We start from the raw sequence: 144,179 nt of genomic DNA, 5'->3' as shown, positions 1-144,179 counted from the left end.
GTGCTTGTAGCTCGTAGTCTTTGATATTACGGTGAGACAGAGGCATCATTTGTGTTTGAAAAACGTTTCACTTCTGATTTATTGATCCCGGAAGTTCGACTCTATGAATATCTTTCCAACTTTACGGAACTTCAAAATGATCTCGTTATCACTGGAAAACGGGTGAAAAATTATCTCGTTATCACGAGAAAACGGAGTAAAGTTATCTCGTTATCACGAGAAAACGGAGGAATTATCTCGTTATCACGGGATAACGGAGTAAAATTATCTCGTTATCACGAGAAAACGGAGGGAAATTATCTCGTTATCACGAGAAAACGGAGTAAAATTATCTCGTTATCACGAGAAAACGGAGGAATTATCTCGTTATCACGGGAAAACGGAGGAAATAAAATATATGTATGCATGGCCGTTTAGGGCTTCCGTAGTGTTAAAGACAACCTTGGAACGTCCTCTGAATATTCCATGATGAGAAGCTGTGGAGATGAACTGGACTTCTGTTGATACCAGTAGAGGTTAGTTACAGAGCCTGTATAGTTGCAGGAGAGAGTCACATCGTCTCCCTCCAAAGCCAGCATTACATCTTTCAACGGTTTCACTAAATCCTCAGAGGATCCTGAAAAGAAACAAGATATCATTCATCATCACATTTGTATTTCTTTAAACTGAGTTTAATGGTATTAAAAGGTTCATGACAACACTCAACTTCTCTTGTTAAAGTTGACTTACCAGTATGAAAAGTGAACATCATCATCCAAACTAAAAAGAGCTGCATTATCTTCACTAGTTCTGAAGGAACAATAGAGAGAACACAGCAGCTCTTCAGTTTCTACATGAAGCCTTAGCTCCTCCTCCTGCTGGAGTCTGTTTGCATTCAGGCTGATGGAAGTGTTATACCCCAGTCTAGGGAACTAGGACACAACATGAAAAGGCCCCATCTTCCCCAAGTCCCAAGTGACCAAAAACAATGATTTAGTTAAATACTTAGAAAAATGATTTATTTAAAAAAATTGTTGAAGTGACAAAAATAGATAATGATATATTTATGCTGAGCTATAGGCTTCAGTGTGGGCTAAGGCTAAAATAACAAACCAAAGGTTCCTGTCTAGGAAATAATAAACCTTACCTAACCAAACTTAGGAAAACCCAAATGACACAAGACTTACCTCCCTAACTAAATAAACAGGAGAAAACACTTAACAAAACAGGCAGTCCACCCTTACTGCTCAAAAGAAACTAAACTACTCAAAAGGACTATAGAGCTGAACTGAAGTGTGGCTGGTTGGGAGAGGAGGAGGAGGAGGGGGACGAAGAGGAGGAGGAGGAGGAGGAGGAGGAAGAAGAGGAGGAGGAGGAGGAGGAATGCCTGCTGCCAGCTGACGTCTGCCATCTTGGCTCTTTATATATCAGGTGGTTTGTTTGTGAGTGCAGCCAATCAAGAGCCAGGGCCTGGAACCACTCCACCAATCATGGCACAGGTATGGTACACACCTATTTGCATAGGAGATTAAAGGGAGGGAAAAACACAGGGCACACATGCGCACACACAGCACACAGCAGCTTGACTGAGTCATAACAGAAGCTTCAGAAATGATGGTGATGCTGCAGTCATCATCATCATCATCATCAAAAAAATACAAATGGAGTATTACAAAAATAAAACAGCATAATCGAACCTTGGTGTGATGGTTATTAACCCCCAGTTCTTTTGTTGGAAGTCCAAGGATAAACCGGAGAACTCTTCAGTTTACAGATATATTTATTCAGGTCACAGGTAAAGTATGGCAGCGCTGGGCTCAAAATGGCAGATCTCCCACAGGATCTCAGTCAGACGAGCCCCGTTTCTGGGTGCTGGTCACATTTTATCTTCTTGGGCTGGGTCTGCCCCGTACAGAGGTTGGACTTTCACACAACCGAGTCTCACTGGTCAGTTATCTCTGACGTGAACTTACGGAAATGTAATATGAAACATGTATGGGTGTTGTCCTTCAGCCGTGTATCTATTATAGCAAACCTAACGAACAGGCCAAAGAGGGCTTGAAGATTCACCGGGTTCCTGCTTATCAGGTTAACTGTCACACTGTTCTAATGAGCACAACCAGTGATTTATATGAGTTCAGTGAAAACGGACAAGTCTAAAGTGGACAAAGTAAAAGTCAATTCTAACAATTCCCCCTTTTGCCATCATTTTATTATGTCACTAACAAAAATCCAGGTGGGAATGTTATTCCTGTATTGTGTCCCAACTCTGTGCAGCAGCAGCTCAACAGGTCCCCAAACTGTGAGTGACTAACCGTCCTGAGCTGCAACACAACCAGGTAGGAGGTTTGTATCCCCCTTTTGATACAATTCTATTAAAACAACACAAATAAAGGTCTCATAATCGTATAGTGGGTATGTAAGCATGTCTTCATTGCGTTGAGCATCCTATATGTATGCCAGTATGTGTAAGCTGTTCTTCGTTGCAGTTATTCGCAGCAAGCAGTTCTTCATTGCACATGCATATGGAAGTACTAAACAGAGCAATGTTGATCAAACAAAACAATCATAATATTAAAAGCATAAGCTAAACAATTCATATCAGGAGTAGCCATCATGTACCAGGAACAGAACCTCTTTCCCAGGAGAAAACAACCTTCCATAACTCTACTGATAACATGTCTGCTATGAGCACAATAATCATAAGAGGAAAACTGAGTCTCACGCCTCTACGTGTATGTAATGCTATATGTGGGTATGTGATAACTTTACCAAAACCTGTGTATCTATGACTATTCAGGAGTACAAACAGCGGTCTTCATCATCAGCATCCTTGTATGTGTAAGGAGGGGGAGGTGAGATATGGTAATAATTTAAGGCGAGGTGGTTATTTTAAATGGGACACAGGTTCTGGTGAAAATATCGGGGGGAGCACACTGACAGTGATCAAAAGAAAGGACGGAACAAGTTATGCCGGTGCACTACAATAATTTATTACAGGGAATTATTTTTCATAAAAAAGACCACAGAACATAAAACCCTTAAAAGGCTTTAAAACCAAGTCCTAAATGCAACTACACACATTAAAAATAGTCCTTAGAAACAGAGAGAGAGTGAGTCTATTTGGAGGGAGAACGGTTACGAAAAGCGGCTCAGGCTCTGTCGTCACGCCAGGTGCTGTTCAGGTGCCACTCAGGTGCCTCGGCTACTCCCCGCAGTCGGCGTCCGGGAGTCACCTACACACAGAAGACAGACGGCCAGTACGGGTGTCCACTGTTCACACAACATGCAATGCACGGAGCAGAGATTGACCAGAGCGTTACTGGCTCACAAGGGTACTTACCCGCCAGGCAGAGCGCTATGCTCTGCCGCTGCGAGTATGTCGGGTTGCAACGCTCTGGGTCTTTTCCTTCGCCGACGGTGCTCTCGCTGTCTCGCCTTGTCACCAGCCACTCGGCGTCTTCCGACCTTTCAATATCGTATTGTTTCGTTTCCTCGAGCCGTCCTCTCGTCTCTGTGGCGTCCCTCTTGCGTGTTAGTTTTTCCGCCTTCCTCGCCGTACCTCCGTCGTATTGGGGAGAAAGGGCGGGACCTCCAGGTGCAACTACTCAACACTAAAGCCCTGATTATGCTTCCGCGTAGTGATCACGCAACGGCGACGCAGTTGCTTGGAGACCGTGATGGTTCTGCGTTGGGTTTACGTGTCGAAATGCAATTCAATGCCACACCGGTAAAGGGCGCTATGTTTTTTGTAAAGACTGACCGACCGACCGAGACTCTTGACGTATATCGTCGTAGCCTCGTTATAGCGTATTTGTTTACTTTCCGGCTTTAAACATCCACAATTTCAGTGGTGTTTGGTGTTTTATTTCTTTGTGCAAAAGCGACAAGGTGCAAACAAAACGAGGTGCAAACGATAAAAGTAGCCTTTTAAAAGTTTAAATGGCGGTGTTTATGAGTGGAAACCGGATAGCGGTCTCCAGCGGATGTAGTTAGCGGACCAATCACAGCCGATGCCGCTGCGTTGGTGTTGCGTTGGCGTTGCGTCGCCTCGACGCGCGTCTAGGATTTTTGGGAGGTACACGTCAGGCCCTTGCGTCGGACGCAAGGGGGGTCCGCAAGGACGCAAGGGGTCCGCAAGCCCCCTTGCGTTGTGTCGACGCGGAAGCATAACTTGGGCTTAAGTAGTGGGTTCACAGGCAGGCAGTAGTAAAATCATACACATGCACTAAAACTTAAACACAATAAATAATTAAAAGCACAACACAAGTAAAAGCATGCAATATGAACTCAAGTAAAAAATGCAATTTAAAATAACCCATCTTACTGCCCTGTGACATAAGCTTCAGTCTCATCCTCTCCGGGCTCAGAGAGGGAGATCAGTGGGACAGTTTCACCTGCATGCTGGGATAATTGATAAGGAGGTGGTGTGGGGAATCATTAATGGCCGTGGTAATACACTTTAGACAGAGGTGCCTGATACATGGTGTGCAGCAACATTACTTTCACTAGTGAAAGTAACACAGGCATGATTAATGTTTTCCACTTGCTAAAGGCTCTGTTTAGCCAATCAGATAACAGATTGTCTATCCCTAAGTTACGTAGTTAAAAGCTGAACTTTTTACTGTATTCTGGGGGAAGCTATTGTTAGCTAACCGACCTAGCAAGCTAACGTTTGCCAGCGTGACCTGGGTGCCAGCTAAGGTTTTGTGATTCACTGAAAGGACTTTCAGCGACTGTTATTTGGAGTTACCTATAATCTAGCTAGTGATTACAGGTAAGAAAGCTGACCGTGCCCCATGAAGTATTAGCTGTGGTAGCTAAATAATGTTATGTGGCTAACTTTCCCAGATAGCTAACGTTAGCGCGATCGCTCGTTGCATTAACCGAAGAACCAGGAGACTCCTGGCAGGAGTCTTGCCGCCATGAAGGCCATTTGATTAAAAAATGCTTAAAACTCTTCTCCAAGGCATAACCAATATGAGTTGAAAGCTGTCTTTAAACCATTTTGATTAGAGGCGTGTGTTGGACTCTTTTTGAACTGTGACTCTGCAAACAGATGTCTTCAGATGACTAAATATTTCGGACTTATTAGCTGGAAAACGCAGTCGAATTTCAACACATTTGATTAACATACCACAGAAAATGAATATTTTACACGTTTTTCTAAGAGTATGGCTAGGCATTTTCCAAAAAGGCCTGTTACTCATGTAGGTGGCAGTTGATATATAGCCCACATATATCTAGGTCATCTATAGTCATATTTTGTACACATCAATGATCACATTTATGTCAGATGTATACATTTTAGGCCATTTAATTACTTTGAGCCCTGTGGAACACTCTTATTTATGTGATTTCTCCCTGGGTCTTGAATCTACCATGTAATCTTATCTGCGTGTGGCCAGGGCAGCTGTAAGCCCCTGCCAGCAAATGTGACAACGCCACTCTGGGAATTTCACCCAGAGAATACCAACTTAGCACACAAGTTCTAATACAGAGAAAAAGGAGCAAAGATGGGAGTTCCAGTTCAAACAGCTTTTTACTTTTTATTTAGACAGCAGATCAATTGGTGGCTCTAATGAATAAAGATTTTTAAAAGATGAGATCCTGTTAAAAGTCAATTGTTTTATTACAAAAATATACTTCAAAATCCTAAAAGGTTACCAGTGCAGGGGAGAGGGTGTCAGAGAGACCCACAGGAGGGAGTACGTGAAGGGAAAGGGGGAAGGGAGGGGGTCACCACCACCGGGCACCGGAAAGAACAAGCCGCTCACACTGCAAAGCAGAAGACACACAGGTTAGTCATGCATTTTATATGGAGGCATTTAAAGCTCACTTCTACTATAAAAGAGGACACAGCAAAGTTGCATGCAATAGACCCAGAAGGGGGGGACCCTGCACCCAGTGACCCCCACCTGTGACAACCCACCTGCACTGGCACTAAACACCACTCAAAATGTCAATGGTTCAGATATTTAGTCACCACAAGCCTTCTCTCCAACACAGTTCAACTAAATTAAATAAATAAACCAAAAATAGAACAGTTTAAAGCAAACCAAATAAACATAAGAAAAAGGTGGGCAAGAAAACAGCAGTAGCCAGAGCTCCTCCTTTGCCAGAACCACAATTGGATCACGTGGGGTTCTCCATCATATTCCCATTCCTAGTATGAAAGGCATGTATATTAATCCGTTCAAGGGGGCATATAATATGCAACATCTCCACAGCCACAGTCCATTATCCCAAACTGGACATTTAAATACAATAAAGAAACCGCATACCTGAGGGTTGCAAGTTACGCCAAACAACTTAGGTGCATAGGCTAGCACTAAGTTCACCACATTCCTCTCACTAATGCCGCACTGCGTGGGGGAAGGGAGGAGACGCCACCACTACCTTGCTTTAGCTCTCTTGTTACCGCAAACACCTGCAGACACCAGGGAGGTACCTCATAAAGAAAGAGCTAACAGTATGTATGTGACAGACTACAAAAACTACATACCTTAGTTGAACATTAGCATCCCTAAAGCAATGTGGTGTTGGGAGAGAGCGAAGAAAGCCTGCTGCTGGCTGCTTGCAGATATCTTTGAACAAAGAGCCAAGTGATTGGGTCACCTGCACTAATCACTGATTGCACGGTGTGGCTGAAACAGGAAGGGGGAGGGGGAAGTCTACCTGTCACAATCAGTCTACCTGTCACATGCGCATTTATTGGCTGTACAATGCGTCAGTCATCCTGTCGGCTGCAGTCGGCACATTCGTTACGTTTCCTTTGCATCAATCGCAATCAAAGAATCTAAGCTTTCCAAGGATGTGTCCTGTTAGTATGTTTGTGGTGTACACCAGACTCTATGGTCATTAAACACTTTAACATGGATTTTTAACAGGTTAAAATGTTGGCTCTTGTTTCAGGTCTCCACACCCCAGGTTAACACACAGGCACCTCCAGCTGTGTCCTCAGCCACCTTTGTTACCACTATTGCATCACTGAGATCAGTAAGTGAAGTTGTGATATAGCATTATAACGTTTTGTTACCTTAAGTTAACTGAGAAATATTAGTTCACAAAAGAAAACTCATCCAGTTCATCAGCTAATTCAGAAGGCATATTTTAGAGCTAGAGTTATTGTTCTGCTACAGTCCATCTTGATACATCTCCTTCCATTATATACATCATGTTGGTTGTGTGACTAAACTATAATTGCATATTAGACCTCCCTTGTCATTCCCAGCTTGGCTCTTAAGGTCTCTGTAATGTAATGAATGGTCAGGGTTGGAAGGTTACTTTAAAAATGTATTCCGATAGAATTACTAATGTAGCACAGTAATAAAGTAATTTAACTTCATTGCTTTACTTTTGGATTACCTAAAACCAAATATGCAAATTCTGACTTTTTTAAGAGTTGTTCTGCTTTTAAAGACAAAATAATGGAGAAATCAAAAATGTAACAAGTAATACTTGACAATGTAGCTATAATCTAATTACACATTTTTCAAATGCAATATGGGCTGATTATAGGTACTTTTTTTGTAATCTGATTATGTAATCCCAATAACCCAGCCCTGTGTATAGTGATGCCAAAGGATTTGGCAATGCAGTCAACATAGGACGTAAAATGGAAATGAGAACAGGTTGATTAGTTCAGTGCAATTCAGGATGTCTGTTTTTTCCTGTTTTGTAGGATGGGCATACAGTAATTTCCAAAGAGGACATTGAGGGTTTGCTGCTGCTCGGAACAACGCTTTCTGAAGTGGCTTCAGTCCTGCGGATCTCCAGACCCACATTATACAAGCTGATGCGGGAATACAACATAAGGCGCACAAAATTCAGTACCATTTTTGATGAGGAATTGGATGCAACCATAATAGAGATAAAAGCAGAACATCCTCACATAGGAGAAGTAATGCTTAATGGACATTTGCGTGCCAGAAACATTATGGTGCAGAGACATCGTCTCAGAGACTCTGTAAAAAGGGTTGATGGTGCTGGTGTCGCGTCCAGGAGTACAACAACAATACAAAGACGAGTATACACTGTGCCTTGTCCTAACTATATATGGCACATTGACGGTAATCACAAACTAATTAGATGGAAATTAGTTGTACATAGCGCAATGGATGGTTACAGCAGAATGTTGACATTCCTCCAGTGTGCCAGCAACAACAGGGCTGAGACTGTCATGGCTCTCTTTAGTACAGCCATCAGTGAACTTGGCCGGCCGGTTCATATCAGAACTGATCATGGGGGGGGAAATGTCCAGATTTGGGAGGACATGAGACTGCGCAGAGGTGAAAATTCTGTGTTGACTGGAAGTTCTGTACATAATCAGCGAATTGAACGATTCAATCGGGACTTGAACAGAAACTGGATCTATTTTCTATGAACCGGAGTCAATGGAGGCCTTGGATGTAGACAATGAATCAGATCTATTTTGTCTTCATTTTGTGTACATTCCCAGGATCAATCGTACGTTAGATGAGTTTAAAGCTGCATTTAACAATCATTCACTCTCATCTGAAGGAAACAGAACCCCACTTCAGCTTTTCACACGAGACAGACATCTTCTGTTCCTAAACTCTCCTGAAGCTGCAACTGAGGCAAGAACAGTGGACTCAGCCTCAACATCTCATGCACTTAATGCATTTTGCCCATTTAACCAGCAGGAGCTGCAAGAATTGATTGTTGCAGTAAACCCTCTTGAAAATGATGGTAACAAGGGAAAAACATTATATCGCAGAGTACAAGAATTCGTTTACCACAAAATTGTAAATGTCTAACTCTTGAACCCATAATAATGAAGGTACTGAAGTTAAGAATGTAACATTGACATCAGTAGTGGTGTACATTTAACAATGCTGTACTGTAAATACTATTAGAGTAGACTGGTAGAAAGGCTAAACAGTTTTAACATTAGCCTGAAATGTATTAACAGACAAAAACTGAAATGTATAAAGAGAAAAATAAATGACACTGCATCAGCAAAACCATGCATTGGTTTACTGGCTTTATTGTGGCTGTGCATGTCTAGCTATGCAGTCAGCTACACTACACTGAAAATGGCGCCATTCATGAGAGCCACCAGAATATGGTAATCAAACTCATCATCACCTTCGCCAGATTCTTTCTGTTAACAAATATCTGGAGCTCATTTGAGCATGTGTGAGCAACTGGAATGTGTTTTGTGTCATCATGAACAAAAGTCAGCTTTGGACTGGGAAGAAATCCAATCGCAGGAACTCTGCTGCTTCCTGTTGCAAAGGCTAGGATGTGTCCAGGATTCAATGTCAGGATAAACGCCTGCTCTTCCTCAGTGAGGGTCCTGGCATGAAGACGTTCAGCAACTTCTTTCTCTATAAGGGTGAAAAAGATATAAATAAGAAAATATAGACATAAATATATGTACAAAACCAAATTATCTCTACATATCTTTAAAGTATATGTCACAGATTATAGACAGTGAAATGATTTGGTCTTCAACATGGGTCGGAGAATGTAGGCCCAACAAACACTTGCATTTTCGCATTTTATAGCACAACTGCAGCAGGATAGTGCACAAGTTTTACACTACATACTCTAATTACTTTGTGAGGAGAATATAGCATCTGACCTGTATAGAAGGTGTTACAGGACCGTGATATGGAGTGATTTCTGGATTCATGAAGGTTGTGAATCAGGAAATCATTTATGTGTGTTTTATTCTATGTCAAGACATGGAGTTTGAAGCGTGCTTTTGGAACTGTATGGACTAGGCGGAGTTAAATGAACAAAAAAGCTGGACTGATTGTGTTGTTAAGAAATGGGCAGTGTCCAAACCACAATATGCGGACTTGTCCCTCTAAGAAAATTCCTAAAACATTTTACATGCGGACCCAGCTTATTAATATGTAGTAGTATGAAGTTATTTAGTTTTTTTTTAATTAAGCAGGCTTATCAGGGAAAAGCTTTTTTTTTTTTCAGCCAAACTTATAAACACATATTTACCTTGTACACACTGGAGAAACTCTCTGAACTTAACCACCATTAACTCCTCTCTTGGTCTTTTGTTGCTTCCCAGAACAGAGTAGTTGGGTTTCAGGAGGGCAGCCACAACAGCTGCTGTAATATCACTGAGTTCTTCAGGCTTCTCAAGAAGGACCCTAAAGCAAGGGTTTTCTTTCAGGAGTGGCAGAAGCTGTGAAGACATCAACAAAAACCCTTAAATGCATGGGCTTCTTTCCTACATACCTAGGGTCTCAGATTTACCAACAAATTGAAATAAAATAAATCTTTTGTGTCTTACTCAAGGGCACACTGTCATCAATTCCCATCATGCAAGTTTTTCCCGTGTTCCTCAGGATGCAAACACACATATCTACATATATATACACACACATATATACACACACACACACACACACATATATACGTATACATATGCACACATAGGCACAGCTGGCTTTTCACATTTGCAGAATTAACAAACCTCTTGGCCTCTTTTACATACCCAAAATTTTTTCAGTGCAATCTGTAGATAATTCAGTGCATTTTCAAAGCAACCTCAACATTAGAATGCAATTACGTAAACCTAAGTCTAAACTTACCTCATAGTGTTTCAAACCCTCAACTAACTGATCATAGCAGCTCTGTCGTTGAAGAATGACATGGAAAAGTATTGAATTCTTCACAAATGCAGCTTTGTTGTCCATGCTGACTGGGTTTGGAAGACCTTCAATTTGATATCTCCATGAGTCACAGCATTCCACTGCTTGCTCCAGCTCATCCTTGGTTGCTGCTTGCTCAACCTCAAAGTGCATAATGACAACATAAGGATGAGGATGCTTCCAAAACTGGGGTTGAAGCCATTTGTTTTTTAAAAATCACATCCATATCATACCTTCTTGAGAGCTTCTCTCAGTTCAATGTCAGCTACGTCATTTGGAGTGACGTTCACCTGAAAGGTGCGTCCTGTCAAAAGGTAGTCCACTACAACAGGAGAGAGGAGGGCTGGAGATTCTCCACCCTGGACTATGATGGTAGATATCATCTGTCCAATAGTGCGGTACACTCCATTCTGCACATGAGAAATGTTCATTCTTGGAATGAAGCCATTTGGAGACTCTCGGAGAAAAGGACAAAACAAACAATTGTGCTTATACATTAAAGAGAACTATACCTCTTGTGATGGGATTCACACCAGCTGCAACAACGAACACGTTGACTTTCTGACCATGCAAATGGTTTTGAAACTGGTGCTACATGACCAGAGAAAACAGAAAAAAGGCTCTTTTACTCAAAACGTAGAAAAACTACAACACCCAGAATGAATTGAGCCACACCAGACCAGTAAATTGTCCCGCTGGTTGGTGACATGCGATGAGCTGGGTAACAGTATGGCAACCACTTCCTGTTCGCAATCTTTTTTAAGACAGTGAAAATGGCTACATTTTCACTAAACTATGTTTCTGAAAACAGAAACAGACAATCACATAAACTTGCAACTTCCAGCAATTTGTAATTTGAACAGTTTGATCCGTTTTTAATGCTCTGCATCAAACATTACAGTATAGTACTCTTCCGATTCGCAATCTTTCTCTAATACAGCTAAATATACACTAAAATATGCTTCTAGACACATTTTACATGTTACGAACATTTTAAATAGTCAAGGCAATGACATGAACGTGGTTCATATTCAATTAACACGGCTTAGTTTTGACAATTTGATCTGAGTTTGGTTAGCCGGCTCTCTCTTGAATCGAGAAAGAGAGCGGAGCAGCTCCCTCTCTCAATCCACACAAACCTGTGGAAGTACACTGTAGTTTGAACAACAGCTGGAGGATCAACAACGATCCGTTTAACATCTTTCATTTACATATACGACGCAGTCGTATATGGCAATTTAACTAGCTGCATACACACTAGTAGTTCCCAATGTGCTCCCATATAAAAAGTGTTTTCCATAACCAACACTTATATCTGAAAAAAGGTCCAGTTAGTTACTTTGTATGATACCCAAACATTTAGAGGGCAATTTATCCAGTAGTATTGCAATACCACAGTATTGTAGTAGATAGAACATGTAGTACATCGCATAAAAAATTACCTTCAAATGCTCCACTCTCTCTGAAGATAGCCTTTACGAGTAGTCGGAAGAATTCTCCTCTGGGCCCTCCCAGGTCTTCTGCATCTTCATTGGTGTCTTCATCATTGGCAAAGGTGACATACAGCACATCGGTACTCTCTGCGAATCTGCGTCTATTAAACTGTCGGAGGGCAGTTGTCCACACGTTCCCTCGGCTGATGTAGATCGGTCTGTATACTGTTGTGACGACCCTCTCACTGTGTGCTTTTAAAATTCCTGTAATTTCTTCTTTGCTCAACGTTTTTGGAAGCCTTCAAAAACAAAAAGGATAGTAACAATTACCAACACACATGAAAGCCAAACTGACCTTGTCTTGCTGTGAGTGGTGCAACACTACAATTTAAATATGAGCTATGCCAATTATACCTTGAATCCTGTAAGGACTGCACAGACTCTTCTAAAAGACTGCGTCTTATGGCCTCTTCAATGGCTTCATCTTCTTCAACATCAATGGGACTAGAAATTAGACACAAGAGGATAGAAGAGTACATTCCCTAACAACATCATAAAATGTAATGTAAATGTTATATGTGAAATAATAAATAATAAATATAATTATACATGAAATCTGCAAAGTGAACAGTAGCTCCATTTGGCCTTTGCTGTCCTTGTAATTCCATCCCATCATCAGGTAGCGTATTGGCTTCAGCACCCTCTTGCCTCTCAGAATGTTCCCCCTGGGTTGTGGGCAGTACATCTCTCTGACTCACTATATGAAGACATTTTTTTCAGCAAGTGCAAAAAAAAAATCACCCTTTCCTCTCAAAAAAAAAAAAAAAAATCTGATCAACAATTTACGACGGAGTATTAGGGCCAGACTAAAAGAAAAAAATATATATTTTTTTTAAATAACGAGAATAAAGTCATAATATTACGAGAATAAAGTCATAATATTACGAGAATAAAGTCGTAATATTAGGTCTACGAGAATAAAGTCGTAACATTACGAGAAAAAAGTCGTAATATTACAAGAAAAAAGTCATAATATAAGAGAATAAAGTCGTAATATTACGAGAATAAAAGTCATAATATTACGAGAATAAAAGTCATAATATTACAAGAATAAAGTCGTAATATTACAACAAAAAAGTCATAATATTACGAGAATAAAGTCGTAATATTACAAGAAAAAAAGTCGTAATATTACGAGAAAAAAGTCATAATATTACCAGAATAAAGTCAAAGTCGTTATCAAGATCTGACCCGACCAGCTCAACCAAACAGCAGCCTCAGTTGCAGTTGACCACTACCAGACAGCTCCTCTTCCACAAAAGAAGCAATTTCTTCCAAGTCCGTGTGGTTCTTTCTTCGAAACAGACACAGTCGTTTGCACAATCGCTTCAAAGTCCTGATACTGATGATAATTTGATGCTGATGTGCCAGAAGACTAAGTATTTCCTTATTACGACTTTATTCTCGTAATATTATGACTTTTATTCTCGTAATGTTCCGACTTTATTCTCGTAATATTACGACTTTTTTTCTCGTAATGTTACGACTTTATTCTCGTAATGTTACGACTTTATTCTCGTAATATTACGACTTTTTTCTCGTAATGTTACAACTTTTTTCTCGTAATGTTACGACTTTATTCTCGTAGACCTAATATTATGACTTTTTTCTCGTAATATTATGACTTTTTTCTCGTAATGTTACGACTTTATTCTCGTAATTTAAATTTTTTTTTCTCTTAGTCTGGCCCTAATACTCCGTCGTAACAATTAACCTTGAGAGACTGTTATTTACTAGGGTTGCACACTCTTTGTGATAAACGGTTCGATACGCATCTAGATACACAGGTTACGATTCGATTCAAAAACGATATCCTTTTATTACAGACTGATTCGAATTGATTCCATACAGTGTAAGAACGATACGATTTGATTCTACGGTTAATATTTGTTGTAGATATTTTATAAAATAAAGAAGCCGATTCTATGAAAGTGACAGTACAATAGTTTCTTTTCAAATATGTAAAATACCACATATCCCCAAACATTGTGGCTGTTTGGCACTGGCAAAAAAAACAAACAACCAGAACAACAAAATCACATGTCAATGTATTTATTTTTAGACATGGAGCAAATAAAAGTCTGGTTGAATCGTTGGATGGCGGCCACAGGACAGTGTCGTGGACGCTACCCGTGCTGCGGCCGCCTCTTGTGGCGCAAGTTGAGACACAAACGATTGACATTCAAAGCCATTCGTCTCTCACGTGCGGTCGTGGAGTGCCTGCGGTCACACGGCAGCGTCTCAGCCGCCTACCTGTGCTGCGCCCGCCTCTCCACCTCCACCTCCTCCATGTTCCGTGTTGTCCCTTGTTTTTAACTCATACCAGCTAGCCAGCTACGGCGTTTCGCCGGCAGCTTCAGCTCTCGCGTTGTTTTAGAGACGCTGGTGTAATGCCGCCCATAGATATGATGCCGCCGACCGCTTCAAAGTCTCGCGATACCCGATCCATGACTCTGTAACCGATTCATCTAGGAATCCATTGATAATTCGTATCGATTGAGGAGGCTGCTACCGATGCAGCCGTATCTCTCACTTGTTGAACCGAATACCCGGTCGCATCGGTTTATCGTTCACAACCCTATTATTTACAGTAATTTTCACACACGGTGAGGGGCATTAGTGATTTTTCTCACCTCTCCTTCGTTGTGGCACTGGGCTTTCAAAATCGCTGTCATCAGACAGTTCCACACACTGATTCTGCATAAAAGAAAAGTCTGACCAACTATGTAAAACCGGCAACTTGAACAGTAAGATACAAAGCAAAATCTTAACAGTATGACACAGGTAATTATATCTGACTGAGAAAATACATATTTATACATATACATACATATTACATATAAGTGTAAACAACATCTTGCCCGTAGAAGGGGCAGACAACTGTGGTAGACTAGGATGTGGGAGGCGATTCAGTGATCGAGTTCAGGTGAGCTCATCACTGGATCACCACGGCCCAGTATTTCAAAACATTTAAATGTATAGATCAGAATCATCCATATAGGATTAAATACCAGAGTTGGGTATTTCAAAACCATGTGATCCTGTTCCCACAAAACTGGGATATGGATTTAGTAATCCAGAATCCAGATCAAATGCTTTTGGGCATTTCAAAACTCTAGGGTGAAGATCAAGATAGTTTTGATGTTAAAAATCAGGACCATCCTGATCCAACTGAAAGGATGGATCCAGCATGGATTCAAGGTGGAAGTAGAGACATTTAGGATATATGGCACATATTTAATAATTATTTTATTTAATGCTTATATATTAAAGTAACACAGACCAAAACAATATCTATTCTAAATAAAGAAAATTAACCAGTGTAGCCAGCAGTGCAAATATCCCTCCGGAGTAGGGATGGGGATCGAAACCCGGTTCTATCAAGGACCCGGTTCCACTTTTTTCAAAACCCGAAAATCCATAACGTTTGGGTTATCGATACCACTATCGAGTCTCGTCGTTTTTGTTTTTTTTTCTCCCGTAGGTCCTGTAACGTAATTGTGCGTCCCTCGTACCAGCGGTAAGCGCGCACACAGACTTTGTAGCTTGTCCCGTCAGTTAAAAATAGGAATTTAATTGTGAAATCCGTGTTGTAATCGCAGCATACAAGCTAGTTATCTTGAAAAGTAAATAAAGTTTCAGACGTGCGGCGTGATGATGATGTGTTTCAGGTTGGCTCAGTAAAACGACTATTAGGTTATCATGATGCATTCAAGTGTAACGTAAAGAAAAGGGAAATTGAGTTTTTGGCGAGAAACAGTACTACAGTTGTATAGTGCAATAATCATTTTAGAATATGTAATTAAATTACTGATGCCAATATTTATCAAAAATGACATTTAATTTAAAATACAATTATTTATTTCCTTAATATTTTCCTAATCACTAAAAACACGATGAAATGACAATAGACAATACATTAACCAACAGTTCTGTTAAAAACATCGTCTTTCCACCAAATAACAGAAAAGTATCGATAGTGGAATCGACAAAGACTCGGATTGATAAGGAGTATCGATAAAGGTATCGATATTAATAAATATTAACGATCACCATCCCTACTCCTGAGCCACTACACAGTATGTCACTCCCGATCATCATCATCATCATCTAAATATATCCCTGAATCTCTCATCTCCTCTTAGATCTGTATTTTCACTTTTCTCAGTTAAACTTCATCCTTGTTAACAGAGTGGGAGCAGCATTTAGAAAGAAACATGTTTTTTTTTTTTTTTTGCTTTCTGGATCTTTTTCCAGGCTGGGAACACAGCCGTTCTGGCTGTAGTTATTAGCCATGTAGCTATAGTTACATCATGGCTAGATTTTGTTTGATCATTTCCGTAACTTCAAGCTTATTTCTTGTTTCTCGTTTTCCCCTTAAATATAAAGGATCAATGAATTTGATAGGCATCCCTTAGGGATAGTGACCTATTGAAGTTGGATAATTAAAATTATGAATTAGATATTTGATTCTGGATGCAACAGGAACTAAACATTTCTCAGTGTTGGTAGTAGGAGGACAGTTAGCTCATCATCAATGACTTAGGGACTGTACGTTGTTTATTTTAAGACCCATTGGTGGGATTTTCGGACCTCTGATCACTTTATGCATAACCCCCCTGGCGATACCATTTATTTTGACATGACCCTCCAATCGACATGGCAGAATTAATATGACCCGATATGTCACATCACAGATATTGAGTGATGAATGCCGACTGTATGAATGCTTTATAGTGAGTTAATAGTCGTATAATGATGGTGGTAAGTGCGCTGATAGCTCAGTGCGTTACCGCCCCATGTACCGAGGCCTCCTGCAGTGGTCCCAGGTTCAAATCTGCTGTTTGGCCCTGTTGTCTCTCTCCCTTTCACTCTCATGCTGTCCTCCCGCAATAAAAGACCAAAAAAATAACATTGAATGAATGCAGTATGTTGCTTAGATGTATTTTTATGGCGTGGTGTATAACAATATCAGCCTCATTCTTTCAGCTGCAATCCCAACGGTGTAAAACGGACTTGGGAGCAAATAAAATAAATATAAAAACATAATTCAACGTGGAAAGTAGGCTGTACGCTGACACAGATAAGTCACTCCCTCCAACCTTCCCTTCCAATCTGCTCCGGAGCAGGTTGAAGCACTTTGAAATGTTGCTGTTTTGCCCCCTCAGACTAAAAATTGGGTGACCCACCCCTCAACAAAGAATATTAAGACACAACATCAAGACAGAAGACTACAAAATAAAAGCGGAAACCAAAACTACAAAAACCCACAGTCATGACAGGTCCATACCATTGTAAAGTTCAGAAGTTAACTAGGTCATATCGTTCATTCTTGGGTCAATTTATTAAAAAACGTGTTCATGTTTACACAGTCAATATAATTTATTCATGACTGCAGTTGTTATTATTTGCATATTGTCATGTTGAAATCTCTCATAAATGTGCTGAATGTACCTTTTGGGTTGCCATACAGTTACCTCAGTCCTTATAGCTTCTGATTGGTTCGTTGAGTGACATGTGAGTTTGGAAACAGGAAGAAAAGGTTGTTGTTGTATGAGCCTAAAATACGGTCGAAAAGTAAAGTGTTACCTAAAGAAATTATCCGTCTCCATCCTGCTCTTTCTATTCTAAAGACTGCACAAACCACCACACACCGATCCCTCACGTTACACCATTAACACCGATCGGTCCCTTAAAGGGATAGTTCGGAATTTTTGACATAAGACCTATTTTCCAAGTGAGCCGGTGTGTTGGAGACATCTGGAGACGTTTTCAAGAAATTTCATTCAGTTCGTCTAGTTGCCGAGATCGCGTATGCTATGGCTAACGCAAGTCAACGGTTCTTAGCTAGACGGGCATTAAAAACAGTCTTGCCCACTCCACAGTGCACCCGAGGCAAATCCATCGTAACGGCAGACTATCGATGTACATATGTGTTGATAGAATGTTTGAAATAAAACCAACCTTGCATTTTTAAGGATTTATGTCTTAGCAGCAGCAGCAGCGTGTCATATTTCCTAGTAGGCTACGGCAAAGGCGGAGTGATATCACCCAGCGCTTATAAGTTACCGGTTCTATAATAGTTTGTTTACCTGCTGTCATTGCTACAGACGCAGAGTAGCCTGCAGTGCTAGTTTCTTTAGTCTCACAGAAATGGCTAATTTTGGGGAATATACTGAAACTTTTGAGAACTGTGATGAGGAGTTTTTTTCCACCCAAACGCAACCGTACCTATACGAGCCGGAATATACAGAGGAAGAATTGCACGAGAGGGATGCTCAAAGGGCAGACCGTGAACGAGCGTCTGTGGAGACAGAGATAGCCCCCGCTGGAGCTGAGAACCGGGACCGAACGAACGGGGACTGGTGGTGCCAGTGCAGAAATTGTACAGAAATGCCGACCGAAAACAAATCTTTTTGCTGCAGGGAGTGGGGCCTGGTCATCCCACAGATGCAAGAATTGGAGCTGGACGCAAGTTTCCAGCAACTAGATGTGTCTGGACAAAGCATACCCCGAGACAGAATCTGCATAACGGAGCACCAGGACTTCTCACCCCTTCTCAGTCGCGGACTGCTGGAAACTCTCCGTTGAGAAAATAAATTGAATTGAATTACCATGTTGTTTTAGGCTACTAGGCTACTGTGTCCCGCCGGGCTTCCGTCACGCGCTTCTCCGTTGCCGTGTTGTGGTTACTTCACAACTAACCAGAGCAGAGTAGTAGAATTCCGCTGCTGCTGAGAAACTAGTCCCTCAAAAAATGAATGATTCATGCGATGCGAGGTTTGTTTTGTTACAAATATTATTCTATCAACACATATGTACATCGACAGTCTGCCGTTACAATGGATTTGCCTCGGGTGCACTGTGGAGTGGGCAAGACTGTTTTTAATGCCCGTCTAGCTAAGAACCGTTGACTTGCGTTAGCCATAGCATGCGCGATCTCGGCAACTAGACGAACTGAATGAAATTTCTTGAAAATGTCTCCAGACGTCTCGAACACACCGGCTCACTTGGAAAATAGGTCTTATGTCAAAAATTCCGAACTATCCCTTTAATGCTTAAAAAACAATATGTTCAATACCTATCTTGTCAAATTAAAGTGATGAACAAATGATGTACTTAATTTGTCTTGTAGTCATATTTTTCATCACTGATTTATTGAGTGTAATTGATTTATTTTCCATGTTTTTCAAGTAGGAAAAACATGTCAGCTCCTTTCAATAGCTTCCATGTAATCTAACTTTAATATCAAAATGTATTAGTACAGATGACACACCTGTATATTGGATTTGCTTACAATTTGTAATGAATATGTTTACAGAAAACAAAAATGTAAAGTTTAAATAACTTCTGTGTAAAAACTAAAATGCATTTACATTTAATACCAAAATGTTCACTACACTGCACACACAGGACAAACATCTTCATATGGTACTGAGATGGTTCTCCTATTTGATGAGGTTAATGGAAGATTATTACATGCATTTTTTGTTTACTTTGGTTTTTACTTTTTCATTACATCCCAACTGGATACAGTCACATTAATTTAGACATGTTAATCAAGTAAAAATAAAATAAAAAGAACAATAAACAAACAAACAGAGCCTGTGAGAAAACCTGATGGTAGCCATATAAACAAAAAAACAAACCTATACATAAGTCAATCTTTCCATTTTTTTATTTATATGTATGAGATCAAGCCGTTGAGCCTGCTTGTAGTTATGGCTTTCCTTGTTGCTGTAAGGAGTATCTTTACCAAGTATCGGTCCCCTTGTAGTGTTATGGTGAAATATGACACAAGTACAAGTGCATAACAAAGTAATCTTATATCCAAGCAAAATACAGTTTTTTAGATTGCTAAAACATTTTTTTCAATACTTTTAACAATTTTCCTAAACTCTTAACGCACCACCACACCTACCACACACAATTGGTAAAACGGTTAATTTCATGCTCAAAATCCTACGTTGTAAATTAAACTCCAACACTCATTTTCAAAATATAATACCACCAAACACTGCACTGAACTAACACCAAACACTGTCTATTCAAAAATCTAAATCTTATTTATAGTGTCATATCACAACAGAAGTCATCTCAGGACACTTGACACATTGAGCAGGACTAGAATTGCTCTTGATTTTCAGAGTCAATACAATTTCAAAGTCCCAACATCACCCAAGGGCAAGCGTTACAGCGACAGTGGGGAGGAAAAACTGCCTTCATAGGCTTTTAGGCAAAAATTTTGTTAAATATATACTAACTCTAAATTTCAAAATAGAACACATCTTTCTCTGCACACACTAACTTTACCAAAACACTGGAAATCTGACTCAAAATGAACTTATTCTGTCAAAGAATAACACTTGTTTACACTTCACAAGGTACATGCAGTCAGTCAAAGTACACCAGGTTTCAAAATACTGGCTATTATTGACATTACAAAAACTGCATGGACTTTTATGTTTCGGTTTTACAGGTATTTGCATGCAAAACATGCAATCCATCGTTTTTACACTACATTTCTTGGTTGGGAACTGTATGTCTACATGTAATGTTCACATTCAAAAGCATTCCAGTAAAACGCAAATCAGTTTTTTCCTTTACTGTTTACTACAGGAGGTACAGTAGAAATACTGTTTACAGTATGATAGAACAGAAAAAGTTTTACAGTATTGCTTACAACAAAATATCCATTAAACACACGAGAACATTCTGAACAAAAAAACAACAGCAAAAAGCCCAGATAAAAAGTTTGTCTTTTTCTGTTTCCAAAAACATCACTCCTCAAAGTCCTCCTTTTACTGTATAAGTGTCAGTGTAATAGAGTGTGTGTCAATTATTCAATTGTTTGTTTATCATCAGCTGAGATATATTGTTTTTGAACTGATATCATTGCAGAAGCAGAGGTTTGATACTGTATCTAAGGTTTGGAATATTGTTTTTGCTATTGTGGGATGTTGTGTGTTAACATTCGTAAATAACACAAAAACAATCCATCATTTTGTTGGGAGGTATAGCTTGTCTGTTAAGAAAATGTAAGCATTGTAGAAATGTGTCCACTGACTGCATATTGTGTGAAAACGACATGAAATGTGTGAATGGTATGGACACAAAAGACCGATGCCAGGCCAATTGTGTTTAGAGTTTTGAAAATGTGACAACTGGTTGGGGGCTGCACGGTGGTGTAGTGGGTAGCACTCTCGCCTCACAGCAAGAGGGTCCTGGGTTCGATTCCCGGGTCGGCCCGGGTTCCTTCTGTGTGGAGTTTGCATGTTCTCCCCGTGTAAGCGTGGGTTCTCCGGCTTCCTCCCACAGTCTAAAGACAAGCAGGATGGGGAAAGGTTAATTGATGACTCTAAATTGCCCGTAGGTGTGAATGTGAGCGTGAATGGTTGTCTGTCTCTACATGTCGGCCCTGTGATAGACTGGCGTCCTGTCCAGGGTGTACCCTGCCTTCGCCCAATGATAGCTGGGATCGGCTCCAGCCCCCCCGCGACCCTAAATACAGGATAAGCGGTAGAAAATGGATGGATGGATGGACAACTGGTTGGACAAACGCTTGTTAGCGACTGAAAAAAACTGTAACAGAAGAGATAGTACCAACAGTAGTAGTCCAGGGCAGCAGGCACAGCCACACCGAGATGGATCCATCCCAACCATGTCGCCGTAGACCAAAAAGCAGGAGTAGTTGAGCAGTCACACAGCAGCAGGTGGAGCTACTATATGGTGTTTCCAGCATCAGGCCAGTTAGCAGTCTGCATCGGTCAGGAGGACCTCAGTGGACTCTGCTGGACCAGAAAGCATAGCAAGACTCCCGGGAGTAATCCTGGGAGTAGTCAAGTTAGTAACAGTAGATGCCGATTTTAGTCAATTTCTTTAATCAATAGTCAGCCGCCTTAAAAATACAAGCAGTAAGAGCTTCTTTCCAGAGTAGAAACTGAGGTGCCTGGAGGTCAGAATGATGTCTGTACCAATGAAGCCAAACTTCTTCTGATGTTGTCTCATAGTAACATCTGAGTGAGACAGATTCTCCCTCTCTTTTATTGACATGACATTCATTTCATTTTCATCTTCTACAGGATAGATTTTGTCTCCAGCTATCAGTCCTCGAAAAAGAGAGAAAATTGTTCATGAGGCTGACAGGAGGAGTGGAAATGTCAACTGTACAGTGTTACTCTGTGGACGGAATCAGCCCAACTGTTCAGAGAGTCCTGCTCTGAACTCCACTTGATGTCAATCTTTAGGAAATATCAAACATGTTGTTGTTTCTATCTTACCAAAGAACAGAGCAGCAAGAATAATCCACAGCCAACGTTCCATCTCTACAAGGTTTAAATCAACAGGAGAAAGTAGCTGATGTTCAACATTCACACAATTGTTCTCTTCTTCACAGCAGCACTTCTTATTGACTGAATGGTTGAACACCGTGCAGAAGAAGTGCACCGCCTACTTCATAATGCCGCCCTCTAGTGGAGGTCAAAGGTCCACTACAACAGTGTGGGGAAAAGGCTTCCAGGAGCTCGTCAGTGTGGGCCTCACATGTTCTAACATACGTGTTTGAATGTAAAGAAACAGTAGAGAAACCCACAATGGTGCAGTGACAGCTTGTTAAATAAGGTAGTGTTGATGGTTTATTAGTATCATATGTCAAAGTAGTATCATTTCTAAAGGCCTTCATCACAACGGTGTCTCATGAGTGAAAACTATCTGGACTATATACTATCATCACATACTATTGCAGTGTAACACTGTGTGACTCCCTCTTGTGGATGTTGTGCAGTATTGTTTGTCTTTGCTCTGAAGGTTTTTGTACAGAGTTTTGGTGTTTCCTGTCACTGTGGGCCTCACAGCACAGTAGTACACAGCAGAGTCTGTCACTGCAGCAGACGAGATGCTCATGTTGATTTGGTTTTGATCCACTTTAATCTTCAGTCCAGGGATTGGATTAATTAATACACTTCCTGAAGCAGAGTGTGAGATGATGAACTCTGGTGGTTTTCCTGGATATTGTCGATACCAGAAGAAATAATCATTACTGGTTGCTTGTTTGGAGTATTTGTAGGACAGAGTAACAGTGCTGTCTTCTAAACTGGACTCTTCATTCTTGGCTGGACTGAGTTCTTCACAGCTGACACCTAAAGGAGAGAAAACTCAAAAGACTCAGTAAATGGATCACATTCAAATAATATTGCAATTGAACTATTTTACAGAGAATCTTACCTCTTAGAATGGAAATGAACAGGAGGGAAAGGAAACAGTCTGATGACATCATGTTGAATGAAGGTAATGTTGATGGTTTTTGGTGTTGAACTCTGTTGAATCTAGAAGTTCCTCTCTCTTCTATAGTTCAGTAACATCTTAGCTCCTCCCTGAATCTCTCATCTCCTCTTAGATCTGTATTCTCACTTCTCTCAGTTACTCTTCCTCCATAGAACACCAGCACTTCATATGTGTGTGACTCCCTCTAGTGGATGTTGTGCAGTATCGTGTTGTCTTTGATCCAAAGGTTTTTGTACAGAGTTTTGGTGTTTCCTGTCACTGTGGGCCTCACAGCACAGTAGTACACAGCAGAGTCTGTCACTGCAGCAGACGAGATGCCCAGATGAAACTCTTTAGATGGTTTGTTATGTGTTAAAGACAACCTTGGAACTTCCTCTGAATATTCCCTGATGAGAAACTGTGGAGATGAACTGGACTTCTGTTGATACCAGTAGAGGTATTGGACAGAGCCTGTATAGTTGCAGGAGAGAGTCACATCGTCTCCCTCCAAAGCCAGCATTACATCTTTCAACGGTTTCACTAAATCCTCAGAGGATCCTGAAAAGAACAAAGATATCATTCATCATCACATTTGTATTTCTTTAAACTGAGTTTAATGGTATTAAAAGGTTCATGACAACACTCAACTTCTCTTGTTAAAGTTGACTTACCAGTATGAAAAGTGAACATCATCATCCAAACTAAAAAGAGCTGCATTATCTTCACTAGTTCTGAATGAACAATAGAGAGAACACAGCAGCTCTTCAGTTTCTACATGAAGCCTTAGCTCCTCCTCCTGCTGGAGTCTGTTTGCATTCAGGCTGATGGAAGCTTCAGAAATGATGGAGATGCTGCAGTCTTCATCATCATCATCATCATCAACATCATCATTCTAGAAGGTCAGGCTGACGGAGGAATCTGCATGAAGTTATCCTGAATTAATCTGTAGAGAAAGAACTTTCTGGAACGTCCAAACAGCAAACTGTACAGATATTCTAAGTCTTGTGGGGGTCAAACCTGTATAAGTTCATAGAAGCCTACCCGGGGGCCTTTTCCCAGTTGGAAATGTCTGGCAAACATCTAAGGGGGGGACCAGGAGGATCCTGATCAGATGCCATCACCCTGAGATATTTGTTTCTAATTATTGTTCAAATTTTGTGTCTGCCATAATGTTTATTGAACAGTGCTTTGTGTGGTTTCAGGCAAAGCACTGACTGCCAATTATTTTAGTATTACTTTAGTATCACTTAGTATTTTAGTATCACTTAGTATTTTAGTATTATTTAGTATTTTAGTATTATTTTAGCATTATTTTAGTGGTTTGAGTGTGATTGATTATATCAGTTATTGTGTATAGTTCCTCTTTTAGTGTGTAGTTTGAATTCTGTCGTCTTGTGCTTTCTAGTGCTGCGGCTGGGGGAGTCCTCTGGTCACCGGTGGGTCGGGATGCTGGGAGTTCTCACTAAGAGGCTGATATTGTTTGTGGTGTTGTGTTTATAAGTGTGGTTTTCATTTGAATTGTTATATTTTTCAGCTGAATGCTCCCAGCGTTCCATCAGCAGATGATTGGCCTCCCAGTCGTGGTATGACGGTCTGTCTTCTCCTCCTTCATTGCTGTGCATAGTTCTTATGAATAATATTAAATTAATGGCATGACCCACACTGACTGTTGCAGCCTCTTTATTGAAGCTACCTGTACAATTACTTGGTTACATCTGGCGTTGTCGCAGGATTTGAACAACAGTCAGTGTGTGGCGCGTGTCTTAATACACATCAACAACATTTTCAGAAGATAGAAGAAATACTGAACAGCAGTCGGGTCAGAAGACTGAAGGGGTCCCCAGGGTTGGTTCTCAACACCCAGGCACAGAAGCTGCCGTAACTGGACTTGTTATTCTGAAAGAGTTGGTTCTGAATATGAGTGAACCTGAGGAACAAATGGCAGCCCTCCGGGAGCAGCTAAGATCAAGACTCGCCCTACAGCATTAGCTTGGAGGACTGGATTGAGGAAGTTGAAGCTTGTCTGGAGGGGCGTCATTTCTCTAACAGAGACAAGGCTATTTTTCTCTTTGATCATGGACGCGTTGGATTGAACTGTGTTCGTTTGGTAATGTCTGGAGGGGCGGGGAAATGACATGCATGGTGACATGTGTTCCTGAAAGATTAACAGAGGCACTGTGCTAAAGCTCCAAGAGTATATGTTCCTGAGTTTTTATACCTTGAAAGAACATCTGTAAAGCCCATACACATCTGTAAAGACGCTACAATCATCTAGGGGGCGAACCAAGAAGTGAGATCAAGCACAGACCACCCAGTGAAAAGGAGAACCCGTACAGGACTATTGAAATCTTGAAAACATTGCATGGAGGTAGAAAGTGTTTTGTGGAACTGCAGCAATGTTTTTAAGAACACAAACAGCAGGAGGATGAGTCACTATGGCAGTTAGTGCTTTGCCACAGTCCAAACATTTCAGCCACATGGAGGGCTGGAGTGAAGCCTGATGGCTCACCTGCTGCCAATCAGCCTATTTAATAGTTCCTATGCTGATTGGCCAGGAACTTTTGCATGAACTCACAACCTGACCTTAATTCCAATAGTGTGATTTGTGAAGAGTTGAGTCAAATAAAACAGTGAATATTATGACAAACTATTGCTCATGTCCTGCTACACCTCATTATCAACAGAGTGACTGTTGTATGAATAAAACTGTCCCTCAGTCTGTTTTGAATTTAGTGTTTTGGTTACCCCCAAAGGCTGCATGGTGGTGTAGTGGGTAGCACTGTCGTCCCGAGTTCAATTCCCCGGGTCGGCTCCTTCTGTGTGGAGTTTGCATGTTCTCCCTGTGTACGCGTGGGTTCTCTCCGGGTTCTCCGGCTTCCTCCCCCAGTCCAAAGACATGCAGGATAGGGATAGGTTCATTGATGACTCTAAATTGCCCGTAGGTGTGAATGTGAGTGTGAATGGTTGTTTGTCATGTCGGCCCTGTGATAGACTGGAGTCCAGTCCAGGGTGTACCCTGCCTTCAACCAATGACTGCTGGGATCGGCTCCAGCCCCCCCGTGACCCTGAATACAGGATAAGTGGTAGACAATGGATGGATGGAGGGGTTATTATCAGCTGGACCCAAGGTCGCCTACATCAAAACATGGCACCTTCTGCATTCCTGTTGTGACTACTAAGAGAGTAAACATTGGGAAACTTGAACACACTGCTAACCTAAACAATCTCATTCCTGTTCTCTCAAAATCAAAGTCAACCTCAAAGCCTGTCAATAACACCATCAGGATGGGTCTGCTAAATGTAAGGTCTCTTAATAACAAATCCTTTTTAGTCAATGATTTTATTACCACTTCTAAACTTGATTTTATGTTTTTAACTGAAACATGGCTAGAACAAAATAACAGTGCAAGCATTCTGATCGAGACAGCACCCCCCAACTATAATTTTATTGATGTTTGTAGATCTGGGAAAAGAGGCGGAGGGGTTGCTGCTATATTTAAAAATACATTTCTGGGGAAACAGATGTCACTTGGTGTTTTTCCATCATTCGAATATCTTTGTGCTGTGTTGAAATGCTCTCCCAGAGTTCTCCTGTTAATTATTTACAGGCCACCTAAATATTCGTCAAATTTTTTCGATGATTTTACTGAATTATTGTCTAGCATCTCCACTGATTTTGACTGCCTAGTTATAACTGGTGACTTTAATTTTCATATTGATGATTTGAATGACAAGGGTGCAAAATAACTTTTTAATATTCTAGACACATTTGACCTTTCTCAACATGTGAAAGAGGCTACTCATTGTAAGGGACACACCCTGGACCTGATTATCACAAAAGGTCTCCATGTTTCTGATGTTTTTGTGACTGATCCTTCATTGTCTGATCACTTCTGTGTTTTCTTTAATATTACTTTCATTCCTGACACACAAACAGAATCAAATAAGGTCAAAAAGCGGTACATCAATGAACATGCCAATGTACTCTTTAAAAATGCCATCTCCTCGTTACCACCTCTAAACCCATGTCATGCTGATGATCTTGTAAACATCTTTAATTCCAAAATTCTGAATGTCATAGATGTCATTGCACCTGCTACGGTTAAAACAATTTCTGGTAAGCAAAAGGCACCCTGGAGAAAAGCTGCTGTTGTGACAGCCCAGAGAAGAGAGTGCAGGAAGGCTGAACGAATCTGGCGGAGTACTAAACTTCATATTCACCATGACATCTATAAAGAGAGCCTCCGGGCCTACAATTTAGTCTTAAAAAGTGCGAGAGAAACATACTTCTCCAATATCATAAACAACAACACTAATAAGGCGAAAACCCTATTTGCAACTGTTGACAGACTGACCAACCCCCCAACACAAATACCAGCTAAACTCCACTCCACACAGAAATGCAATGAGTTTGCATTCTTTTATACTAATAAAATTGAAGGCATCAGACGCGCCATCAATATCTCAAACAAAAAAGTTGGATCACCACCCTGTTCAGGCAAAAGTAACACAGCAATGATGGCAAGCTTTAATGCCATAGACTCTAAAACTCTAGTGGAAACGGTGACAGATCTAAAATCATCCACCTGCTGCCTTGATGCTTTACCTACCAACTTTTTTAAGAATGTTTTTGACTGCTTATCAACAGACGTATTGCAAATAGTTAATAACTCCATTCAATCAGGCAATTTCCCAAAGGCCTTCAAAACTGCAGTCATTAAACCTCTTCTAAAAAAGCGGAGCCTAGATGCCTCTATTATCAACAACTACAGACCAATTTCAAATCTACCCTTCATAAGTAAAATAATTGAGAAAGTTGTCCTCCAACAACTAAATCACTTCCTGGCTTCAACTGGCTGCCACAACAACTTCCAGTCAGGATTTCGACCTTTTCATAGCACCGAGACGGCCCTTATTAAAGTTGTAAATGACATCCGTCTTAACAAAGGCTCTGGCAAAACTTCAATATTAATGCTACTAGATCTCAGTGCTGCATTTGACACTGTCGACCACTCAATACTCTTGGACAGGTTGGAAAACTGGGTGGGGCTCTCAGGCACAGTCTTAAGCTGGTTCAAGTCATATCTACAAGATAGGAACTATTTTGTTTCCATTGGCGACTTTGTATCAGAACCTACCAATGTAACGTGTGGAGTCCCCCAAGGTTCAATCTTGGGGCCGACTTTATTCAACATCTACATGCTCCCACTAGGACAAATCATGCAAAATAATAACATTGACCACCATTGCTATGCCGATGACACCCAAATCTATGTAGCACTATCACCAAACGACTATCGCCCCATAGATCTTCTGTGCCAGTGCATTGAGCAAGTCAAAGACTGGATGTGCCAAAACTTCCTACAACTAAATGAGGATAAAACTGAGATAATTGTTTTTGGTGCTAAAAAAGAAAGGTTTAAAGTAATTCAACACCTTCACTCTCTGTCCCTAAAAACCTCAAACAAAGCCAGAAACCTTGGGGTTATTATGGATTCTGATTTACATTTCGACAGTCACGTTAAATCAGTAACAAAATCAGCCTACTATCACCTCAAAAATGTAGCAAGACTTAGAGGGCTCATGTCAGCTCAAGACTTAGAAAAACTTGTACATGCCTTTATTACTAGTAGGCTAGACTACTGTAATGGTCTCCTTGCAGGTCTTCCGAAAAAAACTGTCAGGCAGCTACAGCTTGTTCAGAACGCTGCTGCTAGAGTTCTTACAAAGACCAAAAAATGTGAGCACATTACACCAATTCTTAAATCCTTACATTGGCTCCCTGTATGTCAGAGGATTGATTTCAAAATCCTCCTGCTCACATATAAATCACTACATGGTCTAGGACCGAAGTATATCACTGATATGCTCCCACTACATAAGCCTTCTAGACCACTAAGATCTTCTGAGACCAATCTGTTAGTGATTCCCAGAGTAAACAACAATCACGGGAGAGCATCATTTAGTCACTATGCAACAAATAGCTGGAATAAACTTCCTGAAGATGTAAGACTTGCCCCAACTCTGACCACTTTTAAAACTAGACTGAAAACTGTTATGTTCACCATAGCTTTCTGCTAAATCTTTTAATGTCTGCACTGTTTTTTATTATTGCAAATATGTTTTTATTCTCTTTTCTTTCTGTAATGCATTTTTAAATTTTTTATTATTTTCTTTTAATTCTTCTATTTTTTTTCTTTTTCTTCTCACTTTGTTTTATGATGTGAAGCACTTTGAGTCTGCCTTGTGTATGAAATGTGCTATAAAGTTGCCTTGCCTTGCCTTGCCTTATCCCCAATACAAAGAATCACGACTTTATCATTACAAACTATTGCAGTGTAACAGTGTGTGACTCCCTCTAGTGGATGTTGTGCAGTATCGTGTTGTCTTTGATCCAAAGGTTTTTGTACAGAGTTTTGGTGTTTCCTGTCACTGTGGGCTTCACAGCACAGTAGTACACAGCAGAGTCTGTCACTGCAGCAGACGAGATGCCCAGATGAAACTCTTTAGATGGTTTGTTATGTGTTAAAGACAACCTTGGAACTTCCTTTGAATAATCCGTGATGAGAAGCTGTGGAGATGAACTGGACTTCTGTTGATACCAGTAGAGGTATTGCACAGAGCCTGTATAGTTGCAGGAGAGAGTCACATCGTCTCCCTCCAAAGCCAGCATTACATCTTTCAACGGTTTCACTAAATCCTCAGAGGATCCTGAAAAGAACAAAGATATCATTCACCATCACATTTGTATTTCTTTAAACTGAGTTTAATGGTATTAAAAGGTTCATGACAACACTCAACTTCTCTTGTTAAAGTTGACTTACCAGTATGAAAAGTGAACATCATCATCCAAACTAAAAAGAGCTGCATTATCTTCACTAGTTCTGAATGAACAATAGAGAGAACACAGCAGCTCTTCACTTTCTACATGAAGCCTTAGCTCCTCCTCCTGCTGGAGTCTGTTTGCATTCAGGCTGATGGAAGCTTCAGAAATGATGGAGATGCTGCAGTCTTCATCGTCATCATCATCATCATCATCATCATCATCATCATCATCATCATCATCATCATCATTCTAGAAGGTCAGACTGAAGGAGGAATCTCCAGAAAAGTCCAAACAGCAAACTGTACAGATATTCTAAGTGTTGTGGGGGTCAAACCTGTATAAGTTCATTGAAGCCTACCCGGGGGCCTTTTCCCAGTTGGAAATGGCCCCCGGTCCACGATCTTCACTTGTGCAAAACAGCCAGATACTTGAGCTCCCTCACTTGGGGCGGTGACTCACATAGTGACTCCACAGTTCTCCTGCAGAGAACCATGGTCCTAGACTTGGAGGCACTGACTCATTCACACTGAGCTGCAAACCACCTCAGAGCTTCCTTAAGGTCACGTTCTGAAGGAGCCAACAGAACCACATCACCGACACACCCCTTCCCCCGGCTGGGCCTTGAGATCCTGTCTATGAAGATCCCAAACAGCTTCTATAACAAGTGACAACCCTGGCGGAGGCCAACACACACTGGGAATGTCTTTGACCTTTTGACAAGTATACGGACACAAGTCTCACTTTGGTTATTCAAGGACCGCATGGCTCATAGCAACGACCCGGGTACCCCATATTCCTGTAGTACCCCCCACAGGACTCCCACCAGAACACGGTCCTAAGCCTACTCCAAGTCCACAAAACACATGCACACTGGATGGGAAAACTCCCATGACCGCTCCAACAGACCAGCAAGGGTAAAGAGCTGATCCACTGATCCACGGCCAAGACAGAATATGAATATCTCCTCCTGTATCTGAGGTCTGATCCTAGATCAGAGCCTCCTTTCCAGCACCCTGGAATAACCTTTCTTGGGACAACTGAGCAGACTACACACCTGAACTTGATGCACGACTCTTGCTAACAACATGTTTGTGATGCAAACTGAACCATTTAGTCTGTAAAATAGTCTTGTGTTTGAACCATCATACAGGTGGTTTGGCACTGATGTGGATTCGGTGCTCATGTGAATCCTCCTACAGTGTTTCATGAGCAGCTGTACAGTGACTCTGATGAAACAGGAATGATCAGAGTCTGATATCTGATATGAAGCTGGGGTTTCAATACCACTTCCCTCCTCTTTGAAGAGTAATGTTAGTGCAGAATGTAGCTAGCAGATAATCACGGCCTACGCGAGTCGTACCGATGTAATTCCAGTGATCCACTTGACGCCGTTGTAAAGTTGAACAAGCATATTTATTCTCCACAAAGTCCAAAAGTTTACATCCACGGTAGGAATCAATAAAACACGGCAAAAACATGGTCCGACACGCGTAGGCCGTGATTATCTGCTAGCTACATTCTGCACATTAGTAAGAAAACCTGCTCCTCGTGGTCTATTCCTGTGGTTGGAAATGAACGTCGGAGCCTCTGGATGTGGAATACAATTCAAGGACTTGGAACAAAAGTGAGTGCACTAACAGTTGTCTGCTTTTCTGGCGCACAAGAGGAATGTATGGACCGAAAACGGGACTATTAGCAGCGCATTCATATGCTAATTAGCGTCAGAAGATCCGCTAACGACCGTCGGCTTTCCTGTGTGACTACTTCAAGGGACACTGTGGGATTTTGCTGTGTAGCTAACCTCGGCTAACAAGTGGAAAAGGCTAATCTGTCATTATGGAGTTTGATGAAGATTCTGCTACAGTGGTGAAACGGAAAGTGAAACCTACAGCTGCAGCTATGGAGGACACACTACAAAGGAAAATTGGCCAAGTTGGGCCAAATCACTATGAAAAAGAATGAAATGCAACTTTTGATGGATAATGATGGCAATGTGGAAGAGGTCAAAATTAAGTTGGCTATGGAGTTTAATGAGCTCTTTGGAGAGTTTTGTGAACTGAATACCGCTGTTAAAAGACTGTTTCAGCAAATTGAGTCAGAAGAGGTCACAAACAATGATCAGCAGTCTTGGTTTGAACCGAAGGCTAATCTGTTCAAAGACTTCATTGAACAAGTCAACACTTGGATTACAAATGCCTATAGCCGTATGGAGGAAGCAAGGAAAGTAAACGAAAACATCTCTCCTTCAGACAGCATATCGGTTGCAGCGTCTAGGAAGTCTAAAAGGTCTAAGGCAAGTTCTGGTCTTTCTTCAACCTCTTCAGCATCCTCTGCTTCTAGTGCCCGCTTGAAAGCGGAATTGGAAAAGGCTGCTCTGTTGGCACAGGCAGCAGCATTGAAACAACGACAAGCTTTGGAGAAACAAGAAGCAAAGCTTAAAGCGGAAAGAGAGGAGCTTGATATTCAGACTGCTTTAGCTGCCGCGGACGCCAAGCTAAAGGTTTTGCAGATGTTTGAGCCATCAAACGCTTCACAAAATGACAATGAACACACTGAGTCACATGAAAATCAGCCAGCTGTGAGGAATGAGACCAACAATCCTGGAGAGGCTGTTTCATTTGCAGTCCAAAACGTGGATACGGAGACTCAGGACAACACGAGTAGTACACGTTATTCTTTGCCACTATCCAGTAACACTGCTCAGATAAACCACTCAGCTACACCTGCTGTAGAAACCCATGGTTCGCCAGAGACTTTGTTAAACGTGATGCAACGTCAAAATGACATTACAGAGTTCCTGGTAAGGCAACAGAGTCTTTCTTCTCTACCACCACAAAATGTTCCCGTCTTCAAAGGAGATCCTTTAGAATACAGACTCTTTGTAATGGCGTTTGAGCATGGGGTGGAGAGTAAAACAGAGAACAGCAAGGACCGTCTCTACTTTATGGAGCAGTACACATGTGGACAGCCCAGAGACTTAATAAGGAGTTGTCTACATATGGATCCAGACCAGGGATACAGAGAGTCAAAGAAACTGTTAAAGGAGCATTTCGGAAATCCTTATAAGATCTCTGTAGCATACATAGATAAGGCTTTAAATTGGCCTTCAGTCAGGGCAGATGACGGTGAATCTCTCAATGCGCTTGCCCTCTTCCTCACCAGTTGCAGCAATGCTATGACAGATGCAGAGTACATGGAGGAGTTGGATAGTGTAGCCAACATGAGAGCCATCGTGAATAAACTTCCTTTCAAGTTAAGAGAGAAGTGGAGGAACGTTGCCTTTGATCTTCAAGAGCAACAAGCTCGAAGACCCAAGTTTAAAGATCTTGTCAAGTTCATCAATAAACAGGCTAAGATTGCATTACACCCTCTTTTTGGAGATATCAAGGACAACATTCGGGGACAGACCAAACCACCAGTAAATCTCACACCACTAAGGAAGAGTGGTAAGACAATTTTCACCACAAATGTTACACCAGTGACCAACCAAGCTGGTGTAGGCACAGAGATAAAGATGAACAAGAAGGCTGCTACTGGCTCTGTCAGTGCTTTCACCAAGCCCTGTCTCTTCTGTCAGGGTGAACATAGCATGGAGGAATGTAATAAAATTAAGAAGTCCCTTCACAAGGAAAAGATAGACTTTCTCCGGAGAAAAGGACTATGCTTCAGTTGCCTAAAGCAGGGGCATATGAGCAAGTACTGTGAGGAGAAATTAAACTGTGAAGTCTGCTCATTAACACATCCTACCGTGTTACACATAAAGAGGAAAGACAAGGCTACACCTAAGGAAGAGTCACAGGAGGATGGTGAAAGGCAGACTGTGTTCAGTGGCTTTGTGGAAACAACAAATGAAAAGTCTGCTGGTAACGGGGCCGGCGACACTGACAGCATCCTTGCAATTGTTCCAGTACAAGTAAAGGCGAAGAAGGGCAACAAGGTGATTACTACATATGCTTTCTTGGATCCAGGCAGTACCGCCACTTTCTGCACTGATGAGCTTATGGATGAGCTCAATCTGCGTGGAAAGAAAATTGACATTCTTCTCACCACCATGGGAGAGCAAAAGACTGTTCGCAGTCACGTGGTAACAGGCTTAGAAGTGAGCTGCCTAGAGGGTTGCAACTTTATAGAGCTGCAGGAAGTGTTTTCACAAAAGACAATTCCAGCTAATAAAAGTAACATCCCATTACAAGAGGACGTGGACAAGTGGCCTCATCTGAAGCAAGTGCAAATCCCTCACATCAATGCAAAAGTAGGTCTGCTGATAGGGACAAATGTGCCTAAAGCAATGGAACCAGAAGAGGTCATCAGGAGTGTAAATGATGGGCCTTATGCTGTAAGGACAATCCTCGGTTGGACAGTGAATGGACCCCTCAGGGAGGGTAACAGCGAAGCTACAAGAAGTGGTGTGGCAAATGCCATGTCAAATAGAATATCCGTGGCTAAACTGGATGATCTATGGAATCAACAGTTTAAATATGACTTTCCTGAAGGTGGCCAAGAAGAACAGCTGGAGATGTCGCGAGAAGATCTTCAGTTCATGGACAGTGTGTCACAGTCGACAAGACTTGTAGAGGGACACTATATTATTGGTTTACCACTGAAGAACAAAGACCTTCGAATGCCCAACAACCGGGTTATTGCAGAGCAGCGTGCCTTGAACCTGAAAAAGAAACTTCTCAAGAATGATTCATTCCGTGAAGATTACATCACCTTCATGACTGACATGATTGACAAGGGCTACGCAATGAGGGTTCCTGATGCAGACCTCCTCCGCAGCGATGGTAAGGTTTGGTACATTCCCCACCACGGAGTGTACCATCCTAAAAAACACAAGATCCGTGTGGTATTTGATTGTGGAGCTTCTTATCAGGGAGCCACACTGAATGGGGAACTTCTGCAGGGGCCGGACCTCACCAGCACTCTGATTGGAGTCATCACAAGATTTCGTCAAGAACCTGTGGCTGTTATGGCTGATGTGGAAGCCATGTTCCACCAGGTAAAAGTCCCACCAGAAGATGCTGACCTGTTGCGGTTTCTATGGTGGCCAAAGGGAGACATCAACGCATCTCATGGTGGAGTACAGGATGGTTGTGCACCTATTCGGTGCTACTTCTTCACCGAGTTGTGCTAGCTACGCCCTTAGACGATGTGCTGAAGACAACAGGGATCTGTTCAACGCTGAAGCAGTTGACACAGTGTTGCAGAACTTTTACGTTGATGACTGCCTCAAATCAGTCAGCTGCGAGGAAGATGCTGTGTCGCTGTGTTGCGAGCTAAAAGCCATCTGTCAAAGTGGAGGCTTTAGACTAACGAAGTGGATCAGCAACAGTCGTATGGTACTGACAGCCATACCTGAAAATGAAAGGGCTAAAGAAGTTAAAGACTTGGACCTGGATCAAGATTCACTCCCTTTAGAGAGGGCTCTGGGAGTACAATGGTGTGTCCAGACTGATCACTTCAAGTTCAAAATTGCCATCCAAGAAAAACCTCCCACCAGAAGGAACATCCTCTCAATGGTGAGTTCCATTTATGACCCACTAGGAATTTTGGCACCAGTAGTTCTACCTGCAAAACAGATCTTGCAAGAGCTCTGCAGGCTAAAGCTCGGCTGGGATGATACAGTTCCAAGTAATCTTGCCCAGCGGTGGTCTGATTGGGTGAACAGTCTGCAGCTGCTCACTGAATTTGAAGTGGACAGATGTTTTAAGTCAACGCATTTTGGAGAAACTGCATTTTCTCAGTTGCATCATTTCTGTGATGCGAGCGAAGAGGGTTATGGCACAGTCACCTACTTAGTTCAGCAGAACAGCAACAATCAAGTCCACTGTGCGTTCGTCATAGGAAAGGCCAGGGTCGCCCCACTCAAGCCTACCACCATCCCACGCATGGAATTAACAGCAGCAGCTATGGCAGGACGCATGGACAGGATGTTGAGGAGGGAGCTAAAGGGGCACCTAGTTGACTCTCTGTTTTGGACAGATAGTATGACTGTGCTAAGGTACATTAACAATGAGACAACCAGATTCCGTACGTTTGTAGCCAACAGAGTTTCGGATATTCTGAAAGTGTCCACAGCTTCTCAATGGAGGCATGTCAGCACACACTTAAACCCTGCTGATTATGCATCACGAGGACAGAAGACAGGGACCTTCTTGCAGAATCCAGCCTGGATCTCTGGACCAGACTTCCTCACTAAGTCAGCTGACTGCTGGCCAGAGAAACCTGATCACCTTACGGATCTCATCACTGCAGATCCTGAGATCAAGAAAAATGCCACAGTCAATGCTCTTGCAGTGAAAGAAAAGATGGACGTCATACAACAGCTGATAGAGCACTTTTCCTCATGGAAACGTCTTAGAAAGGCGGTGGCATGGATTCTTAATATAAAGAACACACTGCTTTGCCTTACTAAGAAGAGAAAGGAGCTGAGTGCAGACATTGCACTCTCTGGTGCTGATGAACATCATCAAAGACAGCAACTTCACAAGCATATGGCAAGCTACAAAAAAGGCCTGAGTAAAGGGATCCTCACTGTGGATGATCTGAAGGAAGCTGAACTGGAGATTCTACGTCACTGCCAGAGACAGAAATTCCAAGAGGAAATCATCACTCTACAAAATGGTGAGCCTGTGAAAAGGAGCAGCTGCCTATACAAGCTCAACCCAGTTCTCCAAGATGGAATCCTGAGAGTTGGAGGAAGGCTCAGTCGAGCAGCAATGCCGGAGGAGTCGAAGCACCCAGCCATCTTGGCTAAAGACCTTCGGGTGTCAGAGTTGATTCTTCAAGAGATTCACAAAGAAGTAGGTCACAGTGGGCGCAACCATGTTCTTTCCAAGTTACGTCTAAAATATTGGATCCCTAGTGCAAATGCACTAATCAGAAGAGTCCTGTCCAAGTGTGTTGTGTGTCGGCGGCTACATGGTGCTACTGGACAACAACAGATGGCTGACCTACCACGAAACAGAGTGTTACCAGATGACCCACCCTTCACTAGAACTGGAGTGGATTATTTTGGTCCTTTTGAGGTCAAACGTGGAAGAGCCACTGTGAAGAAATACGGTGTCATCTTCACCTGCTTAGTTATTCGAGCTGTTCACTTAGAAGTAGCAGCATCCCTCGACACAGACTCATTCATTAATGCCCTACATCGATTTATTGCAAGAAGGGGTCAGGTTGAAGAACTGCGTTCAGATAATGGAACCAATTTCGTTGGGGCAGAGCGAGAGCTCAAGAAAGCTATCCAAGAGTGGAACACTTCCAAAATAGAGGATACTCTGCTTCAACGAGGCATTAAGTGGATGTTCAACCCTCCAACTGGCTCTCACCATGGAGGAGTGTGGGAGCGTTTAATCCGGTCCATCAGAAAAATCCTCAATGTCACTCTGAAGACACAGAGTCTGGATGAGGAGAGTCTTCAAACGTTTCTGTGTGAAGCTGAGGCCATCATTAACGGCCGTCCCATCACCACACCTTCCAGCGACCCAAACGACCTGGAAGCGCTCACCCCAAATCACCTGCTACTATTGAGGACTAAGCCATCTCTATCTCCAGGACTTTTTCAGAAGGAGGACCTCTATGCACGCCGAAGATGGAGGCAGGTCCAATATATGGCAGACCTCTTTTGGAAGCGCTGGGTGAGAGAGTACTTGCCTGAACTCCAACTACGGCAGAAGTGGTCTCGTGTGTCAAGAAACTTTGTTCCTGGAGACATCGTTCTGCTGGTGGATGATACTGCACCGAGGAACTCATGGGTCATAGGCAAGGTCATTCATACTATGCCAGATGAACATGGACTTGTTCGCCGAGTTCGTGTAAAATCCAAGACCAGCGAACTAGATAGACCCATCACTAAGGTCTGTCTTCTCCTAGAAGCAGTGTGAGACTGTGCTAAAGACTCTTGCAGTATGCCAGTTACGAATTATCAGTTTAAAGGTGCAATATTCTTATGTTTTCTTGAGATTGTATTACCCATGGCTGTTTGTTTGTGCTAATTGGTAATTGTTTCTAAGTTTAGAGAACAATTAGGGGCCGGTAATGTATGGGACAAGGAATATCTTGTTATTATTTCTATTCTATTATTATTAGAATATGGTTTGTATTTTGAGTAATGAGTAATTAAGTCAAATGGCATATTGACATTGAGTTAATAACTGTTTTGTTGCATTGCTTTGCCTGTAATAATAGATTGATTTATTCTATTTAGATAATCGTGCCGTATATCCTGTAGAGGGCGCTCCTTGTTTATTTTGCGGCTTGTTGTGCTGTAAAAACAAAGTTAGAAGTCAGAGAGCTAGCGGTGGAGACACACGGTTTTCTTACCGTGTCGGACCATGTTTTTGCCGTGTTTTATTGATTCCTACCGTGGATGTAAACTTTTGGACTTTGTGGAGAATAAATATGCTTGTTCAACTTTACAACGGAGTCAAGTGGATCACTGGAATTACATCGACTCGCGTAGGCCGTGATTATCTGCTAGCTACATTCTGCACTAACAAGTAGTCAGATATCTGAGTTCAGCTTTTTGTACAGCCTCTTCCACACTTTGTATCACTGTGTTTCTACAGCACAGTAGTAGAGAGCTGTGTCTGCCAGGGTTAGACTATTTATGGTCAGTTCAGTTGACTCTCTCGATGTTTCAGATGTATATCGATTATCAGGAATATGATCGGATGTTATACTTCTTGCTCCTTTCCAGAGTATAAACTGAGGTGCCTGGAGGTCAGAATGATGTCTGTACCAGTAAAGCCAAACATTTTCTGATGTTGTCTCATAGTAACATCTGAGTGAGACAGATTCTCCCTCTCTTTTATTGACTTCATCTTCTACAGGATAGATTGTGTCTCCAGCTATCAGTCCTGGAAAAGGAGAGAAAATGAAGCCATTAACATTGTTCATGAGGCTGACAGGAGCAGCAAGAATAATCCACAGCCAACGTTCCATCTCTACAACAAGGTTTAAATCAACAGGAGAAAGTAGCTGATGTTCAACATTCACACAATTGTTCTCTTCTTCACAGCAGCACTTCTTATTGACTGAATGGTTGAACACCGTGCAGAAGAAGTGCACCGCCTACTTCATAATGCCGCCCTCTAGTGGAGGTCAAAGGTTCACTACAACAGTGTGGGGAAAAGGCTTCCAGGAGCTCGTCAGTGTGGGCCTCACATGTTCTAACATACGTGTTTGAATGTAAAGAAACAGTAGAGAAACCCACAATGGTGCAGTGACAGCTTGTTAAATAAGGTAGTGTTGATGGTTTATTAGTATCATATGTCAAAGTAGTATCATTTCTAAAGGCCTTCATCACAACGGTGTCTCATGAGTGAAAACTATCTGGACTATATACTATCATCACATACTATTGCAGTGTAACAGTGTGTGACTCCCTCTAGTGGATGTTGTGCAGTATTGTTTGTCTTTGCTCTGAAGGTTTTTGTACAGAGTTTTGGTGTTTCCTGTCACTGTGGGCCTCACAGCACAGTAGTACACAGCAGAGTCTGTCACTGCAGCAGACGAGATGCTCATGTTGATTTGGTTTTGATCCACTTTAATCTTCAGTCCAGTGATTGGATCTTTGACTACAGTTCCTGAACCAGAGTGTGAGATGATGAACTCTGGTGGTTTTCCTGGATATTGTCGATACCAGAAGAAATAATCACTACCGGTTGCTTGTTTGGAGTATTTGTAGGACAGAGTAACAGTGCTGTCTTCTAAACTGGACTCTTCATTCTTGACTGGACTGAGTTCTTCACAGCTGACACCTAAAGGAGAGAAAACTCAAAAGACTCAGTTAATAAATCACATTCAAATAATATTGCAATTGAACTATTTTACATAGAATCTTACCTCTTAGAATGGAAATGAACAGGAGGGAAAGGAAACAGTCTGATGACATCATGTTGAATGAAGGTAATGTTGATGGTTTTTGGTGTTGAACTCTGTTGAATCTAGAAGTTCCTCTCTCTTCTATAGTTCAGTAACATCTTAGCTCCTCCCTGAATCTCTCATCTCCTCTTAGATCTGTATTCTCACTTCTCTCAGTTACTCTTCCTCCTGGTTAACAGACTAGTAGCAGCATGTTGTACCAGCTGGAGGTGGGAGGTGTTTATTTGTCTGGTATTTATAACAGAACTTACAAAATGTTACTTGTGATGATGGATCACCATTTAACGGTCCACAAACACCAGAAAGACCTACTTTATATCTTAGAGTCGAGGCAAACTGATGTTGTGATGATACAAATTAAATCAGCTGATGATGACAGAAAAGCTCAGTGTTAAATATTATCCCCAGAAAACCTAAACCTGCTGCTCCTCAATGTGAAGTATTGTTTTAATAATTAGATGTGAAACAAGATAGTAATTCTGCATTGATTGAATCAATCCCTACAAACGAGTAAATGTAAAGTGACTGGTGCATTACAGTTTTTTTTCAATCGCTAACAAGTGCTTCCCCATACTTCAGATACTTTTTCTAAACTCTGAACACAGACTCACTCCTACAAAACACAATTGGCCAAATGGATCATTTTCTTCTCAAAATGACATTTTGTTAAATATATACTAACTCTTCATTTCAAAATAGAACACATCTTTCTCTGCACACACTAACTTTACCAAAACACTGGAAATCTGACTCAAAATGAAATTATTCTGTCAAAGAATAACACTTGTTTTTTCACTTCACAAGGTACATGCAGTCAATCAAAGTACACCAGGTTTCAAAATACTGGCCTTTGTTGACATTACAAAACCTGCATGGACTTTTATGTTTCAGTTTTACAGGTATTTGCATGTAAAACATGCAATCTACCGTTTTTACACTAAATTTCTTGGTTGGGAACTGTATGTCTACATGTAATGTTCACATTCAAAAGCATTCCATTAAAACGCAAATCAGTTTATTTTCCTTTACTGTTTACTGCAGGAGGTACAGTAGAAATACTGTTTACATAGAACAGAAACAGTTTTACAGTATTGTTTACAGTGAACAAAATATCCATGAAACACACAAGAGCATTCTGAACAACAACAAAAACAAACAGCAAAAAACACAAAATGACTGTATCTAATCTCTGCGCTCTTCAGGGTTAGGCCACATGTTTTCATCAACATCACATCTGATATTATCCAAGGCGATGCACCTGGGATAAAACCGCTTGGTATGTCGGATCCATCCTTGGCAATCATCAACTGTGATGTCCCTGCAGCCAGCATCCATGGCTTCAAGGAGGGACATCTGGTCATGTGGCTGATGTTCATACACCTTCCACCTCCATGCAGAAGAGAACTCCTCTGGGGTTGAGGAAAGGTGAATAGGGTGGAAGGAAGAGACGTACCAGTCTTGGGTGGACTTCAAACCATGTTGTTATTGCTTGTGAATGATGGAAAGCCACATTGTCCAGGTGATTACAAAGGTCCTCATGTTTTCACCCTCCTGATCCTGCTGTGGAACCAGGCGCTGGTGGAGATCATTGAGAAAGGCAAGGAGGCGCTCGGTATTGTAGGGTCCAAGCTGACATCTGTGAAGGAGTAATCCTGCATTTGCAATTGCTGCACACATGGTAATGTTTACCCCTCTCTGTCCTGGCACATCAACTGTGGCCCTTTTTCCAATGACATTTCGTCCACGTCGACGCCTTTTGGCCAGGTTGAATCCAGCCTCATCTATGTATATGAATTCATGAGGGGACTGGTCGGCCTCCAATTCCATAACTCTCTGAAACAAAGTTGATGTAAATCATGTCATTACTGTATACCATACTGCACTGTAACCTATTACTGTGTAGGTTACCTACTTGCAAAGTGCAAAGCTTATAGACATTGAATTGAATATAAACTATACCTGGACATATTGTCGTCGTAGCTCCTTGACTCTCTCACGGTTCCTCTCAAAGGGAACAGTGTAGAGCTGCTTCATCCGCACTCTGTGTTTGGCCAATGTCCACGTAATGGTTGTGAGGCTGATGCTATTGATATTGTCAAATACCTCATGGTCCTCCACAATTGTAGTTTGAATTTCATACAGTTTTATTGCATTATTTGCAACAACCATTTCTACAATGGCAAGCTCTTGATCATTATTGAGGAGTTTTCCTATTTCCCCAGAGGGAGGAAGACGTTGCATTCTGTAGAGGGACAAAAAAAATCAACATATGCATTACTGTATGGCCTTATTGACTATCAAGTGAGAATAAAAAACAATCCATGTAAAATGCAATACTTACCTGTTGGTTTGTCGAAAGATGCGTATAATGGAGGCAACCGTTGAACGCCTCAAATTGGGCTGCACTCTTTCACCAGCCTGTCTTAGTGAAAGACCGTGGTTGATTACATGGTCAATGATAGTGGCACGAATTCCATCACTGACTGCTGTTCTTGCAGGCCTTGGAATACCAGCACCACGCATTCTTACACCTCTACCCTGCTCCTCTCACTGCTCCTCTCACTGCTCCTCTCACTGCTCCTGCTCCTCTCACTGCTCCTCTCACTGCTCTTCTCACTGCTCCTGCTCCTCTCACTGCTCCTCTCACTGCTCCTGCTCCTCACACTGCTCCTGCTCCTCTCACTGCTCCTGCTCTTCTCCCTGGGCCCCTTGCACTTACTCTTCCCCGTCCAGCCATTACAGTGTTTGTCTTTTTCTGTTTCCAAAAACATCACTCCTCAAAGTCCTCCTTTTATATAAGTGCCAATGTAACAGAGTCTAAGTCTGACTTTACCCAACATAAATCAGCTGTGTGCAAAGAAAGGAAAAAAGAGGTAAAGCAACATGTCTTTGGAGTTGTTAAAGCCAAACAGACAGCAGATGAGTAGTGTTCTTCCTCTGCAGTAGAATGAACTAACTAAACAGGCTCTCTGCTGCACAGTCCTTCTCAAGAGATTTGACTTCCTCAAACATTTCTGCTCCATCTCATTGGTTGAGTTCAATGTCAGTGTGTGTCCAGAGAATCAGCCTTTGCTCATTTGGAATCTGAAAAATAACTTGTAACTCGCTTCATTACTCAGGCAACATATCCTCATACAGTGGTTTGTATAATATTTTAAACAGGTTATTTTGTCATTTCCCTGTGTTTTCTTACCATTGTCCAGCAACATGAGCAACCAGTACACCTGTACAAGACCAGCAGTGCAGAACTTGCTGAGTCAACAAAACTACTTGGTGAGTTTGAGGCAAAGATCATGATTTGGGTTCAAATAACTATGGAACTGATGTTACTAAAGTATGGAAGTTATGTAACAAAGAAGTCAACATGGACCTCTGGTTTCACACATGACACACACTGTGGTCTCCTGGGTAAAAGTCCTGTGTGTATTTACTCACGTGTATAGTTACATTAAAATGTTCCATATTTAGTCAGTTATGAATATGTAAGAGCCCAAACATAATGGTTTGTCAAAGTTTGATCTGAGCTCTTCTAGATTTCAGAGTATTTGCTGTAACACTCAATTGTGATGAAGTTTGGTTCACATAGACAGACAGTGTGTGACTCCCTCTAGTGGATGTTGTGCAGTATCGTGTTGTTGTTGCTCCAAAGGTTTTTGTACAGAGTTGTGGTGTTTCCTGTCACTGTGGGCTGCAGAGCACATAAGTACACAGCAGAGTCAGACAGCTGAAGCTTCTGGATCTTCAGAGGAACTGATGTCTTGTTGATCGTTGCATCAAATCTGCCTTTCTCTTCAGAATTAGCTGTCTTTGAAGAGAGCCGTAGCAGTATCATCTTTGGGAAACTATTGACTTCTTGTTTGTACCAGAACAAAGTTGGACTTTTGTCACTGGTCTTAAATGTACAGTCCAGTGTAACTGTCTGTCCTTCAGTTGCGATGACATCTCCTGTCGGCTGGTTCACTTTGTCTTCTCCTTTACACTCTGGGGAAGAAGAGAACATGCAGAGGAAGAGATGAATCAATAAAGATGGTTGATTAAAGGAGAACAATCAGCAGGTTTAAAGAGTTACCTAGCCAGAGAGTCAGAATCAGGATGTTTCTCAGCCAGTGTTTCATGTCTGCAGTGAGAGGGGAGGAGAGAGAGGAAGAACATTGATACTCTGATGGATCTGAGCCTTCACATCATTGGTCCTTCCTCTTTATCATGTGTCGAGGAACTCTCTACATTTACATCACATTTAGCATGATGACATTATTGTTATGAGTCTCAAAGACTGATGGAGAAATACGGTTTTCTGGATGGAACTTGATCTGCCACCAAATGATCAACAATGATAAATGTTTGAGTCAAAAGAGTTCCTTGTCAAGTCCGTCTATCTATATGACACCTTAAGGACGAGATAACTGTTATTTCATGTTGTAAATGTCTTTCTAAATGACTTGTATACAAAAACAACAAACTTGATTGTTTTTTCATGCTGCACATTCTACCACACCTGTTAGAGTATAAAGAAACAGTAGGGAAAACACACAATGATGAAGTGACAGCATGTTAAATAAAGATCATGTTGATGGTTTGTGTATTGAACTCTGTTGAATACTGTATAGACGTTCCTCTCTCTTCTATTATAACATCATAGCTCCTCCCTGAATGTTTCCATAGAATACCAGGACTTCACATGCTACCAGGTTTTTCTCCCATCTCCAAGGTATCTGTGATAATGTATTACCTTTTCTCGGTTCGAAAAGACAAGAAAGAATTTGCACTTTGAGAATAGAGAAAACATGATATCTTCACTGTACAACTTTAGAACACCAAGTTTAACATCAGCAGACGACATAGCAAGATTTCACCTGGTTTACAGAATTTTAAGAGCTTTAAAATAATCTCAGTTCTTGATTTACTCAATGGTAGAAACGTTTGGAACACCAGTTGTTAGAAAGCCCATGCTGTTAATGTTTGTTAACTTGTTTATTGAATTGTGTTCCATTCAGTAATGACTTGTTTATCGGTTAGTTCCATATGTCCCATGCTCTTGAACACACCATAACCATTCTGACGCTATTGAATGCACCATACCTGTGGGTGAACTGCTGTGCTGTGAATGTTAGCTCTCTCTCCATACAGCAGTGGATAGATGCAATTGCCTTTGCCTTCCCCATCATTCACCTGTACCTCTCTGTTTAATTGCTGTGTGTAAATGCCAGAAGGTGAGAGTAATGATGTTATGCTGTCTAAGTTGGATGCTAATATTGTTCATGTGCATTGTTTAGTTCTGAATAAGCTATTTTATTATGCTGGTGTGTTGTTAAAGCTAATAAGCTAAGTCATGCTGTCTGTGTGCCTGGTGTGAGGTGATTGGTTTAGGTTATATGATCCATATGATATACTTGAGTACTAAATACAGTCCTTTGTAACCTTAGTCATCTCATTATGTTTGTGTATCATGTATAGTGTACTAATTGTTACTTTGTATTGTTATTACAGACCACAGTTAAATAAACCAACCTAAACCAGGACATCTGTATCCGTGTTCTTTAACGGGAACACCAACCCTACACCATGCCGCTCTAAACCAGTTAAATTCCGGGAGACATCACTTCTCTCCATTTTACCAGTACTTCACATGGAATAAAGCAGCGACATTAATTCAATGTTTTTATTTAACACCACAATGAAAGTGTGGAATCAAACAGTTCTCTGCCATGAAGTCACATCTGCAGGAGGAGGAGACTCATACAGTATGTCAAAGTAGTATCATTTCTAAAGCCTTCACAGTGTCTCATGGTGACTCCCTCTAGTGGATGTTGTGCAGTATCGTTTGTCTTTGCTCTGAAGGTTTTTGTACAGAGTTTTGGTGTTTCCTGTCACTGTGGGCCTCACAGCACAGTAGTACACAGCAGAGTCTGTCACTGCAGCAGACGAGATGCTCATGTTGATTTGGTTTTGATCCACTTTAATCTTCAGTCCAGGGTTTTGAGTCTTTAATATTCCTCCTGTTGCTAAATGGGAGATGATGAACTCTGGTGGTTTTCCTGGATATTGTCGATACCAGAAGAAATAATCACTACTGGTTGCTTGTTTGGAGTATTTGTAGGACAGAGTAACAGTGCTGTCTTCTAAACTGGACTCTTCATTCTTGGCTGGACTGAGTTCTTCACAGCTGACACCTAAAGGAGAGAAAACTCAAAAGACTCAGTTAATGGATCACATTCAAATAATATTGTAATTGAACTATTTTACATAGAATCTTACCTCTTAGAATGGAAATGAACAGGAGGGAAAGGAAACAGTCTGATGACATCATGTTGAATGAAGGTAATGTTGATGGTTTTTGGTGTTGAACTCTGTTGAATCTAGAAGTTCCTCTCTCTTCTATAGTTCAGTAACATCTTAGCTCCTCCCTGAATCTCTCATCTCCTCTTAGATCTGTATTCTCACTTCTCTCAGTTAAACTTCATCCTTGTTAACAGACTGGGAGCAGCATTTAGAAAGAAACATGTTTTTTTGTTTTTTTTTACTTGCAGGCTTTTTACTTTCCAGGCCGAGAACACAGCCGTTCTGGCTGTAGTTATTAGCCATGTAGCTATAGTTACATCATGGCTAGATTTTGTTTGATCATTTCCGTAACTTCAAGCTTATTTATGGTGGCCCAGAGGTGTCAGGCCAAATACAAAAGCCCCAACACAAATACAAAAGCCACAACACAAATACAAAAGCCACAACACAAATACAAAAGCCAACACGGAAGTGACCTCAAACACATCTCATACTACATTTTTTTTTTTTTTTACTTTATTGACATTTCGTCCTCATCTTCTCTCACTTAACTGAATCGATTTCGGTTCTTGCTCCCATTTAATGGACATTACTTATCAAAATATAAAGCATGATTAGTATTACACTTAATTTAATATTTCAAAAAAAATTTTTTTTCTCCAGCAGTCCTGGGACATCCCCAGAGTCTCCAGCAGTCCTGGGACATCCTCAGAGTCTCCAGCAGTCCTGGGACATCATCAGAGTCTCCAGCAGTCCTGGTACATCCTCAGAGGCTCGTAGCTGTAACACTTTTCTATGTACTGTTCTTCATATAGGATGTTTCTTAAAGAACAGGGGTGGAGGGAAGGTGGAGCTGGATGAGCTAAGAAGAAGTGGGAGACCCTCAAGCAGAAATACAAGGTGAGTTGGAAGCAGTTTAAAGTATTGAACTCTACATGCTTGATGTGAAGCATAAAATAAACAAGATGATGTTGTCTTTCTTACAATAACCAGGCAAAGTCAGTGCTGGGTAATATCAACAATGTGTTAAGGGTCATTCCGTGCCAACTCAGCCACCCATGTACATGACACCTCTCAGATTTTGCTGAAAAGCTGTGAAAATATGCCTTATGTTACCAAACAAAGGAATCTGAAGTTTCAGGTCAATATCTCAAACGGTTTGCCCGTGGCGTCCATTTGAATTTCAAGTGCCACACCCCTTTTTGACACATTGGAATTTCGCATTTCATTTGTTGGCATTTTTGGAGGCCCATAACTTCTGTTCTAATAGTGATAGAAGGCTGAAAATGTTTTTTTGTAATTTTCTGAAAATTGTAATTTGCAATTTTCAGGAAATTAATGGCCAGCAGTCTAAATATTTAATTGTTTGCCATCACTGAGCATAATACTTAGTTATTTCCCATATTTTCATGCTTTATCATCACTAAATTCTCCCTGATCTACATTCCAGACTTCTGGAAAAAAAAGTCCAAAATGGTGCATTTTGACGAATAAAATTCATATCAAGGAGCTTCATAGTCAAAGGTTTTATTTCATTAAAAGAAAGAACAAATATGTATCTTTATCTGGTATAAATTCCATTAGGATCATCAAGTGCCCACGTGGTCATTTGGGGGTCCAAATATGGGGTTCCAAAAGAGTCACCTCTGCCCGGGAGGGTTTTTAGACCCCCATAAAACCCCCACCAGTGGTACCATACCCTTCAAATTCATTTTGGCAAGAGCGAAGGTCCCACATATAACAAATAATCCTGTTTGGAATAAATGTGATCATTCATCGTGGTGCTAGGAGCACCCAAAAAGTGAAAAATAATTTTGTCCGTCAAAAAAAAATTGGACTTTGGTGACCCACCTCTCACCCAAACAGTAAGGAATGTTGATTCTGCCTGTAGAATTGTGAAGAACACATTACAATGAACTAACAGAGCAATTTTCAGCCTTCTATCACTATTAGAACAGAAGTTATGGGCCTCCAAAAATGCCAACAAATGAAATGCGAAATTCCAATGTGTCAAAAAGGGGTGTGGCACTTGAAATTCAAATGGACGCCACGGGCAAACCGTTTGAGATATTGACCTGAAACTTCAGATTCCTTTGTTTGGTAACATAAGGCATATTTTCACCGCTTTTCAGCAAAATCTGAGAGGTGTCATGTACATGGGTGGCTGAGTTGGCACGGAATGACCCTTAACACATTGTTGATATTACCCAGCACTGACTTTGCCTGGTTATTATAAGAAAGACAACATCATCTTGTTTATTTTATGCTTCACATCAAGCATGTAGAGTTCAATACTTTAAACTGCTTCCAACTCACCTTGTATTTCTGCTTGAGGGTCTCCCACTTCTTCTTAGCTCATCCAGCTCCACCTTCCCTCCACCCCTGTTCTTTAAGAAACATCCTATATGAAGAACAGTACATAGAAAAGTGTTACAGCACATTGATGATTTCTTGCTGTTCAACAGAACGTTTCAGGTAGACATCTCAGGAGAGCAGGACATTTCCCATCTATATACGCTGGTTTTCAACCTTATATCATTGAGTAGCTAAATATGCACCAGTAGTTAAGCCCTGCATATGAGAATTATCACATTTAATACCACATTTTCTTAAGTGAAGCCTCACAGAGCAGCTTTCCTCCTGCCGGTGAACTTCTCCTTATCGTTCCCTCCACCGGATGAGGCGCTCGGTGTCTGCATCCCTCCCTTTAACGAACAATGATGCACCGTGTTATTTACCACCGTTAGTAAATATATAACCACGGTTTAACATAAGCACTATCTTCTTAATTAACGTCGGTAAAAACGGCACATTGCCGCTTCGGTTACGCTCGCTAACCTCTGTGGTAAATTAGCTTCAGTGGGCTAGCCGGCTAGCAGGACCTTCGATTCGTAATGTTAACGTACAATACCAACAACAATAAAGTAACGTTCATTATCAATACGATTTAAAAGTCAGCTGGAAACATAAAAATCATGTTACAGTATACTTACATGTGTTCGCGGTTTGTTGCTGACTGTCGCCAGAATCACCGCAATCGTCCGCCATTATCTAAAACTTTTCAGAAGTCAGACGAGCCGCAATGCATTTTGGGAAGTAGAGTTTATCCGTATTTTAGGTGACTCCCATTTGTGTTGTAGCTTTTGTATTTCTGTTGTGAATTTTGTATTTGTGTTGTGGCTTTTGTATTTGTGTTGTGGCTTTTGTATTTGTGTTGTGGCTTTTGTATTTGTGTTGTGACTTTTGTATTTGTGTTGCGGCTTTTGTATTTGTGTTGCGACTTTTGTATTTGTGTTGCGGCTTTTGTATTTGTGTTGTGGCTTTTGTATTTGTGTTGTGACTTTTGTATTTGTGTTGCGGCTTTTGTATTTGTGTTGCGGCTTTTGTATTTGTGTTGCGGCTTTTGTATTTGTGTTGCGGCTTTTGAATTTGGCCTGACACCTCTGGGCCACCGTACTTATTTCTTGTTTCTTGTTTCCCCTTAAATATAAAGGATCAATGAATTTGATAGGCATCCTTTAGGGATAGTGACCTATTGAAGTTGGATAATTAAAATTATGAATTAGATATTTGATTCTGGATGCAACAAGAACTAAACATTTCTCAGTGTTGGTAGTAGGAGGACAGTTAGCTCATCATCAATGACTTAGGGACTGTACGTTATTTATTTTAAGACCCATTGGTGGGATTTTCGGACCTCTGTTCACTTTATGCATAACCCCCCTGGCGATACCATTTACTTTGACATGACCCTCCAATCGACATGGCAGAATTAATATGACCCAATATGTCACATCACAGATATTGAGTGACGAATGTCGACTGTGTGAATGCGTGAGTTAATAGTCGTATAATGATGGTGGTAAGTTTTTCAAGTAGGAAAAACATGTCAGCTCCTCTCAATAGCTTCCATGTAATCTAACTTTAATATCAAAATGTATTAGTACAGATGACACACCTGTATATTGGATTTTAGTGCTTACAATTTGTAATGAATATGTTTACAGAAAACAATGCTTTGTTTTTAAATAACTTCCATGTAAAAACTAAATTGTATTTACATTTAATACCAACATGTTCACTATACTGCACACACAGGACACGGATCTTCATAAGGTACTGAGATGGTTCTTCTATTTAATGATGTTTATGGAAGATTATTACATGCATTTTTACATACACCTCATTATCATCAGAGTGACTGTTGTATGAATAAAACTGTCCCTCAGTCTGTTTTGAATTTAGTGTTTTGGTTATCCCCAATACAAAGAATCAAGACTATCATCACATACTATTGTAACAGTGTGTGACTCCCTCTAGTGGATGTTGTGCAGTATCGTGTTGTCTTTGATCCAAAGGTTTTTGTACAGAGTTTTGGTGTTTCCTGTCACTGTGGGCCTCACAGCACAGTAGTACACAGCAGAGTCTGTCACTGCAGCAGACGAGATGCCCAGATGAAACTCTTTAGATGGTTTGTTATGTGTTAAAGACAACCTTGGAACTTCCTTTGAATAATCCGTGATGAGAAGCTGTGGAGATGAACTGGACTTCTGTTGATACCAGTAGAGGTTAGTTACAGAGCCTGTATAGCTGCAGGAGAGAGTCACATGGTCTCCCTCCAAAGCCAGCATTACATCTTTCAACGGTTTCACTAAATCCTCAGAGGATCCTGAAAAGAACAAAGATATCATTCATCATCACATTTGTATTTCTTTAAACTGAGTTTAATGGTATTAAAAGGTTCATGACAACACTCAACTTCTCTTGTTAAAGTTGACTTACCAGTATGAAAAGTGAACATCATCATCCAAACTAAAAAGAGCTGCATTATCTTCACTAGTTCTGAAGGAACAATAGAGAGAACACAGCAGCTCTTCAGTTTCTACATGAAGCCTTAGCTCCTCCTCCTGCTGGAGTCTGTTTGCATTCAGGCTGATGGAAGTGTTATACCCCAGTCTAGGGAACTAGGACACAACACGAAAAGGCCCCATCTTCCCCAAGTCCCAAGTGACCACAAACAATGATTTAGTTAAATACTTAGAAAAATGATTTATTTAAAAAAATAGTTGAAGTGACAAAAATAGATAATGATATCTATATGCTGAGCTATAGGCTTCAGTGTGGGCTAAGGCTAAAATAACATACCAAAGGTTCCTGTCTAGGAAACAATGAACCTTACCTAACCAAACTTAGGAAAACCCAAATGACACAAGACTTACCTCCCTAACTAAATAAACAGGAGAAAACACTGTTAACTAAACAGGCAGTCCACCCTTACTGCTCAAAAGAAACTAAACTACTCAAAAGGACTATAGAGCTGAACTGAAGTGTGGCTGGTTGGGAGGGGAGGAGGGGAGGAGGGGAGGAGGAGGAGGAGGAGGAGGAGGAGGAGGAGGAGGACGAAGAAGAGGAGGAGGAGGAGGAGGAATGCCTGCTGCCAGCTGACGTCTGCCATCTTGGCTCTTTATATATCAGGTGGTTTGTGAGTGCAGCCAATCAAGAGCCAGGGCCTGGAACCACTCCACCAATCATGGCACAGGTATGGTACACACCTATTTGCATAGGAGATTAAAGGGAGGAAAAAACACAGGGCACACATGCACACACACAGCACACAGCAGCTTGACTGAGTCATAACAGAAGCTTCAGAAATGATGGTGATGCTGCAGTCATCATCATCATCATCATCATCATCATCAAAAAAATACAAATGGAGTATTACAAAAATAAAACAGCATAATCAAACCTTGGTGTGATGGTTATTAACCCCCAGTTCTTTTGTTGGAAGTCCAAGGATAAACCGGAGAACTCTTCAGTTTACAGATATATTTATTCAGGTCACAAGTAAAGTATGGCAGCGCTGGGCTCAAAATAGCAGAGTTCTTACAGGATCTCAGTCAGACGAGCCCCGTTTCTGGGTGCTGGTCACATTTTATCTTCTTGGGCTGGGTCTGCCCCGTACAGAGGTTGGACTTTCACACAACCGAGTCTCACTGGTCAGTTATCTCTGACGTGAACTTACGGAAATGTAATATGAAACATGTATGGGTGTTGTCCTTCAGCCGTGTATCTATTATAGCAAACCTAACAAACAGGCCAAAGAGGGCTTGAAGATTCACCGGGTTCCTGCTTATCAGGTTAACTGTCACACTGTTCTAATGAGCACAACCAGTGATTTATATGAGTTCAGTGAAAAAGTACAAGTCTAAAGTGAACAAAGTAAAAGTCAATTCTAACAATTCCCCCTTTTGCCATCATTTTATTATGTCACTAAACTCAAAAATCCAGGTGGGAATGTTATTCCTGTATTGTGTCCCAACTCTGTGCAGCAGCAGCTCAACAGGTCCCCAAACTGTGAGTGACTAACCGTCCTGAGCTGCAACACAACCAGGTAGGAGGTTTGTCTCCCCCTTTTGATACAATTCTATTATAACAACACAAATAAAGGTCTCAGAATCGTATAGTGGGTATGTAAGCATGTCTTCATTGCGTTGAGCATCCTATATGTATGCCAGTATGTGTAAGCTGTTCTTCGTTGCAGTTACTCGCAGCAAGCAGTTCTTCATTGCACATGCATATGGAAGTAGTAAACAGAGCAATGTTGATCAAACAAAACAATCATAATATTAAAAGCATAAGCTAAACAATTCATATCAGGAGTAGCCATCATGGTACCAGGAACAGAACCTCTTTCCCAGGAGAATACAACCTTCCATAACTCTACTGATAACATGTCTGCTATGAGCACAATAATCATAAGAGGAAAACTATGAGTCTCACGCCTCTATGTGTATGTAATGCTATATGTGGGTATGTGGTAACTTTAGCAAAACCTGTGTATCTATGACTATTCAGGAGTACAAACAGCGGTCTTCATCATCAGCATCCTTGTAAGCTTCAGTCTCATCCTCTCCGGGCTCAGAGAGGGAGATCAGTGGGACAGTTTCACCTGCATGCTGGGATAATTGATAAGGAGGTGGTGTGGGGAATCATTAATGGCCGTGGTAATACACTTTAGACAGAGGTGCCTGATACATGGTGTGCAGCAACATTACTTTCACTAGTGAAAGTAACACAGGCATAATTAATGTTTTCCACTTGCTAAAGGCTCTGTTTAGCCAATCAGATAACAGATTGTCTATCCCTGAGTGTTCTGATAACTATTCTGACAACACAACAATTTTGGGAAAACATATCACACACACCACCTCTTTCAGCTAGGAGGAAATAAATGGCCATTCTATTTTAGTAAGTCATCAAGGAATTAGCAGCCAATTGTTCATGTAGTCCAGCAATTACATCTCTAGTCACATTATTAAGCCTTTGAATATTAAAATTAATTTAATTAGTTCCATCCACATTTTTGTTTATAGTGGCCCAGCAGAACAGGGATGACTCAAACCCTGCGTTGACTTGATCTACTAATTTATATTGATCAGGGACACCTCTGGGGAATCCAATAGCATCTAAAGAGATCAAGGAGTTCTGATAAGTTAAATGAGCTACATTTAAACTTGCAGGAATCGAGTCATGATGGTGGTGGACTGCCATGAAGCTACTTCTGACTACAACCTGGTCTCCATGGAGTCTTTCTGGAGGGTTTTGTCAGTTGAGGTCTGTCCAGTCTCTGGTAGGGTTTCATTTCTAGAGTCGTGGTCATTGTCAGTCAGTGAGGTTCCTAAGTCAGTCCGAACCTCAGTCAATGTCCTCTCTGTAGGGTCTCGAGTCAGTGCATACGGTCCCTTCCACCTGGGGGAGGACCAATTGAGCTTGTTGACTTTCCTCAGGACCCAGCTCCCCACTCCAACAGGAGATGTGTCATGGTCCTGTTCTTTGGTGAGTATTTCCGTGACCTGTTGAGAGATGCTTATCACAGTGTTATTCAGTTGTTTAACATACTCACTCAGATCTTCATACTGTAATAACAGAGGTCTAGTAAATAGACAGGGTATTTTCCTTCTTGTCAAAATCTCATGTGGGCTGACATTCATTGTCACATTTGGAGTGGATTTGAGGTTAAATAGCACTAGAGCTTTGATCTAAGTTAGTTTTGTGTGTGCAGACTTTAGCCAATCCTTCTTTGATAGTACGATTAACCCTTTCTACTAGTCCCTGAGACGCTGGATGGAATGGACTAGAAAACGTCCTAGTCCTGCCTTTAATCAAACCTTTAGATTAAACTGATTACAGATTTCACATGACTGCACACAATATTTAGTGATGTCTTTAAGGTGGGGTTGCCACCAATGCTGAGAAATGAGAGCTGTTACTTTTGAGCTCACACAGTGGCCTCTACTGTGGGCTTCTTGGTTCATCACTTGATGTCCTCTGCACTTGACTGTGGCTCCTTGTTGTGGCTCTAATAATGCATGGTAAAGGTCGGATAGTTGGTTCAAATGTTTAACGGGTGCCAGTGAGGTCACAAAACCTTTCCTTCTCCAGTGATACATATCATGTATTATGTGTGCTTGTCTTGTTTCTATATTGTCCAATTTCAATTCAAAACAATTCACTTTTATTTATAGTGTCATATCACAACAGAAATCCCCTCAGGACACTTAACACATTGAGCAGTACTGTCAGGTCTGGGCTAAGAAGGAGGACTCAGGCGCAGAGAGTGAACAGTTGAACCAAGCCTTTATTCTTAGAAATTGCAAGTTACTCCTAAAACAGAGTGACAACGTAACCGGCTCTGACAACTGAGACCCCTGACTTCAGGAAAATTGGAGAGACGGGGAAGGGAGAAGGGGAAGGGGAGAAGGGAAGGGAAAAGGCAGGAAACAGACACAACAAACACCGAAACAGAAAAGCGCTCCGAAGGGGAGGATACAAAATAAAAGGCTAATACTGGTCTACTCTATTGAGGACTAACTATGAAATTTAACTAACCAAAAACGCTCCAAAAGGGAGGATACGAAGCTACAGAAACTAACAGGGCTAAAGAACAGAAAACGCTCCAAGGGGAGGATAACCTAACTACCAAATAACATAACTCTGACTTGGACCTTAAAACATTACAAACAGAAAATCACTAGTCTTCAGGAAATAACCTGAAAATCTTGAATACAAACGATACTTGGTCGTGAAACAATGGCTGTGGTCTTGGGCTGGAAGTACACGCAGGACGAAATACTCTGCCAACGAGACAAGGGAAGTTGTGAGTGTGTAGGCTGTAGATCATGCTGTTTTAACGTCTACGAATGCTTTTTCAGAGAGTTGTAGTTTTTCTCATAGGAGGTGAGCTCTGGGTTCTGTGTGTGTCTCAGGCTGTGTGTGTGTGTGTGTGTCAGTCATATCTTTTGCTCAGGTCGGTGTGTCTCTGGAGGAGTCAAGGTCTTAACTGGCCTTTGATGTATCGTTAGCACAGAGGACAGTGATTGTATGGAAAATGTAACATCTCCCAGAAAACATTGGCCGTCTGCCTAAAACCTTTCCTGTTTTACTGCTTTTCTCGCTTTCCTTTTCTGCATTCTTCCTGCCTCTTGTAGCTTTGCTGTGGTCTGCTCTCGACTTACTGTAGCTTGCTTCATAAACTTATTAAAAGCGTTTTTATAACCTCCAAACATCCCCTTTTCCTGCATTTCCCTCATCTAGTCTACAAACCTTTCTAATCCCTTCTTCTCTTCATCTTTTGGAACTTTCTTCTGCCATCTCACTACTGTTTCAAGTAGCACCGACCCCAACGAGTCAGATTTACACTCCTTCCACTCATCCACAAGTTTCTGCAACATTTTAGAACTATTACACGTGTTATTCAGAGAGGGTGAATGGCACAGCGCCTGAGTGAGGACCCGATCAAGAAGCTTCTACACAGCAGTCTATTACTGTGTGCTTTATCGTTGAGGGTTTTCCCAGTCTATTCCCTCGTTTTAATTCACCAACTTCTGTAAACACCCTAACTAAAATGTCCCATTCTAGCTATTCCAATCCCTCGTATACACAACTACTTGAGATCCGTGTGAGTGCAGGAGTTCTCCAGCAGTCTGTACTGTCCGATACACTGACTCACAGTGAAAATATGAATCCGTCAAGTAGGAAACCCCCCCACATTTACATGAAACATAACAAACCTCCCTGTGTCCTCCTGGACAGCTTTATCTCTACAGCTCAACTGGAGATACTCTTCTCTACCGCTCAACGGGAGTCTCTTACCCTATGCCACAAGTGGAGTTATTGATTCAATTCATCAATATGAAAAACACTTTGTAGTTCCTCGCCTTATGCGCCATCGACTTATCACATCATCGTACGGAATCGAGTGTCCTTGTAAAAGATTTAGAAGACAACCCTCAGTGGTTATTCATTTATACCATGAATTTGACGTCTTTTATGTTTCCCCTATTCAAACAAGGACACCTCACGTGAGTCTATGTGTTTTATACTTTACATGTGACCATTCATTGCATAAACAAACAGTTATTTATAGATTGAAATTTACTATGCTTTTAGTGATCAGAGGATAGCATTAACCTACGGTGGCCCAGAGGTGTCAGGCCAAATACAAAAGTCACAACACAAATACAAAAGCCACAACGGAAGTGACCTCAAACACATCTCATACTACATTTTATTTTTTTAACTTTATTGACATCTCGTCCTCATCTTCTCTCACGTAACTGAATCGATTTCGGTTCTAGCTCCCGTTTAATGGACATTACTTATCAAAATATAAAGCATGATTAGTATTACACTTAATTAAATATTTCAAAATATTTTCAAATGTTTTCTACAGTTTTTTATATTTGTGCACTCCCACGCTTTCCCTCTTTCTTCCTCTTACCTGAGTAGCTGCTTTCACTCGCCAGCGATCGCGACTATCAAGCAGCTTTTATCGATCATTAATCGTTCATAGATTGTATTACACCTCCGACCACGGAACACCAGCACCTTCACCACGGAGACGACGGAGGCAATCGGCCCGTCGGAGGAGCTACATTATTCACGAGTAGCCTACATGGAATTTGGATTTCCCTCTGAAGTAAGTAATATCACTTATTTGGTTTAAAAAAGTACCTTTATTATTCGATCATCAACAGACATGTAGGCTAATATAAGCCGTTTTAATATCATGTATGAGTTTGGTGGGATAAAAAAAACAAGTAGTGGGATATTAGTGAATAATTTATTCGACAAATAATCCATGTTATATATACAGGTTGCATTACGTGTTGCGTATTGCTGCAGTGGTTGGCATCATGGCTGAGGAGATGGGGTGTAGTGGGGTAATAGCAGGTCTTTGCTCCATCACCTCATCCATGACAACAAACACTTCCAGTGTGCAGCAGTGACCTCTCCTCCCTCAGTGCTGACACCTTCAGTTCCTATAAACAACATATACAAACACTTCTCATAATCATGATTCAGCTATTCACTATTCACCACTAGTCATATATTAGAATATGTACAGTAATACTGTACCACATGGGACCAACTTAATGGACTCTGATGTTTGAACACATTGTAGATATTTCCCAGCACTGACTTTACCTGATTATTTATAAGAAAGACAACTTCATCTGGTTTCTTCTATGCTGTAGTGTTCAATACTTTAAACTGCTTACAACTCACCTTGTATTTCTGCTTCATGTTCCCCCACTTCTTAGCTCATCTGGCTCCACCTTCCCTCCATCTGCTTGCTGGGAAAAGCAGCCAACAACCGGCCCCGTGGCCCTAGCGCCGCTGCCCCCGGCCCCCGAAGGAACCGGAAGGACGGCGGTCAGGCTTGGAGGCCTGGGGCTGACGTGGTGAGCGGTGCACGGTGGAGCGAAAGTCGCCTGCCGGCTTCTCAGGATCCCGCCGCAACGGCCGCCGACCACTCTGAGGAGGCAGCTGTGGAGGACGTGGCGGGGCAGATGGAAAGGCTCTCGGCCTGCTGGAGGTAGGCGCCCTGCTGTGAAGGCCTGCAAGCCGCCGCCTGGTCTCATCGGCTTTAGCTGTGCGGTCCAATGCCTGCAGAGCTGCAGAGCCAAACAGCTCACCAGGTTCCGGTGGCACCCTGCGAAGGACCCTACGAGTCGCCTCCGTCAGGGGTGACTGGGCCAACCACACGTGACGAGTGTGAACATGCATCAACATAAGTCGACCAAACTCTCTCGACTGACAGGCAAAAGTCTGAAGTGCGGCATCGCAGATGTCACGGATGGAGTCATCCACCTGAGCATCCTGCAGGGAAGATGAGAGGGCCAAAAGGAAGTGGGAGAGGGTGTTTCCAAGGCGGCCGAAGCACGCTGCCGTGTTGTAAGCTCTGCAGACGTAGTCATCAGTGACCTTACACTGGGCAGAAGGGCACCTGGGGTCCGACTTCATTGTTTCCTCTGGAGAAACAATCAGGGCAGCAATCGCAGGTTCCACTGCTGGCATGTGGAGAAGACCAACTGCCTCAGCACCCAGGCCTGGTCAGGGCTGATATGTCTCCCCAGCAGGAATGCAGCTCCTTCAAAAAATCAGGAGAGTGCGGCACCATAGTCTTCGCCGGCGGGGGGTTGTGCCTATAGAAAGCGCTAGGAGCTTTTCCTTGACTCAGAGCGTCAAGCTGCAGGCGTGCCAGAGCAGCCCGGATGATTGCCCCCACGGAGGAGTCATCAGATACTCGCCGTCAATCCAAGGCTGAAGAATGTGAGGAGCCTGGTGCAGTCGGAGTCGTCAACCCGAACTGGGAACCATTAAACTGGCTAGATGACCCCTGAGCAGCCGCAACAGCAGCATGTGTCAACCCCCCAGCAGGCTGCAGGCTAAGAAGAAGTGCCTTCATTTCCTCCATATCAGCAGCCATACGGTCAACGAGGAGAGCTGGTCGTCTCCCTTCCTCTGCTGTTTTCCAGCGGGGACACCGTCTCCGTCCTGTGTGGCAGACCGCTTCTTTGCAGCACCTCGACAGGAATTCACCCTCTCAGGCTGGAATGAAGGCAGGCAGGATAGTGGATCCATTTGGGCCAGCCTGGCCAGCCTTGCTGACCTCGGCATAATGCTGCAATTTATGCAGGCTTCGTCGGGGATGGCCTCCTGCAGGTGATCCACGCCAAGACAGGACACACACCGGTCATGGCCATCCTCAGGCTCCAGGGACGCCATGCAGCTGCGACAGGCATGCTCCATCCGGAACCAGGTGGAGAGGTAGCCAGGTTAGCATAAAACGACACAAAGTGTGACACCGCCGAGACGGGAACGCCAACACTTTGAAACACTATACCAAGTTGGGAGAGGGGGCAGGTACGCAACCTTCACCAACAAGATTATTAGCTTAACGAACATACAACTAAGTTTGAAGAGGGACTGAAACCCTACCTCAACCCAGTTGAATCCTTCAATAATACTGTGAACACTAAACAGAGAAACACAAAACAGTTATTAGTATTCAAAGCAGCATCAACCTGCTAGTAACACAGCCCTCAGCAGCTGTGTGCAATGCTGGAAGGTGAGGGGCGGAAACGCCACCAACCCAGCAAAGCCACCAGAGCAGGTACAACATACAATGTGCAAAACGCTGGCGACGGCCTCTCGGAGGACGAGCCTCAGCCCGTTGCTCCTGCCACGGAGGAACGAGGCTGCACAAAGCCAGCAATAATTGTACCGGCCATTTAAATGACCATGCTATACTTACGTACACCTCGACATGCGGTCGCGAGAAGAATGAAGGAGCCGATTGCCTGCTGACATCGGAAGATATAGCCTCCCGGGGGTCATGCAGGAGTCACAGGTGAGATTGTTGTTATTTGTACTCGACATGCGCTACCGCGGGCGGAGTTATCCAGTGCTTAAAGCACCGCCTCTGGCGGTCAGTAGGGACGAAATAGAACCTCTGTGGTACATTACCGTCAGTAGGCTAGCCGGCTAGCAGAACCTTCAATTCGTAACGTTAATGTACAATTCCAACAACAATAAAGTAACGTTCATTATCAATATGATTTAAAAGTCAGCTGAAAACATAAAAATCATGTTACAGTATACTTACATGTGTACGCGGTTTGTTGCTGACTGTGGCCAGAATCACCGCATTCGTCCGCCATTATCCAAAACTTTTCAGAAGTCAGACGAGCCGCAATGCATTTTGGGAAGTTGAGTTTATCCGTGTTTTAGTTCACTTCCGTTGTGGGTCAGTTCCATTGTGGCTTTTGTATTTGTGTTGTGACTTTTGTATTTGTGTGGGGACTTTTGTATTTGTGTTGTGACTTTTGTATTTGTGTTGTGGCTTTTGCATTTGTGTTGTGGATTTTGTATTTGGCCTGACACCTCTGGGCCACCGTATTAGATCCAGCGTAAGTTACCATGATGATCTACCCCGTAAAGAAGTGAACCAGCGTCGTAGGACGGAAAACCCAGAGTTAACACTTAAGTTACCTCGCTAAGCCCAAATCCTGCTTCGTAGTACAGGCCCCAGGAGGATGAGTCACTATGGCAGTTAGTGCTTTGCCACAGTCCAAACATTTCAGCCACATGGAGGGCTGGAGTGAAGCCTGATGGCTCAACTGCTGCCAATCAGCCTATTTAATAGTTCCTATGCTGATTGGCCAGGAACTTTTGCATGAAATCACAACCTGACCTTAATTCCAATAGTGTGATTTGTGAAGAGTTGAGTTAAATATAACAATGAATATTATGACAAACTATTGCTCATGTCCTGCTACACCTCATTATCATCAGAGTGACTGTTGTATGAATAAAACTGTCCCTCAGTCTGTTTTGAATTTAGTGTTTTGGTTATCCCCAATACAAAGAATCAAGACTTTATCATTACAAACTATTGCAGAGTAACAGTGTGTGACTCCCTCTAGTGGATGTTGTGCAGTATTGTTTGTCTTTGCTCTGAAGGTTTTTGTACAGAGTTTTGGTGTTTCCTGTCACTGTGGGCTGCACAGCACAGTAGTACACAGCAGAGTCTGTCACTGCAGCAGACGAGATGCTCATGTTGATTTGGTTTTGATCCACTTTAATCTTCAGTCCAGTGATTGGATTATTTCCTACAGTTCCTGAAGCAGAGTGTGAGATGATGGACTCTGGTGGTTTTCCTGGATATTGTCGATACCAGAAGAAATAATCACTACCGGTTGCTTGTTTGGAGTATTTGTAGGACAGAGTAACAGTGCTGTCTTCTAAACTGGACTCTTCATTCTTGGCTGGACTGAGTTCTTCACAGCTGACACCTAAAGGAGAGAAAACTCAAAAGACTCACTTAATGGATCACATTCAAATAATAATAGAATTTAACTTTTTCACAGAGAATCTTACCTCTTAGAATGGAAATGAACAGGAGGGAAAGTAAACAGTCTGATGACATCATGTTGAATGAAGGTAATGTTGATGGTTTTTGGTGTTGAACTCTGTTGAATCTAGAAGTTCCTCTCTCTTCTATAGTTCAGTAACATCTTAGCTCCTCCCTGAATCTCTCATCTCCTCTTAGATCTGTATTCTCACTTCTCTCAGTTACTCTTCCTCCTGGTTAACAGAGTGGGAGCAGCATTTAGAAAGACTCATGTTTTTTTTTTTTTTTCCAGGCTGGGAACACAGCCGTTCTGGCTGTAGTTATTAGCCATGTAGCTATAGTTACATCATGGCTAGATTTTGTTTGATCATTTCCATAACTTAAAGCTTACTTCTTGTTTTTCCCATAAATATAAAGGATCAATGAATTTGATAGGCATCCCTTAGGGATAGTGACCTATTGAAGTTGGATAATTAAAATTATGAATTAGATATTTGATTCTGGATGCAACAGGAACTAAACATTTCTCAGTGTTGGTAGTAGGAGGACAGTTAGCTCATCATCAATGACTTAGGGACTGTACGTTGTTTATTTTAAGACCCATTGGTGGGATTTTCGGACCTCTGATCACTTTATGCATAACCCCCCTGGTGATACCATTTACTTTGACATGACCCTCCAATCGACATGGCAGAATTAATATGACCCAATATGTCACATCACAGATATTGAGTGATGAATGCCGACTATGTGAATGCTTTATAGTGAGTTAATAGTCGTATAATGATGGTGGTAAGTGTACTGATAGCTCAGTGGTAGCGTTACCGCCCCATGTACCGAGGCCTCCTGCAGTGGTCCCAGGTTCAAATCCGCTGTTTGGCCCTGTTGTCTCTCTCTCTCGCCCCTTTCACTCTCATGCTGTCCTCCTGCAATAAAAGACCAAAAAAATAACATTGAATGAATGCAGTATGTTGCTTAGATGTATTTTTATGGCGTGGTGTATAACAATATCAGCCTCATTCTTTCAGCTGCAATCCCAACGGTGTAAAACGGACTTGGGAGCAAATAAAATAAATATAAAAACATAATTCAAAGTGGAAAGTAGGCTGTACGCTGACACAGAAAAGTCATTCCCTCCAACCTTCCCTTCCAATCTGCTCCGGAGCAGGTTGAAGCACTTTGAAATGTTGCTGTTTTACCCCCTCAGACTAAAAATTGGGTGACCCACCCCTCAACAAAGAATATTAAGACACAACATCAAGACAGGAGACTACAAAATAAAAGCGGAAACCAAAACTACAAAAACCCACAGTCATGACAGGTCCATACCATTAACACCGATCGGTCGCTTAATGCTTAAAAAACAATATTTTCAATACCTATCTTGTCAAATTAAAGTGATGAACAAATGATGTACTTAATTTGTCTTGTAGTCATATTTTTCATCACTGATTTATTGAGTGTAATTGATTTATTTTCCATGTTTTTCAAGTAGGAAAAACATGTCAGCTCCTTTCAATAGCTTCCATGTAATCTAACTTTAATATCAAAATGTATTAGTACACATGACACACCTGTATATTGGATTTTAGTGCTTACAAATTGTAATGAATATGTTTACAGAAAACAAACATTTAAAGTTTAAATACCTTCTGTGTAAAAACTAAAATGTATTTACATTTAATACCAAACTGTTCACTACACTGCACACACAGGACAAACATCTTCATAAGGTACTGAGATGGTTCTCCTATTTGATGATGTTTATGGAACATTATTACATGCATTTTTTTGTTTACTTTGGTTTTTACTTTTTCAGTACATCCCAACTGGACACATTAATTTAGACATGTTACAGTTTTTCTCTGTTGGTTTGGCTCATTTCTTGAAACAGAAATTACATTCTTAAAACTATAAGACCATTTGGCCAAACAGTCTTACAGTTCTGCACAACATTACAGCTCACTAGCAAAAGCGCATATCTCTCCCAAAACTGTTCACACATGCTTCAAAACTAGATTCCTTTACCATGTAAAGTGTCAGTACCATCAAAATGGCAAAGATCTTTCTCAATTGCTTTTGGCTCATTTGCATTCACTTAGTGCTTTTACCAAAAATAAACTGGATGGTTCAGCATAACACCATGGATGAGCTGCAGAACCTCATATCTCTCCCAAAACAGTTTACTTATTTGTCAAAACCATCTCATGTAAGTAGTCAGTGCCCCCAAAATGCATCATCCCTGTGGCATTCTGTGAGCACTGCAAGTCAAAATGCTTAGATGTTTTGTCACTATGGCAGAGACGTATAAAACCTAAGAAAAGGACTTTACAGTAAGAGCAGCCTCCAAAGTTTGACATCACACACACTGCACTCATATTGCCAAGGAAATTGTAACCATTTTTATTCACATATAGCCTACATAAAGTAACTCAAGATTATGTACTGTAAAAACAAAATGTATAGGCCTACAGTTCTCTGTACATGTATGAAAAATGAACACAAAAAAACCCAGAAAAAATATACCAAGCCTATAGTGCAGTAAACAAAGTTTCACAAGAGACATTTTCACTGGTCATCACTGTCATCACCCTCTGTCTCCTGGCCACCATCTTCATCCTCCTGACCATCCATACGCTGCGCTCTGATTGGCCACATATTTTCATCAACATCACAGCGGATATTTTCCCTTGCGATGCAGCGAGGGAAAAAGCGGCGTGAATGACGCAACCATCCCCTACACTGATCCCCTGTAATGTCATCACACGCAGCATCCATGGCATGGAGCAGGGACCTCTGGTCTTGAGCACGATGCTCATACACTCTCCACCTCCATGCGGAAAAAAACTCCTCAATCGGATTCAGGAAGGGAGAGTATGGAGGTAGGAGCTGCATGAGCATCCTTGGATGCCTGGTGAACCAGGCCCTGATGAGCAGGCCTTGGTGGAAATTGACATTGTCCCACACTATCACATAGTGTGGGAGGTGAGGCCCTTCCAGTCCTCTCTCATTTTCTGGGACCAGATCAGTGTATAGGTGCTCCAAGAAAATGAGAAGCTTTTGGGTATTGTACGGGCCTAAACTGGGGATGTGTGTGGCCACACCATTCTCTGAAATGGCAGCACACATTGTTATGTTGCCCCCTCGCTGGCCTGGGACATCCACCGTGGCCCGGTGGCCAATGAAGTTGCGTCCACGTCTGCGGCCCTTGGTTAGGTTGAAACCAGCCTCATCGACGAACACAAGGATGTGTGGTCTTTCATTCCCCTCTAATGCCATTATTCTCTACAATAGAGTAAAAAAAATCAAATCAGTCATACAGTATAAAGTCATACAGAACAGTAATATAAAATTACATTGGGCTATTCTATGTTCTCCTCCACAAGTTCAATATAGCCTACTACTGGCCACTACTCAGGTGGATCCAAACTTGGGATATAGGAGGTACTGCAGGAGTATTTGACACAAAGAGGAGAGAGAAATACTGAAGACAGTTTTCTGTTGCAGAATAGGCAAAATGTTGCAGTCAGATACAGTAAAGCTGGATGCTGTAGTAGTAAGAGAACACTGAAAACAAAAACAAAAAATAGAAACCACTGCTTACTGTAATTACAGTACTGTAAGGTTACGATGATAAACAACCAATGACTGACTTACATGTACATACTGGTACCGCAGCTCTTTTACCCTGTCAGAGTTCCTCTCAAATGGTACCCTGTAGATTTGTTTCATGGTCACCTGATGTTTCTTCAATACACGGTCTATTGTAGAGATGCTGATAGAGTAGATGTTTTGGAATATAGCGTTGTCCAGAAGGATTGTGTCACGGATCTGTCGCAATGTGATTGCATTATTTGCAATCACTATGTTACAGATCTCTTGTTCTTGGCGCTCATTGAGAAGTTTTCCTCTGCCACCCATGCGAGGTTGTCGCCCAATTCTAGACATAGAAGTAAAAGAACAACACTGCATTACAACTTCCAATGTATATGTCATGTATTTGTTAAAGAATGACTTACAAATGCATTGAAGTTTTACTTACAACTGTAATGCAACACTGCACAGTGAATGGAATTCTACTCTAAACTGTAATTAATATATCCAATTTCCTTCCTTCAATTTACAGTATTTTCTTGTCATTTTTAAAGTGTCATACATAACATCACATTGAGATACTGTAAGCTACAGTATTACAGTACAGTACTGCAGGCCTCCCGACAACACACACACACACAGAGTGAATAGTTTATACATGTCTTGCTTTACAGTATGGACAGTACTATATATAGGCTACTGTAATGTCTCCTATACAGTAATTCCATCATTGACGGAGTACATACCTGTTTTCCGTGCGAAATGTTTGGACAATGGAAGAGACTGTAGAGCGGGGCACATTTGGCTGCACTCTGCGACCTGCCTCTGCCATTGTGAGGCCATGATTGATGACGTGGTCTACAATTGTGGCCCGAATTTCATCAGGCACAACTCTGTGTCTTCTTGCTCCTCGGCCTCTTCCGCCTATTCCACCACGCATCCGCACTCCTCCTCCTCCTCTTCTTCTTCTTCCTCCTCTTCCTCTTCCTCTTCCCCCTCTTCCTCTTCCTCCTCTTCCTCTTCCTTGAGCAGGGAGTTGCTCATGATCATTTTCTTGGCCAGGTACCTCCATGTTTATACTGCAAAAGGTACAGGCCCTAGCCAAGCTCTATATATACGCGTTTGGCAGCATTCACAATCATAGACAGCACCAGTCAGGTGGCTAAATAGCTGATTGATTGGTCATCTGAGATGTAGGAACTCCTCCTTCGTTAGTCAAGTTCTAATTTCACCTGACTGTCAATTACTGTCATGAATTTATGAAATGCTGCAAGAAATTCATATGGTTTTCATGGTATTAGCCTACAGTATGTTGACTAATTTTGACAGTTGAACAGACTATTGTGCATATGATGATTTACACAGTGAAATCATGCTGACATGTTTTGGAGAGAGCAACCATTAGACTGAGAATCAACTAATCAGCTTAGATCAGCAAGATCTATTCATTTGGAAAATGTGCTAAATGTATGCTCATTGTGCTAACTCTAGGGTACTTGTACATAACCATTTGCAAAGATGCACTAAGACACTTGAGACATGTACTAAGACATTTGCAATTTGATGAAATCAATGAGAAATGCCATTCTGTTGTGAACATTTGCAAGGTGGTTTGGAGATTTGTCCATGTTATTTTGAGAATGTAATTTCTGTTTCAAGAATTGAGCCAAACCAATAGAGAAAAACTGTAATCAAGTAAAAATAAAATAAAAAGAACAATAAACAAACAAACAGAGCCTGTGAGAAAACCTGATGGTAGCCACATAAACAAAAAAAAGCTACTTTCAAAGAGTTGTAAGAGTGTCCTTATTTTGTCAGAGCAAAGTGTCCATTTCTGCCATCTCCTTGCATAAATATCTTTCCTCAAACCTATACATAAGTCAATCTTTCCATTTTTTTATTTATATGTATGAGATCAAGCCGTTGAGCCTGCTTGTAGTTATGGCTTTCCTTGCTGCTGTAAGGAGTATCTTTACCAAGTATCGGTCCCCTTGTAGTGTTATGGTGAAATATGACACAAGTACAAGTGCATAACAAAGTAATCTTATATCCAAGCAAAATACAGTTTTTTAGGATTACTAAAACATTTTTTTTAATACTTTTAACAATTTTCCTAAACTCTTAACGCACCAACACACCTACCACACACAATTGGTAAAACGCACCAACACACCTACCACACACAATAAATTAAACTCCAACACTAATTTTCTAAATATAATACCACCAAACACTGCACTGCACTAACACCAAACACTGTCTATTCAAAAATCAAAATCTTATTTATAGTGTCATATCACAACAAAAGTCATCTCAGGACACTTAACATATTGAGCAGGACTAGAATTGCTCCTGATTTTCAGAGTCAATACAATTTCAAAGTCCCAACATCACCCAGGGGCAAGCGTTACAGCGACAGTGGGGAGGAAAAACTGCCTTCATAGGCTTTTAGGCAGAAATTTTGTTAAATATTTCTAACTCTTCATTTCAAAATAGAACACATCTTTCTCTGCACACACTAACTTTACCAAAACACTGGAAATCTGACTCAAAATTAAATTATTTTGTCAAAGAATAACACTTGTTTTCACTTCACAAGGTACACGCAGTCAATTAAAGTACACCAGGTTTCAAAATACTGGCTATTATTGACATTACAAAAACTGCATGGACTTTTATGTTTCGGTTTTACAGGTATTTGCATGCAAAACATGCAATCCATCGTTTTTACACTAAATTTCTTGGTTGGGAACTGTATGTCTACATGTAATGTTCACATTCAAAAGCATTCCAGTAAAACGCAAATCAGTTTTTTCCTTTACTGTTTACTACAGGAGGTACAGTAGAAATACTGTTTACAGTATGATAGAACAGAAAAAGTTTTACAGTATTGCTTACAACAAAATATCCATGAAACACACAAGAACATTCTGAACAAAAAAACAACAGCAAAAAGCCCAGATAAAAAGTTTGTCTTTTTCTGTTTCTGTTTCCAAAAACATCACTCCTCAAAGTCCTCCTATAAGTGCCAATGTAATAGAGTCTAAGCCTGACTTTACCCAACATAAATCAGCTGTGTGTCAATTATTCAATTGTTTGTTTATCATCAGCTGAGATATATTGTTTTTGAACTGATATCATTGCAGAAGCAGAGGTTTGATACTGTATCTAAGGTTTGGAATATTGTTTTTGCTATTGTGGGATGTTGTGTGTTAACATTCGTAAATAACACAAAAACAATCCATCATTTTGTTGGGAGGTATAGCTTGTCTGTTAAGAAAATGTAAGCATTGTAGAAATGTGTCCACTGACTGCATATTGTGTGAAAACGACATGAAATGTGTGAATGGTACGGACACAAAAGACCGATGCCAGGCCAATTGTGTTTAGAGTTTTGAAAATGTGACAACTGGTTGGACAAACGCTTGTTAGCGACTGAAAAAAACTGTAACAGAAGAGATAGTATCAACAGTAGTAGTCCATGGCAGCAGGCACCAAGTGTATCCGTCTGCGGCCTGCAAGAGGGAGGCGTGTCGAGTAGTAGGCACTGTAGGGGGCGTGTCGCGTAATGACGTCACTACGCGACACGCCCCCCGCCACTACAGGGAACGCCCTACACACGGTTCTTAAAGGGCTTACAAATGTTATTATTACATTTTTAATTGGGTAAAAACAATTAAGGCAGGATTTCATTTATATTAAAATTTAGATGTAAAATTTTCTGACTTTGTCACAAGAGAAAACACAAGATAATTAACAGACAGGAATTCATGAGCTAAATGTCAGTGCTTATGTGGGAGTAAGAGCGTAATGTGTTGATATATATATATATATATATATATATATATATATATATATATATATATATATATATATATATATATAAAAGTAGTGGCCTACCCTATATTTATTTATATAAATAAATAAAAGTAGTAAATAATAATGTCAGTGCTTATGTGGGAGTAAGAGCGTAATGTGTTGATATATATATATATATATATATATATATATATATATATATATATATATATAAAAGTAGTGGCCTACCCTATATTTATTTATATAAATAAATAAAAGTAGTAAATAATAATGTCAGTGCTTATGTGGGAGTAAGAGCGTAATGTGTAGATATATATATAAATAAATAAATATATATATATATAAATAAAAGTAGTGGCCTACATAACAAAATTAAAATAATGTGATGACAATAACTTTTATTATTCCTTAATGGGGAATTCATTTGTGAATCTCTCCATTCTGTAGGTTACTGAGCAGTGTTGCTCCCTTGCTTTCTCTCTTGATATCAGCAGGGATCATCAGCAGCATTCTCCTGGAGCTTGAGTTGCTGGCCCTCTCGCCCTCTCTCCTACCTGCAACACCTCTTGGGCTTTGTTTGGTATTCTGATTTCCTTTATTTCCCCCTACAACACACACACTACTGTACTCATGCACTCACAGCACTGATCATAGACCATAACTTTCTTTTTCATGGTCGTTTTGTGACAAGTAGCAATTCATCTCAACTATATTTGGTCTGTCAAACGTATTTGTAGTGAAGAAGAGATCTATTTAAAAAAAACCAAACCAAAACATTTCAAGGCTCATTTTTTTTTTATTTTATAGCCTGCTCAGAAATGCCTCAGAGGAGAGGGCTTCTTCCAGTTTCTCCTTGTAAATTTGGAGCTTCTTTGCTCCCTCCTTGGACATGTGCCCCACCAGGGCTTCGGCCATCACATTTAACTCACTGTCAAAAAAGAACAATAAAGGTTTCAATTACATGTTACATCACACATTGATGTGTCATGTGTCTATCATCAATTCTTTACATATTAAATACGTACAAATGGCTTCCTCTGCACTGTATTGAATCACTTCTTGATACATAATATTTAGTGAGCTAGTCTTGAGTAGAGTGGCTGTTAATCGCCTGTTCGTCTGCTCAGGGTGATGCGCATTTATTGAGTCCCTAGCAACGGCTCGTTTTACCTAGCAACGGTCTGGTATTGTGTTATTGTTCCCTTCCCCTAACCTTTAAGAAATGGTCACTTTTGTGACTGTAGGAAGTACGTGTTTAAATGTAAATGTGAACAATAATTTCAAACAAACTATTGCTGCACTAGACCACGGTGAGAATAATGTTTTTGAATGAGCTGGTCAATATTATAGCAGAGTTACAATTTATTAGTTACACCAGATTGCTGGCTAAGTTACAACACCCAATTCTATTTGGCTCAACCTTTTAGGATCATTTGCAATAAAACGTATGTATACGCTGCATGTCACTTATCAAACAGGCAAATAACCCTCTGAAACTTTGCTAACGTTACATTTTGCTGAGTCGGCAACGGGCTGGCTTCGTTCTGTTTATACACTTATATTTAATAATATGGATAAATATAGCCTTACTTCCTTAGTCCATCGCTAAACACAATTATTATATACATTAATCGATGAATTAATTAAATTACACTGACACTTACAGTCTGCATATGTTCGGCCATTCAGACTAGTCAAGTTTTACGGCGGAACTGGTTTACTTCCTGTTTTGTTATCCGTTTTGGCGGTCTCATTTTACATCTCGCGTGGTTCAACGTGACTTTCCCGTGTGGAGGGGGCGTGTCGCGTAGTGACGTCACTACGCGACACGCCTCTACGCGAAACGCCTCCCTCTTGCAGGCCGCAGACAGACCCCTCTCGCAGGCACAGCCACACCGAGATGGATCCATCCCAACCATGTCGCGGTAGACCAAAAAGCAGGAGTAGTTGAGCAGTCACACAGCAGCAGGTGGAGCTACTATATGGTGTTTCCAGCATCAGGCCAGTTAGCAGTCTGCATCGGTCAGGAGGACCTCAGTGGACTCTGCTGGACCAGAAAGCATAGCAAGACTCTCGGGAGTAATCCTGGGAGTAGTCAAGTTAGTAACAGTAGATGCCAATTTTAGTCAATTTTTTTAATCAATAGTCAGTCGCCTTAAAAATACAAGCAGTAAGAGCTTCTTTCCAGAGTAGAAACTGAGGTGCCTGGAGGTCAGAATGATGTCTGTTGAGTTTTATCAGCAGAGTGGTGCTGCTGACGATGCGTAGGAAGGAGGCTGACGACTTCTCTCATTATAGAACATTTATTTCAGAACAATGAAATGTGGCCATCTGCCGGTTGGGTTGAGCGCGGACTGACTGGAATATGAAAAACGTCCCGCATAAAAATGTCCATGTACGGGAAGCCCATTAGGTCACAATACAATACATGAACATTCATTACATTAATTATTGTGTGTGCTCTTTCGCCCTCTTGTGTCTCTAAGAGTAAACAATATTTACAGTCATGTAACCTGAGAACATAAAAATAGGCTTACATTTTAACACCCCCACTTGTACTCAGGTTGGTAACACAAAAACACCAAAACAAGATTAAACAAATGTGTACCTTTGGCTTACACATATTAGTCACCAAAAAGAAGACCTGCAAACTTTCCCAGTTTGAACTTGCTGACAGGCTTCGTCATCACATCAGCGACCATTTCATCAGTAGCACAATACATTAAATTCACCTTTTTCAGTTTTCCTTCATCGTTTGCAGCGATGATCAAGTCATCGACCCACACAATTATGATCACTTTCCCTTCTTTAGACTCTTGGGAATAAACACAGTGGTCAGCTTGGTTTTGTGTGAAACCATTTTCAGTTAAGCAATCATGTAAAACCCTGTTCCAGTTTCTTCCAGACTGTTTGAGACCATAAAGCGATTTCTCTAGCCTATAGACTACACCCTCTTTTTCTTCATAGCCCTCTGGTGGATTGATGTAGATTTCGTGGTCGATGGGGGCGTGTAAGAACGCGGTTTTCACGTCCATTTGGTGGACCAGTAAATTTTCCTGCACTGCCTTCTGTAGCACAATTCTAACACTGGTTAGGTCTGCTGTAGGTGAAAACGTTTCCCCATAGTCTACCCCCATTTTCTGGCTGTAGCCCTTGGCTACAAATCGAGCCTTGTACTGGTCATTCCCATCTACACCAGACTTGATTGCGTAAACCCACCTACCCCCCACTGGTTTCTTGCCCACGGGTAGTGTTGTCGGGGTAAAGGTTTTATTCTCATTTAGAGACTGGATTTCCTCATTCATTGCTTTTCTCCATTCTTTTGAATTGTCTGACTGCATTGCTTCACCATAAGTTTGCGGAATGCCACAAACTGCTCTGCAGCAGTAGTCTACTGTGACATGCATCCCGTCACTATCACTGTCTTCTCTCACGAAGTCGCCTAGGTAATTTGGTGCCCTCCTTTCTCTTGTTGGATACCGCCTACTCTCAGGATCGATGCTTGTAACACTTCCAGTTTCATTATGCTCAGTAGACTCATTTGCTGCCCTTGGACTATCGCAATGTGGACTTTTACCGGGTTCATTTTGCTCTAGAGCCTTTTCTGCACTCCTGTTGACCCCCTGCGTCCCCCTAGTCCTGACTCTGTGCCCCACACCGTCATCATTTAGATCTGGCTCATCTGTCTGTGTTTGTTTTTCTGCAGCTGTTTTGCTCACAAATTTCACCAGCCTGTGTTTTTGCACTTTGTTTGTATTTGGGTGATACACCAAATACGCTGGGCTATTTTTATCGTACCCCACAAAACGCCCCTGATCACACCTGGAGTCAAGCTTTCCCTTTTTCTGCTCATAATTGTAGCAAACAGACCCGAATCGTTGCATTCTGGACACATTGGGCTTTTTGTTTGTCAACATCTCGTAAGGAGTCAGCCCTGTGCGCTTGTTCAAGCATCTGTTGCGTACCGTTGCTGCTGTTTGTACTGCGTAGTGCCAAAGGTGTTTTGGTAACTCACTTTCAATTAGCATGCACCTGCCCATCTCGAAAAGAGTACGCCACCCACGTTCTGCTGTTCCATTTTGGTGCGGTGAGTACGGAGCTGTCGTCTCATGCCTAATTTTGCTTTTCCTCAGCAGCGCCTGGAAATCACCACCTGTGAACTCAGTTCCATTATCAGATCGCATACACTTCACCTTCCCATAAGGGGATACATCTGCAAGGAATTTTTCAGTTGCCTGTGTAGCAGTATGAAGTTGTGTGGCTCTTCCCAGCCAATGGCTGTGAGAGAGCACCTTATAAAAGGCAGGCAGAAGGCACCTGGCTGTCCTCCTGCTTGACGGATCCTGGGTCACGTCACTTCCTGACGCCCTCCACTTCCGGTTTCATCTGGTGGCCGGTAGGCTGGCGGCGGCGACTGCAGTTTGTTGTTATGCTGTCCATTCAGTTGTTCATGCTGGTTATTTTATTTCAGAGGCTCGCTTGGGTGTGCTGCTGGCTGCACGCTGCTCGCAGCTGGCTGCTCACCGTTCGCTGTGTGCGGCTCGCTGTCCGCGGCTCGCTGTCCGCTGCTGGTCGCCCTCAGGTAACCGAGCGCTTTGCTCTGCGCCGTGCCGATCGGGATCGTCTGACCGGTATGTAGCACAGTGATTGTAGCTTCCTCCTCCAGCCATCAGTAAGTTGCTAATATCCGTTTCTATTGTAGGGTAAAGATACCTGTGTAGCAGCACCCGCTAACCCGTCTGCAAGACATCGCTGCTGCTTTGCTTTACTTCGCTTGGTTTTGCTTTACTATATTATGGTTTGACTGTTGCTAGACATTGCTGCTGCTTGGCTTGGCTTGGCTTTGCTGCTTTGCTTTCCACTGCTTGCCTACAGACTGTGATTCGTAACCGCCACTGCGGTGAGCTACTCCAACGCTGTCTGTCTAGCTCCTGGCTGCTCACTACAGCTGGCTAAACGCTAGCTTCTTTGTCCAGGCAGTGTTGCTGTTTTCGGACCTGCCGCATCTTAACGTGTGTGTGCGTGTGTGTGTGTGTGTGTGTGTGTGTGGGTGAGAGAGTGTGTGAGAACAGTGGGAAAGTTTATTTTATTTTCTGTATGATTAGTTGCTCTTTATGGCATTTCTTTGTTTCTGTTGTAACCATTGCTTTTACTACAACCTGTAATTCTGACTTTTATGTTGGCTTTACAGTTATTTTGGTTGCAGGTAAATTTCATTTGTGATTAGGTAGACTCTGTTACTTATTTGATTTGCTATTGTGTTATTAGATATTTTGTGTATTTAGTTTCTTGATTTTTTTGTGTGTTTTGTGATTAGTTGCATTTAATTTCTTTTGTTTCTCACTTGTTGTCCTCTGATTGGTTTCCCTTTCTTTGCCCCCTGAGTGAGTAACTTATTGATATTGGTGTTTTTTTAGATTTTCGAACAGTACTTAATAAAACATGTTTTCTTTGTACCCCGAAATGCTGTCTCTGTCTCCATTGTGAAACGAACCTGAGTGCCTTTCGTTGGTTAGTAATAATAGTCTAAGAGAAAAAAAGGGTCCCTGGGTGAAACCCCCAGGGTGGCGTTGTTTGACGTAAAGAGAAATTAATTCTTAATCAAGTACTGTCTAAAGCACGACCCTCGTGACGCCACAATCTGGCGTTGTTGACAGGATTTGCAATTTGAGAGCAGAGACGCATGTTCTGGTTTTTTTGTTTATTTTCCCTTTCTTTCTGTTCCCTCCTTTGAATGGGAAAACCTGTGGCAGTGTTACTATTTTAAGTGTCGGTGTCTGACCTGTGTTTTTCTTTCCAAAGCAAAGCAGCAGTTGGTTTCTTGGATCTGAGGGGTCCTATGAGGAGCCCGCCTGCCTTCCCTTTTTCCCTGGTCTTATCTTCACGGTAGGAAAGCCTTAGCTGGTGAGTTGTAGTAATGGAGGCAGAATTGCAGGAACTGAGGGAAGTAGTCGCTCAGCTAAGAGCGGATAACGAGAGGCTGAGACAGGAACAGGTTGCGGCCGTGCCTGGCCCTAGTACAGCGCCCTCAATTTCTCTCACACCTGCTACTACTTCTACCGCCAGTGCTCCTTTAACGGAGCGACTGATTTTTGTGCCCCGAGACAGAAAATGTCCCATATTTAGGGGAAAGTCAGGGATAGGGTTAACTGAGTGGCTAGAGGAGGTGCAAGCCTGTATGAGAGCACGTCACTTGTCTGCATCCGATCAGGCGTTCTTCTTATTTGACCACCTAGAGGGGGAGGCACGTGAGGAGATTAAGTATCGCTCCAGTGGAGAGCGTGCAGATCCAGCTCAGATCATTGAGGTGCTACAGGAGCTATATGGATGTGTAGAGTCTTATGTAGCGTTACAAGAGGCCTTTTTCTCTCGACGGCAGCACGAGGGGGAGACTCTGTTAGAGTTTTCCCTTGTGTTGATGGGTCTCATGACATCTGTGAAGCGGCGTGCGCCCAGTGGCATACCCAACGCAGAGGTTTTGTTGCGTGACCAGTTTGTGGAGCATGTGCTGGATGGGGCTCTTCATCGCGAACTGAAGCAGTTTGTGCGCCGGCAGCCTACAGCTACTTTATTGGAGGTTAGGAGTGAGGCGATCAGGTGGGAACGAGAGGGCTTACCCGGGGGTGTTAGGGGTCGTAGTCATTCTGTCCCTTCGATCTTCGGTGCTCAGCGCGTGGTTCAGGGTAGTAGCCAGGGAGGTGTTGGTTCTCCACAGGCCTCTGAGCTACGTGAGTTGAGGGAAATGCTAAAGTTACAGCAAGAGCAGTTAAATCAACTGACTCAGAGCATTTCCCGTCTGCAGGGCCCTCAGCAGCATAGCCGTGTAGCCTCTCGTGGTCCCATAATTTGTAGGCGATGCCAGCAACCAGGTCACATCGCTAGGGAGTGTGATGGGGCCCGGGTCCCTTTCCGCACTCAGCCTCCGTTGCCAGTCTCTCAGCCAAGCAAGCCGTTCCACCCTGCTCAGGTGCCGGAAAACTAGCGCCCGCCGAGCTGCAGAGTCACAGTTCGGGCGGGGCAAGTACAGGCTCAGGGGGTGTAGGTGACGTGGAAGTGTCCAAGCTCATGTCATCTTGTCCCCATTTAGGTGTGAGCATGGGGGGGATTGCTGTTTCTTGCCTGGTAGATACAGGGTCTATGGTGTCCACCATCACGGAGTCTCTTTTTCGCCAGCACTTTGAGCCATGGGGCCAAGAACGGCTCAAATCTTGTCGCTGGCTGCAGCTCAGAGCAGCCAATGGCCTGGCTATCCCCTACATTGGCTACCTAGAGCTAGACGTGGAGCTTTGTGGTAAGAGGTTGCCAGGCTGTGGGATTTTGGTGGTCAAGGACACTCCTGGTTGTTTGCCTTCCCAGGTTCCTGGCATTCTAGGGATGAATGTTATTCGCAAGTGCTACAGGGAGTTGTTTGGTCATCATGGTCTGGCGTTGTTCGACCTGCCAGTGGTGTCTGAGGGCCCCAAGCCTGTCATGCAGGCCCTGCAACAGTGCCATCAAGCCAGTGCTAAGCCTGATCAGAGTGCGGGGAAGGTCAAGGTTCGTGGAACAGGGGCTTGTCGTATCCCAGGTGGTGTGATGAAAATCGTTGTGACCACATGCTCGGAGCAGTACTCCGGCAGCACTGTAATGTTTGAGCCATTAGACTCTGGCCTGCCGGCCGGACTGCTTGCCTCTCCTGCCCTGGTGCCGGTGGTACGGGGCACAGCCTACATTCCCATTGTGAACGTAGGCATGTCGGATGTGTTGCTTTATCCCCATGCTGTTGTTGGGACCTTAGATGAGGTACGGGTTGTAAGCTTACCTGCTGGTGTTACTGAGGTGCCATCCATGGTGGCTACAGTGGCTTCTCAGTCTGTTTCCCCGCCAGTGCAGGATCCAATAGCAGCCATGGAGTTGGGTCATGTGCCTGTGGAAGCACAGGATAAAGTGAGGGCTCTGCTTGGTCAGTACAGTTCCATCTTTTCCGCCCACGATGGGGATCTCGGTTGTACTGACCTGATTGCCCACGAGATCCCTCTCTTAGATGACGTTCCGGTGAAGCAACGCTATCGGCGCCTTCCTCCATCTGAGTATGAGGTCGTTAAAGACCACATTAGCCAACTGCTCAGTGCTCAGGTCATTAGAGAGAGCAGCAGTCCCTATGCCTCTCCAATTGTTTTGGTTAAAAAGAAGGATGGCACTATTCGTATGTGCGTCGACTACAGGCTCCTTAATAGGAAGACCAGGAAAGATGCTTTTCCGTTACCCCGCATAGATGAGTCTTTGGATGCCCTGACCGGGGCTCATTGGTTTTCCACCATGGACTTGGCCAGTGGATATAATCAGGTCCCTGTGGCAGAGTCAGATCGTCCCAAGACTGCCTTTTGTACCCCCTTTGGCCTTTTTGAGTGGAACCGCATGCCCTTTGGGCTTTGCAACGCTCCCAGCACCTTCCAGAGGTTGATGCAGCGGATTTTCGGTGACCAACAGTGCCAATCCCTCCTGCTTTATCTCGATGACATCGTGGTTTTCTCCTCTACCATTGAGCAACATCTGGAGAGGTTGGGTGTGGTGCTGGGGCGTTTGCAGCGTGAAGGGCTTAAGGTGAAACTCAGTAAGTGTGCCTTTTTCCAGCATGAAGTACGTTACTTGGGCCATGTCATTTCTGACAAAGGTGTTTCTACTGACCCCAGTAAGATCGAGGCTGTCTCCAGCTGGCCGCCCCCTGCCACTCCGTCTGAGCTGCGCTCTTTCCTTGGGTTTGCCAGTTACTACCGCCGCTTTGTAGAGGGTTTTGCAAAGCTGGCTGCACCCCTACATAAGCTGGTGGCAGAACTGGCAGGCCCCAAATCCAAGCGGGCTGATCAGATAGTCTCTGGCCGCTGGACAGAGGAGTGTCACAGTAGCTTTGAGGCATTGAAAGCTAGGCTCACCTCGGCCCCTGTGCTGGCCTATGCTGACTTCACGCTCCCATTTATTTTGGAGGTGGATGCCAGCTATGGAGGTCTTGGGGCTGTGTTATCACAGGAGCAGGATGGTAAGGTGAGGCCCATAGCCTATGCGAGCCGTGGTTTGAGGCCCACTGAGCGCAACATGCAAAACTATAGCTCCATGAAGTTGGAGTTTTTAGCGCTCAAGTGGGCGATGACCGAAAAGTTTCGGGAGTATCTGCTGGGCCACAAATGTGTCGTCTACACCGACAACAACCCCTTGAGTCACCTGTCGTCCGCTAGGCTTGGAGCCACCGAGCAACGTTGGGCAGCCCAACTAGCGTCCTTTGATTTTGAACTCAAGTACCGCTCGGGCCGAAGCAATAAGAACGCGGATGCTCTTTCTCGCCAGCGTCCACCTGAACCACAGGACATGCAAAGCCTGGTCCGTGGCACACTGCTCCCTAAGCCTTTGCAGCAGGCCCTGCAGGTGGAAAAAGTGGGTGCAACACAAGCAGCAGTGGCAGCCCTGCCCCATCATCCTCCCTCTGACATTGTCACGCTCCAGCACAGCGACCCAGTGATCCAGGAAGTCCTGGTTTTCTGGAGGCGCAAACAACCTCCCGATAAAGAGGAGCGCAAGAACATGTCCCACTCAGCCTTGGTGTTGCTTCGACAGTGGGATCGGTTGGTGGAGCAGAATAGTGTTTTGTATCGGCAGGTTTTCCGGCCAGATGGGGCGGAAGTGGTGTTGCAGTTGTTGCTACCTGCTGCTTTAAAAGCAGATGTGCTGACGGAAGTTCACCAGGGGCATGGCCATCAGGGGGTTGAGAGGACCTTAGAGCTCCTACGGCAGCGGTGTTACTGGCCAGGTATGTCAGCTGAGGTGGCACACTGGTGCCAGGCATGTGAGAGGTGCCAGGTTGCCAAGGGGAGTCAACCAACTGCTCGTACCTTTATGGGGCACTTGTTGGCTTCTCGGCCTAACGAGATCCTCGCCATTGATTTCACCCTTTTGGAGCCCAGCCGTAATGGCATGGAAGACGTCCTGGTCATGACTGACGTCTTTAGTAAGTACACGTTGGCTGTCCCTACTCGGGATCAACGTGCCACCACCGTAGCTCGAACCTTGGTTGTTGAGTGGTTCTCAAAATTCGGTGTCCCAGCCCGGATACATTCAGACCAGGGACGGAGCTTTGAGAGCTCCCTCATTCAGCAGCTTTGTGTTTTATATGGCATCAAGAAGTCTCGTACCACTCCATACCATCCGTCCGGGAATGGGCAATGTGAGCGTTTCAACAGAACGCTTCACAACCTGTTGCGTACACTGCCGGTGTCACGAAAGCACGACTGGAGTTCCTGTTTGCCTCAAGTCCTGTATGCCTATAACACTACCCCACATCAAGCCACTGGTGAGTCTCCTTTTTTGTTGATGTTTGGCCAAGAGCCTAGACTCCCAGTCGATTTTCTGTTAGGCCGTGTCCAAGATCCTGTTGGTGGCAGCGTTCACGAGTGGCTCCAGGAGCATCAAACTCGCCTGCAGATAGCTTTCGAGGGGGCTCGGGACAGGTTGAAGGCTGCTGCAGAACGCCGTAAGCAGAACCATGACCAATATGTCCGTGATGTTCCCTTAAAGGAGGGCCAGTTGGTTTGGTTGCGAGACCTTAGTGTACGGGGGCGTCATAAGATCCAGGACCAGTGGGCCTCGGTTGTGTATCGTGTCTTGAGGGCACCAAAGGAAGGGGGGCCAGTCTACACCATTGCCCCTAGGGATGATCCAACCAGAGCCAGGCAAGTCCATCGTACTCTGCTGAAGGCTGTGGTGGAGGTCGACCCTCCAGCTAGTAACGGCGTCTCTCCTCCCCCTGCTGAGCAGCCTCAGTCAGAGGATGAGCTGCCATGCGATGGCGATTTGTTGCTCCTGAGGCCAGAGCACCCTCTGGCCACTCCCCACCAAGCTGCCGCTGTGACTCAAACCACACCCCGGTTGCTGCTTCCACCGTCCGACCCAGCTCCCTCTGTGCCACCCTTATCAGTGGGTCCTGCTCCCGTGGAGATTGGGCCGCCTCTCCCTGTTGAGGAAGTGGCTGCACGACGGACAACTAGGTCCACTGCAGGTCAGCATCCCAATGCCCATCGTCTCCCACGGTCCGCAGGCAGGATGGCACACAGAGTTGTAAATCTTCCCGGCCCGGTGTCTAACGCGGTTGCCGCTTTATTTAGGCCTTGGAGTTAGTTGTTTTTTTGGTTTGTTGCTGGTTAGTTCATCGTCGGGACGACGACTCAATTGGTGGGGGAAGATTGTAGCAGTATGAAGTTGTGTGGCTCTTCCCAGCCAATGGCTGTGAGAGAGCACCTTATAAAAGGCAGGCAGAAGGCACCTGGCTGTCCTCCTGCTTGACGGATCCTGGGTCACGTCACTTCCTGACGCCCTCCACTTCCGGTTTCATCTGGTGGCCGGTAGGCTGGCGGCGGCGACTGCAGTTTGTTGTTATGCTGTCCATTCAGTTGTTCATGCTGGTTATTTTATTTCAGAGGCTCGCTTGGGTGTGCTGCTGGCTGCACGCTGCTCGCAGCTGGCTGCTCACCGTTCGCTGTGTGCGGCTCGCTGTCCGCGGCTCGCTGTCCGCTGCTGGTCGCCCTCAGGTAACCGAGCGCTTTGCTCTGCGCCGTGCCGATCGGGATCGTCTGACCGGTATGTAGCACAGTGATTGTAGCTTCCTCCTCCAGCCATCAGTAAGTTGCTAATATCCGTTTCTATTGTAGGGTAAAGATACCTGTGTAGCAGCACCCGCTAACCCGTCTGCAAGACATCGCTGCTGCTTTGCTTTACTTCGCTTGGTTTTGCTTTACTATATTATGGTTTGACTGTTGCTAGACATTGCTGCTGCTTGGCTTGGCTTGGCTTTGCTGCTTTGCTTTCCACTGCTTGCCTACAGACTGTGATTCGTAACCGCCACTGCGGTGAGCTACTCCAACGCTGTCTGTCTAGCTCCTGGCTGCTCACTACAGCTGGCTAAACGCTAGCTTCTTTGTCCAGGCAGTGTTGCTGTTTTCGGACCTGCCGCATCTTAACGTGTGTGTGCGTGTGTGTGTGTGTGTGTGTGTGTGTGGGTGAGAGAGTGTGTGAGAACAGTGGGAAAGTTTATTTTATTTTCTGTATGATTAGTTGCTCTTTATGGCATTTCTTTGTTTCTGTTGTAACCATTGCTTTTACTACAACCTGTAATTCTGACTTTTATGTTGGCTTTACAGTTATTTTGGTTGCAGGTAAATTTCATTTGTGATTAGGTAGACTCTGTTACTTATTTGATTTGCTATTGTGTTATTAGATATTTTGTGTATTTAGTTTCTTGATTTTTTTGTGTGTTTTGTGATTAGTTGCATTTAATTTCTTTTGTTTCTCACTTGTTGTCCTCTGATTGGTTTCCCTTTCTTTGCCCCCTGAGTGAGTAACTTATTGATATTGGTGTTTTTTTAGATTTTCGAACAGTACTTAATAAAACATGTTTTCTTTGTACCCCGAAATGCTGTCTCTGTCTCCATTGTGAAACGAACCTGAGTGCCTTTCGTTGGTTAGTAATAATAGTCTAAGAGAAAAAAAGGGTCCCTGGGTGAAACCCCCAGGGTGGCGTTGTTTGACGTAAAGAGAAATTAATTCTTAATCAAGTACTGTCTAAAGCACGACCCTCGTGACGCCACACCTGCACTGCGTCACTCTTTTTCTTTAGGAAGTAAACAAATACTGCATTTGAGTAATCATCGGTAAAAGACTGTGCATATTTGTACCCATCTAATGACTCAGTGGCTATTGGACCTGCAAGGTCTGTGTGTATAATTTCTAAAGGAGCCTTTGCTCTGGCATCGGGGTTCCTATTTCTAGTTTGTGTAAACTTCCCTTGAATACACACCTCACACTCTTGCTCAGGCTTACTCATTTTTCCCTTGATCTGCATACCATCAACAACATCATGTAACCTAAGCACATCATCATAATTACAGTGGCCTAGTATCTCATGCCATGCTTGGATGTCGTGGGTTGCATTACACTTATCATCAGTTGACTCAATCTCAGTGTGCAGGTAGTACAATCTGCCAAACACATGAATGTCAAACCTGGTACCATACCTGGTTATCAAGACATCATTATCTTCTTTGAAGACGACTGTGGACCCATTCGTGGTTGCTGCCTTCACCGAGAAAATGTTCTGCGGGTACGACGGCACATACAGAGCGTCCAACAGTTTCGCATTGCACCGCCGTCCACTGCTGTCGATGAGGGTAACCACTGCCGTGCCTCTCCGCTGAGCGACGCCGCTGCATCTGGTCCCATCAGCCAACTCGACGCTGTGAGTCTCCGGCCTGAAGGTGCTGTCGAAACTTGTGAACAAGGCGATGTCGTTGATGACGTGGGATGTGGCCCCGGTGTCCACCATCAGGCCCCTCTCCTGGATGGTGCGCGCCGGCTGCTGCTGGTCACTGGCCCGTCCGTCCGCCATCTTGAACGCGAAGTCCTCCTTTACCTCAGCATTCTCCGACACTTGGCTCACGCCGTCCCTTCGGTCTCTGTCTTTGTCTTTTCGTCTGCGTGTCGCGTCCCTGTGTGTGTCACTTTTGCAAACACTACACCACGTCTTCTGTCGACACGCTCTCGCTCTTTGCCCCTTGGTCCCGCACTTGAAGCACACCATCTCGCTGTCGTCTTTGCCCGGTCCATGTGCGCTGCTACTGGGAGGTCGCCGTCCGGTTCTCCCCTGGGTTTTCATCACGCTGTCATCGTTCGACCCGGTTGCTCTGATGTTCTCGGTTTCCTCGAAACTCCGCAATTTGGTCTTGAAGTCAGCAAACGTGATGTTATCGTAGGTGTGCGCCACATGAATTGCGAATGGCTTGAAGCTCTCTGGCAATCCCTTCAGCGTCATAGCCACCAGCAAACTGTCCCCCAGCGTTTCTCCCGCGCTTCTCAGGGCAGTTATGGCGGTCTCTGCTCTAATGATATAGTCTATTACACTTTCGCCGATGGACTTTTGAAGTGAGGTCAGCGTGATGTACAAACTAATTATACGAGGCTTTCCCTTCCCCGCATAATAGTCTCTCAGAATATTGAATGCTTTTCTGCCATCATCTTGCGCATCTCTCATTACCAGAGACAGACTTTTGTCATCTAGCAGTAGGATCAACTCTGCATACGCGTCCACGTTTTTCTCAGGATCTGCTGCTATTTCAGCTTCTTCTACTGGCTCATTCAACACAGTGTTTTTCAGCCCTAATAAACGAAAGTGTCCCAACAATTTAGTTTCCCAAACTTCATATTTTGCCTCGTCGCCGTCGAATACCAGTCGATGTAGCCTGCTGCTACTTGCCCTTCGTTGCTCTGCCATGCTAGCTTGCCACTCTCCTCAGGTTAGCAGCCTTCCTCAGCACGCGATCCGTTGCAACTTTCTTGGCTTTCGTCGACTATCTTCTCCTCCAAACATCTCCTGGGCCCATAACCTGTTGAGTTTTATCAGCAGAGTGGTGCTGCTGACGATGCGTAGGAAGGAGGCTGACGACTTCTCTCATTATAGAACATTTATTTCAGAACAATGAAATGTGGCCATCTGCCGGTTGGGTTGAGCGCGGACTGACTGGAATATGAAAAACGTCCCGCATAAAAATGTCCATGTACGGGAAGCCCATTAGGTCATAATACAATACATGAACATTCATTACATTAATTATTGTGTGTGCTCTTGCGCCCTCTTGTGTCTCTAAGAGTAAACAATATTTACAGTCATGTAACCTGAGAACATAAAAATAGGCTTACATTTTAACAATGTCTGTACCAATAATGCCAAACTTCTTCTGATGTTGTCTCATAGTAACATCTGAGTGAGACAGATTCTCCCTCTCTTTTATTGACATGACATTCATTTTATTTTGATCTTCTACAGGATAGATTTTGTCTCCAGCTATCAGTCCTCGAAAAAGAGAGAGAATTGTTCATGAGGCTGACAGGAGGAGTGGAAATGTCAACTGTACAGTGTTACTCTGTGGACAGAATCAGCCCAACTGTTCAGAGAGTCCTGCTCTGAACTCCACTTGATGTAAATCTTTAGGAAATATCAAACATGTTGTTGTTTCTATCTTACCAAAGAACAGAGCAGCAAGAATAATCCACAGCCAACGTTCCATCTCTACAACAAGGTTTAAATCAACAGGAGAAAGTAGCTGATGTTCAACATTCACACAATTGTTCTCTTCTTCACAGCAGCACTTCTTATTGACTGAATGGTTGAACACCGTGCAGAAGAAGTGCACCGCCTACTTCATAATGCTGCCCTCTAGTGGAGGTCAAAGGTTCACTACAACAGTATGGGGAAAAGGCTTCCAGGAGCTCGTCAGTGTGGGCCTCACATGTTCTAACATACGTGTTTGAATGTAAAGAAACAGTAGAGAAACCCACAATGGTGCAGTGACAGCTTGTTAAATAAGGTAGTGTTGATGGTTTATTAGTATCATATGTCAAAGTAGTATCATTTCTAAAGGCCTTCATCACAACGGTGTCTCATGAGTGAAAACTATCTGGACTATATACTAGCATCACATACTATTGCAGTGTAACAGTGTGTGACTCCCTCTAGTGGATGTTGTGCAGTATTGTTTGTCTTTGCTCTGAAGGTTTTTGTACAGAGTTTTGGTGTTTCCTGTCACTGTGGGCCTCACAGCACAGTAGTACACAGCAGAGTCTGTCACTGCAGCAGACGAGATGCTCATGTTGATTTGGTTTTGATCCACTTTAATCTTCAGTCCAGTGATTGGATCTTTGACTACAGTTCCTGAACCAGAGTGGGAGATGATGAACTCTGGTGGTTTTCCTGGATATTGTCGATACCAGAAGAGATAATCATTACCGGTTGCTTGTTGGACAGAGTAACAGTGCTGTCTTCTAAACTGGACTCTTCATTCTTGGCTGGACTGAGTTCTTCACAGCTGACACCTAAAGGAGAGAAAACTCAAAAGACTCAGTTAATGGATCACATTCAAATAATATTGCAATTGAACTATTTTACATAGAATCTTACCTCTTAGAATGGAAATGAACAGGAGGGAAAGGAAACAGTCTGATGACATCATGTTGAATGAAGGTAATGTTGATGGTTTTTGGTGTTGAACTCTGTTGAATCTAGAAGTTCCTCTCTCTTCTATAGTTCAGTAACACCTTAGCTCCTCCCTGAATCTCTCATCTCCTCTTAGATCTGTATTCTCACTTCTCTCAGTTAAACTTCATCCTTGTTAACAGACTGGGAGCAGCATTTAGAAAGAAACATGTTTTTTTTTTGCTTGCGGGATCGTTTTCCAGGCTGGGAACACAGCCGTTCTGGCTGTAGTTATTAGCCATGTAGCTATAGTTACATCATGGCTAGATTTTGTTTGATCATTTCCATAACTTAAAGCTTACTTCTTGTTTTTCCCATAAATATAAAGGATCATTGAATTTGATAGGCATCCCTTAGGGATAGTGACCTATTGAAGTTGGATAATTAAAATTATGAATTAGATATTTGATTCTGGATGCAACAGGAACTAAACATTTCTCAGTGTTGGTAGTAGGAGGACAGTTAGCTCATCATCAATGACTTAGGGACTGTACGTTGTTTATTTTAAGACCCATTGGTGGGATTTTCGGACCTCTGATCACTTTATGCATAACCCCCCTGGCAATACCATTTACTTTGACATGACCCTCCAATCGACATGGCAGAATTAATATGACCCAATATGTCACATCACAGATATTGAGTGATGAATGCCGACTGTGTGAATGCGTGAGTTAATAGTCGTATAATGATGGTGGTAAGTGTACTGATAGCTCAGTGGTAGCGTTACCGCCCCATGTACCGAGGCCTCCTGCAGTGATCCCAGGTTCGAATCCGCTGTTTGGCCCTGTTGTCTCTCTCTCTCGCCTCTTTCACTCTCATGCTGTCCTCCCGCAATAAAAGACCAAAAAAATAACATTGAATGAATGCAGTATGTTGCTTAGATGTATTTTTTTGGCGTGGTGTATAACAATATCAGCCTCATTCTTTCAGCTGCAATCCCAACGGTGTAAAACGGACTTGGGAGCAAATAAAATAAATATAAAAACATAATTCAAAGTGGAAAGTAGGCTGTACGCTGACACAGATAAGTCATTCCCTCCAACCTTCCCTTCCAACCTGCTCCTGAGCAGGTTGAAGCACTTTGAAATGTTGCTGTTTTACCCCCTCAGACTAAAAATTGGGTGACCCACCCCTCAACAAAGAATATTAAGACACAACATCAAGACAGGAGACTACAAAATAAAAGCGGAAACCAAAACTACAAAAACCCACAGTCATGACAGGTCCATACCATTAACACCGATCGGTCCCTTAATGCTTAAAAAACAATATTTTCAATACCTATCTTGTCAAATTAAAGTGATGAACAAATGATGTACTTAATTTGTCTTGTAGTCATATTTTTCATCACTGATTTATTGAGTGTAATTGATTTATTTTCCATGTTTTTCAAGTAGGAAAAACATGTCAGCTCCTTTCAATAGCTTCCATGTAATCTAACTTTAATATCAAAATGTATTAGTACAGATGACACACCTGTATATTGGATTTTAGTGCTTACAATTTGTAATGAATATGTTTACAGAAAACAAACATTTAAAGTTTAAATAACTTCTGTGTAAAAACTAAAATGTATTTACATTTAATACCAAACTGTTCACTACACTGCACACACAGGACACACATCTTCATATGGTACTGAGATGGTTCTCCTATTTGATGAGGTTTATGGAACATTATTACATGCATTTTTTGTTTACTTTGGTTTTTACTTTTTCAGTACATCCCAACTGGACACATTAATTTAGACATGTTAATCAAGTAAAAATAAAATAAAAAGAACAATAAACAAACAAACAGAGCCTGTGAGAAAACCTGATGGTAGCCACATAAACAAAAAAAAGCTACTTTCAAAGAGTTGTAAGAGTGTCCTTATTTTGTCAGAGCAAAGTGTCCATTTCTGCCAACTCTTTGCATAAATATCTTTCCTCAAACCTATACATAAGTCAATCTTTCCTTTTTTGTATTTATATGTATGAGATCAAGCCATTGAGCCTGCTTGTAGTTATGGCTTTCCTTGCTGCTGTAAGGAGTATCTTTACCAAGTATCGGTCCCCTTGTAGTGTTATGGTGAAATATGACACAAGTACAAGTGCATAACAAAGTAATCTTATATCCAAGCAAAATACAGTTTTTTAGATTGCTAAAACATTTTTTTCAATACTTTTAACAATTTCCCTAAACTCTTAACGCACCACCACACCTACAACACACAATTGGTAAAACGGTTAATTTCATGCTCAAAATCATACGTTGTAAATTAAACTCCAACACTCATTTTCAAAATATAATACCACCAAACACTGCACTGCACTAACACCAAACACTGTCTATTCAAAAATCTAAATCTTATTTATAGTGTCATATCACAACAGAAGTCATCTCAGGACACTTAACACATTGAGCAGGACTAGAATTGCTCCTGATTTTCAGAGTCAATACAATTTTAAAGTCCCAACATCACCCAGGGGCAAGCGTTACAGCGACAGTGGGGAGGAAAAACTGCCTTCATAGGCATTTAGGCAGAAATTTTGTTAAATATATACTAACTCTTCATTTCGAAATAGAACACATCTTTCTCTGCACACACTAACTTTACCAAAACACTGGAAATCTGACTAAAAATGAAATTATTCTGTCAAAGAATAACACTTGTTTACACTTCACAAGGTACATGCAGTCAGTCAAAGTACACCAGGTTTCAAAATACTGGCTATTATTGACATTACAAAAACTGCATGGACTTTTATGTTTCGGTTTTACAGGTATTTGCATGTAAAACATGCAATCCATCGTTTTTACACTAAATTTCTTGGTTGGGAACTGTATGTCTACATGTAATGTTCACATTCAAAAGCATTCCAGTAAAAAGCAAATCAGTTTTTTCCTTTACTGTTTACTACAGTATGATAGAACAGAAAAAGTTTTACAGTATTGCTTACAACAAAATATCCATGAAACACACGAGAACATTCTGAACAAAAAAACAACAGCAAAAAGCCCAGATAAAAAGTTTGTCTTTTTCTGTTTCTGTTTCCAAAAACATCACTCCTCAAAGTCCTCCTTTTACTGTATAAGTGTCAATGTAATAGAAAGATATAACCCCTGCCAATGAGTCTAAGCCAGACTGGAATCAGCTGTGGTTGGCCCAATTTAGCCAACATAAATCAGCTGTGTGTCAATTATTCAATTGTTTGTTTATTATCAGCTGAGATATATTGTTTTTGAACTGATATCATGGCAGAAGCACAAAAACACAAAAACAATCCATCATTTTGTTGGGAGGTATAGCTTGTCTGTTAAGAAAATGTAAGCATTGTAGAAATGTGTCCACTGAGTGCATATTGTGTGAAAACGACATGAAATATGTGAATGGTACGGACACAAAAGACCGATGCCAGGACAATTGTGTTTAGAGTTTTGAAAATGTGACAACTGGTTGGACAAACGCTTGTTAACGACTGAAAAAACTGTAACAGAAGAGATAGTATCAACAGTAGTAGTCCATGGCAGCAGGCACAGCCACACCGAGATGGATCCATCCCAACCATGTCGCCGTAGACCAAAAAGCAGGAGTAGTAGAGCAGTCACACAGCAGCAGGTGGAGCTACTATATGGTGTTTCCAGCATCAGGCCAGTTAGCATTCTGCATCGGTCAGGAGGACCTCAGTGGACTCTGCTGGACCAGAAAGCATAGCAAGACTCCCGGGAGTAATCCTGGGAGTAGTCAAGTTAGTAGCAGTAGATGCCGATTTTAGTCAATTTCTTTAATCAATAGTCCGTCGCCTTAAAAATACAAGCAGTAAGAGCTTCTTTCCAGAGTAGAAACTGAGGTGCCTGGAGGTCAGAATGATGTCTGTACCAATAATGCCAAACTTCTTCTGATGTTGTCTCATAGTAACATCTGAGTGAGACAGATTCTCCCTCTCTTTTATTGACATGACATTCATTTTATTTTGATCTTCTACAGGATAGATTTTGTCTCCAGCTATCAGTCCTCGAAAAAGAGAGAGAATTGTTCATGAGGCTGACAGGAGGAGTGGAAATGTCAACTGTACAGTGTTACTCTGTGGACAGAATCAGCCCAACTGTTCAGAGAGTCCTGCTCTGAACTCCACTTGATGTAAATCTTTAGGAAATATCAAACATGTTGTTGTTTCTATCTTACCAAAGAACAGAGCAGCAAGAATAATCCACAGCCAACGTTCCATCTCTACAACAAGGTTTAAATCAACAGGAGAAAGTAGCTGATGTTCAACATTCACACAATTGTTCTCTTCTTCACAGCAGCACTTCTTATTGACTGAATGGTTGAACACCGTGCAGAAGAAGTGCACCGCCTACTTCATAATGCCGCCCTCTAGTGGAGGTCAAAGGTTCACTACAACAGTGTGGGGAAAAGGCTTCCAGGAGCTCGTCAGTGTGGGCCTCACATGTTCTAACATACGTGTTTGAATATAAAGAAACAGTAGAGAAACCCACAATGGTGCAGTGACAGCTTGTTAAATAAGGTAGTGTTGATGGTTTATTAGTATCATATGTCAAAGTAGTATCATTTCTAAAGGCCTTCATCACAACGGTGTCTCATGAGTGAAAACTATCTGGACTATATACTATCATCAAATACTATTGCAGTGTAACAGTGTGTGACTCCCTCTAGTGGATGTTGTGCAGTATTGTTTGTCTTTGCTCTGAAGGTTTTTGTACAGAGTTTTGGTGTTTCCTGTCACTGTGGGCTTCACAGCACAGTAGTACACAGCAGAGTCTGTCACTGCAGCAGACGAGATGCTCATGTTGATTTGGTTTTGATCCACTTTAATCTTCAGTCCAGTGATTGGATCTTTGACTACAGTTCCTGAACCAGAGTGGGAGATGATGAACTCTGGTGGTTTTCCTGGATATTGTCGATACCAGTAAAACTCATCACTACCGGTTGCTTGTTTGGAGTATTTGTAGGACAGAGTAACAGTGCTGTCTTCTAAACTGGACTCTTCATTCTTGGCTGGACTGAGTTCTTCACAGCTGACACCTAAAGGAGAGAAAACTCAAAAGACTCACTTAATGGATCACATTCAAATAATATTGCAATTGAACTATTTCACATAGAATCTTACCTCTTAGAATGGAAATGAACAGGAGGGAAAGTAAACAGTCTGATGACATCATGTTGAATGAAGGTAATGTTGATGGTTTTTGGTGTTGAACTCTGTTGAATCTAGAAGTTCCTCTCTCTTCTATAGTTCAGTAACATCTTAGCTCCTCCCTGAATCTCTCATCTCCTCTTAGATCTGTATTCTCACTTCTCTCAGTTACTCTTCCTCCTGGTTAACAGACTAGTAGCAGCATGTTGTACCAGCTGGAGGTGGGAGGTGTTTATTTGTCTGGTATTTATAACAGAACTTACAAAATGTTACTTGTGATGATGGATCACCATTTAACGGTCCACAAACACCAGAAAGACCTACTTTATATCTTAGAGTCGAGGCAAACTGATGTTGTGATGATACAAATTAAATCAGCTGATGATGACAGAAAAGCTCAGTGTTAAATATTATCCCCAGAAAACCTAAACCTGCTGCTCCTCAATGTGAAGTATTGTTTTAATAATTAAATGTGAAACAAGATTGAATCAATCCCTACAAACGAGTAAATGTAAAGTGACTGGTGCATTCAGAGACCGGCTAGGGGCCACAGCTTAAGTTCAGTTCCTGGACTGAACTGATGAGGAGGACGACAGGACACGCCCCTCCCTCTAGTGGATGTTGTGCAGTATTGTTTGTCTTTGCTCCAAAGGTTTTTGTACAGACTTTTGGTGTTTCCTGTCACTGTGGGCTGCAGAGCACAGTAGTACACAGCAGAGTCTGTCACTGCAGCTGAGATCTCCAGATCAACACGTTTCTCTGCTTTGTTAATGTGAGCTGAGAAATCAGAAACAGTTGGATGAATGGATCCTCCCTCTGTGATGGAGAGCAGGAACTCCGGTCTGCATCTCTCGTATTGTCGATACCACTGGATACTGTAGATATTAGTCCCATCATATTTACAGGTCAGGTTGATGTTTCTGCCCTCTGCAACATGTGCTTCGGTACTCTCTGGCTTTATGCTGTTGGTGGAACCCAGGGCTGCAAAATGAGTGTTCATGTCGGTTAGTCTGTAAGAGATTTAACATCACAAGGTTCAACAGAGCTTCTTCACTCTTTCTTTCATCTTTGATTAGTTTAAGATGCATTAAAAGACTTTCTATCTAATAAATTGTTACCTTCCACATATAAACCTTCAGTTCTAAAATACCTGGATAATACAGCAGGATCAATGAGACTTTGATCTCTGTTCTAACACTCACCTATAAAGTCAAAGAAAGGTAAAAAGAGGTAAAGCAACATGTCTTTGGAGTTGTTAAAGCCAAACAGACAGCAGATGAGTAGTGTTCTTCCTCTGCAGTAGAATGAACTAACTAAACAGGCTCTCTGCTGCACAGTCCTTCTCAAGAGATTTGACTTCCTCAAACATTTCTGCTCCATCTCATTGGTTGAGTTCAATGTCAGTGTGTGTCCAGAGAATCAGCCTTTGCTCATTTTGAATCTGAAAAATAACTTGTAACTCGCTTCATTACTCAGGCAACATATCCTCATACAGTGGTTTGTATAATATTTTAAACAGGTTATTTGGTAATTTCCCTGTGTTTTCTTACAATTGTCCAGCAACATGAGCAACCAGTACACCTGTACAAGACCAGCAGTGCAGAACTTGCTGAGTCAATAAAACTACTTGGTGAGGTTGAGGCAAAGATCATGGTTTGGGTTCAAATAACTATGGAACTGATGTTACTAAAGTATGGAAGTTATGTAACAAAGAAGTCAACATGGACCTCTGGTTTCACACATGACACACACTGTGGTCTCCTGGGTAAAAGTCCTGTGTGTTTGGACCCACTTCTGCACCTTGAACTCCTGATGTGGACTTTAGCAAATTACATTACCCGGCACTTGTTAATTAAGACAATAAACTGGACAATTGGTCAAAAGTTGTGGCAGGGCCAACCTGTGCAATATACGTGGGCTAGTAAGACAATAAGCTGGACAGTTAGTCAAAGGTGGGGCAGACCTAACCTGTGCAATATACACAGGGCTAGTAAGACAATAAACTGGACAGTTCGTTAAACACTAGTGCAAATAGTCTATATAGTGCTGGTATAACAGGAGTTCAAAGACTGCAATTATATTTAGGACCCAACGCACATGTGGCCAAAAAGACTACGACCCAAAAGGGCAAAAGATATCACTGCACACACACACAAATCACGGCACACTATATGCAGAGTTCCATCCACTGCCACCAAGCTATGAGCGCACAAGAGGGCCTCACTAAAATAACAGCAAGTCTATGATGCTTGCTCAACCAGGCTACGATTTAGGCTTACACCTTATTGAGTGACACATTGCACCTGCCCAACCTAACTTAATGCCAAAAGAAAAACAAACAAAAGAAACAAAACAACTAAAATGACCAAAACAAATTAAACAAAAAGGGCCCAGTAGCCTACATTGAGTATGGGGAAAAAACAGCGACTGTCAAAATACACATGAGACCCTGCAAGAATAAACAATACATGCATATCAGATCACCTTGAGGCATATTTTAGCAAACGATATATTACAAACATGAGTATAGAAATACACAACATGCTGTACCTTGTCCAAGAGGAATTAAAGGTTGTGCCTTTACGGCGGCCACGCTGACCGAACTCGACCTGGGCTCTACGGGAACACGGTTTTAATAACGTCTTTTTCGTGCGCTCTTTATTTACACTTAGTGTAGCGATAGACTACGAACCTACCGCAAACAATCGCCTGCCGTCTGTCGTGCTGATGTCAATGCTTCCGCGTCGCGCCGTTAATCAAATGGAGAGGATGTACCCGGCTTCCGTTCCGTCCTTAAATAATCTCCCGACCAGAAGAAGAGCCCGTGAGCTACGTCCGTTCCGACAGTCAGACCTCCCCGCTACAATTACCCCCATTTTAGAAGGTTACCGTCCCGGTGACAATTTACAGCCACGGTCTAAATGCAGTTACTCCTTGGTTATTTGTAGCATAGGGCACCTGTAGGTCTCTAACTGGACTAGCAACCATTTGATTAACTGACTTTGGAAGGTTAAAGGGGTTACTATGATGCCCTGCTGTGTTTCTTTGAGACCGCCTTTGGATAATGTTCGGCTCCTCTGTTTCTATAACCTTTACCTCACTGCTGGGGCTGTTTTCCTGTACTGGATCTACAATAGATGCATTACCAGGGCAAAGGGATTCTGGGCTTATGGTTTGAATAGCCTGGACAGGTGAGATAGGGGAGGGGGCCTAAACTCTCTGCCGTTCTGGTTTTATGGTGAATAGGACTCCATCCGAGCAATCATCTTCATCCACTTGGTTGGAATATGACTGCTGAGGTGAATCACCTGACAGGCCGGGGTCAGGTAATGGTTGATTTTGTGTCCTAGGCATGCAGATGGTAGCCATTGGCAACGCCTTGAGCTCTGATCTGTTAAGGTTCCTTTCTGGGGCAGCTCCATCTCTAGGGCGAATTGTATCGACCCGTCCTTCATTATCCAGTTGTTTTACAACTACATAGACAACTGGGTCCCATGCATCCTGAATTTGTGACGTCCTATGGGGTGGCTCCTCCGGTAAACAAGAGTTCCAGGAGCAAGAAGAGAAGATGCTGTTGGCTGGTAATGTCTATTTCTCCGTTCCGCTGCCTGCTGAAGCTGCTCCTTTACACGAAGATAGACTCAACTAAGATGATGTTTATGTTCATCTACCCAGTCCTGTGCTGACCTGGAAGTTGGTTCATCGTTTGATACACCTAGCAGAAAATCCACGGGCAATTGAGCTTTCTGACCAAACATAAGTTCATAGGGTGAATAGCCCGTAGACTGGTGTTCCCTGGTGTTGTAGGAGAAAAGCACGTGAGGTAAGTATTGTGGCCATTTCCTTTTCTTATCCAGAGGGAGGGTGCGCAACAAGTCGTGCAATGTTCGATTAAATCTTTCACATTGTCCATTTCCCTCAGGGTGGTATGGTGTAGTTCTGCTTTTTTCAATCCCGTACAGATGGCATAATCGTTTCAGAAGATCTCCTTCAAAACTCCCTCCTACTTTTAGGTACCCCATAGGTGTGGAACCACTTTTCTGTCAGCACTTTAGCCACTGTACTAGCCCGTTGATCTGATGTTGGGTACGCTTGGGAAAACTTTGAGAACACATCAGTGACTACCAGTAGCCTACATTCTCTTGTCCATTACTAGCCTTATCCAATATGGAGAAATCGATGGCAATAACTTCATGTGGTTTTGAGGCTGACAGACTCCCCCTGAATGTACAGACTTTTGGTTGTACCGCTTTTGCCAGCGTACACCGGTTACAGTCTTTACAATGTCGTTCAATGTTACGTGTCATGAACGGCCAAAAACATCTCTGCCTTACAAGGCTCGTAGTTCGTTCAATGCCTTGATGGCCATGATCATCATGGAGGCTTTTAAGGACCTCTTCCTGCAAACACTGGGGCAACAACAGTTGGAATAAAACTTGAGCCTCTCCTGGGACCTGCACTTGGCGATATAGGACGCCATCTCTTGCTCATATTCGGGCCCACTGTTGCACCAACTTTTTCACTCCTTTGCAAGTGCTAGCCAGTTCCAGTTTTGTTGGAGGCTTTCCTCTTCGCCAGTACTGCGAAAATGCACCAATTAATGAATCTCCTGCCTGTAGAGCCATTAAGTCAGCTTTGGGCCGTGATGGAAAAGCAGCAATAGCTTGGCAGCTGGCAGCATCAGCAGCTTTAGAGCTGTTGATCGTTTGTTCGTGGATTTCATTTGGCACAGACGAGCCAAGGAAAACAGAAGCTGGGCTCCGAGAGTGTAACTGGCGTGACAGAGCATCTGCATTACGATTCGCTGGTCCTGGTCGGTACTTGATTTCGAAATCAAAGACTGCCAGCTCCGATGCCCACCGTTGTTCCACTGCTCCCAGTTTTGCGGACTGTAGATAGCTGAGAGGGTTGTTATCAGTGAACACTACCAATTTATTTCCTAACAGATACTCCCAAAATGTTTGAGTCACTGCCCATTTCAAGGCTAGGAAATCCAGCTTCCTGGAGCTGTAGTTGGACATATTTCTTTCTGTGGGTCGGAGGCCCCTGCTTGCAAAAGCAATAGGCCGTCTTTTTCCCTCTTGATCCTGAGCTAACACAGCTCCAAGTCCAGCATGACTGGCATCTATTTCGAGGACAAATGGTTTAGTGAAATCAGCATATCCAAGAACTGGTGCACTCACAAGTAGCCCCTTGAGTGTTTGAAATGCACTTTCACACTCGTCACTCCAACCGTCGCCTATGACACTTTTACCACGGGCTTTGTTTTTCTTCTTGGTGCCCTCCATTAAAGCTACCAATCTGTGGAGTGGGGCGGCGTGTTTTGCAAATCCCTCCACAAAACGGCGATAGTAGGAAGCAAATCCCAGGAAGGATTGTAGCTGAGTGCATGTAGTAGGTCGTACCCATTCAGCCACTGCACTGATCTTAGAGGGATCACATGGCCCAAGTATTTAACCTTGGATTGGAAAAAGTGACATTTTTGCAATTTCAATTTCAGATTGTGTTCTTGGAGACAAGCCAGAACCAGGTCAAGACGTTGAAGATGCTGGTCAAAGGATGAATAAAAAATGACAATGTCGTCCAAGTACAGCAATAACGACTGGAAGCTCTGGTCTCCATTAACCTTTGAAAGGTGCTGGGGGCATTAGAAAGGCCAAATGGCATTCGATTAAATTCGAAGAGGCCAAAAGGTGTACAAAAAGCGGTCTTTGACTTGTCCTTCTCTGCCACAGGGACTTGATTGTACCCACCTGCAAGGTCCAATGTTGAAAACCACTGAGCGCCTGTGAGGGCATTCAACGATTCCTCAATTCGCGGGAGAGGGTATGCATCCTTCCTCGTCTTGGCATTAAGCAGACGGTAGTCCACACACAATCTAATTTCTCCAGTTTTTTTAAAAACTACCACAATTGGAATAGAGTATGGGCTACAGCTCGGACGCACAACATTCCTGTCCAACAGTTCCTGAATGTGGGTTTTGACCTGTTCATACTGTGATGGCGGGAGTCTGCGGTAGCGGGGCGTCATCCACTAAAGGAATTTCTGGCTCCACCAGCATAGTACATCCCAAGTCTCCCTCTCCCTGACTGAAAACTGTGCTGTACTTCTGCAAAGGTCTCGTCCTTGTTGCATCTGTTCAGATGAAAGGTTAGACCATGACAGACAGGAAAGATCCAGGCAGGGGGAACAAGCTGCAGTCTTAAGCTACACAGTAGCAAATTACATTACCTGGCACTTTTTTAATTAAGACAATAAACTGGACAATTGGTCAAAAGTCGTGGCAGGGCCAACCTGTGCAATATACGTGGGCTAGTAAGACAATAAGCTGGACAATTAGTCAAGATCTTGGCAGACCTAACCTGTGCAATATACGCGGGCTAGTAAGACAATAAGCTGGACAGTTAGTCAAAGGTGGGGCAGACCTAACCTGTGCAATATACACAGGGCTAGTTAAGACAATAAACTGGACAGTTCGTTAAACACTAGTGCAAATAGTCTATATAGTGCTGGTATAACAGGAGTTCAAAGGCTGCAATTATATTTAGGACCCAACGCACATGTGGCCAAAAAGACTACAACCCAAAAGGGCAAAATATATCACTGCACACACACACAAATCACGGCACACTATATGCAGAGTTCCACACACTGCCACCAAGCTATGAGCGCACAAGAGGGCCTCACTAAAATAACAGCAAGTCTATGATGCTCGCTCAACCAGGCTACGATTTAGGCTTACACCTTATTCAGAGTGACACATTGCACCTGCCCAACCTAACTTAATGCCAAAAGAAAAACAAACAAAAGAAACAAAACAACTAAAATGACCAAAACAAATTAAACAAAAAGGGCCCAGTAGATACATACTCAATACGTTAAGTATGGGAAAAAAACAGCGACTGTCAAAATACACATGAGACCCTGCAAGAATAAACAATACATGCATATCAGATCACCTTGAGGCATATTTTAGCAAACGATATATTACAAACATGAGTATAGAAATACACAACATGCTGTACCTTGTCCAAGAGGAATTAAAGGCCGTGCCTTTACGGCGGCCACGCTGACCGAACTCGACCTGGGCTCTACGGGAACACATGCACATGGTTTTAATAACGTCTTTTTCGTGCGCTCTTTATTTACACTTAGTGTAGCGATAGACTACGAACCTACCGCAAACAATCACCTGCCGTCTGTCACGCTGCTGTCAATGCTTCCGCGTCGCGCCGTTAATCAAAGGGAGAGGATGTACCCGGCTTCCGTTCCGTCCTTAAATTATCTCCCGACCGGAAGAAGAGCCCGTGAGCTACGTCGGTTCCGACAGTCAGACCTCCCCGCTACAAGAGAGAACAACTTTAGTGGAGGCCTCTGATGTTGGATGGAATCACATCCTGACAGAACATCATAGAAACTTCTTTTCCAAAGACAAGGAGAAAATCAATCGAAAACAGTTAATGGAGATATATAGTAAACAGTGGATTTAAACATAACAATAAATATAGTGACATACCCTTACATATGACAATCGTATGTTTTGGTAGGCCTGTCACGATAAATAATTTTGCTGCGCGATTAATTGTCCCACAAATGATTGCGATAAGCCATAATATTGCCGTTTTGAGACCATTTTAAACTGCTATAATGCGAGTACACCCTTTCAAAGATCAAAACGTTTATTTCTAAAGAATATTTAACATGAGAACTGGAAAACATTTAAAATATCCAAAATAAATAAATAAAACAACCAAAAACAATAAATAAAATGGACTCTCAATCTAGTTTAACAAAAATGCACTTGAATAAAAACACACACAACCGAAACAATAGATAAATCGGATGTTAACTAGCTGAGCATCGCAAGAGGATGGAGCTTGCTGACGAGCTGAAACGGCAGAAGACCCTGAAAGAAGTGTTTTTTAATCGGGAGAAGGCCTTCCGCGAGAAAGTGGAGAAGCTCAAGAGGGCAAGTGACCCCCAGAACTTCCAGAAAGAGGAGAACCTGAAGTCCTCAACCAGCCTGGAGAACTTCATGAACCTCCAGGCTGAGATGGAGGTCACCCATGAGAAGCCTGTTCTTATACCCCAGCTGCAGGGGGAGATCCAGACCCTGAAAGAAGACCTCTCTGAGAAAGAGGAGGCCTTAAATGACATGAGTGAGAGCCTGAACTTACAGGGCTCAGTCTGACGGCAGAGCTACATTAACCTCCATGCTGAGAAGCAAGTCACTCAAGGCCTCCGAGCCCAATTAGCTCAGCTCAAAAAACTGTACCAGTGCAAGACCCTGGAGCAGGAGCAGCAAAAGGAGGCTCTGGAAAAACAGCTGCACTCCTCAAAGACTCGGAGGACCTGAAAGACGAACAGGTCTCATCCAACCAGGAGCTGCTGTCTAACCTCCACACTGGCATTGAAGACCACCAGGGCCTCTGAGCTGAGTTAAAACCCTGGACCAGGAGCAGGAGAAGGAAGTCCTTGAAGAACAGGTCACTGCCAACCAGGAGTCACCAGCAGACAACACAGACAACAAGGTCGAGAGAGACAAGCTCCTCAGCAAGAAGAAGTTTTTTTTTATTTAAAAAAAATAAAATAAAAAAACGCATTTAGTTGCTATTGTGTTGGTTGTGTTTTTGTTTAAGATTGTATTTAAGTTTGTTGAAGATATGGATATAAATATAAAAGGATATAGTGCAATGAACATGGTGCATTGTGCACAGTGCAAATATACAGTTCACAGTTCACAGAGTTGGTTTGTGTGTGACAGTCATTCAACAGCCTGATGGCTTGTGGATGAAAACTGTTTCTGAGTCTTTCTTCTTATTGTTCTGGCTTTCATACTCCTGTAGCGTCTGCCAGACAGTAACAGTGTGAACAGTGTGTGCTGGGGTGTGTAGTGTCCGAGGTGATGTTGTGTGCCCTCTTCATGACCCTGATCCAGATACACAGTTTTCAGGATTACCAAATCTGGATTACCAGCTATGTAAAGAACAGGTAGAAGAGCCAACATGGGGTCACTTTAACCCTATGAGCCCTAGGCTGTTTTAAGGTCATTTTCACTACCTTTAGTTAGAAGCATTTATCCTGGTCATTGTAAGTGCCATTCACACATGCTACATATTGTTTTTTTCAGCGGGGGGCTGTCATTGGGCGAAGGCAGGGTACACCCTGGACAGGTCGCCAGTCTATCACAGGGCCAACATATAGAGACAGACAACCATTCACGCCCACATTCATACCTACAGGCAATTTAGAGTCACCAACTAACCTATCCCCATCCTGCATGTCTTTGGACTGTGGGAGGAAGCCGGAGAACCCGGAGAGAACCCACGCGGGGAGAACATGCAAACTCCACACAGAAGGAACCCGCGCCCGACCCGGGAACCGAACACAACACCCTCTTGCTGTGAGGCGACAGTGCTACCCACTACACCACCGTGAAGCCTAGTATATACACTAAATGATACAAATGTACTATTTGACCAATTTTAAAGTTTTACTACAATTTCTTCCTGAAATCCACCTTGAAATCCACCCCTTGTTGGGATCAGTGTAATCCTGTTTTTTGGATCAAAGTTAGCCAAATCCTACTGAAAAGTTTTGAACAACACAAACTGAAGGTTTGATCCATTTCCAAACTCGGTTTGGATTACATGATATGATCCAATTTCAGAATCCTTCTTTCCCTTTTGAACAACCCATTTTCCAGATTTGATCCAATCTGATAACCAACATCCGATCAGATTAACTTTGAACAACTGGCCCCTAAATTTTCTCCGTGATTAAGGAGAGATTATTGGTGAACACCAGGACACCAGCTGACCCACCTACTTCCTGTGAGCTGTCTCCATCCCACCAGTGATCAGCCCAATGACTGTTGTGTCATCTGCAAATTTGATGATGGGTGGAGAGACACAGTCGTGGGTGAAGAGGCCGTACAGCAGGGGACTCAGCACTCAGCCCTGGGGGGTCCCCGTGCTTACCGTCCTTGTGCCTGATGTCTGGGTACCAACTCTGACAGTCTGGGGTCTGTCTGTGAGGAAATCCAGAACCCAGCTGCAGAGGGAGGGTGTCAATCTGAGGTTGAGGAGCTTCTTGGCCAGTCTGGTTGGGAGGACCGTGTTGAATGCCGAGCTTGAGTCGATAAACAGCATTCGAACATGCATGTGTCCTTGTTCTCCAGATGTGTGAGGGCTTTGTGGAGGGCAGCGTTGACTGTGACCAGTTCTGATGGTACGCAAACTGGTAGGGGTCCAGAGTGTCCGGGATGCTCTTTTTAACGTGTGTCATGACTATCCTCTCAAATCACATATTTGCAAATCAATGAAACTGATCTTGTGTTTGAACACAATTTGATCCAAAGACAAAATGAGAGGACCTATGATTTAACCTTGTGGTACACCACAAGAAACCAGAGCAGGACAGAATAACAGAACAAAATCAATCAATACCTTATTCTGTGATGATAACCAGTTTATTGAGACAATTGATCCCTGAATCTCTTTCTTCTTAGATATGTAATTTCACTTCACTCTCAGTTACACTTGATGTAAATGATAAATGGTCCTCATTTATAAAGCGCTTTTATCCAAAGTGCTTTACAGTGTTGACTGACATTCACCCATTCATACACACATTCACACACCGACGGCGGAGTCAACCACGCAGGGCGACAGCCAGCTCGTCAGGAGCAATTAGGGTGAGGCGTCTTGCTCAGGGACGCCAGACACTCACCTAGGAGGAGCTGGGGATGGAACCAGCAATCTTGCGGTTACCAGCCAACCCGCTCTACCTCCTGAGCTAATGCCCCCCTTGATGTCCCAGCTGGACATACTGTAGGGGGTTGTTCTCCCATCTCCACTGGAAGGTATCTGTGATAATGTATTACCTTTTCAGTTTGAAAGCACAAGAAGGACCTCATTTGTATTATCTTTACTCTACAAGTTCAGAACTCCAAGTTTAACATCACCTGGTTTACATTTTTACATACAATTTTAAGGGCTTTAAAACAATCTCAGTTTACTCAATTGTAGAAACGTTTGGAGCACCAGTAGGCTACTTCACATGAAATGAAGCAGCCACATCCATTACTGAATTATATCAGTTTATGAAAATGATTGACGGTTAAATAGCCTTCACATGTCTCATGAGTGAAAATTACCTGGACTATATACTATCATCACATACCATTGCATTTAACAGTGTGTAACTCCCTCTAGTGGATGTTGTGCAGTATTGTTTGTCTTTGCTCTGAAGGTTTTTGTACAGAGTTTTGGTGTTTCCTGTCACTGTGGGCTGCACAGCACAGTAGTACACAGCAGAGTCTGTCACTGCAGCAGACGAGATGCTCATGTTGATTTGGTTTTGATCCACTTTAATCTTCAGTCCAGGTTGATTATTTCCTCCAGTTCCTGAAGCAGAGTGTGAGATGATGAACTGGGGTTGTTTTCCTGGATATTGTCGATACCAGAAGAAATAATCACCAGGTGACAGTTTGGGGTAATTGTAGGACAGAGTAACAGTGCTGTCTTCTAAACTGGACTCTTCATTCTTGGCTGGACTGAGTTCTTCACAGCTGACACCTAAAGGAGAGAAAACTCAAAAAACTCAGTTAACGGATCACATTCAAACAATATTGGAATTGAACTATTTTTAAATAGAATCTTACCTCTTAGAATGGAAATGAACAGGAGGGAAAGTAAACAGTCTGATGACATCATGTTGAATGAAGGTAATGTTGATGGTTTTTGGTGTTGAACTCTGTTGAATCTAGAAGTTCCTCTCTCTTCTATAGTTCAGTAACATCTTAGCTCCTCCCTGAATCTCTCATCTCCTCTTAGATCTGTATTCTCACGTCTCTCAGTTACTCTTCCTCCTGGTTAACAGACAGTGTTGGGTATAGTTATTTTGGAAAGTAGTTGATTAGGTTACAACGTTAATATCAATTAAAAGTAATCAGTTACATTACAGCGTTACCTGTGACGAAAAGTAACGCGTTAGAGTACTCATGCGTTACCAAAAATGAAAAGCCGTTTGCAGCGTCTCACACATGCTGCAACTTAACTGACACACACAGCCTCCTTTAAATGCACCGAGAAGTTGTGACAATGATGAATAACGTCAGTGATCCAACCAAATTAACTCGGGATAACAATAAAGACAGTTAGCAATATGCCACATAGTGCTTTATTAATTCATATTTTATTTTATCACACAACATATGAATCAAAATTCACACCTCCCAGCCCAGGTAGCCTATATATGAGCAGCAAACAAGATTAGGTAACTCCTGAATTTTTTTGAAAGTGCATAAAGTGGGCTTAGGCTACTTATAAACACAATCTGAGGTAAACAGGTAGCAGATCCATTTAGAAATGAACGACCAGTCAACGATCTAACAGAAATGTCAACAGCTGGATCTATGTCGAACAAAAATGATCAGGCTGAATAAAATCACTCACATTTACTCTTCAAAGTAGTGATTAAAACGTAGCAGAAGAAGATTTTCAAAACGTCTGTCCGACAGTCGACTTCTCCTGGGAGTAAGAACGAGACCAGTGTTAATTTTGGCGGCTATTTTAGATTTAGTCTTAGTCTTTAGACGAAAATGCTTATTAGTTTTTAGTCACATTTTTGTCATTGTTTACCTTCATATTTTTAGTCTAGTTTTAGTTGACGAAAAGTAAAAACATTTTAGTCAACTTTTAGTCATTACTTTTAGTCACATGTTAGCACTGCCGCCCCCATGCGTCTGCTTTAAGCTGCCGGTCCATAACTTGGCCTATGTTGAATCTGTTGTCTCATTCTTTTCCTATGGGCTGCATGTGGCGAGCTATTACAACAGGACAATTCCATTCCATCAAGCTTCTAGCTGCTTATTCTGTCTATGAAATATGGATATTATTTTGGATAGTGTCCATGGGCGGTTTTGTTGCCAGAAATGGTCCTTTCCACTCCCTGCCCTAAATATGTGTATATAGTGTACTTCTTCTGTGCCATTGATGTATTTATCTTTCTCTATCACTACAATAACTCTTTGACCGTCATTTGCAATGCTGTGAACTCCTCCGTGTCTCCCGTTTGAGCAAACACAACAACTCACGGCCAAGCGTAAATCAGGCTTTCCGATTGGCTGTAAAAGCCGCTACGGGAACCAATACGAGCGTCCGATGCATAAACGTGACTCTATACGTCACTAGCAAGATGGCGGATGAAAATACTGATCGATATACATAAACAAAACGGAGAAATGCGCCACGGAGACGAGGAGACATCTAGTCACATCTTTACAACTTTACGCATTTGTTTTGTTGCCAGAAATAAATCGATCACATGGGCAAGCAGGGTACCGTTGTTAACAGTGTGAACAGTGTGTGCTGGGGTGTGTAGTGTCCGAGGTGATGTTGTGTGCCCTCTTCATGACCTGGGTGTTATAAGTGTCCTGAAGTGATGGGAAGGCTGCTCCACAGATGTATTGTGCCGTTTTAATCCGCCGTTGGAGAGTCTTCCTGTCCAGTGTAGTGCAGTTCCCATACCACACTGTGATGGCGTTTGTCAGGATGCTCTCCACTGTACATCTATACAAGTTGCTGAGGAGTTTGGTGGGTAATACAAATTTCCTCAGCTTTCTTAAGAAGTTATAGAAGCTGAGATTTCCTGACAGTGTGCTGTGTTGTGAGACCAGGAGGGATCCTCGCTGATGTGGATGACGAGGGATTTAAAAGTGTTAACCCTTTCTACCTGAGCCTCTTCCTCTGGTCAATAATCATCTCCTTAGTTTTCCCCGTGTTTAAGGAGAGATTATTGGTGAACACCAGGACACCAGCTGACCCACCTACTTCCTGTAAGCTGTCTCCACCCCAGCAGTGATCAGCCCAATGACTGTTGTGTCATCTGCAAATTTGATGATGGGTGGAGAGACACAGTCGTGGGTGAAGAGGGCGTACAGCAGGGAACCCAGCACACAGCCCTGGGGGGTCCCCGTGCTTACAGTCCTTGTGCCTGATGTCTGGGTACCAAATTTGGAACAGCAGTACTTCACATGAAATGAAGCAGCCACATAATTACTGAATTACAATTGAATATACAAGGAAATTGGTCCAAAGACAAAATTAGAGGAACTTTGTTTGGACCCTGTGGTATACCAAATGAAATCAGAGCCTGACAGAACAACAGAACCTGATAAATTATTTCCTGAGTCTGTGATGACAACCAGTTTACGAAGATTATTGATTAAAAATGTGTGACAGGTGAAATTTAGAATGATCAGTAAAACTTGAAATTAGTTTCAAGCAAAATAAAGTCCCTGTAGTGTTTTCTTTCCAAAGAATGGATTCAGTTGCTCTGCTGACATTCTATCCAGATCAGTTCATGAGATTTATGAAAACTGACGTTTTTATTAAACACCACAACAAACACTTTCATTGTGGTGTTTAATAAATCAAACAGTTCTGCCATGAAGTCAAATCTGCAGGAGGAAGAGACTCATATGTCAAAGTAGTATCATTTCTAATGAGTGTCTCATTAGTGAAAAGTATCTGGACTATATACTATCATCACATACTATTGCAGTGTAACAGTGTGTGACTCCCTCTAGTGGATGTTGTGCAGTATTGTTTGTCTTTGCTCTGAAGGTTTTTGTACAGAGTTTTGGTGTTTCCTGTCACTGTGGGCTTCACAGCACAGTAGTACACAGCAGAGTCTGTCACTGCAGCAGACGAGATGCTCATGTTGATTTGGTTTTGATCCACTTTAATCTTCAGTCCAGTGATTGGATTATTTAATACAGTTCCTAAACCAGAGTGTGAGATGATGAACTCTGGTGGTTTTCCTGGATATTGTCGATACCAGAAGAAATAATCACTACTGGTTGCTTGTTTGGAGTATTTGTAGGACAGAGTAACAGTGCTGTCTTCTAAACTGGACTCTTCATTCTTGGCTGGACTGAGTTCTTCACAGCTGACACCTAAAGGAGAGAAAACTCAAAAGACTCAGTTAATGGATCACATTCAAATAATATTGCAATTGAACTATTTTACATAGAATCTTACCTCTTAGAATGGAAATGAACAGGAGGGAAAGTAAACAGTCTGATGACATCATGTTGAATGAAGGTAATGTTGATGGTTTTTGGTGTTGAACTCTGTTGAATCTAGAAGTTCCTCTCTCTTCTATAGTTCAGTAACATCTTAGCTCCTCCCTGAATCTCTCATCTCCTCTTAGATCTGTATTCTCACTTCTCTCAGTTACTCTTCCTCCTGGTTAACAGACTAGTAGCAGCATGTTGTACCATCTGGAGGTGGGAGGTGTTTATTTGTCTGGTATTTATAACAGAACTTACAAAATGTTACTTGTGATGATGAGATGAGAGACTTTTTTTTCTTTACTCGAACGTGTGGCAGACGCAAGGGGCTGGGTGGACTCCGACCGCACAATTTTGTTGCAGTGTGTGTTCACAGGGCGCGCTCAGGAGGCTTTGTCATCATTGTCAACAGCAGACAGTGCCGTTTATTCTAAAAGGTAAAGGTGCGGTGCTCAAAGTGTACGAGTTAGTCCCCGAAGCGTATAGACAACGTTTTAGATATTGGGAAAAGGGAGATGGGTCTTACCTGGAATTTGCCCGTGATTTGGGTACTCACTTCACTCGCTGGTGTGCAGCATCTGGGGTTGATGATTTTGATGGTTTGTGTAATTTAATGGTGCTGGAACAATTTAGGAACTCAGTCCCTCAGAAAATAGCCATGTACATTAGTGAACAGAAAGTAAAGACTGCGGCAGAAGCTGCTGCTTTAGCTGATGAATATTGGCTGACACACAAAAGTATGGGTCCCCGCGCTAACTGTTTAGGGTTTGATGGGGAAAATGGTCAGGCTGGGTATTTCTCTGGGCAATCAGGTGGAGGTTTTGTCCTGGGGTTGAGAGGTGATCGTGGCGGCCGTGAGTTTGACGATGTGTGCCATTTTTGTCACAAAAGGGGTCACTGAAAAAAGACTGTGGGGTGCGCTAGGCTTGTGGCAGGCACATTGCTACACAGGGGAGACCAGTGGCATGTGCTGGTCGGATTTCAGGCAAGGCAAAGGCTGACCATCCAAAGGGCCCGTTATGTCATCCAGAATGAGGTATTATTGCACAAGTGGGTACCGCATGGTGAAGGGGGTATTGGCGATCCGTTGTACCAGGTTATCGTGCCAGAAACATTTTGTGACAGAGTTTTAAGGGTGTCACACGATGAATCCGGTCACATGGGGGTTTCTAAAACATACAACCGCATTTTGAGGCATTTCTTTTGGCCACGTGTTAAGAAGAGTGTTGCTAATTACATCAAAACATGTCATACTTGCCAGTTAACCGGAAAACCCAATCAGACCATTAAAGTGGCACCGTTGTATCCGATTCCAGCTATTGGTCAGCCGTTTGAGCACTTAATTATTGATTGTGTGGGGCCGCTTCCTCCTTCAAAGTCTGGTGCGGTGTACTTACTGACTGTTATGTGCCAAAACACCAGATATCCAGCGGCGTACCCGTTGCGTACATTAACAACAAAGGTGGTTGTGTGTGCTCTCAGCCAATTCATATCCATATTTGGTATCCCAAAAACTATTCAAAGTGACCAGGGGTCAAATTTCACATTGCATCTGTTTGCACAGGTATTAAAATTGCTACGCATCAGGCATAATCAGTCCTCTGCATATCATGCTCAGAGTCAAGGCGTACTCGAACGGTTCCATCAGACATTAAAGTCGTTGATGCGTGCGTACTGTGTGCAAATGGCTGCTGACTGGGAAGAGGGTTTACCTTGGTTATTGCTTGCAGCGAGAGAGGTCACTGTTGGGGTTGTAGCAGGAGCAGATTTGGTTATCAACAGTTAATTATTAATATCAATATGATTATCGGTATTAATAATTATATTTAATATATTATCATGATATAATCATGAATAAACAGGGCACCACCCTGGGATCAGGGAAAAGATAACCTAAAACTGTATTCAGTCTCAATATAAAGGTTTTATACTCACATGCCAATCATCGGGATCATTGGCATGGAAGCATAAAAACAATCTAACAATTAAGAAGGGCTTGAAATTCAAGCACTAGCCTTCACAACCTGCTTTTATCCAGTGACATATACACAACAAGCACAAGAGACCGCTAGTTATAATATAATAAGATTTATTAAAATCAGTAATAATGATCACAATCAATAACACTGCAATTAACAAAGCCTCATTACCTAACTACCTAACACACAAAACTAAGCTAAACCGAAGGAGAGACACATGTGGAGTGCGTGCGTGTGTGTCGAGAGAGAGAGAGCGAGAGAGAGAGAGAGGGAGAGATGGCTATGTGCGGCCACCAGATGGAGCTATTCCTCACAGCGTTCAGGGGCGGAGCCACTGACGTCCGATGGAGTAGCGAGAGAGAGAGAGAGAGATGGCCGAGTGAAGCCACCAGATGTAGCTACGTCCTCAGCGTCCGCCGGGAACAGCTTGCTTAGGACACGTGTGTGCGGCGTGTATGTGTGTGTGTGTGTTAGCGGGACACAAACAAAGAGAGAGAGAATGCGCGAGCGATATTCTGGGGGCTCAGAAGGCGTGCCGCTATCACACGGGCGCGCGTGAATGAACTGGCGTTTATTCCGCGAGACCGCTCTTTTAACTGATAGTAGAGGCTTTCTGAGCTCGCGAATATGGCGGAGGTTAGTCGAAAACACTGTTACAGAAATCAACCCAACGGCGTGGGTACACGATCAGCATTCGAATACAGCAGCACATGAACAAACGGACTCGGCGGTCCGCGATCAGAACTTAAAACACATTAACAAGAATTACAAGCATGTCCTACACTATCGAATCTCGGCTTCTGCCCAGACAAATAGCCTCTTACTTTTGTCGATGTGAGATGCGTCGATGTGAGGGTTTCGTCCCGTGCGGTGATGGCGTTCCTTGACGCAGGCAAGACGGTAGTTCGTGGGCGCTCGTTCAGCGCCGGATCCAATTGGTTGAAGAAAACCGTTAGTAATTCTTCCTTCTGCAGGGAATGATGAACAATCGCGGGGCTCTGCGATTTAGTCAGCTGATTTCAGACAAAGACGGTCGAGTTATCCGTTCTGCTGGCAGCTTGGACGAAGAAAGTTTTTCTTCTTACCGCAGGGAACGGGAGAGTCGCGCTGTCGCGGCGGTCTCCTCGGGATCCAAAATGATAAACAAAAGAAAAATAAAACGAGTAGAGAAAAAGAGGGGTAAAACAGTCTGTTGCTCGTCCAGCGAGTTTGGGGGAAAGACTTCGGCCTAGGACAAAGGAAAACGCTGCAGATATAATCTTCACCTCCTGGTGTAACGCGAGTTACGATGGAGAGAGAAAGTCCCCTGCAGTTGTCAGCCAATAGGGCACCAGTTGTGTGACGTCACATCTCGCGACCAGGTGCGAGGTGACACTAAAATGGTGGTTGTAGTTTTTATCTCCTTTGTTCCTTTGTCCTGGCCGCATTGTGTAGGCTTTTGTAGGCCGCATTGTGTAGTCCTAACGGTTAGGTCCCCAACATCACTCAGGAGAGCACTGGTTTCAGTCCCAACGAGCTGGTGTTTGGTCATACTGTAAGGGGGCCGTTGGCGGCTTTGCAGGATGATTGGCTTGACGGGGAGCCGCCGAAGAACTTAATTGAATATGTCAATGGTTTCAAACAGCGTCTGTATGCCGCAACGGAGCTGGCAAAAGAGAAACTTGCGGGGGTACAAAAGAAAATGAAATTACGTTATGACCGTCGGGCTGAGCGGCTTGTTTTCAGTCCGGGTGACCAGGTTCTGGCTTTGTTGCCGCTGGTTAGTTCTCCCTTTCAGGCCAAGTTTATGGGGCCATATACAGTGATAAAGCAGCTGTCTGACCAAAATTATTTAATTTCTACTCCAGAGCGTGCTAAACATCATCAGCTTTGCCATGTGAATCTGTTAAAGGCGTATCATGAGCGGGAGTCTTCTGAGCAGGGTCCAGTTGCAGAGTTTGCTCATCCTGTTTGTGTTATTAACACAATTAGGATGAGGCGTTTTGTGAGGACGGGTTGCCTAACCATGACTCGGCGTTGTTGACTGGTCGGCTAAAGAATTCTGAGGTATTGGCAGACTTAAATGGGGTTTTGGATCATCTGTCATGGCCGCAGCGCACTGAGTTAGTGGGGCTTATACAGGGGTATCCCTGTCTGTTTGGTGATGTTCCTTCATGTACAAATGTTTTGGAGCATGATGTTGATGTGGGAGATTTAGAGCCGATAAGACAACGGTTTTATTGGGTTAACCATGATAAGTGTAAAGGCTGGATTATGCTTCCGCGTCGACACAACGCAAGGGGGCTTGCGGACCCCTTACGTCCTTGCGGACCCCCTTACGTCCGACGCAAGGGCCTGACGCGTACCTCCCAAAAATCCTCGACGCGCGTCGAGGCGACGCAACACCAACGCAACAGCAACGCAGCGGCTTTGGCTGTGATTGGTCCGCTAACTACATCCGCTGGAGACCGCTATCCGGTTTCCACTCATAAACACCGCCATTTAAACTTTTAAAAGGCTACTTTTATTGTTTTCACCTCGTTTTATTGTTTGCACCTTCTCGCTTTTGCACAAAGAAATAAAACACCAAGTTCTGAAAAATTGTGGACGTTTAAAGCCGGAAAGTAAACAAAATACGCTATAACGAAGCTTACGATGATATACGTCAAGAGTCTCGGTCGGTCGGTCAGTCTTTACAAAAAACATAGCGCCCTTTCCCGGTGTGGCATTGAATTGCATTTCGACACGTAAACCCGACGCAGAACCATCACGGTCTCCAAGCAACTGCGTGGCCGTTGCGTTGCCGTTGCGTTATCACTACGCGGAAGCATAATCCAGCCTTAAGTTTTTGGATGCTGAAGTCCATTATATGTTGGAAAATGGCATAGCAGAGCCATCATCTTCCAGCTGGGCGTCACCTTGTTTGCTTGTGCCGAAATCGAATAATACTCTTCGATTTTGCTCTGATTTCAGAAAGGTCAACAACGTCACTAAACCCGATTCATTTCCTTTACCACGCATGGATGACTGCGTTGATCAAGTTGGTGCGGCAGAGTATATTAGCAAATTTGATCTCTTTAAAGGCTATTAGCAGGTCCCTTTATCCAAGAGAGCACGGGAAATTTCAGCTTTTATTACCCCGTCTGGGCTGTATTCATACTGTGTCATGCCATTTGGATTGCGTAACGCAGCCGCTACGTTTCAGCGTTTAATGAATAAAGTGGTGGGGGGTCTAGACGGCTGCGCTGTTTATCTGGATGATGTGGTGGTATATTCTGACAATTGGTCTGACCACATTGAGCGTGTTCGAGCACTGTTTGACCGCTTGGCAGAGGCTCACCTTACTGTTAATCTAGCAAAGTGTGAGTTTGCGAAGTCAACAGTGACATACCTTGGTCGGCAAGTGGGGCATGGTGAGGTGCGTCCTCTGCTGGCTAAAGTACAGGCCATCGAACAGTATCCTCAGCCAGTGACAAAAAAGGAACTGATGAGTTTCTTGGGGTTGGTGGGCTACTACCGGGGGTTTTGTAGGATTTTTTCTACTGTTGTAGCTCCACTGACTGAGTTGTTAAAAAAGACTGTAAAGTTTACGTGGTCTCCAGCTTGTCAAATGGCATTCGAAGGCCATCCTGTGTGATGCTCCTGTCCTGGCTGCTCCACGCATGGAGGTCCCATTCAAACTGCAGGTTGATGCCAGTCATGTGGGGGCAGGTGGGGTATTGTTGCAGGAGGATGTGTTTGGTATTTATAGACCTGTGAGTTTTTTTTCAAGGAAGTTCAATAAGCACCAGTTAAACTATTCTGTAGTGGAAAAGGAGGCGTTAGCTCTGGTGTGGTCAACAGTTTGAAGTTTCTGTTGGTTGTGGGCCTGTAGTGGTATACAGATCATAACCCGCTGACATTTTTTGAACTCGCTCCACTGTCCGAATCAGAGGCTGATTAGATGGTCGTTGTTCCTCCAGGCCTATACCTTAGACATACGGCACATAAAAGGCAGAGACAATGTAGTGGCAGATGCCCCGCACTAGTGAACATTTTTCCATGCTCATTCTTGTTTTTTTTTTCTCGGTTTGTGTCAGGGTACCAGTTGCTGAGCCAAGGCTGGACTGGGGAAAGGGGTAACGTGTGGTTTGGATGAACGGTAGACTCGATAAAGGATTTGTTGTGTGTGTGTGTACCATGGTGTTAGTGGCCAGGGGTCCTGTGGGGACCCTGTCTTTATGGGGGGGGGGGGGGGGGGGGGTGTGTTACGGCCTGTTACGGCCCTGGGGCCTGTGGTCTTGCTCCTTTCTGTGTACTGGCTGTTGTTTCTGTTGCAGGACTGATTGGTGATTGATTGCTAACTAGACCAACCTGGCCAGAGCACCTGCAGGATAAATAGGCCCGCCTACCTGGGCGCCAGTCTCTCTCTGACGCTTCACCACAGCAGACCTTTGTTTCCCTTTGGCCTTTTGTTTGCTTATCTTGTTGCACCCACAACACCCACCATACATTTAACATAGCACCCACACCCTTACATACACTACTGATACTGATATTCACACCCCATACTAGCTTTAACATTTAATTTAATAAATTACTTTTGTTAAACTTTGATCAGTGCGTGCGCATCTCCCTCTTTTTTGTTGCGGCTTGAGAGCCGGTCGTAACACGGCCCCATGCAGGGTTATTTTTCTCTTACAGGTCTGGCGTTGGGAGAGACCGGCTGATTGCCGTCAATCCACTCCTCCATTAGCTGTGCCAGTCTGTGTCCCTGGGTGGCCCGGATAACATGTTGCCCTCCTAGGTCACACAGGTTAAGCGTTCCTGTGTGACATTAGTTTTGTTATGTAGAGTTTTTTGTTAAAAGCACATTTTTGGTATAGTTTAACCTTGTTTTGTGAAATAAATATACTTTTACTGCTCCAAACTGCGTGAGGCTTCTACATTTGTTGTGGTCCAAGAGCCGACCATAACAGTGGGTTATATATGAATGATAGGTCGTTACTTTTCGTAGGTACGTGAACAGTGTAACAACCCTGGTACCTGAATACTCACACAGTGGGCCCTAGTTTCGTGGCGCAGCGCAGGGCGGCGCAGGGTGGCGGAGCCGGCGCAATGCAAGTTTCGACCCGCGCAGCCTTGCGCACCGTCAGTTTGGCAGTTTGGTGGATCGCCTGCGCCAAGATGGGTGTGGCGGCACAGCAGTGGGAGGCGTCACAGATTCAGCTTGGCGTAGCGGAAGTTTCGTGGCAAAAAGCCTCGCCGAGACTGCGCTGAAAGCTCGCCAGCTCCAACCTGGTCTACTTTCGGCGCAAGGCGTAAATAAAGTCCATTCATTCAATGCGAATCACAGCTGGCGGAGTGGAAGTTTGGCTGACGGCGCGCAGTGCGCACACGTCACCGAGACCTCACAGGCAGGTTTCCACAGTTCCAGGCACATTTAAATGCAATAAATAATCACAACAAACACTATTTAATGCAACTAATTGAATCAACACGTGAATTTATATCTATATAGATTGTCCCGTCACATCTGACGTCAGATCAAAGGCGGATGGCACGCGTAACGGAAACTCAGCCTCTCGGACCAAAACATCTCCCTCTGTCTCTCCTGTTTTTTATAATATCGGCATTGTTTTTATTATGATACGCACGCACAGCGCGTGGTTGGAGCGGCGGCGCTGCTTCTGTCATCGGGTTGTCAAGTGACGGATCTTGCACTGAACCTCCCCTAACGCATTAAAGGTGAGGAGAGGAGCTCATTTGATTGGTCAAGATCTGAATCGGCTGTATTAATCCCAGTCCACGCCTCGTCTCCCACTCACGCCTCCTTCTCCTCCCTCTTTCCCACTTGCGCCGGTGGGCGAGACGGGTGCCTGCGCGAGCCTGCGCGGTGCACGAAACTTGCAAAGTCCAGGCGGACACACCCCGTCAAACAACAAACACACCTCTTAGAATATAAAGAAACAGTAGAGAAAACACACAATGATGCAGTGACAGCATGTTAAACGAAGGGAGTGTTGATGGTTCGTGTATTGAACTCTGTTGAATACTGTAGAGATGTTCCCGTTCCAGAACACCACTTCAGATGTAATAAACCACCCGTCATAATTCATGGATTTTAAAGGAATACAAAATTCAAGCTTCAAAATTTGTATTGTCACACATTAGAAACATAGTTCGCACTGAGCAATGAAATTCTTATTTTGCAGTTTCCCTTCACACGGAGACCTCAAATAGAAAATATGATAGTAATAAAAATATACTAAAAACCAAATATATAAACATATGTACAAAAGAACAAAAGGGTCATTCCGTGTCATTTCATCAAATGCTTCCCCCCTGACCATCTCAGAATGTCCTGAAAAAAATCAAGTACAAAGACACACTTGTTAATAGGACAAATCCAAAATATTAGGTCTCTACTGTCAAGTTTTCTCATGAAACGCCTGAAAAGCCATTTTAAACAGCAATATCTGGAAAACTATCTCACCTGTGGCCTTCAAACATTTTACAGAGTATATCTGTTACTTATAGCCTCCAGACATGAAATATCAGGGGTGTAGCTCAATGATAACCTAGTATGGTAGGTACTTAAAATGTGGCTTGTTGAAAAAAAGTAGTACATTTGAAGAGTGACTGAGCTCCCATTTTTGCAGATAAAAGACTTCTATCACTTCTGCCTCTATCTCTGGTGTTACCTTAAACATTCTACAAAATATGGTCTCTCTTAGATGATTAGTTTCACAGATATTAAGGCTCAAACATGGAAGTTAACACATCTTTGCCCAACTTCAGAGTCATATTCCAAAAAACTGACAACAGGTATCAGGTCAAAACTTACTTTTTTTTTAAAAGATCATATTCTTGTTAAAATCATATTAAAAAATCGGGAGGGTGTTTTGCCTCAATTTGTCGCAGTGATTTTTTAAAATCCTGATATTGGTGGGGTTTTTGTGGCCGGTTTTGGTACTGCATGTCCTAACAGCCTACTCGTAAACATCACAGGAGGGCAATTCAATTGTGGTTTTTTTTTTACCATTTACCAAAGACTTACATGTGACTAAATGCTACTGATAAATTTAGCCTTATGAAAACATTAAAATGTAGCACAGTTGTAGTTACAGAGGCAATACGTCCTTGAATGTGAGTTACATGGTGAAAGCAGCTTTTAATGTCTTAAACCATGAACAAACAGCATAATATTGAAGACTACATTTTGTCATACTTTAAGTATATAAATTACACAACCAAATCAAATAATAATCTTAATTTGAGCATAAAGATTTTACATTACAGTACAAAAGTCTCCAAAGTTTGATATTGAATAACAGTAAATTCTGTAATTTTGAGGCCACAGGTGAGATAGTTTTCCAGATATTGCTGTTTAAAAATGGCTTTTCAGAATATGATGCCAAAAACCGTCTAAACTACCCTTCATTCAATGATGTTTCATGAGAAAACTATTGACAGTAGAGACCTAATATTTTGGATTTGTCCTATTAACAAGTGTGTCGTTGTACTTGAATTTTTTCAGGACATTCTGAGATGGTCAGGTGGGAAGATTTTCAGAAATTTGATGAAATGACACGGAATGACGTCATTCCGTGTCATTTCATCAAATTTCTGAAAAAAGATATTCACAGTCTGTCCAGTTTAGCAGCATTTATGTATGGATATAGTGCAAATATGAAGATATGGATATAAATATAAAAGGATATAGTGCAATTTACATTTACATTTAGGTCATTTAGCAGACGCTTTTGTCCAAAGCGACTTACAATAAGTACATTTGTCAAAAGAAGGAAACAAAGAAACCACAACGTATCATTGCCGATAAAGTAAGAGCCAAAAATAGAACAAGTGTTAGGTCCTCATCTGAGTAAAGTAGTACTTCAAGAGCAATGAACATGGTGCATTGTGCACGGTGCAAATATACAGTTCACAGTTCACAGAGTTGGTTTGTGTGTGACAGTCATTCAACAGCCTGATGGCTTGTGGATAAAAACTGTTTCTGAGTCTTTCTTCTTATTGTTCTGGCTTTCATACTCCTGTAGCGTCTGCCAGACAGTAACAGTGTGAACAGTGTGTGCTGGGGTGTGTAGTGTCCGAGGTGATGTTGTGTGCCCTCTTCATGACCCGGGTGTTATAAGTGTCCTGAAGTGATGGGAAGGCTGCTCCACAGATGTATTGTGCCGTTTTAATCCGCCGTTGGAGAGCCTTCCTGTCCAGTGTAGTGCAGTTCCCATAGCACACTGTGATGGCGTTTGTCAGGATGCTCTCCACTGTACATCTATACAAGTTGCTACAGCTTGCAAAAGTTAAAAGGGGGCACATGGAGCACGAATTTGAAACGCCATACAGAAACATACCTTACAATATAACCGGTTGAATGGTTGCAACCCATATTCATAAAGAATGTAACATGGAATCACAACACACCATGTCATTGTCCACGCCATATTTGTTAGAGGCCAGTGCAAAGCAAAATTAGTCTCTGTTTGACCTGATGGGGTACATTGAACAGCTTCTGTTGAGGGGGCTGGTGAGGAGGCTGCTGCTGCTGATATTGCTGCAGTTGTTGGGCTGTATTGATCTGAGAGTGTAGACACTAAAAAGAGCATGGGAGAGATAGTAGCTGATTAAACAAGTGTTATGTGATCATGATAAGATGCCAAGATAACTAACATTGAAAATGGCTCACTGTGACTGACCTGCCATACTGCTGATAGTTTGGAGGAGACTACTTGCTGAGAGAGGCTGCAGCCAAGGCTGACTGCTTGAACTAAACAGAACAAGTTGCTCATTCGTAAACTGAAAGGGGAACATTTTCAAATTCAACTTGAAATGTTTCATCCTGTATTTATTAACAGACATGTATTCATATCTAACTGTAACTGTAACTGAAAGTGGAACATTAATAATGGGAGAAAGAGAATAGAGGAGGGGTGTGTCTGTGCCTGTGTCAGTCTGTGTTTGTCTGTCTGTATCTGTCCGTGTCTGTCTGTGTTTGTCTGTCTGTATCTGTCTGTGTCTGTCTGGTCTGTCTGTGTCTCTCTCTGTGTTTTTTACACATCACAGTGGCATTTTTCTTTGTTGCAGTTATAACAGCAACTTCCTGTTGCCCATGCTCAGTTTTTTCTTCAGTTTTGAGAAAGAACGTTCCACAGTTGCTGTAGACACCAGAAGGGTGCCATATGTCTTCAGCAGCTCAGTCAAGTTAGGGAAAACCAGATGTGCATTGTTTTCTTTGACCACTGAAAGAATAGATGTCACACCGATTGGTGAGGGGCATGAGTATGAAGTATGGAAGACCTTAAGTTCTGTCTGCAATTTGTCTTCTTCTTCAATGTTGTAGAACTGGCAGTTTCTTCACAGCTTGCAGTGCCTCTGTTGGAATTGTTGTTGTTTTCCAGTTCTCTGGGACTGTCAGGCAGTGGAGGGCATTCAGGATTTCCCATGTGGAGTTATCTTCTCCTTTAAAGCGTCTCTGAAGCTCTTGTGTCATTGTGTCCATGAAAACGTAATACACTTTAACACGGTAGTAGTCTTACAAAGTAGGGAAAGTGTGGTCAGCAGTAGCTGTTGTGGCAATGACCTTGAACCTTGCTGGCATTTTCCTCCTCCTTGCTTGACCAGGAATCTCGGTTGGGGGGTCCAGGCCCACTGATACAGCCTTCTCTGTAGCCTGTTTGTACATCTTCTCAAACTGCTCCTCTGTTCTGCTGTGGGCCAGCCTCTGAAAAACTCCATCAACAACTTTGTATGCTGTAGCCAGGTCTATGTCTTTCTGCTGCAAAGCATCAGAGGCCATTGCAGTCACCTGGAAGATTGGACAGGTGATCTCCAGACACAGGAAGAATTCAAAGTTGATGCTCTTGAGAAGAATCATTGCATCACCTGCTGAAGAGTCTGGTGGGTCTTGCTGTATCATTTCCTCAAGAAACTGCATGACAGCTGGGAGGACCTACCTCAGAGTGCGAAGGGAAGTTTCTCTGCAGGCCCACCGCGTGTCTGACAGCTTCTGCAGCTCCAGTGGACGCTGATCAGGGTACATCGTCTTCTGCATTTCAATAAATGCAGAGTGTCGTTTGGATGAGTTGGCCACAAAAGTATAAAGTTTTTCAACTAAGTTGAAAAAGCTGACAAAACAGATGCTCGACTTTGCACTTTCAACTAACACCAGATTAAGGCAATGTGCCTGACAGTGTACGTACAAGGCCTTTGGATTTCTTTTTAGAATTCTTGACTGAAGTCCCTTAAAGCGTCTGCTCATGTTTGCAGCACCATCATACCCTTGACCCCGGGTGTTTTCCAACTTTAGATCATTTTCTTCCAGTAGAGCTATCACTACCTTTTCAAGAGCATCTCCACTTGTGGTATGAACGTTACACAACTGAAGAAAGTACTCCTTGATTTGCATGTACCTGATAACAAAAGAAACCTGTTCAGTGTGTGCAGCATCTGTGGTTTCATCCATGAGAATTGAAAAGGTTTCGCTCTCTTGGATTTCTTTTTGGATTACTCGTTTGACTGATATGGCCAAAGCTTTGATCATATCATTCTGACTTCTGTTGGAGAGGAGTGAGACAAGAGGTCTTTTATCAGGTCCCTGCTTCTCTTTTATGGATTCCAGGTGTAATTTAATTACACTGTCATATTTGCTAAACAGCTCCACCAACTCTAGGAAATTACCTCGATTTTGGCTTGACAGGGTCTCATCATCTCCTCTAAAAGGCTTGCCCTGTCTTGCCAGGTAAAGAGTGGTGGCTAATAAGTGGGACAAGATTTCTGTTTTTTCCTCTTTCCCTGTCTTTAGTAGCTTGTGATGCACGGTCACCCATTTCGAAAGCTGCCTCCAGTGATCTCTTTTTAAAGTTGTTCCACCTCACCATACCGCACATGTGTGATTCTGAGGCATTGTGCTCTTTAATTCTCTCCAGAGCCTTTCTCCACCGATTAACTCCTTCTGATTTCCATGTTTTGAGGCTTGTGTATTTACTTTCATTTCTTTTCAAATGACCGCCCCTCTTCATTTTTTGGAAAGGATGAGAGCGCTGGTTGACAGGGTCCAGTACTGTTGCACAACTGAATGAAGGCCTCATCATATTTGATGTTTAATTGCAGGACATGGGCAGGATCATTTGGGTGGGTAAGTCCAAGTAGGTGTGAGAATGTTTGCCTCCCTCTGGTTTCAGTCTCCTCCTGGCTTGATGCTCCCTCTACCTCAACATTTTGTGTAATCTGTAATTCAGGCTCTCCCGCTCTCACTCCAACCTCTGTCTCCTGGTTAGCTGCTCCCTCTACCTCAGCATTCTGTGTGGGCTCCTCAATAACCTCCGACAGCTTTCCTCCAGCCTCTGTCTCCTCCTGGCTTTCTGTTCCCAGCAAACTCTCATTTCTCTGAGGCACAGTGTCTTCCTCTTTCTCTCCTTCCATCTCCTCCTCTTTCTCTCCTTCCATCTCCTCATCTGACCTATCATCACTCACTCCCTGTCCATCTGGAAACAAGGCACAATTTGCTCTTGGATTAATCTAGTTAATAACTCTTACACCTAATCAATAATTAACCCACCATACATTATGATAGATAATGTAACAGAACAACAACATTGTAATTGTTTTTTTTATTGTTGTTTTCTCTAACTGAATACCTCTGCAATGTAAATAGCTGGTACATGTGTTATTCTTACCTTTTGTGCTCTTTGTCATCCAGCTGGCGAGGGATCCACTGCCTCACGCAACTCCTTTTGTTTTTTCTTTAACCTCCTCTCCTTACGAGGCATCTCTGCAGAATGAAATATGATCGTTAAACTACAATCTGATGCACATAAAATACACACACATACACACACAGTGACATTTCATACCTTTTCAGAAATTGTAGTGTATAGCCACAAATTTAATCCATTCATAATCTGACATTTATTATTCCTAGTGCTAAATTATTATAAGTAAAAAATAACTAAATGATATAGAAATCATGTACTTAAATACTTATTTTTTTCATCCCCGAATCCCATTCATGAACACAATATCTAATATCAGTTAACGAGTCGTTTCCGTTTCTCGTTTTCCGTTTTTAAAACGAATAACGGGATACGAGTCATTTTTCCGTTTTTCGTTCTTTTAATTTGAAGCGAAAAACATCCCATCCTGCTGTGTAATGAGCTGCATTGAACACAAGAATCCATATTTCCTTTTATTTTGGCGAAAAGTAATGCAAAAGTAATGTAAAAGTAGTGTAATGCCTTACAATTCAAAGACAGTAATATTGTAATGTAACTAATTACTTTTAAATGACAGTAACAAGTCATAAATAATGCATTACGCTTTTGAAGTAACTTGCCCAACACTGTTTCTAATGAGTGTCTCATGAGTGAAAAGTATCTGGAATATATGTTATCAACCAATACTATTGAATTTAACAGTGTGTGACTCCCTCTAGTGGATGTTGTGCAGTATCGTGTTGTCTTTGATCCAAAGGTTTTTGTACAGAGTTTTGGTGTTTCCTGTCACTGTGGGCTGCACAGCACAGTAGTACACAGCAGAGTCTGTCACTGCAGCAGACGAGATGCCCAGATGAAACTCTTTAGATGGTTTGTTATGTGTTAAAGACAACCTTGGAACTTCCTTTGAATAATCCGTGATGAGAAGCTGTGGAGATGAACTGGACTTCTGTTGATACCAGTAGAGGTTATTTACAGAGCCTGTATAGTTGCAGGAGAGAGTCACATCGTCTCCCTCCAAAGCCAGCATTACATCTTTCAACGGTTTCACTAAATCCTCAGAGGATCCTGAAAAGAACAAAGATATCATTCATCATCACATTTGTATTTCTTTAAACTGAGTTTAATGGTATTAAAAGGTTCATGACAACACTCAACTTCTATTGTTAAAGTTGACTTACCAGTATGAAAAGTGAACATCATCATCCAAACTAAAAAGAGCTGCATTATCTTGACTAGTTCTGAAGGAACAATAGAGAGAACACAGCAGCTCTTCAGTTTCTACATGAAGCCTTAGCTCCTCCTCCTGCTGGAGTCTGTTTGCATTCAGGCTGATGGAAGCTTCAGAAATGATGGAGATGCTGCAGTCTTCTTCATCATCATCATCATCATCATCATCATCATCATCATCATCATCATCATCATCATCATCATCATCATTCTAGAAGGTCAGACTGAAGGAGGAACCTGCAGAAAAATCCAAACAGCAAACTGTACAGAGATTCTAAGTGTTGTGGGGGTCAAACCTGTATAAGTTCATTGAAGTCTACCCGGGGGCCTTTTCCCAGTTGGAAATGGCCCCCGGTCCTCGATCTTCACTTGTGCAAAACAGCCTGAGATACTTGAGCTCCCTCACTTGGGGCGGTGACTCACATAGTGACTCCACAGTTCTCCTGCAGAGAACCATGGTCCTAGACTTGGAGGCACTGACTCATTCACACTGAGCTGCAAACCACCTCAGAGCTTCCTTAAGGTCACGTTCTGAAGGAGCCAACAGAACCACATCACCGACACACCCCTTCCCCCGGCTGGGCCTTGAGATCCTGTCTATGAAGATCCCAAACAGCTTCTATAACAAGTGACAACCCTGGCGGAGGCCAACACACACTGGGAATGTCTTTGACCTTTTGACAAGTATACGGACACAAGTCTCACTTTGGTTATTCAAGGACCGCATGGCTCACGACCCCGGTACCCCATATTCCTGTAGTACCCCCCACAGGACTCCCACCGGAACACGGTCCTAAGCCTACTCCAAGTCCACAAAACACATGCACACTGGATGGGAAAACTCCCATGACCGCTCCAACAGACCAGCAAGGGTAAAGAGCTGATCCACTGATCCACGGCCAAGACAGAATATGAATATCTCCTCCTGTATCTGAGGTCTGATCCTGGATCAGAGCCTCCTTTCCAGCACCCTGGAATAACCTTTCTTGGGACCACTGAGCAGACTGCACACCTGAACTTGATGCACGACTCTTCCTAACATGTTTGTGATGCAAACTGAACCATTTAGTCTGTAAAATAGTCTTGTGTTTGAACCATCATACAGGTGGTTTGGCACTGATGTGGATTCGGTGCTCATGTGAATCCTCCTACAGTGTTTCATGAGCAGCTGTAACCACAGTGACTCTGATGAAACAGGAATGATCAGAGTCTGATATCTGATATGAAGCTGGGGTTTCAATACCACTTCCATCCTCTTTGAAGAGTAGTCAGATATCTGAGTTCAGCTTTTTGTACAGCCTCTTCCACACTTTGTATCACTGTGTGTCTACAGCACAGTAGTAGAGAGCTGTGTCTGCCAGGGTTAGACTCTTTATGGTCAGTTCAGTTGACTCTCTCGATGTTTCAGATGTATATCGATTATCAGGAATACGTTCGTCTGTTATACTTCTTGCTCCTTTCCAGAGTATAAACTGAGGTGCCTGGAGGTCAGAATGATGTCTGTACCAGAAAAGATAAACATCTTCTGATGTTGTCTCATAGTTACATCTGAGTGAGACAGATTCTCCCTCTCTTTTATTGACTTCATCTTCTACAGGATAGATTGTGTCTCCAGCTATCAGTCCTGGAAAAGGAGAGAAAATGAAGCATTAACATTGTTCATGAGGCTGACAGGAGGAGTGGAAATGTCAACTGTACAGTGTTACTCTGTGGACAGAATCAGCCCAACTGTTCAGAGAGTCCTGCTCTGAACTCCACTTGATGTAAATCTTTAGGAAATATCAAACATGTTGTTGTTTCTATCTTACCAAAGAACAGAGCAGCAAGAATAATCCACAGCCAACGTTCCATCTCTACAACAAGGTTTAAATCAACAGGAGAAAGTAGCTGATGTTCAACATTCACACAATTGTTCTCTTCTTCACAGCAGCACTTCTTATTGACTGAATGCTTGAACACCGTGCAGAAGAAGTGCACCGCCTACTTCATAATGCTGCCCTCTAGTGGAGGTCAAAGGTTCACTACAACAGTGTGGGGAAAAGGCTTCCAGGAGCTCGTCTGTGTGGGCCTCACATGTTCTAACATACGTGTTTGAATGTAAAGAAACAGTAGAGAAACCCACAATGGTGCAGTGACAGCTTGTTAAATAAGGTAGTGTTGATGGTTTATTAGTATCATATGTCAAAGTAGTATCATTTCTAAAGGCCTTCATCACAACGGTGTCTCATGAGTGAAAACTATCTGGACTATATACTATCATCACATACTATTGCAGTGTAAGTATTGTAGAATGTATATGTATGTTTGCTGGGACCACTTTATCCAGGACAGTAGCTCCGGTCAGAGAGTAGACGCATACGCAGGGAACAGTTCAGGATGTTTATTTCTCTTGCAGATGAATGACATCAATGATGGCGTCAACAGGTAGCCAAATGAATGACGGAACAGATGAATGGATGCATGAACGAATGAATGACGTAGGAATGAATGGTTTTTCTGTAAGACAGAATAAGAAATAGACAAATAGTTATTACTAAATTTACCTACTAAAAACACCGGGCTCTAGTACTAACAACATCCCATAAATGCTGTATAAACATAACTGGAACAAATAGCTGCCACATGCACACTTTAACACAATAATACAAAAGTGCAATATAACGGCCGACATGGTGCGGCAGAGTGACACACACATGCTAACCGAGGTGCAGGCTAATACGCTAGCTACCCAGTTCGTGAGTGAATCAATTAACACAGTGGCAGAACCACACAAATCACGACCACTTTAAGGCACCGCATTACGGAATGTATATAACGTTTATATCACGTAAATACACGTGGTCCAATATTACTCACTCTTCACGAACGCATTCTTTGTCGTGGCGTGTTAAACAATTGTGCGCGACAAGCTCCGGCGCGGACCCGTACGGCTCGTAACTCTAGGACCCCACGGCGCTACCTGGGCTGCCCAAAGTGCCTGAATAGAAATAATGCTATAATATATATTACGATATCACAAACTAATAGGGAATTTACAACAGCCGCCCCCTGAATAGCATGGCTATTATGTAAACAAAATAAATTCCCTAAGGTGCTACAGAAGTCCCTGGATCGGCGTCGTCGTCCGGAACAGCTGGTAGCCGCACAAGGCGTGCTACTGGTCGCAGGTAAGTCTTGTCCCCCACTTGGACCTCAGCAGACCGGGCGCATCCATCGGCACTGGCATTCAGCCTGACCACCTTCCCAACAGGCCAATGAGCCCGCGGCAGCTGAGGATCGACGATCATCACGACAGTGTCCTGGAGAAGATCATCGGTAGGTTGATGCCACTTCTGGCGGACCTGAAGAGACGGTAGGTAGCTCCTGATGAATTGTGTCCAGAAGTGATCCACCATCATTTGACAATGACGCCACCGTCTCCTGGTGAGTGGGTCCGGAGCGTAGGACACTTGTGGCAAGGAGGCGTCCCGCCGCCCCATCAGCAACATGTTTGGTGTCACAGGATCCGGATCCCCAACGTCTGACGACACGTATCCTAAGGGCTTGGAATTGAGGATACCTTCTACCTCAATCAAGACTGTGAGCAGGACTTCTTCTTGGAGGGACTGAGCACCAATCACCACCTGCAGGGCTTTCTTGACGGATTGTATCTCACGCTCCCAGGCGCCACCAAAGTGGGGAGCCGCTGGTGGGTTGAACTTGAATTTGATCCGTTGCTTGGCAAGTCTCTCTTGTAGCTGTGGTTCCATTGCAGCGAACGCCTCCTTCAGCTCTCTCTCTGCCCCTCGGAAGTTTGTTCCCTGATCAGAGAGAACCTCGAAAGGGGTGCCTCTACGTGCGATGAATTTCCTCAATGCCAGGAGGAATGCGTCGGCGTCGATACTATTTAGCAGATCCAAGTGGACACATCGAGTGGTGAGACATTTGAATATGACGGCCCATCGTTTCTCACTGCGCCGCCCGACATTGATGACGTATGGTCCAAAGCAGTCCACTCCCGTCGAGAAGAACGGAGGCCTGAAGATCCGCAGGCGGGCAGGGGGTAGGTCCGCCATTATTGGAACCACTGGCTGCCCTCTCCATTTTCTGCATTCCGCACAAGTCCTCTGATGGTGCTTGATAGCCTGTCTCCCACGCAGGACCCAGTACTTGCGCCTGATCTCGGCGAAGACCCTATCGGGCCCTGGGTGGAGTAGTCGTGCATCCACGTCCTTGATAAGGAGTCTTGTTACCGCATGGCAGGGATCGAGAACTATGGGGTGGATGTCGGTCGAACAGGAAGTGTCCATACGACGAAAGCGTCCACCGACTCGGATTAGACCCATTGTTGGATCCATCTCCGGTGTAAGCGTACTGAGCTTACTGCTGGGCAGTACTGGTTTACCAGCCCTGAGACACTTAATCTCTCCTGGAAAGCAGTCTGCTTGGCTAGCCTTCAGCAGGAGGGCTTCGGCGTCAAGGAGGTCCGGTTGAGGTAAGGATGGGTCAGCCGCCGCCCCATCACATAACTGCTGGGTGGCGTTTACCAGGTCTGTCCAGCTGTCGAACTGTGTGACGTCTGGTGTTTGAAGGGCCAGACTCATCTGTGTGAGGCCGCAGAAGATACTTTGGTTGAGCTCAGCAGCATCTTCTGGCTCTGTGGAGGTGGGAAGCGATGGCCAATTTTCAGGCGGACCACGGAGGAACGATGGACCTTGAATCCACCGATTTGGTGCCGCCAGCTCAACCAAAGTCTTGCCGCGGGTGAGATCGTCGGCCGGATCGTTGGCCGTGTCCACATACCGCCAGGTGTACACGGACGTCAGGTCCTGAATCTCTGAGACTCTGGTTCCAACGAAGACCTTGAACCTGCAGGACTCTGATGTCAACCAGGTTAAGACGGTGGTGGAGTCAGTCCAAAGGAAGGTCTGGGTGATGCTTAAGGTGAGCTCTCGATGAACGAGGGAGGACAGCTGGGCTCCTGTCAATGCTGCACAGAGCTCTAGACGTGGCATTGACTGCTGCCGCTTCGGAGCCACCCTAGACCTTGCCATCACAAATGAGACATGGATGGTGTCGTCACTCTTCGTTGTGAGGTAAACTACCGAACCGTATGCCTGTTCAGAGGCGTCACAGAAGACATGCATTGTATACTCTGTGGCTTCATTGGCGATGTCCTGTGGTGCGTAGGTTCGCGGTAGGGAGATATTCGCCAGCTCGGGGAGTTCCCTCTCCCAGCTGGACCAGGCCTCGAGGATGTCAGGAGGAAGGTTTGGGTCGTCCCAGCTCCTCTTCTTCGCCCACAGTTTCTGGACGAGAACCTTGGCCCGCGTTGTGTAGGGAATGATGAATCCAAGAGGATCATATTGTCTGGCCAGCACCTTGTACACGTGGCGCATGGTGGGAATCTCGCTCTCCATCGGCTTGGGCTTGTAACCAAGTTGATCGGTTGGACAATGCCACCGTAGGCCCAGAGCCGGCTCCTGAGGGTCGGCGCTCTTCTCAGCTAACCATAGCTCTGTGCTCTCTGATCTGGCAGTGGAAGGCGGATGGGAGACGACAGATGGGACGTTACTTGCCCACTGCCGGATCTCGAATCCTCCCGAGGCCAGACACTGCCGCATCTTGTCCACGAGGAGCTTGGCAGACTCGGGTGTTGAAAGGCTCTGGAGACAGTTGTCCACATAGAACGACTGCTCTATGGACTGCAGGATGTCTTCGTTTCCCTCTGCGTGGTCTTTGACGTGCTTCTGCAGCGCGAACGTTGCACAGCACGGGCTGCTTGTCGTACCGAATGGCAAGACCTGCCACTGGTAGATGTTAGGTTGCTCTTCTCGTCGCAGGTTCCTCCAGGCGAACCTCAGCAATGGCCGGTCCTCCGGTAGGAGCCGAACCTGGTGGAACATTGCCCGGATATCTCCGCTGATGGCGACAGCATACTGCCGGAACCGCAGGAGGACCCCGATGAGCGATGGTCCAAGGGTAGGACCCGGGAGGAGTTGCTCATTAAGGGAGAGGCCGCAGTAAGTGAAGGAGCAATCAAAGACTAGGCGATCCTTGCCATTGTGATGGACGAGGTGATGGGGAATAAACCATGACTCGTTGGACTTATCCGTCTCTTCTTTGCTGAGCTTGGTAACGCACCCTCCATCGATGAGCTTTCGGATCTCTGCTTCGTAGACTTTGGCCTTAGCTGGGTCTTTTTCCAGTCGGCGTTCTGTGCTGCGGAGCATTGGCATGACTGCTTCAACAGCGGCTTTCAGCAGTGGCGCGTCCTTGGCCCGGAGCAGAGGTGTGGCGTACCGGAATGTGTCAATGACCTTCACCCTCTCAGTGCGTGCTTCCAGGATGCCCACGGCCTCTTGGTCCAGACGGGACTGTACTGCTAGCTTCTCGCTTCGAAACGGGAGGACGTCCAGCTGCCAGAGACGTTCAACATGTTGGTAGTAGTCATCTGGCGCTGGCTTGAGAGATGTGAAGTAGCATGCAGCAGCATGAGACCCGAGACCATCTGGGCCCTGGAGCACCCAGCCGAGCGCTGTGTGAACAGCTGCGGGTCCACCTCTGGGGCTGAACCTGACGGGCTCGTTGGCTGTGATCAGGTGGGTGCAATCTGCACCGATTAGCAGTAGCGGACGCACCTTACTGAAGTCGTGCAGCTGGAGGCCCCTCAAGTGGCGATAGCGCTTCTGAAGTGCAATTACGGGGTAAGATTGCTCTGACAGGGCTAGCTGTCCCGCTGTGAAGGCACCCCTAACCAGGTGCTGTTCTGAAGGCCGTGCCAGGGAGGCCACATGGAAGTTCACCGACGCACCAGTGAGGCGAGCCACATCTTGGCGGATCGTCCGCAGAGCGAGAGATTCGGCTTCACCTTTGAGTTCCAGGTGACGAACGGCAGCTGGCAGTATTATTGTGCGTTCGGCCCCATCGTCAAGGATCGCGTAGGTGTGCAGCGACTTGCTCCCATGGCTAATGATGATTGGCACCACCTTGAGGTACACCTTTCCTCCTTGCTTGGAGTTGGCTAGGGAGGCGCGATCCTCTGGCGTGATGAGGTAGACACGGGGACCTGGCTTGGTAATGGTATGGAGAACTCTGAGGTGAACCTCCTGACATTCACTGCATGCTTTCTTCAGGGTGCAGGCGTCTTGCTTATGGTTGGTGCGACCGCACTTACGACAACGCTTGCCGTCTGCTATCCACTTCTCGATCTCTTCCGGTGAGTGCCGGACGATGTCTGGACACTGTGATAGGTAGTGGTCGGCACTCTTACAGAAGAGACATATCCTCTCGAACTTCTGCTGCTTGGCCTCCGACCGAAACGTGTCTGAAGGCTGACGGCTGTCAGATTTAGGCTTGTCGGAGCCATGGTAAACTGAGAGGTTGTGAGGCCTGGGGACAGGAACTTGTCTATCTCTGTTGGGGGCCCGTGGCCCCTCAGTCCGATGGCGCTGTGCCATTTTTGCTGACAGTCTTTGGGCTTCAGCCTTCACCCTGAGCCAGTCGGCGAGGTCTCGAAGGTTGTACGGGTTTAGGCTGTTTGTGTTGAGGCGACCGTGAGCCTGTAGATGCTCCACAAAGCCGTCCCTCGATTGCTTAGGGAGCTTACTCAGGAGCCGATCGACATGGCCGGTCGACATCACTTCCATTCCGTTGGGCCCTTCCAGCGATGTAAGCATTCCCACTAGCAGGTCGACGCTAAGGGCGAAGTTCTGGAAGGCTTTGGAATCTCCTGCTTTGAGGTCAGGGGAGTTCAGAATTGTGGCAATCTCACTTTGCGCGAGTTGATGTGGCTGTCCGTATTGCCGCTGTAAGGCCTGCATAGCGGCGGTGTAGGGCTGCGCATAGTGCCTGCAGGACTGGGCTATCAACCTGACTTCATCCATAACCAGGTGCTCCATAAGTACACGGTACTTGTAGTGTTCAGAGAGTTCCGTGTGGGGACTGAGTAGGTGGTCCAGCGCCATCTTCAGGTCAGTGAAGTCTCTCTCATTGTCGTTGACCAACTTAGGCAGTTTTGGTACTGGGACTGGCTGCCTGGGAGGCTGGAGAGCGGAGGGCATCTGTGTTGGTGTATACGGGGGTGTATACTGGACCGGTGGGGCTGGTATAGGCTGATACGGTGCTGGACCAGGTGCTAGAGGCACCAGCTGATAGGCTGGCTGAGTTGTTGGAGCAGGCTGGGGGTGGTACACTCCGAATAGCGGTGCAGAAGTTATTGTTGATGGCAGGGACTGAGTCAACGTGTAGCTCGGCCGCCTTTGGCCTAGTGTACAACCTGTTTCAGACCGCCACGCTGCGGTTGTTGTGCACAGCGATGGTGTTAGCGGCAGCTTATCTTGAGGCTGGGTAGGTGGTCCCGGCTGGGGGGATAACGGCTGCTGCTGAATGACACGGCTGTCTGGTTGGGGGTCCAACCAAGGTGAGTGGTTCGACGGGACACCTAGACCAGTATATGGCGTGTGCTGTTGCGTAGGAGAACCTGGTCCGCTTGCATCGAAGCTGTATTCGGAGGGGGGTGGCGATTGGAGCCCCATAGACACGTGCTGGTGGCTGGGCAGACTGCTAGCATCCGATGCTATTTCCCATTGACTCGCCTCATCGTCGGCTGCTCCTGGCGAGGGGGGACAGGGAGGGGGCCCGAGCGCGGTGTATAGCTGGTCACCTGTAGCGGCGGACTCGGTCCGCAGGCTGAGTGACCGCAGCTGCTGTGTGCTGGCGCTCTCGATGTCGTCTCCGAAGGAGGCAGTATAAGGCATGAGGGACTGTGGTAAGCTGACCTGATAGCCCTGCATGTGTGCTGGAAGCTGTCGCGGCCTTCCTCGTCTTTGCGTTCCGCTTTCGGCTGCTGCTGTTCTCTCTGCGTCCATGGTGACGTCGTGGGTGAAGTAATCCGGCTCGAAGGACCAATATTGTAGAATGTATATGTATGTTTGCTGGGACCACTTTATCCAGGACAGTAGCTCCGGTCAGAGAGTAGACGCATACGCAGGGAACAGTTCAGGATGTTTATTTCTCTTGCAGATGAATGACATCAATGATGGCGTCAACAGGTAGCCAAATGAATGACGGAACAGATGAATGGATGCATGAACGAATGAATGACGTAGGAATGAATGGTTTTTCTGTAAGACAGAATAAGAAATAGACAAATATTTATTACTAAATTTACCTACTAAAAACACCGGGCTCTAGTACTAACAACATCCCATAAATGCTGTATAAACATAACTGGAACAAATAGCTGCCACATGCACACGTTAACACAATAATACAATAGTGCAATATAACGGCCGACATGGTGCGGCAGAGTGACACACACATGCTAACCGAGGTGCAGGCTAATACGCTAGCTACCCAGTTCGTGAGTGAATCAATTAACACAGTGGCAGAACCACACAAATCACGACCACTTTAAGGCACCGCATTACGGAATGTATATAACGTTTATATCACGTAAATACACGTGGTCCAATATTACTCACTCTTCACGAACGCATTCTTTGTCGTGGTGTGTTAAACAATTGTGCGCGACAAGCTCCGGCGCGGACCCGTACGGCTCGTAACTCTAGGACCCCACGGCGCTACCTGGGCTGCCCAAAGTGCCTGAATAGAAATAATGCTATAATATATATTACGATATCACAAACTAATAGGGAATTTACAACAGTAACAGTGTGTGACTCCCTCTAGTGGATGTTGTGCAGTATTGTTTGCCTTTGCTCCAAAGGTTTTTGTACAGACTTTTGGTGTTTCCTGTCACTGTAGGCTGCAGAGCACAGTAGTACACAGCAGAGTCTGTCACTGCAGCTGAGATCTCCAGATCAACACGTTTCTCTGCTTTGTCAATGTGAGCTGAGAAATCAGAAACAGTTGGATGAATGGATCCTCCCTCTGTGATGGAGAGCAGGAACTCCGGTCTGCATCTCTCGTATTGTCGATACCACTGGATATTGTAGATATTAGTCCCATCATATTTACAGGTCAGGTTGATGTTTCTGCCCTCTGCAACATGTGCTTCGGTACTCTCTGGCTTTATGCTGTTGGTGGAACCCAGGGCTGCAAAATGAGTGTTCATGTCGGTTAGTCTGTAAGAGATTTAAACATCACAAGGTTCAACAGAGCTTCTTCACTCTTTCTTTCATCTTTGATTAGTTTAAGATGCATTAAAAAGACTTTCTATCTAATAAATTGTTACCTTCCACATATAAACCTTCAGTTCTAAAATACCTGGATAATACAGCAGGATCAATGAGACTTTGATCTCTGTTCTAACACTCACCTATAAAGTCAAAGAAAGGTAAAAAGAGGTAAAGCAACATGTCTTTGGAGTTGTTAAAGCCAAACAGACAGCAGATGAGTAGTGTTCTTCCTCTGCAGTAGAATGAACTAACTGAACAGGCTCTCTGCTGCACAGTCCTTCTCAAGAGATTTGACTTCCTCAAACATTTCTGCTCCATCTCATTGGTTGAGTTCAATGTCAGTGTGTGTCCAGAGAATCAGCCTTTGCTCATTTTGAATCTGAAAAATAACTTGTAACTCGCTTCATTACTCAGGCAACATATCCTCATACAGTGGTTTGTATAATATTTTAAACAGGTTATTTTGTCATTTCCCTGTGTTTTCTTACCATTGTCCAGCAGCATGAGCAACCAGTACACCTGTACAAGACCCTGCAGTGCAGAACTTGCTGAGTCAACAAAACTACTTGGTGAGGTTGAGCCAAAGATCATGGTTTGGGTTCAAATAACTATGGAACTGATGTTACTAAAGTATGGAAGTTATGTAACAAAGAAGTCAACATGGACCTCTGGTTTCACACATGACACACACTGTGGTCTCCTGGGTAAAAGTCCTGTGTGTATTTACTCACGTGTATAGTTACATTAAAATGTTCCATATTTAGTCAGTTATGAATATGTAAGAGCCCAAAAATAATGGTTTGTCAAAGTTTGATCTGAGCTCTTCTAGATGTCAGAGTATTTGCTGTAACACTCAATTGTGATGAAGTTTGGTTCACATAGACAGACAGTGTGTGACTCCCTCTAGTGGATGTTGTGCAGTATCGTGTTGTTGTTGCTCCAAAGGTTTTTGTACAGAGTTGTGGTGTTTCCTGTCACTGTGGGCTGCAGAGCACAGAAGTACACAGCAGAGTCAGACAGCTGAAGCTTCTGGATCTTCAGAGGAACTGATGTCTTGTTGATCGTTGCATCAAATCTGCCTTTCTCTTCAGAATTAGCTGTCTTTGAAGAGAGCCGTAGCAGTATCATCTTTGGGAAACTATTGACTTCTTGTTTGTACCAGAACAAAGTTGGACTTGTGTAAGTTGTCTCAAATGTACAGTCCAGTGTAACTGTCTGTCCTTCAGTAGCGATGACATCTCCTGTCGGCTGGTTCACTTTGTCTTCTCCTTTACACTCTGGGGAAGAAGAGAACATGCAGAGGAAGAGATGAATCAATAAAGATGGTTGATTAAAGGAGAACAATCAGCAGGTTTAAAGAGTTACCTAGCCAGAAAGTCAGAATCAGGATGTTTCTCAGCCAGTGTTTCATGTCTGCAGTGAGAGGGGAGGAGAGAGAGGAAGAACATTGATACTCTGATGGATCTGAGCCTTCACATCATTGGTCCTTCCTCTTTATCATGTGTCGAGGAACTCTCTACATTTACATCACATTTAGCATGATGACATTATTGTTATGAGTCTCAAAGACTGTTGGAGAAATACGGTGTTCTGGATGGAACTTGATCTGCCACTAAATGATCAACAATGATAAATGTTTGAGTCAAAAGAGTTCCTTGTCAAGTCCGTCTATCTATATGACACCTTAAGGACGAGATAACTGTTATTTCATGTTGTAAATGTCTTTCTAAATGACTTGTATACAAAAACAACAAACTTGATTGTTTTTTCATGCTGCACATTCTACCACACCTGTTAGAGTATAAAGAAACAGTAGGGAAAACACACAATGATGAAGTGACAGCATGTTAAATAAAGATAATGTTGATGGTTTGTGTATTGTTGAATACTGTATAGACGTTCCTCTCTCTTCTATTATAACATCATAGCTCCTCCCTGAATGTTTCCATAGAATACCAGGACTTCACATGCTACCAGGTTTTTCTCCCATCTCCAAGGTATCTGTGATAATGTATTACCTTTTCTCGGTTCGAAAAGACAAGAAAGAATTTGCACTTTGAGAATAGAGAAAACATGATATCTTCACTGTACAACTTTAGAACACCATGTTTAACATCAGCAGACGACATAGCTAGATTTCACCTGGTTTACAGAATTTTAAGAGCTTTAAAATAATCTCAGTTCTAGATTTACTCAATGGTAGAAACGTTTGGAACACCAGTTGTTAGAAAGCCCATGCTGTTAATGTTTGTTAACTTGTTTATTGAATTGTGTTCCATTCAGTAATGACTTGTTTATGGGTTAGTTCCATATGTCCCATGCTCTTGAACGCACCATAGCCGTTCTGACGCTATTGAATGCACCATACCTGTGGGTGAACTGCTGTGCTGTGAATGTTAGCTCTCTCTCGATACAGCAGTGGATAGATGCAATTGCCTTTGCCTTCCCCATCATTCACCTGTACCTCTCTGCTTAATTGCTGTGTGTAAATGCCAGAAGGTGAGAGTAATGATGTTATGCTGTCTAAGTTGGATGCTAATATTGTTAATGTGCATTGTTTAGTTCTGAATAAGCTATCTTATTATGCTGGTGTGTTGTTAAAGCTAATAAGCTAAGTCATGCTGTCTGTGTGCCTGGTGTGAGGTGATTGGTTTAGGTTATATGATCCATATGATATACTTGAGTACTAAATACAGTCCTTTGTAACCTTAGTCATCTCATTATGTTTGTGTATCATGTATAGTGTACTAATTGTTACTTTGTATTGTTATTACAGACCACAGCTAAATAAACCAACCTAAACCAGGACATCTGTATCCGTGTTCTTTAACGGGACACCAACCCTACACCATGCCGCTCTAAACCAGTTAAATTCTGGGAGACATCACTTCTCTCCATTTTACCAGTACTTCACATGGAATAAAGCAGCGACATTAATTCAATGTTTTTATTTAACACCACAATGAAAGTGTGGAATCAAACAGTTCTCTGCCATGAAGTCACATCTGCAGGAGGAAGAGACTCATACAGTATGTCAAAGTAGTATCATTTCTAAAGCCTTCACAGTGTCTCATGGTGACTCCCTCTAGTGGATGTTGTGCAGTATTGTTTGTCTTTGCTCTGAAGGTTTTTGTACAGAGTTTTGGTGTTTCCTGTCACTGTGGGCCTCACAGCACAGTAGTACACAGCAGAGTCTGTCACTGCAGCAGACGAGATGCTCATGTTGATTTGGTTTTGATCCACTTTAATCTTCAGTCCAGGGTTTTGACTCTTTAATATTCCTCCTGTTGCTAAATGGGAGATGTTCCTAAACCAGAGTGTGAGATGATGAACTCTGGTGGTTTTCCTGGATATTGTCGATACCAGAAGAAATAATCACTACCGGTTGCTTGTTTGGAGTATTTGTAGGACAGAGTAACAGTGCTGTCTTCTAAACTGGACTCTTCATTCTTGGCTGGACTGAGTTCTTCACAGCTGACACCTAAAGGAGAGAAAACTCAAAAGACTCAGTTAATGGATCACATTCAAATAATATTGTAATTGAACTATTTTACAGAGAATCTTACCTCTTAGAATGGAAATGAACAGGAGGGAAAGGAAACAGTCTGATGACATCATGTTGAATGAAGGTAATGTTGATGGTTTTTGGTGTTGAACTCTGTTGAATCTAGAAGTTCCTCTCTCTTCTATAGTTCAGTAACATCTTAGCTCCTCCCTGAATCTCTCATCTCCTCTTAGATCTGTATTCTCACTTCTCTCAGTTAAACTTCATCCTTGTTAACAGACTGGGAGCAGCATTTAGAAAGAAACATGTTTTTTTGTTTTTTTTTACTTGCAGGCTTTTTACTTTCCAGGCCGAGAACACAGCCGTTCTGGCTGTAGTTATTAGCCATGTAGCTATAGTTACATCATGGCTAGATTTTGTTTGATCATTTCCGTAACTTCAAGCTTATTTACGGTGGCCCAGAGGTGTCAGGCCAAATACAAAAGCCCCAACACAAATACAAAAGCCACAACACAAATACAAAAGCCACAACACAAATACAAAAGCCAACACGGAAGTGACCTCAAACACATCTCATACTACATTTTTTTTTTTTTTTACTTTATTGACATTTCGTCCTCATCTTCTCTCACTTAACTGAATCGATTTCGGTTCTTGCTCCCATTTAATGGACATTACTTATCAAAATATAAAGCATGATTAGTATTACACTTAATTTAATATTTCAAAAAAAATAATTTCTCCAGCAGTCCTGGGACATCCCCAGAGTCTCCAGCAGTCCTGGGACATCCTCAGAGTCTCCAGCAGTCCTGGGACATCATCAGAGTCTCCAGCAGTCCTGGTACATCCTCAGAGGCTCGTAGCTGTAACACTTTTCTATGTACTGTTCTTCATATAGGATGTTTCTTAAAGAACAGGGGTGGAGGGAAGGTGGAGCTGGATGAGCTAAGAAGAAGTGGGAGACCCTCAAGCAGAAATACAAGGTGAGTTGGAAGCAGTTTAAAGTATTGAACTCTACATGCTTGATGTGAAGCATAAAATAAACAAGATGATGTTGTCTTTCTTACAATAACCAGGCAAAGTCAGTGCTGGGTAATATCAACAATGTGTTAAGGGTCATTCCGTGCCAACTCAGCCACCCATGTACATGACACCTCTCAGATTTTGCTGAAAAGCTGTGAAAATATGCCTTATGTTACCAAACAAAGGAATCTGAAGTTTCAGGTCAATATCTCAAACGGTTTGCCCGTGGCGTCCATTTGAATTTCAAGTGCCACACCCCTTTTTGACACATTGGAATTTCGCATTTCATTTGTTGGCATTTTTGGAGGCCCATAACTTCTGTTCTAATAGTGATAGAAGGCTGAAAATGTTTTTTTGTAATTTTCTGAAAATTGTAATTTGTAATTTTCAGGAAATTAATGGCCAGCAGTCTAAATATTTAATTGTTTGCCATCACTGAGCATAATACTTAGTTATTTCCCATATTTTCATGCTTTATCATCACTAAATTCTCCCTGATCTACATTCCAGACTTCTGGAAAAAAAAGTCCAAAATGGTGCATTTTGACGAATAAAATTCATATCAAGGAGCTTCATAGTCAAAGGTTTTATTTCATTAAAAGAAAGAACAAATATGTATCTTTATCTGGTATAAATTCCATTAGGATCATCAAGTGCCCACGTGGTCATTTGGGGGTCCAAATATGGGGTTCCAAAAGAGTCACCTCTGCCCGGGAGGGTTTTTAGACCCCCATAAAACCCCCACCAGTGGTACCATACCCTTCAAATTCATTTTGGCAAGAGCAAAGGTCCCACATATAACAAATAATCCTGTTTGGAATAAATGTGATCATTCATCGTGGTGCTAGGAGCACCCAAAAAGTGAAAAATAATTTTGTCCGTCAAAAAAAAATTGGACTTTGGTGACCCACCTCTCACCCAAACAGTAAGGAATGTTGATTCTGCCTGTAGAATTGTGAAGAACACATTACAATGAACTAACAGAGCAATTTTCAGCCTTCTATCACTATTAGAACAGAAGTTATGGGCCTCCAAAAATGCCAACAAATGAAATGCGAAATTCCAATGTGTCAAAAAGGGGTGTGGCACTTGAAATTCAAATGGACGCCACGGGCAAACCGTTTGAGATATTGACCTGAAACTTCAGATTCCTTTGTTTGGTAACATAAGGCATATTTTCACCGCTTTTCAGCAAAATCTGAGAGGTGTCATGTACATGGGTGGCTGAGTTGGCACGGAATGACCCTTAACACATTGTTGATATTACCCAGCACTGACTTTGCCTGGTTATTATAAGAAAGACAACATCATCTTGTTTATTTTATGCTTCACATCAAGCATGTAGAGTTCAATACTTTAAACTGCTTCCAACTCACCTTGTATTTCTGCTTGAGGGTCTCCCACTTCTTCTTAGCTCATCCAGCTCCACCTTCCCTCCACCCCTGTTCTTTAAGAAACATCCTATATGAAGAACAGTACATAGAAAAGTGTTACAGCACATTGATGATTTCTTGCTGTTCAACAGAACGTTTCAGGTAGACATCTCAGGAGAGCAGGACATTTCCCATCTATATACGCTGGTTTTCAACCTTATATCATTGAGTAGCTAAATATGCACGAGTAGTTAAGCCCTGCATATGAGAATTATCACATTTAATACCACATTTTCTTAAGTGAAGCCTCACAGAGCAGCTTTCCTCCTGCCGGTGAACTTCTCCTTATCGTTCCCTCCACCGGATGAGGCGCTCGGTGTCTGCATCCCTCCCTTTAACGAACAATGATGCACCGTGTTATTTACCACCGTTAGTAAATATATAACCACGGTTTAACATAAGCACTATCTTCTTAATTAACGTCGGTAAAAACGGCACATTTGCTGCTTCGGTTACGCTCGCTAACCTCTGTGGTAAATTAGCTTCAGTGGGCTAGCCGGCTAGCAGGACCTTCGATTCGTAACGTTAACGTACAATGCCAACAACAATAAAGTAACGTTCATTATCAATACGATTTAAAAGTCAGCTGGAAACATAAAAATCATGTTACAGTATACTTACATGTGTTCGCGGTTTGTTGCTGACTGTCGCCAGAATCACCGCAATCGTCCGCCATTATCTAAAACTTTTCAGAAGTCAGACGAGCCGCAATGCATTTTGGGAAGTAGAGTTTATCCGTATTTTAGGTGACTTCCATTTGTGTTGTAGCTTTTGTATTTGTGTTGTGAATTTTGTATTTGTGTTGTGGCTTTTGTATTTGTGTTGTGGCTTTTGTATTTGTGTTGTGGCTTTTGTATTTGTGTTGTGACTTTTGTATTTGTGTTGTGGCTTTTGTATTTGTGTTGTGAATTTTGTATTTGTGTTGTGGCTTTTGTATTTGTGTTGTGGCTTTTGTATTTGTGTTGTAGCTTTTGTATTTGTGTTGCGGCTTTTGTATTTGTGTTGCAGCTTTTGTATTTGTGTTGCGGCTTTTGTATTTGTGTTGCGGCTTTTGTATTTGGCCTGACACCTCTGGGCCACCGTACTTATTTCTTGTTTCTTGTTTCCCCTTAAATATAAAGGATCAACGAATTTGATAGGCATCCCTTAGGGATAGTGACCTATTGAAGTTGGATAATTAAAATTATGAATTAGATATTTGATTCTGGATGCAACAAGAACTAAACATTTCTCAGTGTTGGTAGTAGGAGGACAGTTAGCTCATCATCAATGACTTAGGGACTGTACGTTATTTATTTTAAGACCCATTGGTGGGATTTTCGGACCTCTGTTCACTTTATGCATAACCCCCCTGGCAATACCATTTACTTTGACATGACCCTCCAATCGACATGGCAGAATTAATATGACCCAATATATCACATCACAGATATTGAGTGACGAATGTCGACTGTGTGAATGCGTGAGTTAATAGTCGTATAATGATGGTGGTAAGTTTTTCAAGTAGGAAAAACATGTCAGCTCCTCTCAATAGCTTCCATGTAATCTAACTTTAATATCAAAATGTATTAGTACAGATGACACACCTGTATATTGGATTTTAGTGCTTACAATTTGTAATGAATATGTTTACAGAAAACAATGCTTTGTTTTTAAATAACTTCCATGTAAAAACTAAATTGTATTTACATTTAATACCAACATGTTCACTATACTGCACACACAGGACACACATCTTCATAAGGTACTGAGATGGTTCTTCTATTTAATGATGTTTATGGAAGATTATTACATGCATTTTTACATACACCTCATTATCATCAGAGTGACTGTTGTATGAATAAAACTGTCCCTCAGTCTGTTTTGAATTTAGTGTTTTGGTTATCCCCAATACAAAGAATCAAGACTATCATCACATACTATTGTAACAGTGTGTGACTCCCTTTAGTGGATGTTGTGCAGTATCGTGTTGTCTTTGATCCAAAGGTTTTTGTACAGAGTTTTGGTGTTTCCTGTCACTGTGGGCTTCACAGCACAGTAGTACACAGCAGAGTCTGTCACTGCAGCAGACGAGATGCCCAGATGAAACTCTTTAGATGGTTTGTTATGTGTTAAAGACAACCTTAGAACTTCCTTTGAATAATCCGTGATGAGAAGCTGTGGAGATGAACTGGACTTCTGTTGATACCAGTAGAGGTTAGTTACAGAGCCTGTATAGTTGCAGGAGAGAGTCACATCGTCTCCCTCCAAAGCCAGCATTACATCTTTCAACGGTTTCACTAAATCCTCAGAGGATCCTGAAAAGAACAAAGATATCATTCATCATCACATTTGTATTTCTTTAACTGAGTTTAATGGTATTAAAAGGTTCATGACAACACTCAACTTCTCTTGTTAAAGTTGACTTACCAGTATGAAAAGTGAACATCATCATCCAAACTAAAAAGAGCTGCATTATCTTCACTAGTTCTGAAGGAACAATAGAGAGAACACAGCAGCTCTTCAGTTTCTACATGAAGCCTTAGCTCCTCCTCCTGCTGGAGTCTGTTTGCATTCAGGCTGATGGAAGTGTTATGCCCCAGTCTAGGGAACTAGGACACAACATGAAAAGGCCCCATCTTCCCCAAGTCCCAAGTGACCACAAACAATGATTTAGTTAAATACTTAGAAAAATGATTTATTTAAAAAAAATAGTTGAAGTGACAAAAATAGATAATGATATCTATATGCTGAGCTATAGGCTTCAGTGTGGGCTAAGGCTAAAATAACAAACCAAAGGTTCCTGTCTAGGAAATAATAAACCTTACCTAACCAAACTTAGGAAAACCCAAATGACACAAGACTTACCTCCCTAACTAAATAAACAGGAGAAAACACTTAACAAAACAGGCAGTCCACCCTTACTGCTCAAAAGAAACTAAACTACTCAAAAGGACTATAGAGCTGAACTGAAGTGTGGCTGGTTGGGAGAGGAGGAGGAGGAGGAGGAGGAGGAGGAGGACGAAGAAGAGGAGGAGGAGGAGGAGGAATGCCTGCTGCCAGCTGACGTCTGCCATCTTGGCTCTTTATATATCAGGTGGTTTGTGAGTGCAGCCAATCAAGAGCCAGGGCCTGGAACCACTCCACCAATCATGGCACAGGTATGGTACACACCTATTTGCATAGGAGATTAAAGGGAGGAAAAAACACAGGGCACACATGCACACACACAGCACACAGCAGCTTGACTGAGTCATAACAGAAGCTTCAGAAATGATGGTGATGCTGCAGTCATCATCATCATCATCATCATCAAAAAAATACAAATGGAGTATTACAAAAATAAAACAGCATAATCAAACCTTGGTGTGATGGTTATTAACCCCCAGTTCTTTTGTTGGAAGTCCAAGGATAAACCGGAGAACTCTTCAGTTTACAGATATATTTATTCAGGTCACAGGTAAAGTATGGCAGCGCTGGGCTCAAAATGGCAGAGTTCTTACAGGATCTCAGTCAGACGAGCCCCTTTTCCGGGTGCTGGTCACATTTTATCTTCTTGGGCTGGGTCTGCCCCGTACAGAGGTTGGACTTTCACACAACCGAGTCTCACTGGTCAGTTATCTCTGACGTGAACTTACGGAAATGTAATATGAAACATGTATGGGTGTTGTCCTTCAGCCGTGTATCTATTATAGCAAACCTAACAAACAGGCCAAAGAGGGCTTGAAGATTCACCGGGTTCCTGCTTATCAGGTTAACTGTCACACTGTTCTAATGAGCACAACCAGTGATTTATATGAGTTCAGTGAAAAAGTACAAGTCTAAAGTGGACAAAGTAAAAGTCAATTCTAACAATTCCCCCTTTTGCCATCATTTTATTATGTCACTAAACTCAAAAATCCAGGTGGGAATGTTATTCCTGTATTGTGTCCCAACTCTGTGCAGCAGCAGCTCAACAGGTCCCCAAACTGTGAGTGACTAACCTTCCTGAGCTGCAACACAACCAGGTAGGAGGTTTGTATCCCCCTTTTGATACAATTCTATTATAACAACACAAATAAAGGTCTCATAATCGTATAGTGGGTATGTAAGCATGTCTTCATTGCGTTGAGCATCCTATATGTATGCCAGTATGTGTAAGCTGTTCTTCGTTGCAGTTACTCGCAGCAAGCAGTTCTTCATTGCACATGCATATGGAAGTACTAAACAGAGCAATGTTGATCAAACAAAACAATCATAATATTAAAAGCATAAGCTAAACAATTCATATCAGGAGTAGCCATCATGGTACCAGGAACAGAACCTCTTTCCCAGGAGAATACAACCTTCCATAACTCTACTGATAACATGTCTGCTATGAGCACAATAATCATAAGAGGAAAACTATGAGTCTCACGCCTCTACGTGTATGTAATGCTATATGTGGGTATGTGGTAACTTTAGCAAAACCTGTGTATCTATGACTATTCAGGAGTACAAACAGCGGTCTTCATCATCAGCATCCTTGTAAGCTTCAGTCTCATCCTCTCCGGGCTCAGAGAGGGAGATCAGTGGGACAGTTTCACCTGCATGCTGGGATAATTGATAAGGAGGTGGTGTGGGGAATCATTAATGGCCGTGGTAATACACTTTAGACAGAGGTGCCTGATACATGGTGTGCAGCAACATTACTTTCACTAGTTAAAGTAACACAGGCATAATTCATGTTTTCCACTTGCTAAAGGCTCTGTTTAGCCAATCAGATAACAGATTGTCTATCCCTGAGTGTTCTGATAACTATTCTGACATAGTTTTGAGGCCAGAGAGAGCTCGAGTTATGGAGCCATCTGGGGCTGTGTTGTTAGGAACAGTGGTGGACAGTAACGGAGTAAATTTACTTAAGTACTGTACTTAAGTACATATCCAGAGGATTTGTACTTTATTAGATTTCTTTGGTACTTATTACTCTTACTTGAATAGATTTCCAAGACAAATACTTTAACTTTAACTCAAGTTAATTTCCAGAAAGGCTGAAAAGTACTTGTTTCTTTCAGGTCTGGTCTTTTTTTTCCCCTTTCTTTTTTTTAAGTACTTTTGGACACAAGCTGTGTTTGTCAAAGAAGGAAACCTATCACAGTGCACGCTCTCCACTGGGATCTATGTTAAATACGTAATCCCTCCCCATAAGGATACATGGGGAGACAGAGTTTGTTGTGCTCCTATATTGTCCTTCCTGTAAAGACAAGTGACCTCAACATTGAGTTATTGAAAGCAGAGATGTAGTTTTTTGTAAAACAGTGATTCTCAACCAGTGGTGTGGGGACAACATTGGTCTTTGAGGGGGTTCCAGTTCCCAATGATAGAGAGTTAGTTGGACGGTGCAGGTTCATTTGGTTACTATTTCAATGACTGTTAATAAACATATGCATCTGCAACATCTGCTGTAGTCCTGTGATCCCATTCATTTTATTTGAAATGTATTCTTACTCTTACTTTTACTTAAAGTAAATTTAAAAGCATGTACTTTTGGATACTTAAGTACCTTTAAAAGCAAGTACTTTTTTACTCTTACTCGAGTACCATGTCGACTGAGCTACTTTTACTTGTAACGGAGTAAATTTTGACCAGTAGTATTTGTACTCTTACTCAAGTACTGGGGTTAAGTACTCTGTCCATCTCTGGTTAGGAATGAACACACAACAATTTTGGGAAAACATATCTCACACACCACCTCTTTCAGCTAAGAGGAAATAAAGGGCCATTCTATTTTAGTAAGTCATCAGGGAAGTAGCAGCCAATTGTTCATGTAGTCCAGCAATTACATCTCTAGTCACATAAGCCTTTGAATATTAAAATTAATTTAATGAATTCTGTCCACATTTTTGTTTATAGTGGCCCAGCAGAACAGGGATGACTCAAACCCTGCTTTGACTTGATCTACTAATTTATATTGATCAGGGACACCTCTGGGGAATCCAATAGCATCTAAATAGATCAAGGAGTTCTGATAAGTTAAATGAGCTACATTTAAACTTGCAGGAATCGAGTCATGATGGTGGTGGACTGCCATGAAGCTACTTCTGACTACAACCTGGTCTCCATGGAGTCTTTCTGGAGGGTTTTGTCAGTTGAGGCGTGTCCAGTCTCTGGTAGGGTTTCATTTCTAGAGTCGTGGTCATTGTCAGTCAGTGAGGTTCCTAAGTCAGTCCGAACCTCAGTCAATGTCCTCTCTGTAGGGTCTCGAGTCAGTGCATACGGTCCCTTCCACCTGGGGGAGGACCAATTGAGCTTGTTGACTTTCCTCAGGACCCAGCTCCCCACTCCAACAGGAGATGTGTCATGGTCCTGTTCTTTGGTGAGTATTTCTGTGACCTGTTGAGAGATGCTTATCACAGTGTTATTCAGTTGTTTAACATACTCACTCAGATCTTCATACTGTAATAACAGAGGTCTAGTAAATAGACAGGGTATTTTCCTTCTTGTTAAAATCTCATGTGGGCTGACATTCATTGTCACATTTGGAGTGGATCTCAGGTTAAATAGCACTAGAGCTTTGATCTAAGTTAGTTTTGTGTGTGTGCAGACTTTAGCCAATCCTTCTTTGATAGTACGATTAACCCTTTCTACTAGTCCCTGAGACGCTGGATGGAATGGACTAGAAAACGTCCTAGTCCTGCCTTTAATTAAACCTTTAGATTAAACTGATTACAGATTTCACATGACTGCACACAATATTTAGTGATGTCTTTAAGGTGGGGTTGCCACCAATGCTGAGAAATGAGAGCTGTTACCTTTGAGCTCACACAGTGGCCTCTACTGTGGGCTTCTTGGTTTATCACTTGATGTACTCTGCACTTGACTGTGGCTCCTTGTTGTGGCTCTAATAATGCATGGTAAAGGTCGAATGGTTGGTTCAAATGTTTAACGGGTGCCAGTGAGGTCACAAAACCTTTCCTTCTCCAGTGATACATATCATGTCTTATGTGTGCTTGTCTTGTTTCTATATTGTCCAATTTCAATTCAATTCAATTCACTTTTATTTATAGTGTCATATCACAACAGAAATCACCTCAGGACACTTAACACATTGAGCAGGACTGTCAGGTCTGGGCTAAGAAGGAGGACTCAGGCGCAGAGAGTGAACAGTTGAACCAAGCCTTTATTCTTAGAAATTGCAAGTTACTCCTAAAACAGAGTGACAACGTAACCGGCTATGACAACTGAGACCCCTGACTTCAGGAAAATGGGAGAGACGGGGAAGGGAAAAGGGGAAGGGGAGAAGGGAAGGGAAAAGGCAGGAAACAGATACAACAAACACCGAAACAGAAAAGCGCTCCCAAGGGGAGGAAAACCTAACTACCAAATAACTTAACTCTGACTTGGACCTTAAAACATTACAAACAGAAAATCACTCGTCTTGAGGAAATAACCTGAAAATCTTGAATACAAACGATACTTGGTCGTGAAACAATGGCTGTGGTCTTGGGCTGGAAGTACACGCAGGACGAAATACTCTGGCAACGAGACAGGGGAAGACACAGACTATAGACATCAGGAAGGGGAGCACAGGTGAGAACACTCAGGGATTAAGGATGACGTCAACATCCAGATGAAATGGTTCACAGTAGTTGTGAGCGTGTAGGCTGTAGATCATGCTGTTTTAACGTCTACGAATGCTTTTTCAGAGAGTTGTAGTTTTTCTCATAGGAGGTGAGCTCTGGGTTCTGTGTGTGTCTCAGGCTGTGTGTGTGTGTGTGTGTGTGTGTGTGTGTGTGTCTCAGGCTGTGTGTGTGTGTGTGTGTGTGTGTGTGTCAGTCATATCTTTTGCTCAGGTCGGTGTGTCTCTGGAGGAGTCAAGGTCTTAACTGGCCTTTGATGTATCGTTAGCACAGAGGACAGTGATTGTATGGAAAATTTAACATCTCCCAGAAAACATTGGCCATCTGCCTAAAACCTTTCCTGTTTTACTGCTTTTCTCGCTTTCCTTTTC

General features: G+C 43.0%; 1 protein-coding gene and 3 long non-coding RNA genes across 4 annotated transcripts; 1 reads left to right on the top strand and 3 right to left on the bottom strand.

Annotated features, from left to right (window-relative positions):
* Window positions 1-8,457: 8,457 nt before the first annotated feature.
* On the bottom strand, window positions 8,458-14,960 carry LOC311012135 (G2/M phase-specific E3 ubiquitin-protein ligase-like). The gene is made up of 8 exons (XM_084007470.1): window positions 14,749-14,960; window positions 12,665-12,812; window positions 12,470-12,559; window positions 12,065-12,354; window positions 10,856-11,079; window positions 10,563-10,763; window positions 9,964-10,153; window positions 8,458-9,332 (listed from the first exon to the last, which is right to left on the bottom strand). The coding sequence occupies exons 1-8, from the start codon at window positions 14,816-14,818 to the stop codon at window positions 9,049-9,051; spliced, it is 1,497 nt and encodes a 498-aa protein (XP_083863596.1). The 5' UTR covers window positions 14,819-14,960; the 3' UTR covers window positions 8,458-9,048.
* Window positions 12,905-13,571, top strand: LOC311012136. Its single transcript, XR_014596992.1, has 2 exons — window positions 12,905-13,148; window positions 13,343-13,571. It is a non-coding gene; the product is annotated as an uncharacterized lncRNA (long non-coding RNA).
* A 42,627-nt stretch (window positions 14,961-57,587) lies between the features above and the next one.
* LOC311011721 lies at window positions 57,588-136,339 on the bottom strand. The gene is made up of 3 exons (XR_014596944.1): window positions 136,239-136,339; window positions 57,936-57,996; window positions 57,588-57,688 (listed from the first exon to the last, which is right to left on the bottom strand). It is a non-coding gene; the product is annotated as an uncharacterized lncRNA (long non-coding RNA).
* LOC311012345 lies at window positions 63,857-65,646 on the bottom strand. Its single transcript, XR_014597032.1, has 3 exons — window positions 65,609-65,646; window positions 65,224-65,506; window positions 63,857-64,851 (listed from the first exon to the last, which is right to left on the bottom strand). It is a non-coding gene; the product is annotated as an uncharacterized lncRNA (long non-coding RNA).
* Window positions 136,340-144,179: the final 7,840 nt, after the last annotated feature.

Source organism: Eutrigla gurnardus (genome assembly GCF_963514095.1).
Source record: "Eutrigla gurnardus genome assembly, chromosome: 4".
NCBI classification, from domain to species: domain Eukaryota; kingdom Metazoa; phylum Chordata; class Actinopteri; order Perciformes; family Triglidae; genus Eutrigla; species Eutrigla gurnardus.
The sequence above is the reverse complement of the archived record's forward strand: the minus strand, read 5'-3'. Positions and strand labels throughout refer to the sequence as shown.

Bases quoted from the DNA above. Each gene is read 5' to 3' on its own strand.
- LOC311012135 (XM_084007470.1), bottom strand. From the start codon at position 14,818: ATGCAGAATCAGTGTGTGGAACTGTCTGATGACAGCGATTTTGAAAGC. The intron at 11,080-12,064 runs GTAATTTTTTAT...CTTTTCTCCGAG, and splicing joins AGAGAGTGGAGCATTTGAAG to AGTCTCCAAATGGCTTCATT. The intron at 9,333-9,963 runs GTAAATATGTGT...TCACCCTTATAG, and splicing joins GTTTCTCCAGTGTGTACAAG to AGAAAGAAGTTGCTGAACGT.